The sequence below is a fragment of the Bombina bombina genome, unplaced genomic scaffold, assembly GCF_027579735.1.
Source record: "Bombina bombina isolate aBomBom1 unplaced genomic scaffold, aBomBom1.pri scaffold_1042, whole genome shotgun sequence".
Taxonomy (NCBI): Eukaryota; Metazoa; Chordata; class Amphibia; order Anura; family Bombinatoridae; genus Bombina; species Bombina bombina.
This window is the reverse complement of record NW_026511458.1, coordinates 1-107,230: the sequence shown is the minus strand read 5'-3', so window position 1 is coordinate 107,230 and position 107,230 is coordinate 1. Positions and strand designations below refer to the sequence as shown.

General features: G+C 36.6%; 1 protein-coding gene and 1 pseudogene across 1 annotated transcript; one reads left to right on the top strand and one right to left on the bottom strand.

The window, feature by feature from the left end:
• Nucleotides 1-24,360: 24,360 nt before the first annotated feature.
• Nucleotides 24,361-58,673, bottom strand: LOC128643759 (dual specificity protein phosphatase 22). The gene is made up of 4 exons (XM_053696578.1): nt 58,546-58,673; nt 40,296-40,370; nt 36,104-36,275; nt 24,361-25,392 (listed from the first exon to the last, which is right to left on the bottom strand). Exons 1-4 carry the CDS (start codon nt 58,671-58,673, stop codon nt 25,207-25,209), a joined length of 561 nt encoding a protein of 186 aa, XP_053552553.1. The 3' UTR covers nt 24,361-25,206.
• A 5,430-nt stretch (nt 58,674-64,103) lies between these two features.
• Nucleotides 64,104-84,288, top strand: LOC128643758 (dual specificity protein phosphatase 22-like; annotated as a pseudogene).
• Nucleotides 84,289-107,230: the final 22,942 nt, after the last annotated feature.

Sequence of the window (107,230 nt, the reverse complement as noted above, 5' to 3'; positions counted from 1 at the left end):
AGTTCTGTGATGTGTTTTTCAAAGTCCGTGCTTTTGATTAAAACATCATCAACATAAGATAAGGTCCCCCTTTCCAGTGCATCAGGTATAGCCTTATGCATGAATACTGCAAATTCATGTCCTGAATTTATGTATCCAAATAGGAGTCTTTGGAATGCATACTGGACCTTTTGGAACGAGAATGCAAGCTTATACTGGTCATCCTCATGTACCTTTATGGTCCAATATCCCTGTGCACAATCAATGGCAGTGAATATTTTGGATCCCTGCATCTGCGCTAGGCTCTGGTCAATATATGGCACAGGCAGCCAGACATGTACACTTGTTTGTTTAGCTGTCTTAAGTCAGCACACAAACTTCATTGTCCATTGGGCTTAAGAATACCTAGAATAGGATTATTATAAGAGCTGTGCACCTGTTGGATGATACCTCTTTCTTCCAGGTTCCTTATGATTTCTGCAATCCTTGTACTCCATCAGGAGTTCTCGTAGCTGTCGGTGTTCATCATCACTGGAACAGCCATTAGCTAAAGATATTTGTTCTTCGACTATTTGCCGAAATCCTGTAAAGATTTCAGACTTTCCTATTTCATAGGCTTTTTCCAACCTAGAGGTGAGGTCCCCTTGATTATAATTTATATTGCCCCCATGACTCTGGGTATTGGGGTATTCTTGCTGTTTTATCGGCTGATCAAATACTAGAGATGCTTCTTCAATTTTACAGATGCCTTCCTCTGAGCTGAAGGGATAAATAGACTGAATTGTAAATAGTCCCTCTGGCATAGATGCAAAGGATTGTTCTATTAATTGTTCTTCAGTTAAGTATCCTTCAGGTATTAGCCCAATTATATTATTCTGGAATCCAAAAGTGTAATAACTTGATTCCAGCGCATATCCTATTTTAGTTCCCTTGGATAAGGGATGGAGGCCTGCATATTCACAGCATATGGCATTTGCTGGTTTGATTTCAGGGCTGCGTTTTCATCCTGAAATACTTCAGGGCCCCCCTTTAAATTGCTCCAGAGGCAAGAGTTAATAAAATCTATTTGTATGGCATATCTATGTAAGAGATCATTGCCAATGTATATTTGATTATGTGGAGTATTTAAAACTAAAAACAGGTGATTTGCTGATTTATTACCTATGGATATAGATAATAAGCATTTAGCTGTGGCATTATAGCTTGCAGACCTGTCATCCAGGCCTTGGACACAGTGGTCTTGGGAGAAAGATATTTAATCACTTTAGGTTCAGATATCTGTGCTAATAAGCCTTCGCTTATATAGCTAGCTTCCTGTTTTAAGTTTAATTTAGCATAGTTGGTTTTCCCAAGGTCATGCACTTGCATAGGGATACATAGATCATCTTTAACTTTCGCAATCTCTGTGAGGAATTGAGAATGTTCTCCCCCTTTAGGGATTTTATGATCCCCCTTGTGGAGAGATATGGTTAATACATTGCCGTCTAAGGAAATATTTGCTATCTTTCCAGGCGATATTTTAAAAGTATTACCATCAGAACCACTTAAAGGAGTCTGATCATCTATTTGTAGGATAGTGATTTCAGGTATAGAGTCATTCCTGAAATGAATCTCCACAGCATCTGGCTTCTCTTCCACCATGTGACAGTTATGTCGGGTGTGAGATATACCGGATCGCTCATAATTAATAGGCCTTTTTACTTGTGACCAAATTACATTATTTATGCAATCAATTATGGTGCTTAATCACTTCAGGAGATCACTACCAATAATTAAACAATCAGTTGGCAGATCCACTATAATGACAGGGTGTCTTATTACCCTGTTCCCCAGTTTAAATTTTAACCCTGCAGTACCGTAGACTTTTAGAGAGTCACCCCAACACTTATTAGTGAACCATCAAATTCTTTTATTTTAGGTTTGTGGGGTGTTAGCTCATTTAGCTGTGTGTAGTACCTGTGGGATAAAATAGTTGCCTGAGATCCAGTATCAATTATTCCCATTATAGGGTTGGAGACTGAATCCTGGAGCTCAGCTAATACATAATATCTCCCTGCAGTTTCTACCATTTCACACATAAAATTGGCATGATTGTACATCTATAGGCTTCGCCACGGGTTACCTGAATCCGCTGTGTTACCTGATGCAGAAGAACTTCATTCTTACCGGTCCCCTCTATAATAGGGTTGACTGGATTCTTGTGTACTGCATCTGTGGAAATAAGGTTAAGAGAATGCTGCAAAGGAAGAGATTTGTTAGAGTTTCCAGGCTGAGGTTGCTCGTCATCACAGCTAAATCGTCAGTTACCAGTCTGTAGGGAGAGAATATGATTAGTACCATTATTGACATTTATTATTCCATTTGGTATATCTCTCCCCCCTCTCTCAGGTAATACTGCAGTATTTATGACTGTGCCTGTGGCCCACTGCTCGCCACTGGCTGTACCCCTAAAAAAGAATTGTTGGAAATACTATCCAAAATCAAACAAACATATTGTATGTATGAATCAGCCACTCACATACAAAACACTTCAGATTCCTTTCAGAAAATATGGTATTACTGGATGCTAGGAAAGGAAAGTGGGAATGTATTATTACCAGATCCCATTCCACGGAGCAGCAGGGATGGGTGAGATGGAGGGAGTGAACTCATTTGGGGAATATAGTGTCGTGGGACTAAGGAAAAAAGATTTTTAGGAAATGTTAAGGAGCAGTGGAAGCAATTAGCTTTAAAAGAATAAAGAAGACCGTGATGTAGTGACAATAATAAGCTTACCAACAGTTAAATGTAACTTATATGTAATAACTTGTTTATATTACAGTTTTTTGTTGATTCAGGTTCGTTTTTACTAATACAATCAGTCAACAATATAGAATTTGGGAGTTTTTCTTTTTCCTTCCCAAGTTCTATAAATTATTCATCTGCCTCATATTAATCATCTGGATGGTCTTCAAGGAGGGCACAGTGATATATGGACATTATGGCCATTCTAATCTTCTTAAATAACCAGAAGAGGGAGTTCGGTGGAAGATGAGGACTTGTGCCCTAAAATTAGTATTAGTATTACTTAAGCAGTACTGCAGTTACTCTCCAAACTTTTGCTTTGATCAAGCTTCATTACAATTTTTTTTTCTTGTAAAGGCCAGATGAAATACCAGCTGTTAATTGCGATTGACTTGATTTGTATTGTAACCTTTAATTGTTTAATAAAAAAGATTTAATCTAAAAAAGGATTGTTATGGTGCTGAGCCATAAAAGCTTGACTCATATTGGTAAATAGCGTACATAATTGACTAACTTGTGTGCTGAGTTGGCCCACTTGAATGGACAAGCTATCTTTACCCATGGATCAATTTTTTGATGCCCCAGGGTATTGATTCCTGGATCCTTGGGATCCCTCAGAATCATAGCTATTGTTCCTATTTTGACGTGGTTGTCTTTGGGGTTCAACTTGTTCAGAATTAGTATTTTGGGGAGCACTATTTACTTGGGGTGTCTGGTACCCTGAGAGTATTTTTGCCACTTTTGGTATTTATTTTTACGGGGATACCAATTATTTTGTGGGTGTTCATCTCTTTTGGAATAATTATTTACCTGGTTATGCCCCCCATTTTGAGTATAGTCTCTCTTCAGCCCGTGTTGGGGGATGGGCAGAGTTAAAACTTTGTGGGTATGGCCTGTTTTCTCGGGCCACCTCTGCATAGGTTTTCTTTTTAGACTCCAAATTGAGGGGGCTAGATGACACCCTAGTTTCTGCCACAATTTTGGAGTTGGGCTTTGGTTCCCTTTTAACCCCCTGTTCACCAGACTGCTGAATAGAGTATAACTTTGTACTCTCTTTGATCAGCGCTCATCAAAATCTGTAGCTAAATAAACTTTGATGTGGCGGGCAATGCTTCAAAAAATAAATTGATACATTTTGGACTTTCAAATATGGGGTAGTCTTCGGCCATACTCTATGCACTTTTCAGTACAGAAAGGAATTCTATAGGGCTTTGATTTGCACTACATTTTAAACCGTATACAGCTATTTTTGCTGCAGTTTTAGTGCGATATTGCCCGAATTCGTTTCTGCACTGTCATTTTGTCTCATGCCAGGAATGAATATTCATATCCTTTAGTGAAGCAAAGAATGTGCGATATTTATTTTCAAATACCCAGGGCAGAAAGTCAATTTTTGACTGTTCACTTGTGACATTCATTATGGATAAAGTACTTTCAAAGGCCTCAAAGTGGTAAATTATAAGTGGTTCCGTTTTTTGAAAATTTAGGTACTGCATCCTTTAAGAAAGTAATTATTTTAGGGGTGTCATATACCTTATTAGACGTATCTTGGGCCTTCCTAGGAGCCTTATTTTTGGGGTTGGAGCGTTCCCTATTTTCCCTTTTACTAAGGGGAGAACCCTTATGCATATTAGTTTTATGGGGGCTATTTGGGTAGCTAGCTCTGCCCTCTGACTCACTATAATCACTGTCCTCCCCCTCTGAAGTATAGCAGTTCTCTGAATTTAAAACATGAGGTGATTGTCAATGTGGGAAGTTTATCTCTGAGCCAATCAGTGACCTGTGTTTAAATTTTTCCCTAAAGTTCTGTAATTCATTTCTGATGTATTCCTTAAGGGAGTTAGAATTATCTGTATTATCCTCATTGCTAATAGAGGGGTTTTCATTATGATAATACAATCTTTTTAAACCACTTAGTTCTTTCTGGCTTTGTGCAAATTGTTTATTTAACTCTTGTATTTTGGTTAGTAAATTTAGGTTATGCTTATCTAAGGTGGCCATGTCTTGGGCAAACTCATCAATTTTATTTTCAACTATATTTAAATTCTCTTCACATCTGCGTGAGGAGCGAATACTATCTTCTAGCCCCTGTATTTGCAATTCCTTTTCTATACCGAGGGACATTTCATCAATAATGCATATTACAAGGGGCCAAGATTTTAGTATTAGTTCGTCTCACTTCTTAGAGTTTTTGCATTTATTAATTTTGGATAATTCTTGGAACAATTCACTTTTTTCATTCCACCTTCCATCATCAATAGCAAATTTTTTTTTTTTTTTCAAATCAGCTTTATTTCAATAAAGTCAGTGTACAAGGAGTGGAGACACAGTTCCTTTGAGTATACAGAGGCTGATTTTTTTCCAAACAATAAAACAACTCTTGCTCACATCACTTGTGGGGGATGTCTTAACTTTTCCAATATTTGTCTATTAGAAGTTTAACACTGTTCGTCATTATGGTAAATAATTTTAGAAATGGTTTGTATTTTAGAGGGGGAGGTTTATTCAAAAGCCAAATTAGGGGATCTAGTGGGAATCGAGATTCTAAGATTACTTCAATTTCTTCAATGATCTGTCTCCAGAATGTCTGTAATGTCGAGCACCACCACCACATATGTGCCATATCGCTACCCACGTGTCCGCACCTCCAGCATTTGTTATTTGACTTGCGGAAAAGTTTGTGAAGTCTATGGGGGGTGTAGTACTACCTATGTAGTAGTTTGAGATTTAATTCAACGATACTTAAAGAGCTCGAAGTCTTCAAGGTATGTAGGAATATTTGTGAGCATGTCTGAGGGAGGATTATTTTGCCTAGGTCCCTTTCCCAAGCTTCCATATATCCCAATACCTGCCCAGGTTGTGTGTGGGTAAGTAATTTGTATATTTTTGAAATAATGTGTCTCAGAGTTGGGTTTTGGGTAAACAAAAGTTCGAAATTGGTGAGCGGCCTAATCATGTTCGGAGAGCGAGGGTGTTGGGTAAGGAAATGGTGAGTTCTGTGGTAAGTGTACCAATTTGTGAAACAAATAGTTCCCTGAGAAACCAAGGTTTCCCACTTTATCACCCTTTCATTGTCTATGAGAGCGTATATAGGCAGTTCAGTCAGTTTCTCAGTATGTGAGGTCTGTGTTGCGTTTAGGTCTATACTAAACTCTCCATTGACCATCAATGAGGTTAGGGGAGATGGCCTAGAGGAAATATGGGGGTAATGCAGTAAAGCATCCTGCCATACGGTATAGGTCTCCAATAAAATTGGGTTCTTGGTGATAATATCTATGCAGTGTGCCTCCAAATAATATTTTCAGTATATGGCCGGGTTATAATACCATATATTTAATAATTATTCTTTAAAACAAGCCCCCAATAAAATGCATATGCAAAACAATTAAAATTAATGTAAATTCCTAAATTCTTTAATTAGTTAAAATGTATAGACACATTGAATTAATATTTATAGGAACCAGGTTATTAATCAAAACTATACATGTTTACGCTGTTATAATATGCTATACAAAGATCATAAAAAATTACCTTATTTACAATAATCTCCCAAATCAGAGTTGCATTTAAATATCACAATGAGATGCCAAGGTTATGGTTTGTTAACTTCCAGACAAATATACATAAGCTATTTAGCCCACAAATGATTATATACAACTCTAATTAAAACACCAGAAGTTATATATATTCTTAATGCAAACAACCAATTCCTATGGCCAATTTTTATCTGAGCTGAACTAAATTCTTAATTATCTGCAATTAAAGAAACAAATTAATAATATATATATATATATATATATATATATATATATATATATATATATATATATATATATATATTATATTATAGAGTGAGTTTCAGAGTTCAGCGCACATAGAATGGAGAAAAATAAAACAAAAAACAAATTATGGGTGCAGTATGTAAGTACTAGGAAAATCAAAACTAAAAGTGAGATTTAAATGTGCTCACCATGGTTTGACCTCAAACATGTGAGGTATGTTGGAAGCGTGGAGGGGGATGTAATCCCTATCTGTGGTAAAGATGTTTCCAGTTGGAATGCAGAACTTTTTGGCAGTTATGTAAATCACGAAACGCGTAAGGGCACGCCCACATCTGACGGTCACTTCCTGTTCCGGTGAGAACCGAGGCTTCAAACAGCTTCAGCAACGGACCCTTTCACTGACAGGCTTAAGAATCCACATCCATCCTGATATTGTGAGCGATCTAGAGCTCAAAAAACCACAAGGAATCATCATCCAGCTGTATTTACAGGCAGTTCCCGTAAACTATTTATTACGGTTTTCTTACCATAAACACCAACTTATCTACCTGAACACTGTGAGCTAGTTCAGGGCTCAAAACTACCACAAGGAATCTACTTTCAGCTGTACTTACAGCAAACTTATCTACCTGAACACTGTGAGCTTTTCAGAGGCTCAAAACCACCACAAGGGGAATCTACTTTCAGCTGTACTTACAGCAAACTTATCGACCTGAACACTGTGGGCTTTTCAGAGCTAAAAACGCACCACAAGGAATCTACTTTCAGCTGTACTTACAGCAAACTTATCTACCTGAACACTGTGAGCTTTTCAGAGCTCATAAACCACCACAAAGGAATCTACTTTCAGCTGTACTTACAGCATCCTATACCACCATATCACCAACTTTTATCAGGCCAGCTGTTTTTGCATCAGCCCTGATAAGAAACTCACTACCGGATTTAAAGAAATATACTATATTTAATTCTGGTCACCTATTCTGTCCCTGATCTGGGACTATTATTAAAGAGGATTTCTGTTTATCATTTTTTATTGGACATTGGAAAATAAAAGTGTTTTTATTTTAAATTTCACTTTGTGGTCCTGGCAAGGAAGCATCATTTATAACACTTCTCATGCTGCAAAATAATATCCACAATTGATCTCATAGTATGTAAACTGAGCACTGATCGGTTTTGCATACATAAAGTTTATACCATACTCCAGATGGGAGAAGCCTTTCAAGTATAAAGAAGGTGAAAAGAAATAAACAGCAACAAGGGAAACAAACTCGGCAAACAAGAAATAAAGTTTCTCTACCTTACTCCAGAGAGAGAAGTTTGTCTGAAATACCAACACATTTCTACTCCAGGGGATATCAAGATTTCCACCTTGCCAAAAGTTTTCTGCATACCTAGCTGGAAACATCTTTACCACAGATAGGGGATTACATACCCTCCACGGCTTCCAACATACCCTCACATGTTTGAGGTCAAACAAGGTGAGCACATTTAAAATCTCACTTTTAGTTTTTGATTGCCAGTACTTACATACTGTACCATAATTTGGTTTTGTTTTGTTTTTCTCCATTCTATGTGCGCTGAACTCTGATACTCAAACTCCATACCTTTTCCTTCACATTCCATTTGATGATAGTGGAATATTCAGAAACTAGCTGCCATTGAAATATATCACACGAGGAACTAATTAGAGCAAAATAACCATTGTGCAACATACACAGCGCAGATCAAGAAACACCCAAGCAACACTTTATATTTATATATATATATATATATATATATTTGCAAAGATACATTACTTAGCATTAATGATTAGTTTTAAAATACACAGGGGACTATAAAACACAAGTTTAAAATACTAAACTTAAGTATTAACTGCAATTAGATTGTAGCAATAATGAATGTATTTGCTTTAAAATATCAAATTATATCTTTACCCAAATAAGCTAATTCAATGTTTCATATTCCAGAGTTTCTTGTGGGTCATCTATGGAGGGTTTACTCACAATGTGCACAGAGTATAGACTTCAAGAATGGGTTAATCTTTCTTTGTTCAAGAAAGTTGTCCCCAAAAATGGCAAGAGCATATGCTTGGCACCAAAGCCTATGTATTTTCTCTCCAAAAGTTAATGCTTCTTTTAGTCTGTGTCCTCTAGCAGTGAGCGTGTCTGGACCTTTTTCCAAAAAATAAAGTATTCCTCCCCCCTTTCTTTAATCATTCCCACAAAGATTTTGATAGCCCTTTATCCGGTGCTTGTCTGGGGATTGCCCTAACGGAGCTGAACATTGATTGGCCCCTTTAAGTGAAACATTTGGATTGGCTATTTGGATTGCATGTGTTTTAAACAGTCAATTCATTTGGCTGGTCATACCAGTTTAATTCCCCTAGGGGGCAGCAAACAACCACAAATGCAGTTCTCCTCATCAATATTGCTAACAATTTAATACATACTTATAAAGTGATTATTTAACTTTTAGCATTAATAAACCCTCTCTTGTCAGCATCTATATTTCAGTTAGGCATAACAGAAAATGTACAATTTGACATCAAACACCAGCATTTTATGATAAAATAGAAGATATAATCATGTGTATGCTAATATTCATCAGGGACATCTTGCTGTGTGTAAAATAAAGAACAAATGTTTGTTAAAAAATGTCAAACATTTATACATCTATTGCAGTATTTATCAAGCTAGTAGCAAAATATTTATCTAATATGTTACTATTAATTACTGTTTTTAGGTCCACAAATACACATTTTTATACAGTATTCAAAATTTATACAGGCTGAATGAATTTAGCAGCTGCAAATGTCACATGTGTCTCTGTTTAGCTATATATTTTTTTTTAAATGAGACTTCGTGTATTCAAAAACTCAACAGGGGGGCACTTAACATCTAGAGATATTTAGTCATCTCTCTAGCCAAACTAGTTTTTTCCTGAATCTAATTAAGCTTCAAACAAAATCCAGTGAGCCATGGTGTTAAATTATCACATGTGTCTTGTTAGTGAAAGTTTGGCATATGCTTCTCCCAGATCAGAATGTATATTGAGAATTTTCAAAAGGGCTTCTGAGCATATTTTCCCCCAAAACACAGACTATTGGCTCCATCACCCAGGGGGTAGTGTTCGTTTATGAAACAGATGCTTTCTTTTGAACTCTTAGATGGTTTTGTTAATCAGGAGAAATGTATCTTATGTCTGATCTAAGATTTGGAACACACAAAATATGTATTCAGTGATAAAATGAGCATGCTCAAACTTACTATTTGAGAGATTTCATACTTATTTTATCTTAATATATATACATATATATATATATGTTATTGTCCACTGATATCTATAGATATTCTGACACTAAGGTAAGATGACTAAGGTGTAGACTGTCCCTTTAATATTGCACAAGGCACTGCTTGTAGTTTAATATAATGTTATTATGTTGCAATATTTAACTGCAAAATTCATAGGCAGTGTAATATCGCACAGAAAAAGATTGTCTCCGAAATAAAAAAAGTGAGAAAAAAACCTGAGTCTAAACACCCCTAATCTGCTCAAATCAGCCAATAGGATTTACGCAGCCTCTCATTCTATTGGATAATTCATCATCCAATAGGAAATGAGAGCTGCTTAAAACCTATTGGATGCTCAAATCAGCCAATAGATTTAAGAAGCTCTCATTCTATTGGATGATGAATCATCCAAATAGAGATGAGAGCTGCTTAAATCCTATTGGCCTATTTGAACAGCCAACAGGATTTTAGCAGCTCTATTTTTCAGCCAATAGGAATGCAAGGGATGCCATCTTGAATCGCATACCTTGCATTGAAGACTCAGTGTACGGCGGCGACCGTATGAAGAGGATGCTCCACGCCGATGTCTTCAGTGTGACCCGCTCTGCACCGCCGGGATCAAGATAGAAGATGCCATCTGGATGAAGATTGGAAGAGGCCGTCTGGATGAAGACTTCTCGCTGCCCTGGATGAGGGACTTCGCCACCGGATTGAAGATTTAAAGAGTCTGCCTGGTGGATGAAGATTTTATCGTCGCCTGATGAAGATCGTTTCAATGCGCGTCTTCAAAAACTGTAATGTGGATCGTTGAGGGTTAGTGTTAGGCTTTTTAATGTGTGAATATATTTTTATTAATTTGAGAAAAAGAAAGAGAACTTATACATTTATAGACATACCTTCCTCTGCATTGATCGCTATCTTCGAGATCTACAGAGATTAGGTTTACATCAAACAATAATTGCATATAATAAATGATTCAGATAATAAATCTTTTTATTAATGTTCTAACCCAAAGTCCTGTATCCTTATAATTGTGATGATATTTTGTCCATGGTATCTTCCTTCATATGAAACAGTGTTATTAACAATAGTAAAGCTTTTTTTGTCTGACTCAAATAAAATATTTTGATACACTATGTTGAAACGGTTCAAATGAAACTAGATTAATTTTCCATGTCTCTATATAACTTAAATTTAAAGTACATCACATCAATGGAAGGGTTAAGTCATATAGATTAATATAGGGGGGGGGGGGGAGTAAAGGGGGTAGGGGGAGGGGAGTGATGACACCTCGCATTTTAATTTATTGTTGTATGTAATGTAATGTAAGGAAGATTTATATCTGTTTACACCACCTAAGGCCTATTTTTCAAACTAGTCTTGTATCTCATATTTTTATTTAGTTATCCAGTAATACCATACCGCTTGGACCACCTTTTTGTTATCTAGAGTGTGTGCTGCCAATTCATACATACTGTTATGTATATTGGATTTTATTGGTAGATTTTCTGTCCAGGTTGGGCTACCTATTTTTCCAGTGTCTAGCTATGCAAATCCTCGTGATTGTGCATAGTATCCTGATAAATGTATTGAAATGTTTGTTAAGTCTAATTATATGGACACTGTTAGGCTTTTTTAAGGGTTTTCTGGGTGGGTTTTTATTTTAGATTAGGGGTTTGGGCATGTTAAAGAGCTAAATGCCCTTTTAAGGCAATGCCCATACCAAAAGCCCTTTTCAGGGTAATAGGTAGCTTAGGTTTTTTATTTAGAGTTAGGTTTTTTATTTTGGGGGGTTGGTTGGGTGGTGGGTTTTACTTGTTGGGGGGTCTTTGCATTTTTTTTTACAGTTAAAAGAGCTGTTTAACCTAGAGCAATGCCCTACAAAAGGCCCTTTTAAGGGCTATTGGTAGTTTATTGTAGGCTAGGTTTTTTTTTATTTTGGGTGGGCTTTTTTATTTTGATAGGGCTATTAGATTAGTTGTAATTCTTTTTTTATTTTGTATTAATTTCGTTTGTTATTTTTTGTAATTTAGTTCTTTTTTATTTCTTGTATTTAGCTATGTTATTATTATTTTATTTTTTATTTATTTTTTATTTTTTTTTATTTGTTTAGTATCTAGCTTTTGTAATGTTTAGAGTAGTGTTAGGATTTATATATATGTGTATCTATCTATGTATGTACTTGATTTGTTTGTTTATGTATTGTATATGAAGATATATACTGAGTACCTAAGTATCTATCTCAATCATGAGGATTTCATTTTAAACTGGTACATTTTAGTTAAACAAAAAAAAATTAAATCTCTCTATGTTAAAGCTTATGTATACCTCATTTTAAAACAAAGGTGACCATATGGAACAAATGATAAGACATAAAGAAATGAATACTTATTTAAGTATATTTGGTAAATTTAAGTCTAGCTCACAGATTAGATAAATTAATATGTATATAGATAGATAGATAGATAGATATAGACATATTAAAAATTTTTTAAAAAATCCTAAGGATGTAAATATAAGAAAGTTACACAAGGTTCACTTTTATAGCACAACTCACCATCGCAATCTTGTGGTGAATTAGTGAAAGTACAACCAGCTATACTTCGCATTTGAGTGAATTATCCCCAAGGGCTAATTAGCATTCATCCAATCAAAGCATTTCTAGATCCTCACACATCTGTTAATGGCTGTTGGAGGATTGGGGCAGAGTTGTAGTTCAGGATAAATTGGGTCACTGGAGCCACTCACAAGGGACTCTTGGGGTTGCATGAAAGAAGGGTGGTTATGCTGTCCAATTTTCCTTTGAAACAGAATTTTGAATCCTGGTTGTATCCATTCTATAATTTTGGTATCCTTGGGAAACTTTTTGGGGGGCCTGTTTTTGCTGTGGATTAAGAGATTTTGTGAAACTGGATGCAGAGAAAACACATAGCGTGATTATTGATTAACCCAGGGGCTTGGAGGAGCAAACATTTGGGGAAGTATAAAAAAGTCTACAATGATATTTAAAACAGTTGTGGCATATAAGGTCCTTATTTAAGATTTGTATTAGATGATTATAGGCCCAAATTGGTATATGTACTTATCCCTATAGTCTAATTTATATTGTGTAGAGGAAACTAATTCACCTATAAATACAAGACATTTTGTTAATAAATAGGTGTCCATTTAATTCAGCCTATTGTAAGAAAAACCCTGTTTTTTTTGTTTAAGTATTTTTATTTGAATACGTTTTTTAAATGTTTGTATTCTTTATTAGAAAGTGTTTCTTTAAAAAAAAGTTGCAGGCATGATAACCTTTAATGGTGCAAACCCATAAACAATTATTACTTCAAAACTATAAGATAGGAGAACATAGGATTTAATACTGTTAGAGAATCATATATCATATAAAAAGACAGGGAATACAGCACTCCTTTCAAATGTCAATAAACACTTTTATTTAATACAGTTCTAAATTCCTGAACTGGAAAAGACAAGCATAAACAGATGCAGCAAAAAGATATTACATTATACATAAAATTCTCAAAACTTACCAAAAGCAGTTACTCCTTATATATGCACATACATCCTATAAATGTTTTCTGCACTGTAAACCACTAATCGTTTGGCAGTTCGTATTGGAGACTTAAAATGATCAGCGCTGATACAAAAATAAAAAAACAAATGTCCAGTGACAATTAATAGGAGCCAGATCAAAAAATATGTGCAGTCATCTGTCAAAGTGTCCCTCCAGATATTTATAAGTATAATTCCTTATGTCACGCACACTATGTCAGTAGTTGTAAGCAAGCAGACCAGCACTTTAAGTGGAGTCACAGAATATCAATTAAAAATCCCAGTCAACTATGTGAGTATATAGCCCCTTTTATAACTTTTGCAGATCATGCCATACTTGTGATTTTTACAGGGAACGTTACATGCCGCAACTCGGCTCTCCTTGGTTACAACGCTTCAATCTAAACGGAGACAAATACATCGTACCTGAAGCCTTCAGTCCCCTTAATATCGTAGTGCTTGATTTTTTTTCACCTCCTTCAACCATACTGTAGCACTTTGGTCACCATGTACATTCGTTCCGGGGTTACTCACAATCGATCACGCTGTGCTTTATGTCACCACTTGCTCACTTATGCCGTGACCATGAACATTTTGCGTTCCAATCCGGGACTCTCAAAAATTGGCTCTTTCAAAGGACCGCATACCAGGTAAGTTACTTTCAAACAAACCAGCCAACGCGCGTCTCATCCATAATCCTTTGCGACAAGGGCTTCTTCAGGGCTGTCAATCATAGTGTGAGTCATTCTTTTTAACAGGTAAAAACTCCACCTCTTTTGTTTCATTGTAGCTTGTTAAGGTGGATTAATACTGTCCCTAATACTTGCTCACCAATTATTTCCATATTTGTACAAATAGTAACTGTTTCACCCAAACATTCAAACACCAAACGACATTTCAAACTTTGAATACGTTATTTAATAACTTGCTGAAATGTACCGCTTACTTCATTAGAAGGATTCTTTTGTACATTTTCCTCACATTTTCCCCACTATTTTAATAGTTTTTATATTCCCTACAGGTTGAGACTTGCAGAGGCCTTAGAGAGGTTTTTATGCGTTTCTTTGGTTGTAGACATTCTGAATCTGACTGATTGCATTGTATTATTAAGTTACCAAAACATAATTTTAAAATGATAATATTGGCTAAGATTATATTAAACTGTTGCTAGTAGCACATATTGCATAATTGGCCCATGCTGGTTCAATTTTTTTATTTTTGTTATAGACTTCACTGTTAGATTGGTACCCATAGGATCAAAGCAATGTGTTGTAGCACATTTTATTTCATATTGTATCAGAGAGTTTGTTTTGTGTATAATTAAGTTGTATATCACTTGTTAGTAGCTTGTTTAATGTTTTATAAATCAGTATACAGGTAGCCCTCAGTTTACGCCGGGGTTAGGTTCCAGGATGAATGGTTGTAAATCGAAACCGTTGTAAATTTAAAACCCAGTTTATAATGTAAGTCAATGGGAAGTGAGGAAGTTAGGTTCCAGGCCCCTCTCAAAACTGGACATAAGTAACACCTAATACATTATTTTTAAAGCTTTGAAATGAAGACTTTAAATGCTAAACAGCATTATAAACCTAATTAATATAGATTGTATCATCATCAAAACTAAGTTTAATGAACATAAACGTTTTTTTATTTGGTATTTTTTTCTGCAATCAGTTCTCTGCATTGCTAGCATGTTAGATACTATTGGGTCTGCACCTATTCTATGCATTTCAATCTGCAGTGATTAATAGGCAGTTAGGCACCTTCACCTCAAGCAGCTGGACAGGAAGATAGATATAGGTAAGTGGCTGCTCGATAAGCTAATGTCTGCTCTGTGTACACCAAATCAATTTTCAGATCTGTTAAGTTTGCATAACTTTGCTGCAGTAAACAAGCGGACAGCTCCAACCTACTGGCTTATTTTAATTACTTGCATATGACTGAAAATAAATGGTTTTGCTATTCTGATATGGCGCAAATTGAACCGGCGTATACCGGAGGGCCACCTGTATATTTTTCCAAACTGAATCATTTTTCTCAAACTGAATCCTTTTATACTCCACACATATAATTTGCCATGTTAAAAAGGTATCACCTGATCTAGAACTACTAAAATAAAATGATAAATACAAATATATGGGAGATTATCAATGAGACAATAGTAAATTATTTTGTAACCTATATATATATATATATATATACAACACTAACACGTTGGGAGGTTACTGCCGAGATAGTCATAATTAATATTTTGTATTCTAAAATATACAACAAGGGTTACAAGTATATTCATAATTTGCCAATCAAACTAGAAACCTTCCATGTGGTAAATGAGGTCACTCTTTGACCTCCCAGACAGTATTATTAGTACAATGTTACGGAAGGTGATTAAGAGCAGATAAGAGACCACTTTTGGATCTCATATGATGACCCCCCCTTTAAATTTCTTAGCTTTCTATAACCGACTGTGATTTGGAAAGAATCTAGTAAAAGACAGCATATAAAATATTAAAGAATGTTTTCCAGCGTAAATATTAACGCCTCTGAAGTTATAGTAAAACATATATTAGAGTATAGAGATCAAGCAATAATCAGCATATCTTTAGGAAGAAAATGATATCATAGACTTGCAAGGAGCTATCATTACTCCTAGCTACTAGATTAAAGGTATATCGTAATTAAATCAAAAAAAGACTGAACGTTGAACCAGAGTGTCAAAATTATATACCATGACACAGGAAAAGAAAATCTATTTTAAACGCATGTGGCATTGTTAAAATAGGAGCTGAATTAAACCGTATAGATTATAGGCAGGGCCTCTAGCTGCCCGACCCGCCTGCTGAGTAGGTATCATCAGGGCCTGAAATGTGGATAATCCAACTAGGTTTTTTATTAATAAGAGGCCTTGTAGTAGTCTGGCGTTTTAGGAATACATAGATTTATGAATAGGAGGTAGACTATAACTCTGGCCATATGAATTATCACATTTTATTAAAGGACTGTCTCTATTTAAAGTACAAGTAGTGTGACTTTTATTGTTTGTAAACACTGACCGGAGCTCAAAATATGTGGGGCATTATACTATGAGGCCCATAAAATCTGCTGCTTCGTCCGCTGGCGGCATTGTATTTGTACTAGTATAATGGTCAGTATTACGATATTAGAAAAAGTGATATATTATTCACAAGTTTTGAACTTCCCTCCATTAAGTATCTATGAGCAACAAACATTCTCTACAATTAGTCACATTAATATTATAAACAGCATGAGCTACCTATTGACCATCTAAATTCCACTAAAGATATTGGAAATAAACAGCAGGTTCCACATTTCAGAAACTATATTATACAGAATATTTAGATTATCATCATGTATAACAAGAAAAAAAACTAGAGATCAGGTAAATTATAAACATGCGCTTTTTAAACATATAACAAGAGGCAAGGTTTGTGTGGAGGCCTCAGCTCAAATAACAAAGCCTGCTTTCGTCCCAAGTCCCCTGTGGAGATTGCACAATAGCTTGCAAATAGTGTCAGGTGAGTTTTGCCCCGAGGGCGCCTTCTCGGAGCTCGGCCCAGTGTCAGCATCAGCAATCTCTCTCTAGCTGGGTAGTATGAAATCTCCGGTGCCGCAACTTTATCTGTCAGGAAATACAATTATTCTTGTACTTTATATCCTCACATAGTCATAGCCTGTGGGTGAGCACTAAGTGCCATGGGCATCCCGCAGAAATTTCTCCAAGGAGGGGGTGGGGGGGCAAAAATGTGAAATATGCTCAGACAAAATAATATACTTTTTCCCTCTGTGATTACCTTGTATCTAAGCCTCTGCAGACTGCCCACTTATCTCAGATCTTTTGACAAACTTGCATTTTAGCCAATCAGTGCTGACTCATAAATAAACTCCATGGGAGTGAGCACAATGTTATCTATAAGACACACGTGGACTAGCAGTGTCTAACTGTGAAAAAACATGTCAAAATGCACTGTGATAAGAGGAAGTTCAACGGCTTAGAAATTCGCATACCTGACACCTAGGTTTAGCTTTCAACAAAGAATACCAAGAGCACAAAGCAAATTTGATGATAAATGTAAATTGGAAAGTTGTTTAAAACATGTCCTATCTGAATCATGAAAGTTTAATTTTGACTAGACTGTCCCTTTAACCACTATGGAAATCTTGAACTGTTTTACACCCACCGATTTCCAGTGATATAGACATAGCAATAAGTTTACCACTATAGAAGTAGAGAACAGTTTTTACACCCCTTGACTGCCGGGAAAACACATAGATAAAAAAAGATAAAAAGATAAATTTAAAAATATTTTCAAATTATATATGCCCTTCTAGCTTGACAATGGAAGCAACACAGCTGTACCCTTTTGAATTACCCTTGTAGCAGTTTATAAAATGCTGGCTTTTTTTTTTAATGCCCACATCCACACACTATGTAGTTTTCTGCTTTTAAACAGGTGTTGACAGGTACATATGCTCTGTGCAGTGAACACACCTACCAATCAGCATCTAATAATGACAATTAAATATTTAAAAAGGCTAAAGCATACCCCCAACTGTCCCGATTTTCGCAGGACAGTCCCGATTTTAGGGGGTCTGTCCTGCTGTCCCGGGTTGCTAGCCATCTGTCCTGCATTGCCCATGCATTTTTTTTTAATTCTATTGGGCACATACTCAGAAGCAGCTGGCTTTTCTCTCCCAGGGTTATATATCTGTTAGATTCCTTGTGGAAAAGGAATGGTGTGTGGGTTAAGCAGGAGTAGGAAGGCTGTATACCCTCTGACCTCAGGTAATGATGACGTCTACACCTGGTGATAATACTAGCATGCCTTCAGTTTTATACAATGAGCAGTGCTAACACCAGGGTAACGAACAGTGGCAGCCTCAGACTGACAGCTAATGTGCTTGCCAACCCCAGGACCCCATAAAATGAGTTACAGATACCCATATATTGATGTAGTGTTTGTGTCTATCTGTATCTATAAGTGTGTACGTGTGTGTATCTGCATGTATAAGTGTAAGCTGTGTAGTGTGTGTGTGTGTATCTGCATGTATAAGTGTATGCTAAGTAGTGTGTGTCTGCATGTATAAATGTAAGCTATGAGGTGTGTGTATCTGCATGTGTAAGTGTATACTATGTAGTGTGTGTGTGTATGTATAAGTGTAAGCTATGTAGTGTGTGTGTATCTGCATGTATACGTGTATGCTATGTAGTGTGTATCTGTATGTATAAGTGTATGCTATGTAGTGTGTGTGTGTGTATCTGTATGTATAAGTGTATGATATGTAGTGTGTGTGTATCTGCCTGTATAAGTGTATGCTATGCTGTGTGTGCTTGCATGTGTGTTTGCTACATAGTGTGTGTGTATCTGCATGTATAAGTGTATGCTATGTAGTAAGTGTCTGCATGTGAAAGGTGTATGATATGTAGTGTGTGTGTATCTGCCTGTATAAATGTATGCTATGTAGTGTGTGTCTGCATGTGTAAGTGTATGCAATGTAGTGTGTGTCTGCATGTGTAAGTGTATTCAATGTAGTGTGTGTGTATCTGCATGTGTAAGTGTATACTATGTAGTGTGTGTGTATCTGCATGTGTAAGTGTATACTATGTAGTGTGTGTATCTGCATGTGTAAGTGTATGCTATGTAGTGTGTGTGTATCTGCATGTGTAAGTGTATGCTATGTAGTGTGTGTGTATCTGCCTGTATAAATGTATGCTATGTAGTGTGTGTCTGCATTTGTAAGTGTATGCTATGTAGTGTGTGTGTGTGTGTGTGTATATATCTGCATGTATAAGTGTAAGCTTTGTAGTGTGTGTGTATTTGCATCATGCATGTGTAAGTGTATGGTATGTAGTGTGTGTGTATCTGCATGTGTAAGTGTATGCTATGTAGTGTGTGTGTATGTGCATATGTAAGTGTATGCTTTGTAGTGTGTTACTTTGCATTTTTGCTAACTTTAAAGGGACACTAAACCCAAAAGTTTTCTTTCATGATTCAGATAGAGAATACTATTTTAAACACCATTCCAATTTACGTCTATTATCTAATTTGCTTCATTCTTTAGATATCCTTTGCTGAAGAAATAGCAATGCACATTGGTGAGCCAATCACATGAGGCATCTATGTGCAGCCACCAATAAGCAGCTACTGAGCCTATCTAGATATGCTTTTTAGCAAAGGATATCAAGAGAATGACGCAAAATAGATAACAGAAGTAAATTAGAAAGTTGTTTAAAAGTGCATGCTCTTTCTAAATCATGAAAGAAAAAAAAATTGGGTTTCGTGTCCCTTTAATGACCAGAACCTAGAATATTAATAAGGAAAGCAGAAAGCAGTTTTAAAGAATCTATTATTAAATGTCCAATTAAGATAACAATATTTAGCACTGTCTTTGCAAAGGCTAATTAAATACAGAGATCACATAGCTATACCAGTGGTTTGAGCTTGTGTTTGATTTGCTGCCTAAGTGTATTAAAAGATATGATTTTATTTAGAATTGCATTTATATTACTTTGGTCTTATGATTTTTTTAGCCCCGCCCCCGCTCCTTCCCACCACATTTCACATTTTTGCCGTGGCGGGGGGGGGGGGGGGGGGGATGTCACTCTTTTGAATATTGAAATGTTGGGAGGTAGGCTAAAGTAGCATTTTTATTTTAACATATTTAAAGTGACAGTAAAGTCGTAATTAACAATTCATGATTTAGACAGAGCATAAAATTGTAAACAACTTTCCAATTTACTTCAATTATTTAATTTGCTTCCTTTTCTTCTTATGCTTTGCTGAAAGGTTTATCTATATAAGCTCATGGGCAGCAAAGAACCTAGGTTCTAGCTGTTTATTGGTGGCTGTATATATATATATATATATATATATATATATATATAATGATTGTCATTGTTTCACCCATGTATTCAGTTGTGTATTACTGTCAACAAATGATACCAAGAGACTGAAACAAATTTAATAATAGAAGTAAACTGGAAAGTTGTTTAAATTGTATGTTCTACCTAAATCATGAAAGAAATGTTTTGGGTTTCATGTACCTTTAATATGGAGCAGGTCCTCATCAGATCTTTCTAGTAGTAACTGGGTTAAAACAGGGCTTCAGATATAAGAATTGTCCTTTAGATCCATATACAAAATATTGCTGTTCTTTAATATTACTCATAGTTAACAGACCAAACCTAAAAAGTAGAAAGTACATAAGTGTCAAATTCTGAATTTGAAACATACATGAAAATATAATTCACATGGTCCACTATATTTCCCCATTATCTCTCTCTCTGTCACACAATTTTTCAGTGTTTTTGTGCTTTTCTTTTTCACTTGTGCTGTTTCTCCATGTTCACTCTGTATCTCCCTTTTTCTATTTAGCAATATATGATGGTGAATACTTTATGCAGATAACTTGGTTTTAGAAATAATAGTTTAGCTCATCTTCAAAAGACCATGTGGACACATTAAACATTGATTTGTGTTTTTTCAATCACTGCAGTATACAGTATCTCACAAAAGTGAGTACACCCCTCACATTTTTGTAAATATTTTATTATATCTTTTCATGTGACAACACTGAAGAAATTACACTTTTCTACAATGTAAAGTAGTGAGTGTACTGCCTGTATAACAGTGTAAATTTGCTGTCCCCCTCAAAATAACTCAACACATAGCCATTAATGTCTAAACTGTTGGCAACAAAAGTGAGTACACCCCTAAGTGGAAATGTCCAAAATGTACCCAAAGTGTCAATATTTTGAGTGGCCACCATTATTTTCCAGCACTGCCTTAACCCTCTTGGGCATGGAGTTCACCAGAACTTCACAGGTTGCAACTGGAGTCCTCTTCCACTCCTCCATGACGACATCACAGAGCTGGTGGATGTTAGAGACCTAGCACTCCCCCACCTTCCGTTTGAGGATGCCCAACAGATGCTCAATGGTGTTTAGGTCTGAAGACATGCTTGGCCAGTCCATCACCTTTACCATCAGCTTCTTTAGCAAGACAGTGGTTGTCTTGGAGGTGTGTTTGGGGTCGTTATCATGTTGGAATACTGCCCTGCAGCCCAGTCTCCAAAGGGAGGGGATCCTGCTCTGCTTCAGCATGTCACAGTACATGTTGGCATTCATGGTTTCCTCAATGAACTGCAGCTCCCCAGTGCCAGCAGCAAACATGCAGGCCCAGACCATGACACTCCCACCACCCTGCTTGACTGTAGGCAAGACACACTTGTCTTTGTACTCCAAACCTGGTTTCCGCCACATACGCTTGACACCATCTGAACCAAATAAGTTTATCTTGGTTTTATCGGGCTACAGGACATGGTTCCAGTAATCCATGTCCTTAGTCTTCTTGTCTTCAGCAAACTGTTTGCAGGCTTTCTTGTGCATAATCTTTAGAAGAGGCTTCCTTCTGGGACGAAAGCCATGCAGACCAATTTGATGCAGTGTGCGGCGTATGGTCTGAGCACTGGCAGGCTGAAACCCCACCCCTTAAACCACTGCAGCAAAGCTGGCAGCACTCATACGTCTCTTTCCCAAAGACAACCTCTAGATATGACGCTGAGCACGTACACTCAACTTCTTTGATCGACCATGGCGAGGCCTGTTCTGAGTGGAACCTGTCCTGTGAAACCGCTGTATGGTCTTGCCCACCATGCTGCAGCTCAGTTTCAGGGTCTTGGCAATTTTCTTATAGCCTAGGCCATCTTTATGTAGAAAATCTAAAAAACAGAGGAGAGGAGCGCAGACTCAAATGTAGAGTATAAAAACGCTTAATATATGTCACACAGACAAATGGCAAGAATACATTACTTCATTTTTTATTTTTCATAAGGATTGGCGCTACTTTGGTGTGTTTTGTCACATCTTTTTCTGTCTTTTAGTGCATCTTTATGTAGAGCAACAATTCTTTTTTCAGATCCTCAGAGAGTTCTTTGCCATGATGTGCCATGTTGAACTTCCAGTGACCAGTATGAGTGTGAGAGTGATAACACCAAATTTAACACACCTGCTCCCCATTCACACCTGAGACCTTGTAACCCTAACGAGTCACATGACAACTGGGAGGGAAAATGGCTAATTAGGCCCAATTTGGACATTTACACTTAGGGGTGTACTCACTTTTGTTGCTAACGGTTTAGACATTGATGGCTGTGTGTTAAGTTAATTTGAGGGGACAGAAAATTTACACTGTTGTACAGGCTGTACACTCACTACTTTACATTGTAGCAAAGTGTCATTTCTTCAGTGTTGTCACATGAAAATATATAATAAAATATTTACAAAAATGTGAGGGGTGTACTCACTTTTGTGAGATACTGTAAATGCAAACATTAAGGCAACTATATATACCATACCAAGCAGATAGATACCTTCTTAAATAAATGCAATTTCTTATATCACCCTCCTCTCCACACAACTGCAGTTGCTGTACATTTACTTACAGGAAAGACTCTAGCTTGCTGTTATTGAGGCTGCTGCCCAGCAATGAACAAGCATTCCCTGAATTTCCCTCACTTTATTAAGAGGCTGCGCAGTGATTCTAAAGCTCACACAGTTTCTTGCTGTGTATGAGGGGAGGAAGCTGCTTTGGAGAGGAAGGGAAATAATGCATGCTGGGAATTGGAGTCCAAAACTGCATTCACACAATACTGAGAAGCAAATCGTGAACTTCAAATTCCAGAATGCTTTGTAACTCCAGAATACTGTGCTTCTTCCTGTAAAACATAATTAAATTAAAAGACATAAAAACGGACATTCTATTGTCTTTTTTTTCCTGCAGGTTTACTCCAGGTGGGGAGAACTCTGAGGGGGGCAAATGCCCCCTCTTGCCCCCTCTCTGGACACCCATGCTGAGTGCCACTATCATTAGTTTAAGGCCATGAACATGTTTTCTGAAAAACAAATTAGGTAAGCGTGTGGGAAGACGTGAACTCACTTTGTGCACTCCTTGATCCATATGAAAATTGCTTAAACCGCCACAGTATGGCTTGCAAGGAAAGTGGTTTCCCTTATGATTGCCCCTATACAACTAATTTGTTGTATAGGGGCAATCACTGAGTGCAGTGGACATGTTTCTTGAGACTCCTGTCAATTGAAATGTGTGCAGAAAGACACTTGCTCACTTAAAGGGAAATGATACACAAATGTTGAAGCAACATAGCTGTAAAAAAGCTAACTAGAGAATATCACCTGAAAATCTCTATGTAAAAAAGGAAGATATTTTACCTCAAAATTTCCTCAGCAGACACTTCCTATTGTAATGGTAACTTTCAATCAGGATGCTAGTCTCAGGACTTGCAACGGAGCATGCATTTGGCATGTGCAGGCACAGCCATGTTATTTCACTCCTCAGTTTAAAGAAGTTTACTAAGAAATCTCAAAAGATTTCAGTGAAATCTCATGAGATCACAGTAAAGCAAAATATGACATCAGCACTGTTTTGTTTAACATGCAGCTGACAGTAGCTGAAGGATAACTGTTCACAGTTTTCAAATATATCCACTAGCCAAGATCCTGGTTAGAATCAGTGGATGAACAGTGTGTCTGAAGTTGGAGAGTCAAAGACTGAAGGTGATCAGAATCCCCTGAATCATGTGACAATGCATTTTTAAAAATGATTAACTTTTCACAAAATATTTTACCCTTGCATAGTCATACATTATTCCTTAAATGTAAATAGAACATTTAGTTGAACCAGTCTCACACTAGAGTAAAAAGTGTTCCCAGGACAGAAGATGCCTGTGGGACAGTTTGCTTTATCTACTATAATGATAACATATGCCTGCAGAATGGGATTCATATACAGTTGCAGAAACTAAAGATTATACCACAGAGTTATCATTTGCATTTCCCAGAACATGTACCCTAACCGCAGAGAAAACTCTGCTCTTGTAAGATTTGTGTTCTCTCAGTTAAAGCAGTCCAGCAGACAAGTTGTAATACATATGTTCTCAAAAGTAACTTTATTGATTATACAATCATATAAACATCATTTTAAAATGATAATCTGGCATATGAAACAGTTTAATTATTCCACCAACAATTAGTGCAAATGAAAAAAAGAAAAAAATCAAAACAAAACATTTTAATAAATAGTTCTGCTCTTTGAATCTATGTTTTGCAAATAGGTCTTTACCCCAAATTAAATGACCACAGTTTATAACTTAGTTTTAATATACCCATTTCTATGTTACATTTGTATGTTATGTACAATAAGATATAGAGCCTTTGGGAAAGTGGTTTAAACATACTGCGTGCTTTACCTGAGCATATTTGGCAAAATGCTAAAATATATTGGTCTCTGAGGAAGTTCAGGAACGATATGAATCCTAATAATAACTCTGTCATTGGTTAAGGTTGGAAACAATGATAAGGTTTGGTAACTGCGCAAATAAACTTTTTTGAGGTAGAAAATGTTAAATTATGTGTTAAAAAATAGAAGCACAAAATTCAGAAAACAGTGCTTACTTCTCACATGGCTTCTAAGGGGCTATATGTCAAACTCACACATAAAGTGGCCAAGTTAATATTCGGTGGGGGGGGGGAGGGGAACCTATGCCTTTATTTCAGGGGACTAAAACAAGTCTGCAAAACAGTGATGTACATTTAGGGGGTTGTATAAAGTAGTTACAATGAACAGATACTATGGTATATTAAACCTCTTCTCTTCATGTAAGTCATGTAATGTCAGCCACCAACTTGGATCCTGCAGATATTCTTACACAGTGTCCCTTTTTAACAAGCCAGGCAGCCAATACAAAAGAAAGATATATATTTATATTATAGAAACTTATGTCTCTGTAGTGCTATAAGACAAAGATGATAGGGAAGTTAAATGGCTACTCCATTGCCTTCCTGAACTGGCAGCACTTTGAGATTCAGCTTCCTGTTGCTTATGTTTAGCAATAAGTTGTCTCGCTTCTTCCTCATCAAGAAATGGACTTTCCCCATAAGTATCTTTCAGCCATTTCCGGAACTGGACCAAAAAGAAACAGAAGGAAACAAATGAATCTTAGCATAACTAAAATATATATATTTAAAGACATTAAAACAATTTCTTTTCAAATTAAACATTACTATAGGAAAGTTTTTTTTAGCTTTTTGTTAAAAAAAATGTCCCCTGAGAAACAACACAATACATTAAAACGACATGAAAATATTTTGTCCCATTTATAATTCATATAGAACAAGCAATTTAATTAAAAAAAAACTAAAAAAAAAAACGATTGACTTCTATTATGTAATTTGTTTTGTTCTCTTGACATCTTTTCTTGAAAAATGCCTCGTCACGGTCTCACCCAAAGTGTTTAGCTAGCTCCAAGTAGTGCACTGAGGCTCATTCAAAAAAAGGATTCCAAGAAAATGGAGCAAATTATATAATAGAAGTAAATTTGAAAGATGTATAACATTATGCCCTATCTGAATCATGAAAGAAATATTTTGGGTTAAACTTCCCTATAAGTCTGGAAATATGTCTTGCAAATTGTATAAGGAAGATGATTGAACATGAAATATCATTACAGGTACAAATCTCCAAATATGGACTTTATATATATATATATATATATATATATATATATATATATATATATAAATTTTAAAAAGGATTTATTGAAATAAATTCAAACACAAGCAGAGAATCAAAACATTCACAGTGTGTCTCTTTTGATGTACATTAAAGTCCTTATAATTCAGCAGGCAGAGCAAAGTGTGAAACACTTGTATGAAGTCCTTGGGCCCGTAGATAATACAGGACAGGTTGAAGAGACAGCATTATAGTAGCTGTCAATATTGACTCATGGAGAATTGCCGACATTATTCTTGCAAGTTCCCACACAAGTTGGTACAAGGTTTAATTACAAATAGTTAACATTTGGCTTTGGTGTAACCCTAGAGGAGTTGCGTGATTGTCGATATTCATTGGTTAATTAATTACGTGGTCTTGATTCCCATAGAAAGAGAATCTCATAATAGAAATCCCATTGATTAATAGAAAGGTAATGGTATTTCTCAAACCTTATATTTAATGAAAATTGGGCTAGCCACTTGTCTACCGTGGGGGCAGTCTCCTGTTTCCATTACCGGGGTATATCTTGCTTAGCACTATTTAACGCTATATGTAGTAAGTTAGTATGGGTTTTGGATTGCATTTTGGCAGTATCATGGATTAGTAGGACTATTGGGTCTAGGGGAATATCACTTCCCAGGATTTTGCTGGTCTATGGTTATAGAATGCCAGAATGGTTGAATACCAGGACAGGACCACCAAATATGGTACATTGATCCCTCTTGGTTACATTTTCTCCAACATCTATTGGACTTTAGAGGGAAGATGTATTGGAGACGTTGCGGGGTCAAATACCATCTCATTAAGAATTTGTAGTTGACTTCCACTAAGGAAGTTAAGTGAGAAGATTTAGTAATATTTCTGAAGATTTTATTCCAATCTTCTACTGAGATTTGTCCCGGAAGGTCTCTTTGCAATGTTTGTGTATAAGAAGGGAGGTGATCTAATGGCGGTGAATTTAGAATAGTATATAGGAGAGATATAGTATGAGCTGGTTGTGAGGTGCGCTACAAAGTTGTTTAAATTCAGTGCAAGTATGCACTAGATTTTCTTTATTTGTATGGGTATTGAGGAAATGGACCGGTTGTTTATATCTCAGCCAGGTAGTAAAGAAACCATTCCCTATATTTTGCATTTGTGTTATTGGGATTACTTTTGTTGGATCTGTTAACAGATAGACTGGTAGCAGTCCATTAATGTCTAGTTTTGGTTTATGTTGTAGTTGACATCCTACTATGAAATCAGGATTTGAGAGTAATGGTGTAAGAGGGGAAGGAATACTGGACAGTGAGGTGTTTTTTTTTAAAATCTGTTTAGACCACACATTGAAGGTTTCCTTTATGATGGGGTAATTTTGGGTCGTGGAGGGTCGGTGCTTGAGGGGAAGCCAGCAGTAGCTCATTAATTGGGGCATCATTGTCAGGTCATGTTCTAGGGAGACCCAAGCTTTAGATGAAGTGGTCGACTGATAGTACCAGTCCAACACCCTTTGGAGAGTGGTAGCGTCCTTATATACTTGAAAATTTGGTACTCCCAGGCCTCCCCTGGCTGGTGGTAAAAATAATGTCTTTTTGGACACCCATTGTGGTCTTTTACGCCATATGTAAGAGTTAGTGATAGATTTCAGTGTAGGGATAAAGTGATTTGGGAGTGGAATAGGTACTGTCTGGAATACATATAGGAGTTTAGGTAATAAATTCATTTTAACCACATTAATCCTCCCAATCCAGGTAATCGACTTAGGAAGCCAGGTTTCAATTAAAGAGTTAAATTCATGAATTAATTTTTCATAATTATATTTAAACAAATGTTGCAAATTTGGGGATAGGTGTATCCCTAGGTATTTTAGGGTTTCAAGTTGGATTTGGTATGGGTAGTCAACCTCCAATATTTTACAATCTGCAGGTGACATTTCCATGGGGAGTAGCTCTGATTTGGAAGAATTTATTGCATAATTAGATGCTTTACCATATGAGTCTAAAGGCATGCGTACCTCAGGTAGGGATTGTTTTGAATTTGTCAGGGATAATAACAGGTCATCTGCAAACAATGTTGCTTTATATTGTGTTTGGTTTATCTGCAGACCACTCACTTCTGGGCTACCCCTCAGGTTAATCGCTAAGATCTCCTTAGAAATTACAAACAATAATGGGGACAATGGGCAGCCCTGTCTTGTCCCGTTTCTGATATGGAATGAGTCAGAAAGGATGCCATTCACTTTAACTTTGGTTGTCGGATCAGCATAAAGTGCAAATATTTTGGATATAAATTCCCCTGGGATACCAAATTTCTGAAGAGTGAGTTTTAAAAAGGTCCAGTCCAACTTATCAAAGGCTTTTCAGCGTCCGTTGACAGGAGGATCGGGATTATATGTAAAGAGACAAATTGCATAATCTGTAGTATGCATGTGGTGTTGTCCCTGGCCTCTTGGAAAGGTACAAAGCCTGCTTGATCCTGGCTGTTGAGCCTGTTGGCCAACACTTTAGCATACATTTTTAAGTCAACGTTTAGGAGGGAAATAGGCCGAAAGTGAGCTGGCTGGTCTGGGGATTTGCCCGGCTTAGGCAGGACCGTTATGTAGGCTTCTAACATTCCTGGGGGCATGGGCACATTTTAGTCTATAGATTGGAAAAGGGTAAGGAGGTGGTGAAATAAGATTTGCTTGTATGTTTTAAAATATAAGCCCGTAAACCCATCAGGGCCCGGACTTTTCCCTAACTTCAGAGTTTTGATTCTAGAGCATCTATGGGTCTTTGAAGGGATTCTATCATCTCTTGTTGTAGGACTGGTGTTGTAATCTGTTGTAGGTATGAGGTGCACACAAGCTCGTGCTCCGAAGCTTTCCTATTGGGGAACAAATCATAAAGCTTTACGTAATATAGTCTAAACAGTTCAGCTATAGAAGTTGAGTCCTCTATCTTTTGGTTTGTACCATTTAACAAGTGGTGTATATATGAAGAGTTTTGTTTTTGTCTGAGTGCTCTCGCCAGCATCTAGTCTGACTTGTTCCCCTCAGTAAAAAAAAGTTTGTTTTAGATAGAATGCTTGTTTCTGTGATTTAATATGTAGTATGTCCTTTATCTTAGATCTAAGTTTAGATAATTCTCTCAAAATATCTTCATTTAGAGGATCGAGCCTGTGTGCATGTTCCATGTCAGAGAGTGCTGAGGTGAGTTGTGTGTATTGTTCCCGGTGTTGTTTGTTTTTTGTCGCCTTGATTTTAATAAGTTCCCCCCCTGAGGACACATTTATGTGTTTCCCACGCTACTCTAATATCAGTGTCTGGTGTTAAGAACTCCCGGAAAAAAATTATGAGTACCTCTTCTAAATGTTGGGTAATTAACGGGTCAGATAAGATAGTGTTGTCCAGACGCCATATGAATGGTTTAATGGGTTTAGAAGGCCACTGAAACTTGCTGATAGCTGCAGAGTGGTCGGACCAAGTGGTTGATGAGATCCTAGAGGACTCTAAGTAGCTTAGGAACATATGATCCACTAGGATGTAGTCTAGTCGGGAGTATGACTTGTTCTGATTCGAGAAAAAAGAATAGTCCCTAACATTTGGGTGTGAAAGTCTCAATGTATCGTGGAGTGTGAGAAGGTGTAGATTGGACCACACTGATTTCAATAAGTTTTGGGGTAAAAAAAGAGATTGGATTAGAGCTATCTACCAATGGGTTGAGGGGAACGTTAAAGTCCCCGGCTACCAGTAAAGGACTCGTCGTGAAGGGTATAATCATGTTAGTAATAAATTGGAAAAATTGCCTTTGTTTTGTGTTGGGGGCTTAATATATTTTTTATTAAAATAAAATTATCAAAAATTACTATTTTTTCCTGTCTGTATGTCTCAATCATATCTGTTTGTGCCGTTGGTTTCATTTATTTGTGTTCTAAAATGCAAATAATAATCTATATTTATTTAAAATGACACGTTACCTTTAAGTACTGTACTATCTTTCTGAGGGTACTATTTACATATATAAAAATATAAAAATTATATAAATCTGCCTTTAGGTTGCATGTATAAGCCGTATTATGACATGTAAATATTGCCTGGCTTGAGGGGAAGGAAGGGGAAGGATCACTACGTTAACACAATATTTTAACAGCAAACACTAGAGTAAAGGATTTTGAGAGGGGCACCTACAGTATGATCACTTGGACAGGGGAGCCACTACACTACAGAAACGTTCATTAATAAATCAATTTAATAAATAAAATAAATAAGTGTATAAACTTTGTACTTGAAGACAGCTGTCAGTACCTAAGATGGCAGAGACCATTAGGAGGGTGAGGGTTAGAGACCGGTTTGGCAGAGCAAGGGGTGACTTATCTTCTTGTGCAAGTGAAACACACCAAGATCTGTGCAACTCCAGATCTAAGTGCATATATCTAGTTGCTACCACATATAGAATTCCAGCGAGAACAATAATATCAGTGTGATAAATAATTATAGCCTTATTAGTGTTTGTTATTCCAATTCATTCTATCCTTTATTACCGAAATACACAGCCATACTCGCACTTTAACTTTAAAAACACTTAAAACAATAGTAGTAGTAGTCTTGATAAGCAAATATATGGATATATGTTAGCACTAATGTATAAACAAAATGAGCTGGAACTCATATGTTCACATAAGCAAGGTGATTTCCCTTTTATCAATAGTTGAGGTACCGCAAGTATAATATATAAAGCCTAAGCTCCTACAATCCGGGATATAAAAAATTAACTTTAGCATTACATAAGCCAGCAATGCCTTGTTAGGTCTCCAGGTTGTAACAGTCTTGCTCTATCAAAGTGTCCTACAATAATGATATCAAAATGAAATGCATTGCTAAAACTACTAAATAAAGCAAATTAAAAAGACAGACAACACTCTCATAGAGGTCCACTGACGTACGTTTCACCCTAAGCTTCCTTAGAGGTAAGGGAACAGGTAGGGGTCAAAACTATACAAACTTGACTTTTGTTTTATTTGCAAAAACATACAAGGCAAAATATAGAACTAGTTGAAGTTACAAATCAGGCTTTTACAAATTACAACATTTACTTACTTAACACACTACAATATGGTTTTCACCCTAAACAAAATCTGCTTTCACTAAAATAACAAATGATATGCTAAGAGCTAAAGCAAAGGGACACTATTCCTTACTAATTATACTGGATCTATCGGCTGCTTTGACACAGCTGACCATCCTCTCTTCCTACCTTGATTTTTTCTTTTAACAGCATATCCTCTGATAATTTGCCTTTCTCAGTTGGATTACTGTAAAAGGATTACTGTAAAAAGGCTCTGTCAGTTAGACCTCCACCTAAATTGCTGATTTATATTAACTGCTCCGCTCTGCAAGTCTCTACACTAGCTCCCCATACACTCCAGAATACATTCAAAGAATTAACCCTAACCTTTAAAGCACTCGACAGCCTCATTATCAACTATATTTCCTCTCTCATCTCCAATTACTCCCCAACATGTCCTCTTCGATCAACCTTTGACCTAAGTCTCTCCATTCCTATTATCTCTATGTCCCTCTCTCGCCTCCAGGACTTCTCACACACTCCATTAGACTGTCTCCAACCTTGTATAGCTTCAGATGATCTTTGAAAACCAACCTAGGATTACCTTCTCTCCTCTGCTTTTCATTCTACCCAAAATAAATGTTGAACTACCGCTACACGGCACTTCGTCAGGGATCCCTGACGAAGTGCCATGTAGCTGCAGGAAATGCGTCGGATGACGATTGAGGTGTGTGGAGTGGTGTTTGCCCTGTTTGTTTTCACTGCAGAATAAAGCTTTTGGAAGTTTTACAACAGTAAGTCTGTAAGACAGTTATTCACCTCGATATTTGGAGCACTTGTTTTAAGGAGCGGTGAAGGAGAAAGCCGTGGAGGTGTTCAGTCATTGCTTCACAGCTGATGCTAGGCTGACTGGTGAGGTGGAGTTTACAGAGGATAACCGCTATCCTGTGGCGGTGGGGCCAGTACAGTGAGTAATAAGGAATTGCTACTTTTTATATTGTGTTCACATTTATGCACTTCACTTGGACTAAGTCTTTACAGCTTATAAACTACTTGTGATACAATATCATATCCCGCTTGATAAAAGTGACATAGGATTCGGAAGTGTGAAATTTGCTACTATTGCTGATTGCACAGTAAGCATTGTAACTTTTTATACAAAGATTTTTCCACTGTCTTTTTAGAGGTCACCATTACCTAAGGTCAGAGGGTATAAAGCCTTCTTACTCCTGCTTAACCCACACACCATTCCTTTTCCACAGAGAATCTAACAGGTATCTAACCCTGGGAGAGAAAAGCCAGCTGCTTTTGAGTATGGGCCCAATAGAATAATAAAAAAAAGACAGCGTGACAGACCCCTAAAATCAGGACTGTCCCGCGAAAATCGTGACATTTGGGGGATCATTGTCAATACATTGCTGGAACAAAGCTGAATTTAGCTGTGTTTTAAACTATTTGAGTCAATTGTGTAGTAATAAAAACATCTAACACATACGGCTAGATTACGAGTCTTGCATTAGGGTTAAAAAGCAGCGTTGGCCAGTCCCAACGTTGCTTTTTAACGCCCGCTGGTATTACGAGTCTTGAAATGACAGGCTCACCGCTCACTTTTTTGGCCAGACTCGGAAATACCGCAAATCCACTTACGTCAATTGCGTATCCTATATTTTCAATGGGACTTGCATAGCGCCGGTATTACGAGTCTAACCAAAAGTGAGCGGTAGACCCTCTCCTGTCAAGCCTGGTACCGAATTTAAAAGTAGGTAGTTAAGAGTTTTACACTACAACGCCGTAGCATAAAACTCTTAACTAAAGTGCTAAAAAGTACACTAACACCCATAAACTACCTATTAACCCCTAAACCGAGGCCCTCCCACATCGCAAACACTATAATATTTTAACCCCTAATCTGCCGAACCGGACATCGCCGCCACTATAATAAATAAATTAACCCCTAAACCGCCACACTCCTGCATCGCAAACATTAGTTAAATATTATTAACCCCTAATCCGCCATCCCTAACATCGCTGCCACCTAAATACATTTATTAACCCCTAATCTGCCTCCCCCAACGTCGCTGCCACTATATTAAAGTTATTAACCCCTAAATCTAAGTCTAACCCTAACCCCCCTAACTTAAATATAATTACAATAAATCTAAATAAAATAACTATCATTAACTAAATTATTCCTATTTAAAACTAAATACTTACCTATAAAATAAACCCTAAGCTAGCTACAATATAACTAATAGTTACATTGTATCTAGCTTAGGGTTTATTTTTATTTTACAGGCAAGTTTGTATTTATTTTAACTAGGTACAATAGTTATTAAATAGTTATTAACCATTTAATAACTACCTAGTTAAAATAAATACAAAACACTAACCCCTTGAAGATCACCCTACCGTGAGACGTCTTCACCCAACCGGGCAGAAGTGGTCCTCCAGACGGGCAGAAGTCTTCATCCAACAGGGCAGAAGTGGTCCTCCAGACGGGCAGAAGTCTTCATCCAGACGCATCTTCTATCTTCATCCATCTGGCGCGGAGCTGGTCCATTTTCAAGACATCCGACGCGGAGCATCCTCTTCAAATGACGGCCAACGACTGAATGAAGGTACTTTTAAATGATGTCATCCAAGAAGGCGTCCCTTCAATTCCGATTGGCTGATAGAATTCTATCAGCCAATTGGAATTAAGGTAGAAAAATCCTATTGGCTGATGCAATCAGCCAATAGGATTGAACTTCAATCCTATTGGCTGATCCAATCAGCCAATAGGATTGAGCTGGCATTCTATTGGCTGTTCCAATCAGCTAATAGAATGCCAGTTCAATCCTATTGGCTGATTGCATCAGCCAATAGGATTTTTTCTACCTTAATTCCAATTGGCTGATAGAATTCTATCAGCCAATCGGAATTGAAGGGACTCCATCTTGGATGACGTCATTTAAAGGAACCTTAATTCAATCGTTGGCCATCGTTTGAAGAGGATGCTCCGCGTCGGATGTCTTGAAGATGGACCCGTTCCGAGCCAGATGGATGAAGATAGACGATGCCGTCTGGATGAAGACTTCTGCCCATCTGGAGGACCACTTCTGCCCGGTAGGTTGAAGACTTCTACCCTGGAGGACCAGGCCACTTCTGCCCGGTTGGGTGAAGACGTCTCACGGTAGGGTGATATTCAAGGGGTTAGTGTAAGGTTTTATTAAGGGGGGATTGGGTGGGTTTTAGAGTAGGGTTGGTTGTGTGGGTGGTGGGTTTTAATGTTGGGGGGGGTATTTGTACTTTATTTTTACAGGTAAAAGAGCTGATTACTTTGGGGCAATGCCCCACAAAAGGCCCTTTTAAGGGCTATTTGTAATTTAGTGTAGGGTAGGGCTTTTTTTTATTTTGGGGGGCTTTTTTATTTTGTTAGGGGGATTAGAGTAGGTGTAATTAGTCTAAAAATCTTGTAATTATTTTATTATTTTCTTTAATTTAGTGTTCGGTGTAATTGTAACTTAGATTAGGTTTTATTTTACAGGTAAATTTGTCTTTATTTTAACTAGGTAGTTATGAAATAGTTAATAACTATTTAATAACTATTGTACCTAGTTAAAATAAATATAAAGTTGCCTGTAAAATAAAAACAAACCCTAAGCTAGCTACAATGTAACTATTAGTTATATTGTAGCTAGCTTAGGGTTTATTTTATAGGCAAGTATTTAGTTTTAAATAGGAATTATTTAGTTAATTGTAGTAATTTTATTTAGATTTATTTAAATTATATTTAAGTTAGGGGGGGTTAGGGTTAGACTTAGGCTTACGGGTTAATAACTTTAATATAGTGGTGGCGACGTTCTGGGCGGCAGATTAGGGGTTAATAAATGTAGTTAGGTAGCGGCGACATTGGGGGGCGGCAGATTAGGAGTTAATAAATATAATGTAGGGTTCGGCGATGTTGGGGGCAGCAGATTAGGGGTTCATAAGTATAATGTAGGTGGCGGTGGTGTCGGAGTGGCAGATTAGGGGTTAATAATATAATGTAGGTGTCGGCGATGATGGGGGCGGCAGATTAGGGGTTAATAAGTGTAAGATAAGGGGTGTTTAGACTTGGGGTTCATGTTAGGGTGTTAGGTGTAGACATAACTTTTATTTCTCCATAGGAATCAATGGGGCTGCGTTAGGAGCTTTATGCTGCTTTTTTGCAGGTGTTAGGTTTTTTTTTCAGCCGGCTCTCCCCGCTGATTCCTATGGGGAAAACTTGCACGCGCACGTTTTACCAGCTCACCACTAACGTAAGCAGCACTGGTATTGAGGTGAGATGTGGAACAAAATTTTGCTCTTCGCTCACTTTTTTGCGGCTAACGCCGGGTTTGTAAAGACCTGTAATACCAGCGCTGCCTGTAAGTGAGCGGTGAGCATCAACTGCTCGTTAGCACTGCACCCCTCCTAACGCAGAACTCGTAATATAGGTGAGAGTATTTTACTATTCCCTTTAATACCTTTAAGAAATCCCCTTAGGTAGCTGTACTGTAAACTATTGTGATTGTTACAGATTTACTAACATTCATTCAATTTGAATTATTTAAATAGTATGTTATAGATTTTTTCTCTTGTGGGGCAATGTATGTATGTATATATATATATATATACATATATATATATATATATATATATATATATATATATATATATATATATATATATATAGTGTGTATATATATATATATATATATATATAAATAAAAGAGTCTAAAATGGTAAATAAACTACATTTACTACATTTTAGTGGCAAGAGGAGGGAAAAAAAAGTATTTTTGACCTTGAATGTTTTTCATGTCTAGTGGAAATGAGTCAGCATTTAAACATAGAATACAACGCCTGTCAAGTGGTAACTAAGCAGACTGTGCAGGGCAGTCGAGCCTGCAATGTTTTAGACAGTGTAAGACCAGACATCTTCATTTTATTCAATTTGAGAATGGTGTTATTATTAGATTAAATCATGGTTTACATTGTCCAGGATAAAAAAAAAAACCTTCTCTCTACAGCTGAACTAAATGAAGCTACAGAAAGGCCTTACTGTTAATCAACAGTGACTTATTACCACTCACATTTTGGATATCATGTTTTCCAAAGTCTTCAAGCTGCTTCTGGAAGCCCATGTTCGGATTGGCACACGTCCTTGCACCTCTGACAGCAGATAACGCATCATCCCAGCCCAGATTTGTGACAGCCATGACATAGGCTACCACTAAGGTCACACTTCTAGAAACTCCTGCCAAACTGAAAAACACAATTACTGAATATTGGTTAGCGGCCAAAGGTTTGGTACTTTGCAGCATTTTAGTTTTCTTTGTTATGAGTGTAAATAATATATGTTTCAGCAATGTAGTTTAGCAGCATTTCATTCTGTTGTCTGTTGTGGATAACGTTTGAAACGCGTCTTTGTCTTGAAGTTTTAATTTGTATTTAATGTATTTTGTTGCAGTTGCTCATTGCTGAAAAAGATGAGTGCACCAAGTTTACAGGGCACACGTTAAACTGATTCAAAATTTAAAGGGATATTGTATTCAAAATGTTCTTTGTTACATCTAAAATGAATTGTTTAAAAATATATTAGAGTTTTATTTAGTTATTTATTTATTTATTTCAAACTAGTCCTAAAGCCCATGTACACGGCCCCCCGCACGCTCCTGCCCACGCTCTCTGTTGTCTGATCCTCATGGCCTTGACTGATCCTTCCTTACGACCAGATATGTTTGTCTCACGTGCAGTCTCTACTGTGCATGATTGCATCGGACAAACATACCTGGCCTTTTATATTATAGGATAGACATCCAATGCAACATTAAACAACTTTCTGTGGGAACGAGTGTCCACTGCCTATGAACCAGTATGTAACAAATACTAACTGAATAGACATCTACTTAATGCTAGTTTCACTTTAAATTACTTCCTTACCTTTTTCATGCAAAAATATGTTTAAACATGATTAAAGGGACAGACTACAATAGAATATTGTTTTAAAAGATAGATAATCATTGTATTACCCATTCCCCAGTTATGCATAACCAACACAGTTATATTAAAGGGATAGTCTAGTCAAAATGAAACTTTCATGATTCAGATAGAGCATGCAATTTTAAGCAACTTTCTAATTTACTCCTATTATCAATTTTTCTTTGTTCTCTTAGTATCTTTATTTTAATGTAAGCATAGAAGCCGGCCCATTTTCAGTTCAGCACCTGGGTAGCGCTTGCTGATGTTTACTGCACTTTCATGCCATCTATCACAGAAGTAATCCAATGATAAATCAGATGATAAAAAAGTTAATTAATCAATTAATTAAATTAATTAGTCAATCAGCTAAAATAATCTGGTTGGCAATAGCTGGTTCTGGCAAATTAAATGCAATAATCTCCAAAATAAGTAATTTTGCCCATTGCATAATCTATCTGGCTTAATGGATCCATGAAGAACTTTAAGTTGGAAATTGACTTAGGAAGCTTCTGAACTATTGTATAGCAGGAATTTTAATGTATATGTGTTCTGGAAAATGGGCAATCTGGTTATGTCACTAGATGCCAGATACACAAGTCTGCTGCATGAAGCTATATGAAAAAAAAAAAGCTGTAGGTAAAGCACATTAACGCTAAAAAACATAAAGCCCCCAGGCTTTGGGATTTCTAAAAGGTCAGTCTGTTGTAGAGAGCCACTAGGATGAGCAAAGAAAAAAAAAAGTGTACTTTAATTTACTGTAGTTTATTGGTCATATGACATATTGCACAGCTTCCTATATATCTACACTTTCCCTTTAAGAAATATAAGACCACCAAAGCCCTGCAACAGAAAGCCATACAATCTTGTGGACTGCCTTGGCACACTAAACTCCACCCTTAAACTGTTTTTAAAGCCATGCCCCCTTTCCAGTTATGTTAAGATTTAATGCTATACAGAGTCTTCCATAACCACCAAATTCTTCTGCGAAGTGAAGCTTTGTTTTTTTAAAATTTATACCATCTACATACTTTGAACTGCTGTGTTACTAAGTTTACAGTTATCTGGATCATTTGATATTTGCTGTACAGTGAGGATTTAATGCTAATTTAACAACACCATAGTATTTATAACTAGGCACACAAGCTGGTGGCAGATGGGTGGTGGCATATTTTAAGATGCGTGTATGGGCATACATACTGCATCTTGATTCCTGCTGGGGTGCACATCCCTGCATGTTCTTGCTACCACCACCTGGTAAATGCAATTCTGTGCTGGGTAGAGGTAAATAAAATTGCACACAAAGTTGGCATTAGAGGAAATGTGATGTTAGTTACCTTTTCCCAGAACAGGGATGTATTTGGTGTGTGGGTGGAGAGAGCATGTGGCAACCGATTATGGGGTGCACAAAGGATTTATTTGCTCTATAGTAACCAGGAGTGAAATTACTATGTTGTGTCTGAAGACACAGGGTTAAATACAGTCCCCTGAAACATTTCTGGCAGACAGGAGGTTAAATCATTGCTGTCTGTATCTTACTGACAGAAAGATAGTTCCATAATTTTGCTCATTGCCTTACTGGCAGAAAGGAGTTAACATTTGCTCAGTTTTGAGAAGCATATGGGGCAAAAATGATATAATATTTGAAAGTGTGTGTTGGATGGGGAAGGGGGTCACAAAACCTACATGTTACAATTTCTATAATTCACAATGATCAATTCATGAAAGTCAATAATTTAACTATATTAAATAAACCAGCAGTATGCAGCCTCCTTCAAAACATTACCAGAGAAAAAAAAAATGTTCCAGGAAAAATGAAATCAGGAAATTGTATGTATTTCACACACATAAGATATATATATATATATACACACACACACACATATATATAGAAAATATGAGCAACTGGAGAGCACTCGCACAACTAGGTCAGCCTGCCAGGGTGCAGGCAAAAACATGAATAGAAATAGACAAATGGCTTGCTCTCACTGGACTTTTAAAAAACGTTTCTTTATTTTGTGATGTTTCGGGGACCGTATCCCCTTCCTCAGACAAAGAAACACAGTGGAATACATTCATTTATAGAAACAAACAACCAATGAAACCAAAACCCCACCCCCTGAATAAAAAAAAAACACCAAGTGGTAGTCATAGCAACCAGTGAAAACAACATTATACACGACCACATAGCTCACCCAATAAGGCAGCAAGAAACAAAGTGACACTTAACACAAAAAAGAAAAAAATTAGTGTGGACTACAAAAATGAATATATGCACAATCATATATAGGTTAAGGCATGCAAATGTATACATACTAGATTTGAAAGTCAATTCAAGCAGCGTACACTGTGTGAGGATTTAATGTATAGTGTACGCTGCTTGAATTGACTTTCAAAACTAGTATGTATACATTTGCATGCCTTAACCTATATATGATTGTCATATTGTCATGATTGATATGAAATATCACAAATAAAGGCACGTTTTTTAAAAGTCCAGTGAGTGCAACAAGCCATTTGTCTATTTATATATATAGATTTTTTTTTTCAGATCCTCAGAGTTCTTTGCCATGAGGTGCCATGTTGAACTTCCAGTGACCAGTATGAGAGAGTGTGAGAGCAATAACACAAAATTTAACACACCTGCTCCCCATTCACACCTGAGACCTTGTAACACTAACGAGTCACATGACACCGGGGAGGAAAAATGGCTAATTGGGCCCAATTTGGACATTTACACTTAGGGGTGTACTCACTTTTGTTGCCAAAGGTTTATACATTAATGGCTGTGTGAGTTATTTTGAGGGGACAGCAAATTTACACTGTTATACAGGCTGTACACTCTTTACATTGTAGCAAAGTGTCATTTCTTCAGTGTTGTCACATGAAAAGATATAATAAAATATTTACAAAAATGTGAGGGTTGTACTCACTTTTGTGGGATACTGTATATATTCCAACAGACAAATGCACTCACAGGTCTTGTACAAAGAAAACAAAAAATGTATTGGAACATTTTCAGAGATACAATCTCCTTAATCAGCATCTGTTAAATGTTTTGGTTTTCTTTGTACAAGACCTGTGTGTGCATTTGTCTGTTGGAATATTTGATTGCATTTTTGCACCCAGGCAGCTGGCTTCTGGTGGGTTGGTTTGAAGATTGGATTGCAGCTATATATATATATATATATATATATATATATATATATATATATATATATATATATATATATATATATATATATATATATATATATACACACACTATAATTTTACTACACTTTTATAGGTAGCCAGCATACATACCAGTGAACAAGACATCCTTCACCTTTAAGGCGGCATTCGTGGATGAATCCTGTACTTTCTTTAAAATGCTGAATTCTGAAAAACAAAAAAGATCATCTATATTTAACAATATCTATATATAACTATATCTCTACACATATATATATAATCGTCACAGGGCAAACATGTTGATGCCTACACTCACATGGAGTTTAATGTATGCAGTGTTACAATGTACTTGTTCTTCTGCTTTTGAAAATAAAAACAAGCTGTTAAGGAATTAAATAAAATAAAATAATAATCTAATGATAAATAATAAAATGGATATAAGCCACTTGCTCTGTTTGCTGGTAGCATAGACATTCTTGGCTATATTCACACCTTTGTATAGTCAATAGCAATTTCATAGTCATATAGTCATTGATACTTCTTATATCATATTTAATGAATTCTCAATAATCAATACATTTTCTAGTTTATACTATACACATTCAAATATCTGGTGCTTTAGTTCTATTTTATGCCACTATTTAAATAAAAATCCTAATACTGCTAACTATATATAACTCGCTTCAGGAGACTGAGCCCCATGTATAGATGGATTTGTAAACAAACTTGGAATCATGTGTAGTCGGGGAACAGCATGGTTCATTAATAGCATGGTCTTTGGTCAGTAAGATATAATTTCAAAGGATAATTACACTCAATAGAAACCATCAGACAAATCCTGAACATGTTTATACATGACTCATAGCATTTCTATAATGCTATGTAACACAAGGTAAAATAACGGGAGGAACAAAATATATCATTAAAGAAAAACATAATTTATGTAAGAACTTACCTGATAAATTCATTTCTTTCATATTAGCAAGAGTCCATGAGCTAGTGACGTATGGGATATACATTCCTACCAGGAGGGGCAAAGTTTCCCAAACCTCAAAATGCCTACAAATACACCCCTCACCACACCCACAAATCAGTTTAACGAATAGCCAAGAAGTGGGGTTATAAGAAAAAAGTGCGAAAGAATATAAAATAAGGAATTGGAATAATTGTGCTTTATATAAAAAAATCATAACCACCACAAAAAAGGGCGGGCCTCATGGACTCTTGCTAATATGAAAGAAATGAATTTATCAGGTAAGTTCTTACATAAATTATGTTTTCTTTCATGTAATTAGCAAGAGTCCATGAGCTAGTGACGTATGGGATAATGACTACCCAAGATGTGGATCTTTCCATGCAAGAGTCACTAGGGAGGGATAAAATAAAGACAGCCAATTCCTGCTGAAAATAATCCACACCCAAAATAAAGTTTAATGAAAAACATAAACAGAAGATTCAAACTGAAACTGCTGCCTGAAGTACTTTTCTACCAAAAACTGCTTCAGAAGAAGAAAATACATCAAAATGGTAGAATTTAGTAAAAGTATGCAAAGAGGACCAAGTTGCTGCTTTGCAAATCTGATCAACCGAAGCTTCATTCTTAAACGCCCAGGAAGTAGAAACTGACCTAGTAGAATGAGCTGTAATCCTTTGAGGCGGAGTTTTACCCGACTCGACATAGGCATGATGAATTAAAGATTTCAACCAAGATACCAAAGAAACGGCAGAAGCTTTCTGGCCTTTTCTAGAACCGGAAAAGATAACAAATAGACTAGAAGTCTTTCGGAAAGACTTAGTAGCTTCAACATAATATTTCAAAGCTCTAACAACATCCAAAGAATGCAACGATTTCTCCTTAGAATTCTTAGGATTAGGACATAATGAGGGAACCACAATTTCTCTACTAATGTTGTTGGAATTCACAACCTTAGGTAAAAATTCAAAAGAAGTTCGCAACACCGCCTTATCCTGATGAAAAATCAGAAAAGGAGACTCACAAGAAAGAGCAGATAATTCAGAGACTCTTCTGGCAGAAGAGATCGCCAAAAGGAACAAAACTTTCCAAGAAAGTAATTTAATGTCCAATGAATGCATGGGTTCAAAAGGAGGAGCTTGAAGAGCCCCCAGAACCAAATTCAAACTCCAAGGAGGAGAAATTGACTTAATGACAGGTTTTATACTAACCAAAGCTTGTACAAAACAATGAATATCAGGAAGATTAGCAATCTTTCTGTGAAAAAGAACAGAAAGAGCAGAGATTTGTCCTTTCAAAGAACTTGCGGATAAACCTCTATCTAAACCATCCTGAAGAAACTGTAAAATTCTCGGAATTCTAAAAGAATGCCAAAAAAAATGATGAGAAAGACACCAAGAAATATAAGTCTTCCAGACTCTATAATATATCTCTCTAGATACAGATTTACGAGCCTGTAACATAGTATTAATCACAGAGTCAGAGAAACCTCTTTGACCAAGAATCAAGCGTTCAATCTCCATACCTTTAAATTTAAGGATTTGAGATCCTGATGGAAAAAAGGACCTTGCGACAGAAGGTCTGGTCTTAGCGGAAGAGTCCACGGATGGCAAGAGGCCATCCGGACAAGATCCGCATACCAAAACCTGTGAGGCCATGCCGGAGCTACCAGCAGAACAAACGAGCATTCCTTCAGAATCTTGGAGATTACTCTTGGAAGAAGAACTAGAGGCGGAAAGATATAGGCAGGATGATACTTCGAAGGAAGTGATAATGCATCCACTGCTTCCGCCTGAGGATCCCGGGATCTGGACAGATACCTGGGAAGTTTCTTGTTTAGATGAGACGCCATCAGATCTATTTCTGGAAGATCCCACATTTGAACAATCTGAAGAAATACCTCTGGGTGAAGAGACCATTCGCCCGGATGCAACGTTTGGCGACTGAGATAATCCGCTTCCCAATTGTCTATACCTGGGATATGAACCGCAGAGATTAGACAGGAGCTGGATTCCGCCCAAACCAGAATTCGAGATACTTCTTTCATAGCCAGAGGACTGTGAGTCCCTCCTTGATGATTGATGTATGCCACAGTTGTGACATTGTCTGTCTGAAAACAAATTAACGATTCTCTCTTCAGAAGAGGCCAAGACTGAAGAGCTCTGAAAATTGCACGGAGTTCCAAAATATTGATCGGTAATCTCACCTCCTGAGATTCCCAAACTCCTTGTGCCGTCAGAGATCCCCACACAGCTCCCCAACCTGTAAGACTTGCATCTGTTGAAATTACAGTCCAGGTCGGAAGAACAAAAGAAGCCCCCTGAATTAAACGATGGTGATCTGTCCACCACGTTAGAGAGTGTCGTACAATCGGTTTTAAAGATATTAATTGAGATATCTTTGTGTAATCCCTGCACCATTGATTCAGCATACAGAGCTGAAGAGGTCGCATGTGAAAACGAGCAAAGGGGATCGCGTCCGATGCAGCAATCATAAGACCTAGAATTTCCATGCATAAGGCTACCGAAGGGAATGATTGTGACTGAAGGTTTCGACAAGCTGAAATCAATTTTAGACGTCTCTTGTCTGTCAAAGACAGAGTCATGGACACTGAATCTATCTGGAAACCCAGAAAGGTTACCCTTGTCTGAGGAGTCAATGAACTTTTTAGTGAATTGATCCTCCAACCATGATCTTGAAGAAACAACACAAGTCGATTCGTATGAGATTCTGCTAAATGTAAAGACTGAGCAAGTACCAAGATATCGTCCAAATAAGGAAAACCACAATACCCTGTTCTCTGATTACAGACAGAAGGGCACCGAGAACCTTTGTAAAAATTCTTGGAGCTGTAGCTAGGCCAAACGGCAGAGCCACAAACTGGTAATGCTTGTCCAGAAAAGAGAATCTGAGGAACTGATAATGATCTGGATGAATCGGAATATGCAGATATGCATCCTGTAAATCTATTGTGGACATATAATGCCCTTGTTGAACAAAAGGCAAGATAGTCCTTACAGTTACCATTTTGAACGTTGGTATCCTTACATAACGATTCAATATTTTTAGATCCAGAACTGGTCTGAAGGAATTCTCCTTCTTTGGTACAATGAAGAGATTCGAATAAAACCCCAGCCCCTGTTCCAGAACTGGAACTGGCATAATTACTCCAGCCAACTCTAGATCTGAAACACATTTCAGAAATGCTTGAGCTTTCACTGGATTTACTGGGACACGGGAAAGAAAAAATCTCTTTGCAGGAGGTCTTATCTTGAAACCAATTCTGTACCCTTCTGAAACAATGTTCTGAATCCAAAGATTGTGAACAGATTTGATCCAAATTTCTTTGAAAAAACGTAACCTGCCCCCTACCAGCTGAGCTGGAATGAGGGCCGCACCTTCATGTGGACTTAGAAGCTGGCTTTGCTTTTCTAGAAGGCTTGGATTTATTCCAGACTGGAGATGGTTTCCAAACTGAAACTGCTCCTGAGGATGAAGGATCAGGCTTTTGTTCTTTGTTGAAACGAAAGGAACGAAAACGATTATTAGCCCTGTTTTTACCCTTAGATTTTTTATCCTGTGGTAAAAAAGTTCCTTTCCCACCAGTAACAGTTGAGATAATAGAATCCAACTGAGAACCAAATAATTTGTTACCCTGGAAAGAAATGGAAAGTAGAGTCGATTTAGAAGACATATCAGCATTCCAAGTTTTAAGCCATAAAGCTCTTCTAGCTAAAATAGCTAGAGACATAAACCTGACATCAACTCTGATAATATCAAAAATGGCATCACAGATAAAATTATTAGCATGTTGAAGAAGAATAACAATATTATGAGAATCATGATCTGTTACTTGTTGCGCTAAAGTTTCCAACCAAAAAGTTGAAGCTGCAGCAACATCAGCCAATGATATAGCAGGTCTAAGAAGATTACCTGAACACAGATAAGCTTTACTTAGAAAGGATTCAATTTTCCTATCTAAAGGATCCTTAAAGGAAGTACCATCTGACGTAGGAATAGTAGTACGTTTAGCAAGGGTAGAAATAGCCCCATCAACTTTAGGGATTTTGTCCCAAAATTCTAATCTGTCAGACGGCACAGGATATAATTGCTTAAAACGTTTAGAAGGAGTAAATGAATTACCCAAATTATTCCATTCTCTGGAAATTACTTCAGAAATAGCACCAGGAACAGGAAAAACTTCTGGAATAACCACAGGAGATCCTCAATTTCTAAAGCAATTAGTACTTCTTTAAGTAAAGAACGAATAAATTCCATTTTAAATAAATATGAAGATTTATCAGCATCAACCTCTGAGACAGAATCCTCTGAACCAGAAGAGTCATTAGAATCAGAATGATGATGTTCATTTAAAAATTCATCTGTATAAAGAGAAGTTTTAAAAGATTTTTTATGTTTACTAGAAGGAGGAATAACAGACATAGCCTTCTTGATGGATTCAGAAACAAAATCTCTTATGTTATCAGGAACATTCTGAACATTAGATGTTGATGGAACTGCAACAGGTAATGGTACATTACTAAAGGAAATATTATCTGCATTAACAAGTTTGTCATGACAATTAATACAAACAACAGCTGGAGGAACAGCTACCAAAAGTTTACAGCAGATACACTTAGCTTTGGTAGTTCCAGCACCAGACAGCGATTTTCCTGAAGTATCTTCTGACTCAGATGCAACGTGAGACATCTTGCAATATGTAAGAGAAAAAACAACATATAAAGCAAAATTGATCAAATTCCTTAAATGACAGTTTCAGGAATGGGAAAAAATGCCAAGGAACAAGCTTCTAGCAACCAGAAGCAAAGAAAAATGAGACTTAAATAATGTGGAGACAAAAGCGACGCCCATATTTTTTTAGCGCCAAATAAGACGCCCACATTATTTGGCGCCTAAATGCTTTTGGCACCAAAAATGACGCCACGTCCGGAACGCCAACATTTTTGGCGCAAAAGAACGTCAAAAATGACGCAACTTCCGGTGACACATATGACGCCGGAAACAGAAAAGATTTTTTGCGCCAAAAAAGTCTGCGCCAAGAATGACGCAATAAAATGAAGCATTTTCAGCCCCCGCGAGCCTAACAGCCCACAGGGAAAAAAGTCAAATTTTTAAGGTAAGAAAAATAATTGATTCAAGTGCATTATCCCAAATATGAAACTGACTGTCTGAAAATAAGGAATGTTGAACATCCTGAGTCAAGGCAAATAAATGTTTGAATACATATATTTAGAACTTTATTAAAAAAGTGCCCAACCATAGCTTAGAATGTCACAGAAAATAAGACTTACTTACCCCAGGACACTCATCTACATGTTTGTAGAAAGCCAAACCAGTACTGAAACGAAAATCAGCAGAGGTAATGGTATATATATAAGAGTATATCGTCAATCTGAAAAGGGAGGTAAGAGATGAATCTCTACGACTGATAACAGAGAACCTATGAAATAGACCCCGTAGAAGGAGATCACTGCATTCAAAATAGGCAATACTCTCCTCACATCCCTCTGACATTCACTGCACGCTGAGAGGAAAACCGGGCTCCAACCTGCTGCGGAGCGCATATCAACGTAGAATCTAGCACAAACTTACTTCACCACCTCCATAGGAGGCAAAGTTTGTAAAACTGATTTGTGGGTGTGGTGAGGGGTGTATTTGTAGGCATTTTGAGGTTTGGGAAACTTTGCCCCTCCTGCTAGGAATGTATATCCCATACGTCACTAGCTCATGGACTCTTGCTAATTACATGAAATAAATGTACCATATCTTGGCTTATGTCCTTACGTAGTACTAAATAATGGGGCTGTACCTTTTAGATAGGGCTGTAGAGAAAACCTAGTCTTATATTTTTGTGTATACAACAATTTTAACTATATTCATTATCTTTACACCATAGATATAAATATGTCATGAGAGAGAACCAAAAAAATGCTACATATTTGATTGAAATAGGTAAAAAGTTGTAACGACAAATGCTTCAGAAAGCCTGAAACAAAAACAAAAACAAAAAAAAAAAAACATACGAGACTGGCTAAAGAACTAGCTTATCCCAATAGAAAACCAGAAAAATTAAAAGTTATTGGAACATACAAATGTAGAAGTGCTAGAGCGTTGTAATGTTGCACTACTGCTTGCATATAACTAGAGGTTGCTCACAATCTTGAGGTGGCTTTCTTTAGATAATGATTTCTGAACCTCAGTGAGTATTGCCAGTGTGTTTATCCAGTGATCACAATCCTTAAATGCTTCTCCATAGAGCTGAAGCTCGAAATCTTTTAACTCCCAAAAACAACACAAAGGACTTTATGTACAAAGCAGCATATGATGGTTTTGATGCCTTGCAGAGCTATCTGAGCAGCAGTAGTCATTTGACCGTTGCTTATTACGCTTCTCCCACCTCAAAGGGACATTTCTCAACAATAATATAAAAAGTGCTGCAGATAAACAATAAAAATAGCTGATTGTGATTGTTTCATGTAATTAAAGGGCTGATTTGCAGCTGTTAACATGCCAATAATGGTTAAGCAATAGATTATGATCAATCCCTATGTGATTAACCCCTGCAAAGAGGTCATATTTAAAGTCACCTCCAGAGCAGCAGTGAGACAATAACAAGAGGCATATGTGTGTAGCCACCAATTGTGGTGACATATTCACATAGCTGGCATATTCACATAGCTGGTTTTAAAATCCCTTCCCCCTAGATACACCTTTCTCTGTCTGAGCTAGGTGTTAAAAGACACTTCCATTAACCTTGACTGGCATGTGATAGGCCAAACCCTTTTGAATTAAGAATAAAATTGGGAAACACTTTCTCTCTCTACTTATCTTGTTCCTGCTGAAAAGATGGCTGATGTTGGACACATTGGAGAATTTGGCTAAGTATATTCCTTGGATAAATTCTGTGATTAGTTTATTTAATTAGCAGTGTTGCACAAATTAAGGTTGTTGCCCTGTAATAATTATTTGGACTGTTTTGCTGTAAAATATATGTGTGTGTATATATATATATATATATATATATACACATATATATATACACAGTATATCTGTAAATATAGTCCTCTTATTACAATATATATTGAGTCCTAATAAATTATTTTGAAACAATGGAGACCCTTTTACAGTGTTTATTTCGCGTAACTTAATTGTAATGGTTTAGAGGGTTTTTACATAGAATTATATATTTAGTGGTTTAAATTTAAAAATCTAGATACACATTTTTACCACCACACCAATAATCAGCTAACTCAACCCTAACTCAACCAGTAGTACATTTCTGATCATGAGCATACCTAGGTATGCTCTTCAACAAAGAATCTAAATGACAGGAACAAGATACTCAAACGAGAGGAACAAAAATAATGAGGAAGGTCAACTAGGATGGACATTTTTAAAACTAATGGATGTGTTATTCACATGTTCCTCCAATGAGGATGCAGAGTTAGTGAAGTAACTAATAGTAAGTATTAAATAAAATTACTGTAATCATAAGTCTATAAAAACAAATTTTTGGGCAAAAAGCTCACATGGCAGGAATACATTTATAAATAATTCATTCTTAAATTACCACTAAGCACAGTAGAATGCCATAATCAGTAAATACATACTAAAGACAATGCAAAAGCACTTAGTTTAAACTTCAAATGAGTAGTAGATTTCTTACTGACACATTTTAAAGTTAGTTCTATTTTCCTTCCACTGCATCATGTGACAACCATCAGCCAATCACAAAATGCATATGGAAGTGAATTGGAAAATTGTTTAAAATTGCATGCACTATCTGAATCATGAAAGTTTATTTCTGATTTTAGCATCCCTTTAATAATGACTAAAAAAACTAAACATAGATGTGTTTGCATTCAGTTTCATAGAAAAAATACAGAAATTCACTAAATCCCTGGCATATGGCAATTAGGAACATGTCACATCTATTTCTGCTTGTTTCGATGTCTAATAACTTTCTTCTTTCATTGTTACTTCAGTTTCATTTAACCATAGTTCAGTTTGTCGATTATGGATTTCAGTTTTACCCACACAATCAAATCAATAAACATTCATATTCTCCTACTGCTGATATGAAAGAGAAAAAACAAAACAATTACAGATATACAAGTAAAACATGTAGTGTAACATTTACAAACAAAAACAATTAGAGGTCAGCTTTAGTGACAGTAAGTTCTAGCTATCCTCATAATGCTACTGAAACATGAGAGAGAATATTTCATGATTTTGTCCTTTCATTTTCTTACTATCTCAGGTCTAAAAAAGAAGATTCACAAGAAAGATCCTGTCTCAATGTCAGTTTGCCTAAACCTAACATACATCAAGCATTTTAATTCATGGTTAAGGAGCAGCGGCTGAGGTCATGACTTGTATATAGTTATACAGTAGATTCTCTCTCACTACTATGCAGGGCCGGTTCTAGGATTTTTGGCTACACAGGCAAACACACATTTTGTCGCCCCCCCCCCCCCCATTTTTTTTTTTTATATATATTTCATTACTGTTCTAGTAATTTGTAATAGCTATAATTGTTAATTTCTGCATGACAATGTCCTAAAGTGGTGGCTCTGCACAAGATACCAGTTAACAAAATGTACCTACACACACACATACATACATACTCATACACATAGATATTTTCACACATACACATTTACACACATACAGACACACTCATGCAGACAAATTTACACACACACATTTATACATACATGCACACATATTTAAACCTTTATTTATACACACATATTATTATACACATTTACACCAAAACAATACATATTTACACATATTTATGCACACATATTTACACACACAACCACATACACATTTATACACATATACATACACGCACATATATATATATATATATATATATATATATATATATATATATATATATACACACACGCAAGCATACACAATGACACAGACACAAACAGACATATAATCAAACACACATACACATTCACAGAAACACACAAATACACACACAAACATATTCTGCCATAAACAATGTCCAACAATGTACTACAGTTGTTACAGATGTTCCTATAGGTGTAGCCTCTTAATCTCTATACCACTGGCTTGCATAGCTCTATAAAGACTCAGACTAATCATTGTTTATTAATAAGAATTCCTGGATGGCTCTTGGCTGTATTATTATTTAATTCTAAACCACAAAACTAATGCTATATAACAGTCAGTGTCACAGACCAGTGAGACCACAGTTTCCTTTTTATATATATTTGTTCATATAAATCTAATGGCACCATTTTTTTTCTTTCAACAGCACTAGCACACAGCACTACACATGGTGCCATTAGATTTATATGGAAAAAAATAAATATATAAAAAAAGGAAACTGTGGTCTCACTAGTCTGTGACACTTATATAGCATTAGCTTTGTGGGTTTAGAATTAAATAATAATACAGCCAGGAGTCATCCAGGAATTCTTATACATAAATGAAGATTAGTCCTGAGTCCTATAGAACTAGGCACTGTTGCACACTTGCACAGTCAGAGTCAGACATGATCTGTTCAATACTTCAGACAGTGTCTACTCTGAAATAATACAGCCAGGACACAGGAGCCAACCAGGAATTCTTATAAATAAATCATAGGATTTTTTCTACCTTAATTCCGATTGGCTGATAGAATTCTATCAGCCAATCGGAATCTAAGGGACGCCATCTTGGATGACGTCACTTAAAGGAACCTTCATTCGTTGGGTAGTCATTGGAAGAAGAGGATGCTCCGCGTCGGAGGTCTTGAAGATGGACCCGCTCCCCGCCGGAAGGATGAAGATAGAAGATGCCGTCTGGATGAAGACCTTCTGCCAGTCTGGAGGACCACTTCTGCCGGCTTAGATGAAGACATCTTGTTGCTTGGATGAAGACTTCTCCCGGAAAGTGAATCTTCGGGGGTTAGTGTTAGGATTTTTTTAAGGGTGTATTGGGTGGGTTTATTTTTTAAGTTAGGGCTTTGGGCCTGCAAAAGAGCTAAATGCCCTTTTAAGGGCAATGTCCATCCAAATGTCCTTTTCAGGGCAATGGGGAGCTTAGTTTTTTTAGTTAGTATTTTATTTGGGGGGTTGGTTGTGTGGGTGCTGGGTTTTACTGTTGGGGGGGTTGTTTGTATTTTTTTTTACAGGTAAAAGAGCTAATTACTTTGGGGCAATGCCCCGCAAAAGTCCCTTTTAAGGGCTATTGAAAGGTTTAGTTTAGGCTAGGGTTTTTTTTTAGGGGGGGGGGGCTTTTTTATTTTGATAGGGCTATTAGATTAGGAGTAATTAGTTTAAAGATCTGTAATTAGTTTTTTTATTTTCTGTAATTTAGTGTTTTTTTTGTAATTTAGCTAATTTAATTTAATTTATTTAATTGTATTTAATGTAGGGAATTTATTTAATTATAGTGTAGTGTTAGGTGTTAGTGTAACTTAGGTTCGGTTTTATTTTACAGGTAAATTTGTATTTATTTTAGCTAGGTAGTTATTAAATAGTTAATAACTATTTAATAACTAGTCTACCTAGTTAAAATAAATACAAACTTGCCTGCAAAATAAAAATAAACCCTAAACTAGCTACACTGTAACTATTGGTTATATTGTAGCTAGTTTAGGGTTTATTTTATAGGTAAGTATTTAGTTTTAAATAGGAATAATGTAGTTAATGATAGTAATTTTATTTAGATTTATTTAAATTATATTTAAGTTAGGGGGTGTTAGGGTTTGGGTTAGACTTAGATTTAGGGTTTAATACATTTAATATAGTGGCGGCGACGTTGGGTACGGCAGATTAGGGGTTAATAAGTATAATGTAGGTGGCAGCGATGTTAGGAGCGGCAGATTAGGGGTTAATATTATTAAACTAGTGTTTGCGAGGCAGGAGTGCGGTGGTTTAGGGGTTAATATGTTTTTTCTAGTGGCGACGATACCCGGAGCGGCAGATTAGGGGTTAAAAATGTTATTATAGTGTTTGCGATGCGGGAGGACCTCGGTTTAGGGTTAATAGGTAGTTTATGGGTGTTAGTGTACTTTTTAGCACTTTAGTTATGAGTTTTATGCTACAGCATTGTAGTGTATAACTCATAACTACTGACTTTAGAATGCGTTACGGATCTTGGAGGTAGAGGTGTACCTCTCACTTTTTGGCCTCCCAGGACAGACTCGTTAATACCGGCGCTATGGAAGTCCCATAGAAAGGGTTTACAAAGTTTATGTAAGTCGTTTTTGTGGTAAGGCCAAACAAGTATGCGGTGCCCCTAAACCTGAAAGACTCGTAATAGCAGCGGTAGGGAAAAAGGAGCGTTAGGACCTGTTAACGCTGCTTTTTTTACCTCACCTTAACGCACAATTCGTAATCTAGCCGTTAACTTGCTCAAGCAGGAGCCCCAAAACGTTGCTCTTCAAATAAAGGTTAGCTTTTCTATATGAGTGCCACCTTCATGTGCTTTTTTTTGAAGTTTATACTTTGGGCTTTTTTGAGGGGAGCCTGGGAAGGTGTTGCACCCTGATACAAACTGATATTCTGCTTTAATTAAGGTGATGTGCAGATCCTATGCATTTTGGACAACGACCTTTCTCTAGAACACAATTTAAAAAGATTGCATGCCCCTAATGCAACCCCAGGCATTTATGTTTAGACTAAGAATTCAGTTTAAACCTCTGATTCTAGCAACCAATTGTTCTAAAACTTTGCTTATTTAACAAACGTACCAAAATAAATGCTGAGTCATTTAAGATTTTTTTTCTCAAGGTGTCATGCTAGAAACAGTTATGTAAATCTATTTGAAAACCCTAATAAGCTATACACATAAATTAGTTTGGCTACATTCTGGGGTTCTATAACACTTAAATTCATGTATGTTGTGCACAAAGTTTAATAAAAACAAAATTAAATATTTTTAAGAAAATTACTTAAATTGCCAAAATATATTCTAAAAGAAGTGGTTACTTACAAATTTTTGATTTGGTGAATCAGACGCAGGAATGCAGAGATATTTCATGCCCTGTACAGATATACAAAAAATATCAACATATTAATAGGGAATATCATTCAAGAGTCGTAAAAATCTGATATAGCTACAATGATTGCTAGTATATTTATTTATGACAAATAGATACAGATTTACATAACACGTAGTTTTACATAACAGTTGCTAGGTTACAACAAATCTAGAGCTAAACCCCGCAAAACAATCAATGGAATGCTAACCAGATTACTTTGACCCCCATCTTAAATTACAAACGCTAGGATTTACTATTGAAACAAATAAAGGGGCACTTTCATTAATTCATGAAGTATAAGATACTTCATGTAGAAAGCTCCTTTATTTGATCAATCGATCGCTGCTCTTAGCTCCTACAGCAACCCACAGCTAAAAGATTTTTTGGCTAAGAGGTGACGTTTTCACACTCTTAGCCAATAGGCTTGCGGTAAATCAGGCTTGGCGGCCATGGATTTACAGCACGGCTATTGCTAAGAGGTGAAAACGTCACCTCAGCCAATTTTTTTTTTTAGCCGTGCGCATGCTATAGGAGCTAAGAGCGGCGATCGGTTGAATCAAATAAAGGAGCTTTCTACATGAGTATCTTATACTTCATGAATGAATGAAAGTGCCCTTTATTTGTTTCAATAGTAAATCCTAGCCGTTTATAATTTAGATGGGGTCAAAGTAATCTGGTTAGATTTCCATTGATTGTTTTGCGGGGTTTAGCTCTAGATTTGTTTGTAACTAGCAACTGTATGTTAAAAACGTGTTATGTAAATCTGTATCTATTTGTCATAAATAATATACTAGCAATCATTGTTAGCTATATCAGATTTTTACGACTCTTGAATGATATTCTATTAATATGTTGATATTTTTTGTATATCTGTACAGGGCATGAAATATCTCTGCATTCCTGCGTCTGATTCACCAAATCAAATTTGTAAAGTAACCACTTCTTTTAGAATATATTTTGGCAATTAAGTAATTTTTCTTAAAAATATTTAATTTTGTTTTTATTAAACTTTGTGCAAACATACATGAATTTAAGTGTTTATAGACCCAGAGATGTAGCCAAACTAATTTTGTGTATAGCTTATTAGGGTTTTCAAATAGATTTACATAACTGTTTCTAGCATGACACTTGAGAAAAAAAATCTTAAATATGACTCAGCATTTATTTTGGTACGTTTGTTTAAAATAGCAAAGTTTTAGAACAATTTGGTTGCTAGAATCAGAGGTTTAAACTGAATCTTGTCTAACATAAATGCCTGGGGTTGCATTAGGGGCATGCAATCTTTTTAAATTGTGTTCTAGAGAAAGGTCGTTGTCCAAATGCATAGGATCTGCACATCACCTTAATTAAAGCAGAATATCAGTTTGTATCAGGGTGCAACACCTTCCAGGCTCCCTCAAAAAAGCCCAAAGTATAAACTTCAAAAAAAGCAATGAGGTGGCACTCATATAGAAAAGCTAACCTTTATTTGAAGAGCAACGTTTTGGGGCTCCTGCTTGAGCAAGTTAACGGCTAGATTACGGAAGTGTGCGTTAAGGTGAGGTAAAAAGCAGCGTTAACAGGTCCTAACGCTCCTTTTTCCCTACCGCTGCTATTACGTGTCTTTCAGGTTTAGGGGACCGCCATACTTGTTTGGCTTTACCACAAAACGACTTACATAAACTTTGTAAACCCTTTCTATGGGACTTCCATAGCGCCGGTATTACGAGTCTGTCCTGGAGGCCAAAATGTGAGAGGTACCCTCTACCTCCAAGATCCGTAACGCATTCTAAAGTCAGTAGTTATGAGTTATACACTACAATGCTGTAGCATAAAATCATAACTAAAGTGTGCTAAAAAGTACACTAACACCCATAAATACCTATTAACCTTAAACGGCGGTCCTCCCGCATCGCAAACACTATAATAACATTTTTAACCCTAATCTGCCGCTCCGGGTATCGTCGCCACTAGAAAAAACATATTAACCCTAACCACCGCACTCTGCCTCGCAAACACTAGTTTAATAATATTAACCCCTAATCTGCGCTCCTAACATCGCTATGCACCTACATTATACTTATTAACCCTAATCTGCCGTACCCAACGTCGCCGCCACTATATTAAATGTATTAAACCCTAAATTAAGTCTAACCCAAACCCTAACACCCCTAACTTAAATATAATTTAAATAAATCTAAATAAAATTTACTATCATTAACTACATTATTCCTATTTAAAAACTAAATACTTACCTATAAATAAACCCTAAACTAGCTACAATATAACCAATAGTTACAGTGTAGTTAGTTTAGGGTTTATTTTTATTTGCAGGCAAGTTTGTATTTATTTTAACTAGGTAGACTAGTTATTAAATAGTTATTAACTATTTAATAACTATAGCTAAAATAAATACAATTTACCTGTAAATAAAACCGAAACCTAAGTTACAACTAACATAACACTACACTATAATTAAATAAATTCCCTACATTAAATACAATTAAATAAATTAAATTAAATTAGCTAAAATTACAAAAAAAAACACTAAAATTACAGAAAATAAAAAAACTAATTAAGATCTTTAACTAATTACTCCTAATCTAATAGCCCTATCAAAAATAAAAAAGCCCCCCCCCCTAAAAAAAAACCCTAGCCTAAACTAAACCTTTCAATAGCCCTTAAAAGGGACTTTTGCGGGGCATTGCCCCAAAGTAATTAGCTCTTTTACCTGTAAAAAAAAATACAAACAACCCCCCAACAGTAAAACCCAGCACCCACACAACCAACCCCAAATAAAATACTAACTAAAAAAAACTAAGCTCCCCATGCCTGAAAAGGACATTTGGATGGACATTGCCCTTAAAAGGGCATTTAGCTCTTTTGCAGGCCAAAGCCCTACTTAAAATAAACCCACCAATACACCTTAAAAAAATCTAACACTAACCCGAAGATTCACTTTCCGGGAGAAGTCTTTCCAAGCAACAAGATGTCTTCATCTAAGCCGGCAGAAGTGGTCCTCCAGACTGGCAGAAGTCTTCATCCAGACGGCATCTTCTATCTTCATCCTTCGGCGGGGAGCGGGTCCATCTTCAAGACCTCCGACGCGGAGCATCCTCTTCTTCCAATGACTACCCAACGAATGAAGGTTCCTTTAAGTGACGTCATCCAAGATGGCGTCCCTTAGATTCCGATTGGTGATAGAATTCTATCAGCCAATCGGAATTAAGGTAGAAAAAATCCTATGATTTATTTATAAGAATTCCTGGTTGGCTCCTGTGTCTGGCTGTATTATTTCAGAGTAGACACTGTCTGAGTATTGAACAGATCATGTCTGACTCTGACTGTGCAAGTGTGCAACAGTGCCTAGTTCTATAGGACTCAGACTAATCTTCATTTATGTATAAGAATTCTGGATGACTCCTGGCTGTATTTTATTTAATTCTAAACACAAAGCTAATGCTATATAAGTTCACAGGACTAGTGAGACCTCAGTTTCCTTTTTTTATATTTATTTTTTTCCATATAAATCTAATGGCACCATGTTGTAGTGCTGTGTGCTAGTGTGTTGAAAGAAAAAAAATGGTTGCCATTAGATTTATATGAACAAATATATATAAAAGGAAACTGTGGTCTCACTGGTCTGTGACACTGACTGTTATTATTAGCTTAGTTTTTGTGGGTTTAGAATTAAATAATAATACAGCCAAGAGCCATCCAGGAATTCTTATTATAAACAATGATTAGTCTGAGTCTTTATAGAGCTATGCAAGCCAGTGGTATAGAGATTAAGAGGCTACACCTATAGGAACATCTGTAACAACTGTAGTACATTGTTGGACATTGTTTATGGCAGAATATGTTTGTGTGGTATTTGTGTGTTTCTGTGAATGTGTATGTGTGTTTGATTTATGTCTGTTTGTGTCTGTGTCATTGTGTATGCTTGCGTGTGTGTATATATTATATATATATATATATATATATTTATATATATATATATATGTGCGTGTATGTATATGTGTAAATGTGTTGTGGTTGTGTGTGTAAATATGTGTGCATAAATATGTGTAAATATGTATTGTTTTGGTGTAAATGTGTTAATAATATGTGTGTATAAATAAGGTTTAAATATGTGTGCATGTATGTATAAAGTGTGTGTGTGTAAATTTGTCTGCATGAGTGTGTCTGTATGTGTGTAAATGTGTATGTGTGAAATATCTATGTGTATGAGTATGTATGTATGTGTGTGTGTAGGTACATTTTGTTAACGGTATCTTGTGCAGAGCCACCACTTTGGACATTGTCATGCAGAAATTAACAATTATAGCTATTACAAATTACTAGAACAGTAATGAAATATTATAAAAAAAAAAAATGGGGGGGGGGGGGGGCGACAAAATGTGTGTTTGCCTGTGTAGCCAAAAATCCTAGAACCGGCCCTGCATAGTAGTGAGAGAGAATCTACTGTATAACTATATACAAGTCATGACCTCAGCCGCTGCTCCTTAACCATGAATTAAAATGCTTGATGTATGTTAGGTTTAGGCAAACTGACATTGAGACAGGATCTTTCTTGTGATCTTCTTTTTTAGACCTGAGATAGTAAGAAAATGAAAGGACAAAATCATGAAATATTCTCTCTCATGTTTCAGTAGCATTATGAGGATAGCTAGAACTTACTGTCACTAAAGCTGACCTCTAATTGTTTTTGTTTGTAAATGTTACACTACATGTTTTACTTGTATATCTGTAATTGTTTTGTTTTTCTCTTTCATATCAGCAGTAGGAGAATATGAATGTTTATTGATTTGATTGTGTGGGTGTAAAACTGAAATCCATAATCGACAAACTGAACTATGGTTAAATGAAACTGAAGTAACAATGAAAGAAGAAAGTTATTTAGACATCGAAACAAGCAGAAATAGATGTGACATGTTCCTAATTGCCATATGCCAGGGATTTAGTGAATTTCTGTATTTTTTCTATGAAACTGAATGCAAACATCTATGTTTAGTTTTTTTAGTCATTATTAAAGGGATGCTAAAATAGAAATAAACTTTCATGATTCAGATAGTGCATGCAATTTTAAACAATTTTCCAATTCACTTCCATATGCATTTTGTGATTGGCTGATGGTTGTCACATGATGCAGTGGAAGGAAATAGAACTAACTTTAAATGTGTCAGTAAGAAATCTACTATCATTTGAAGTTTAAACTAAGTGCTTTTGCATTGTCTTTAGTATGTATTTATGATTATGGCATTCTACTGTGCTTAGTGGTAATTTAAGAATGAATTATTTATAAATGTATTCCTGCCATGTGAGCTTTTTGCCCAAAAATTTGTTTTTTAGACTTATGATTACAGTAATTTTATTTAATACTTACTATTAGTTACTTCACTAACTCTGCATCCTCATTGGAGGAACATGTGAATAACACATCCATTAGTTTTAAAAATGTCCATCCTAGTTGACCTTCCTCATTATTTTTGTTCCTCTCGTTTGAGTATCTTGTTCCTGTCATTTAGATTCTTTGTTGAAGAGCATACTAGGTAGGCTCATGATCAGAAATGTACTACTGGTTGAGTTAGGGTTGAGTTAGCTGATTATTGGTGTGGTGGTAAAAATGTGTATCTAGATTTTTAAATTTAAACCACTAAATATATAATTCTATGTAAAACCCTCTAATACCATTACAATTAAGTTACGCGAATATAAACACTGTAAAAGGGTTCTCCATTGTTTCAAAATAATTTATTAGGAATCAATTATATATTGTAATAAGAGGACTATATTTACAGATATACTGTGTATATATATATGTGTATATATTATATATATTATATACACACACATATATTTTACAGCAAAACAGTCCAAATAATTATTACAGGGCAACAACCTTAATTTGTGCAACACTGCTAATTAAATAAACTAATCACAGAATTTATCCAAGGAATATACTTAGCCAAATTCTCCAATGTGTCCAACATCAGCCATCTTTTCAGCAGGAACAAGATAAGTAGAGAGAGAAAGTGTTTCCCAATTTTATTCTTAATTCAAAAGGGTTTGGCCTATCACATGCCAGTCAAGGTTAATGGAAGTGTCTTTTAACACCTAGCTCAGACAGAGAAAGGTGTATCTAGGGGGAAGGGATTTTAAAACCAGCTATGTGAATATGCCAGCTATGTGAATATGTCACCACAATTGGTGGCTACACACATATGCCTCTTGTTATTGTCTCACTGCTGCTCTGGAGGTGACTTTAAATATGACCTCTTTGCAGGGGTTAATCACATAGGGATTGATCATAATCTATTGCTTAACCATTATTGGCATGTTAACAGCTGCAAATCAGCCCTTTAATTACATGAAACAATCACAATCAGCTATTTTTATTGTTTATCTGCAGCACTTTTTATATTATTGTTGAGAAATGTCCCTTTGAGGTGGGAGAAGAAGCGTAATAAGCAACGGTCAAATGACTACTGCTGCTCAGATAGCTCTGCAAGGCATCAAAACCATCATATGCTGCTTTGTACATAAAGTCCTTTGTGTTGTTTTTGGGAGTTAAAAGATTTCGAGCTTCAGCTCTATGGAGAAGCATTTAAGGATTGTGATCACTGGATAAACACACTGGCAATACTCACTGAGGTTCAGAAATCATTATCTAAAGAAAGCACCTCAAGATTGTGAGCAACCTCTAGTTATATGCAAGCAGTAGTGCAACATTACAACGCTCTAGCACTTCTACATTTGTATGTTCCAATAACTTTTAATTTTTCTGGTTTTCTATTGGGATAAGCTAGTTCTTTAGCCAGTCTCGTATGTTTTTTTTTTTTGTTTTTGTTTTTGTTTCAGGCTTTCTGAAGCATTTGTCGTTACAACTTTTTACCTATTTCAATCAAATATGTAGCATTTTTTTGGTTCTCTCTCATGACATATTTATATCTATGGTGTAAAGATAATGAATATAGTTAAAATTGTTGTATACACAAAAATATAAGACTAGGTTTTCTCTACAGCCCTATCTAAAAGGTACAGCCCATTATTTAGTACTACGTAAGGACATAAGCCAAGATATGGTACATTTATTTCATGTAATTAGCAAGAGTCCATGAGCTAGTGACGTATGGGATATACATTCCTAGCAGGAGGGGCAAAGTTTCCCAAACCTCAAAATGCCTACAAATACACCCTCACCACACCCACAAATCAGTTTTACAAACTTTGCTCCTGGATGGGGTGGTGAAGTAAGTTTGTGCTAGATTCTACGTTGATATGCGCTCCGCAGCAGGTTGGAGCCCGGTTTTCCTCTCAGCGTGCAGTGAATGTCAGAGGGATGTGAGGAGAGTATTGCCTATTTTGAATGCAGTGATCTCCTTCTACGGGGTCTATTTCATAGGTTCTCTGTTATCAGTCGTAGAGATTCATCTCTTACCTCCCTTTTCAGATTGACGATATACTCTTATATATATACCATTACTCTGCTGATTTTCGTTTCAGTACTGGTTTGGCTTTCTACAAACATGTAGATGAGTGTCCTGGGGTAAGTAAGTCTTATTTTCTGTGACATTCTAAGCTATGGTTGGGCACTTTTTTAATAAAGTTCTAAATATATGTATTCAAACATTTATTTGCCTTGATCAGGATGTTCAACATTCCTTATTTTCAGACAGTCAGTTTCATATTTGGGATAATGCACTTGAATCAATTATTTTTCTTACCTTAAAAATTTGACTTTTTTCCCTGTGGGCTGTTAGGCTCGCGGGGGCTGAAAATGCTTCATTTTATTGCGTCATTCTTGGCGCAGACTTTTTTGGCGCAAAAAATCTTTTCTGTTTCCGGCGTCATATGTGTCACCGGAAGTTGCGTCATTTTTGACGTTCTTTTGCGCCAAAAATGTTGGCGTTCCGGACGTGGCGTCATTTTTGGTGCCAAAAGCATTTAGGCGCCAAATAATGTGGGCGTCTTATTTGGCGCTAAAAAAATATGGGCGTCGCTTTTGTCTCCACATTATTTAAGTCTCATTTTTCTTTGCTTCTGGTTGCTAGAAGCTTGTTCCTTGGCATTTTTTCCCATTCCTGAAAACTGTCATTTAAGGAATTTGATCAATTTTGCTTTATATGTTGTTTTTTCTCTTACATATTGCAAGATGTCTCACGTTGCATCTGAGTCAGAAGATACTTCAGGAAAATCGCTGTCTGGTGCTGGAACCAAAGCTAAGTGTATCTGCTGTAAACTTTTGGTAGCTGTTCCTCCAGCTGTTGTTTGTATTAATTGTCATGACAAACTTGTTAATGCAGATAATATTTCCTTTAGTAATGTACCATTACCTGTTGCAGTTCCATCAACATCTAATGTTCAGAATGTTCCTGATAACATAAGAGATTTTGTTTCTGAATCCATCAAGAAGGCTATGTCTGTTATTCCTCCTTCTAGTAAACATAAAAAATCTTTTAAAACTTCTCTTTATACAGATGAATTTTTAAATGAACATCATCATTCTGATTCTAATGACTCTTCTGGTTCAGAGGATTCTGTCTCAGAGGTTGATGCTGATAAATCTTCATATTTATTTAAAATGGAATTTATTCGTTCTTTACTTAAAGAAGTACTAATTGCTTTAGAAATTGAGGATCTCCTGTGGTTATTCCAGAAGTTTTTCCTGTTCCTGGTGCTATTTCTGAAGTAATTTCCAGAGAATGGAATAATTTGGGTAATTCATTTACTCCTTCTAAACGTTTTAAGCAATTATATCCTGTGCCGTCTGACAGATTAGAATTTTGGGACAAAATCCCTAAAGTTGATGGGGCTATTTCTACCCTTGCTAAACGTACTACTATTCCTACGTCAGATGGTACTTCCTTTAAGGATCCTTTAGATAGGAAAATTGAATCCTTTCTAAGTAAAGCTTATCTGTGTTCAGGTAATCTTTCTTAGACCTGCTATATCATTGGCTGATGTTGCTGCAGCTTCAACTTTTTGGTTGGAAACTTTAGCGCAACAAGTAACAGATCATGATTCTCATAATAATGTTATTCTTCTTCAACATGCTAATAATTTTATCTGTGATGCCATTTTTGATATTATCAGAGTTGATGTCAGGTTTATGTCTCTAGCTATTTTAGCTAGAAGAGCTTTATGGCTTAAAACTTGGAATGCTGATATGTCTTCTAAATCGACTCTACTTTCCATTTCTTTCCAGGGTAACAAATTATTTGGTTCTCAGTTGGATTCTATTATCTCAACTGTTACTGGTGGGAAAGGAACTTTTTTACCACAGGATAAAAAATCTAAGGGTAAAAACAGGGCTAATAATCGTTTTCGTTCCTTTCGTTTCAACAAAGAACAAAAGCCTGATCCTTCATCCTCAGGAGCAGTTTCAGTTTGGAAACCATCTCCAGTCTGGAATAAATCCAAGCCTTCTAGAAAAGCAAAGCCAGCTTCTAAGTCCACATGAAGGTGCGGCCCTCATTCCAGCTCAGCTGGTAGGGGGCAGGTTACGTTTTTTCAAAGAAATTTGGATCAAATCTGTTCACAATCTTTGGATTCAGAACATTGTTTCAGAAGGGTACAGAATTGGTTTCAAGATAAGACCTCCTGCAAAGAGATTTTTTCTTTCCCGTTGTCCCAGTAAATCCAGTGAAAGCTCAAGCATTTCTGAAATGTGTTTCAGATCTAGAGTTGGCTGGAGTAATTATGCCAGTTCCAGTTCTGGAACAGGGGCTGGGGTTTTATTCGAATCTCTTCATTGTACCAAAGAAGGAGAATTCCTTCAGACCAGTTCTGGATCTAAAAATATTGAATCGTTATGTAAGGATACCAACGTTCAAAATGGTAACTGTAAGGACTATCTTGCCTTTTGTTCAACAAGGGCATTATATGTCCACAATAGATTTACAGGATGCATATCTGCATATTCCGATTCATCCAGATCATTATCAGTTCCTCAGATTCTCTTTTCTGGACAAGCATTACCAGTTTGTGGCTCTGCCGTTTGGCCTAGCTACAGCTCCAAGAATTTTTACAAAGGTTCTCGGTGCCCTTCTGTCTGTAATCAGAGAACAGGGTATTGTGGTTTTCCTTATTTGGACGATATCTTGGTACTTGCTCAGTCTTTACATTTAGCAGAATCTCATACGAATCGACTTGTGTTGTTTCTTCAAGATCATGGTTGGAGGATCAATTCACTAAAAAGTTCATTGACTCCTCAGACAAGGGTAACCTTTCTGGGTTTCCAGATAGATTCAGTGTCCATGACTCTGTCTTTGACAGACAAGAGACGTCTAAAATTGATTTCAGCTTGTCGAAACCTTCAGTCACAATCATTCCCTTCGGTAGCCTTATGCATGGAAATTCTAGGTCTTATGATTGCTGCATCGGACGCGATCCCCTTTGCTCGTTTTCACATGCGACCTCTTCAGCTCTGTATGCTGAATCAATGGTGCAGGGATTACACAAAGATATCTCAATTAATATCTTTAAAACCGATTGTACGACACTCTCTAACGTGGTGGACAGATCACCATCGTTTAATTCAGGGGGCTTCTTTTGTTCTTCCGACCTGGACTGTAATTTCAAAGATGCAAGAAGTCTTACAGGTTGGGGAGCTAGTGTGTGGGGATCTCTGACGGCACAAGGAGTTTGGGAATCTCAGGAGGTGAGATTACCGATCAATATTTTGGAACTCCGTGCAATTTTCAGAGCTCTTCAGTCTTGGCCTCTTCTGAAGAGAGAATCGTTAATTTGTTTTCAGACAGACAATGTCACAACTGTGGCATACATCAATCATCAAGGAGGGACTCACAGTCCTCTGGCTATGAAAGAAGTATCTCGAATTCTGGTTTGGGCGGAATCCAGCTCCTGTCTAATCTCTGCGGTTCATATCCCAAGGTATAGACAATTGGGAAGCGGATTTATCTCAGTCGCCAAACGTTGCAATCCGGGCGTAATGGTCCTCTTCACCCAGAGGTATTTCTTCAGATTGTTCAAATGTGGGATCTTCCAGAAATAGATCTGATGGCGTCTCAATCTAAACAAGAAAACTTCCAGGTATCTGTCCAGATCCCGGGATCCTCAGGCGGAAGCAGTGGATGCATTATCACTTCCTTCGAAGTATCATCCTGCCTATATCTTTCCGCCTCTAGTTCTTCTTCAAAGAGTAATCTCCAAGATTCTGAAGGAATGCTCGTTTGTTCTGCTGGTAGCTCCGGCATGGCCTCACAGGTTTTGGTATGCGGATCTTGTCCGGATGGCCTCTTGCCATCCGTGGACTCTTCCGCTATGACCAGACCTTCTGTCGCAAGGTCCTTTTTTCCATCAGGATCTCAAATCCTTAAATTTAAAGGTATGGAGATTGAACGCTTGATTCTTGGTCAAAGAGGTTTCTCTGACTCTCGTGATTAATACATATGTTACAGGCTCGTAAAATCTGTATCTAGAGAGATATATTATAGAGTCTGGAAGACTTATATTTCTTGGTGGTCTTTCTCATCATTTTTTTTGGCATTCTTTTAGAATTCCGAGAATTTTACAGTTTCTTCAGGATGGTTTAGATAGAGGTTTAATCCGCAAGTTCTTTGAAAGGACAAATCTCTGCTCTTTCTGTTCTTTTTCCACAGAAAGATTGCTAATCTTTCTGATATTTCATTGTTTTGTACAAGCTTTGGGTTAGTATAAAACCTGTCATTAAGTCAATTTCTCCTCTTGGAGTTTGAATTTGGTTCTGGGGGGCTCTTCAAGCTCCTCCTTTTGAACCATGCATTCATTGGACATTAAATTACTTTCTTGGATAGTTTTGTTCCTTTTGGCGATCTCTTCTGCAGAAGAGTCTCTGGAATTATCTGCTCTTTCTTGTGAGTCTCCTTTTCTGATTTTTCATCAGGATAAGGCGGTGTTGCGAACTTCTTTTGAATTTTTACCTAAGGTTGTGAATTCCAACAACATTAGTAGGAGAAATTGTGGTTCCCTCATTATGTCCTAATCCTAAGAATTCTAAGGAGAAATCGTTGCATTCTTTGGATGTTGTTAGAGCTTTGAAATATTATGTTGAAGCTACTAAGTCTTTCCGAAAGACTCTAGTCTATTTGTTATCTTTTCCGGTTCTAGAAAAGGCCAGAAAGCTTCTGCCGTTTCTTTGGCATCTTGGTTGAAATCTTTAATTCATCATGCCTATGTCGAGTCGGTAAAACTCCGCCTCAAAGGATTACAGCTCATTCTACTAGGTCAGTTTCTAACTTCTGGGCGTTTAAGAATGAAGCTTCGGTTGATCAGATTTGCAAAGCAGCAACTTGGTCCTCTTTGCATACTTTTACTAAATTCTACCATTTTGATGTATTTTTCTTCTTCTGAAGCAGTTTTTGGTAGAAAAGTACTTCAGGCAGCAGTTTTCAGTTTGAATCTTCTGTTTATGTTTTTCATTAAACATTTATTTTGGGTGTGGATTATTTTCAGCAGGAACTTGGCTGTCCTTTATTTTATCCCTCCCTAGTGACTCTTGCATGGAAAAGATCCACATCTGGGTAGTCATTATCCCATACCGTCACTAGCTCATGGAGCATCTTGCTAATACATGAAAGAAAACATAATTTATGTAAGAACTTACCTGATAAATTCATTTCTTTCATATTAGCAGAGTCCATGAGGCCCGCCCTTTTTTGTGGTGGTTATGATTTTTTTTATATAAAGCACAATTATTCCAATTCCTTATTTTTATATTCTTTCGCACTTTTTTCTTATAACCCCACTTCTTGGCTATTCGTTAAACTGATTTGTGGTGTGGTGAGGGGTTGTATTTGTAGGCATTTTGAGGTTTGGGAAACTTTGCCCCCTCCTGGTAGGAATGTATATCCCATTACGTCACTAGCTCATGGACTCTGCTAATATGAAAGAAATGAATTTATCAGGTAAGTTCTTACATAAATTATGTTTTTCTTTAATGATATATTTTGTTCCTCCCGTTATTTTACCTTGTGTTACATAGCATTATAGAAATGCTATGAGTCATGTATAAACATGTTCAGGATTTGTCTGATGGTTTCTATTGAGTGTAATTATCCTTTGAAATTATATCTTACTGACCAAAGACCATGCTATTAATGAACCATGCTGTTCCCCGACTACACATGATTCCAAGTTTGTTTACAAATCCATCTATACATGGGGCTCAGTCTCCTGAAGCGAGTTATATATAGTTAGCAGTATTAGGATTTTATTTAAATAGTGGCATAAATAGAACTAAGCACCAGATATTTGAATGTGTATAGTATAAACTAGAAAATGTATTGATTATTGAGAATTCATTAAATATGATATAAGAAGTATCAATGACTAATATGACTATGAAATTGCTATTGACTATACAAAGGTGTGAATATAGCCAAGAATGTCTACTGCTACCAGCAAAACAGAGCAAGTGGCTCTTATATCCATTTTATTATTTATCATTAGATTATTATTTTATTTTATTTAATTCCTTAACAGCTTGTTTTTATTTTCAAAAGCAGAAGAACAAGTACTTTGTAACACTGCATACATTAAACTCCATGTGAGTGTAGGCATCAAACATGTTTGCCCTGTGACGATTATATATATATGTGTAGAGATATAGTTATATATAGATATTGTTAAATATAGATGATCTTTTTTGTTTTTCAGAATTCAGCATTTTAAACGAAAGTACAGGATTCATCCACGAATGCCGCCCTTAAAGGTGAAGGATGTCTTGTTCACTGGTATGTATGCTGGCTTCCTATAAAAGGTAGTAAAATTATAGTGTGTGTATATATATATATATATATATATATATATATATATATTATTTATTTATATATATATATTATATATATATTATATATATATATATATAGCTGCAATCCAATCTTCAAACCAACCCACCAGAAGCCAGCTGCCTGGGTGCAAAAATGCAATCAAATATTCCAACAGACAAATGCACACACAGGTCTTGTACAAAGAAAACCCAAAACATTTAACAGATGCTGATTAAGGAGATTGTATCTCTGAAAATGTTTCCAATACATTTTTTGTTTTCTTGTACAAGACCTGTGAGTGCATTTGTCTGTTGGATATATACAGTATCCCACAAAAGTGAGTACAACCCTCACATTTTTGTAAATATTTTATTATATCTTTTCATGTGACAACACTGAAGAAATGACACTTTGCTACAATGTAAAGAGTGTACAGCCTGTATAACAGTGTAAATTTTGCTGTCCCCCCTCAAAATAACTCACACTGCCATTAATGTATAAACCTTTGGCAACAAAAGTGAGTACACCCCCTAAGTGTAAATGTCCAAATTGGGCCCAATTAGCCAATTTTTCCTCCACGGTGTCATGTGACTCGTTAGTGTTACAAGGTCTCAGGTGTGAATGGGGAGCAGGAATGTGTTAAATTTTGTGTTATTGCTCTCACACTCTCTCATACTGGTCACTGGAAGTTCAACATGGCACCTCATGGGCAAAGTACTCTGAGGATCTGAAAAAAAAATCTATATATATAAATAGACAAATGGCTTGTTGCACTCACTGGACTTTTAAAAAACGTGCCTTTATTTGTGATATTTCATATCAATCATGACAATAGGACAATCATATATAGGTTAAGGCATGCAAATGTATACATACTAGTTTTGAAAGTCAATTCAAGCAGCGTACACTATACATTAAATCCTCACACAGTGTACGCTGCCTTGAATTGACTTTTCAAATCTAGTATGTATACATTTGCATGCCTTAACCTATATATGATGTGCATATATTCATTTTTGTAGTCCACACTAATTTATTTCTATTTTTTTTTCTTTTTTGTGTTAAGTGTCACTTTGTTTCTTGCTGCCTTATTGGGTGAGCTATGTGGTCGTGTATTAATGTTGTTTTCACTGGTTGCTATGACTACCACTTGGTGTTTTTTTTTTTATTCAGGGGGTGGGGTTTTGGTTTCATTGGTTGTTTGTTTCTATAAATGAATGTATTCCACTGTGTTTTCTTTGTCTGAGGAAGGGGATACGGTCCCGAAACATCACAAAATAAAGAAACGTTTTTTAAAAGTCCAGTGAGAGCAAGCCATTTGTCTATTTCTATTCATGTTTTTGCCTCGCACCCTGCATGCCTGACCTAGTTGTGCCGAGTGCTCTCCAGTTGCTCATATTTTCTATATTTATGTGTGTGTGTGTGTATATATATTATATATCTTATGTGTGTGAAATACATACAATTCCTGATTTCATTTTTCCTGGAACATTTTTTTTTTCTCTGGTAATGTTTTGAAGGAGGCCTGCATACTGCTGGTTTATTTAATATAGTTAAATTATTGACTTTCATGAATTGATCATTGTGAATTATAGAAATTGTAACATGTAGGTTTTGTGACCCCATTCCCCCCATCCAAACACCACCTTCAAATAATATTATCATTTTTGCCCTACATAGCTCTCTCAAAACTGAGCAAATGTTAACTCCTTTCTGCCAGTAAGGCAATGAGCAAAATTATGGAACTATCTTTCTGTCAGTAAGATACAGACAAGCAATGATTTTAACCTCCTGTCTGCCAGAAATGTTTCAGGGGACTGTATTTATCCCTGTGTCTTCAGACACAACATAGTAATTTCACTCTGGTTACTATAGAGCAAATAAATCCTTTGTGCTCCCCATAATCGGTTGCCACAATGCTCTCTCCACCCACACACCAAAATACATCCCTGTTCTGGGAAAAGGTAACTAACATCACATTTCCTCTAATGCCAACTTTGTGTGCAATTTTTATTACCTCTACCCAGCACAGAATTGCATTTACCAGGTGGTGGTAGCAAGAACATGCAGGGATGTGCACCCCAGCAGGAATCAAGAGCAGTATGTATGACCATACACGCATCTTAAAAATATGCCACCACACCAATCCTGCCACCAGCTTGTGTGCCTAGTTATAAAATACTATGGTGTTGTTAAATTAGCATTAAATCCTCACTGTACAGCAAATATCAAATGATCCAGATAACTGTAACTTAGTAACACAGCAGTTCAAAGTATGTAGATGGTATAAATTTTAAAAAAACAAAGCTTCACTTCGCAGAAGAATTTGTGGTTATGGAAGACTCTGTATAGCATTAAATCTTAACATAACTGGAAAGGGGGGCATGGCTTTAAAAACAGTTTAAGGGTGGAGTTTTAGTGTGCCAAGGCAGTCACAAGATTGTATGGCTTCTTGTTGCAGGGCTTTGGTGGTCTTATATTTCTTAAAGGGAAAGTGTAGATATATAGGAAGCTGTGCAATATGTCATATGACCAATAAACTACAGTAAATTAAAGTACACTTTTTTTTTTTCTTTGCTCATCCTAGTGGCTCTCTACAACAGACTGACCTTTTAGAAATCCCCAAAGCCCTGGGGGCTTTATGTTTTTTAGCAGTTAATGTGCTTTACCTACAGCTTTTTTTTTTTCATATAGCTTCATGCAGCAGACTTGTGTATCTGGCATCTAGTGACATAACCAGATTGCCCATTTTCCAGAACACATATACATTAAAATTCTGCTATACTATAGTTCAGAAGCCTTCTAAGTCAATTTCCAACTTAAGTTCTTCATGGATCCATTAAGCCAGATAGATTATGCAATGGGCAAAATTACTTATTTTGGAGATTATTGCATTTAATTTGCCAGAACCAGCTATTGCCAACCAGATATTTTAGCTGATTGACAAATTAATTTAATTAATTGATTAATTAACTTTTTTATCATCTGATTTATCATTGGATTACTTCTTGATAGATGGCATGAAAAGTGCAGTAAACATCAGCAAGCGCTACCCAGGTGCTGAACTGAAAATGGGCCGGCTTCTATGCTTACATTAAAATAAAGATACTAAGAGAACAAAGAAAAATTGATAATAGGAGTAAATTTAGAAAGTTGCTTAAAATTTGCATGCTCTATCTGAAACATGAAAGTTTCATTTTGACTAGACTATCCCTTTTAATATAACCTGTGTTGGTTATGCATAACTGGGGATTGGGTAATACAATGAATTATCTATCTTTTTAAAACAATATTCTATTGTAGTCTGTCCCTTTAATCATGTTTAAACATATTTTTGCATGAAAAAGGTAAGGAAGTAATTTAAAGTGAAACAGCATTAAGTAGATGTCTATTCAGATTTGTATTTGTTACTTACTGGTTCATAGGCAGTGGACACTCGTTCCCACAGAAATGTTGTTTAATGTTGCATTGGATGTCCTATCCTATAATATAAAAAGGCCAGGTATGTTTGTCGATGCAATCATGCACAGTAGAGACTGCACGTGAGACAAACATATCTGGTCGTAAGGAAGGATCAGTCAAGGCCGATGAGGATCAGACAACAGAGAGCGTGGGCAGGAGCGTGCGGGGGGGGCCGTGTACATGGGCTTTAGGACTAGTTTGAAATAAATAAATAAATAACTAATAAAACTCTAATATATTTTTAACAATTCATTTTAGATGTAACAAAGAACATTTTGAATACAATATCCCTTTAAATTTTGAATCAGTTTAACGTGTGCCCTGTAAAACTTGGTGCACTCATCTTTTTCAGCAATGAGCAAACTGCAACAAATACATTAAATACAAATTAAACTTCAAGACAAAGACGCGTTTCAAACGTTATCCCACAACAGACCAACAGAATGAAATGCTTGCTAAACTACATTGCTGATCATATATTATTTACACTCATAACAAAGAAAACTAATATGCTGCAAAGTAACCAAACCTTTGGCCGCTAACCAATATTCAGTAATTGTGTTTTTCAGTTTGGCAGGAGTTTCTAGAAGTGTGACCTTAGTGGTAGCCTATGTCATGGCTGTCACAAATCTGGGCTGGGATGATGCGTTATCTGCTGTCAGAGGTGCAAGGACGTGTGCCAATCCGAACATGGGCTTCCCAGAAGCAGCTTGAAGACTTTGGAAAACTGATATCCAAAATGTGAGTGGTTATAAGTCACTGTTGATTAACAGTAAGGCCTTTCTGTAGCTTTCATTTAGTTCAGCTGTAGAGAGAAGGTTTTTTTTTTTTATCCTGGACAATGTAAACCATGATTTAATCTAATAATAACACCATTCTCAAATTGAATAAAATGAAGATGTCTGGTCTTACACTGTCTAAAACATTGCAGGCTCGACTAGCCCTGCACAGTCTGCTTAGTTACCACTTGACAGGCGTTGTATTCTATGTTTAAATGCTGACTCATTTCCACTAGACATGAAAAACATTCAAGGTCAAAAATACTTTTTTTCCCTCCTCTTGCCACTAATGTAGTAAATGTAGTTTATTTACCATTTTAGACTCTTTTATTTATATATATATATATATATATATATATACACACTATATATATATATATATATATATATATATATATTATATATATATATATATATATATATGTATATCTATATATATATATACATACATACATTGCCCACAAGAGAAAAAATCTATAACATACTATTTAAATAATTCAAATTGAATGAATGTTAGTAAATCTGTAACAATCACAATAGTTTACAGTACAGCTACCTAAGGGGATTTCTTAAAGGTATTAAAGGGAATAGTAAAATACTCTCACCTATATATACGAGTTCTGCGTTAGGAGGGGTGCAGTGCTAACCGAGCAGTTGATGCTCACCGCTCACTTACAGGCAGCGCATGGTATTACAGGTCTTTTACAAACCCGTCGTTAGCCGCAAAAAAGTGAGCGAAGAGCAAAATTTTGTTCCACATCTCACCTCAATACCAGTGCTGCTTACGTTAGTGGTGAGCTGGGTTAAAACGCTGCGCGTGCAAGATTTCCCCCCATAGGAATCAGCGGGGAGAGCCGGCTGAAAAAAAAAACCTAAACACCTGCAAAAAAGCAGCATAAAGCTCCTAACGCAGCCCCATTGATTCCTATGGAGAAATAAAAGTTATGTCTACACCTAACACCCTAACATGAACCCCAAGTCTAACACCCCTTATCTTACACTTATTAACCCCTAATCTGCCGCCCCCATCATCGCCGACACCTACATTATATTATTAACCCCCTAATCTGCCACTACCGACACCACCGCCACCTACATTATACTTATGAACCCCTAATCTGCTGCCCCAACATCGCCGAACCCTACATTATATTTATTAACTCCCTAATCTGCCGCCCCCAATGTCGCCGCTACCTAACTACCATTTATTAACCCCTAATCTGCCGCCCAGAACGTCGCCACCACTATTTTAAAGTTATTAAACCCCGTAAGCGCCTAAGTCTAACCCCTAACCCCCCCTAACTTAAATATAATTTAAATAAATCTAAATAAAATTACTCAATTAGACTAAATAATTCCCTATTTAAAACTAAATACTTGCCTATAAAATAAACCTAAGCTAGCTACAATATAACTAATAGTTACATTGTAGCTAGCTTAGGGTTTGTTTTTTTATTTTACAGGCAACTTTATATTTATTTTAACTAGGTACAATAGTTATTAAATAGTTATTAACTATTTCATAACTACCTAGTTAAAATAAAGACAAATTTACCTGTAAAATAAAACCTAATCTAGTTACAATTACACCGAACACTAAATTAAAGAAAATAATATAAATAATTACAAGATTTTTAGACTAATTACACCTACTCTAATCCCCCCTATACAAAAATAAAAAAGCCCCCCAAAATAAAAAAAAGCCCTACCCTACACTAATATCATAATAGCCCTTATAAGGGCCTTTTGTGGGGCATTGCCCCAAAGTAATCAGCTCTTTTACCTGTAAAAATAAAGTACAAATACCCCCCCCAACATTAAAACCCACCACCCACACAACCAACCCTACTCTAAAACCCACCCAATCCCCCCTTAATAAAACCTTACACTAACCCCCTTGAAATATCACCCTACCGTGAGACGTCTTCACCCAATCCGGGCAGAAGTGGCCTGGTCCTCCAGGGTAGAAGTCTTCAAACCTACCGGGCAGAAGTGGTCCTCCAGATGGGCAGAAGTCTTCATCCAGACGGCCATCGTCTATCTTCATCCATCTGGCTCGGAACGGGTCCATCTTCAAGACATCCGACGCGGAGCATCCTCTTCAAACGATGGCCATACGATTGAATTAAGGTTCCTTTAAATGACGTCATCCAAGATGGAGTCCCTTCAATTCCGATTGGCTGATAGAATTCTATCAGCCAATTGGAATTAAGGTAGACAAAATCCTATTGGCTGATGCAATCAGCCAATAGGATTGAACTGGCATATATTAGCTGATTGGAAACAGCCATTAGAATGCCAGCTCAATCCTTATTGGCTGATTGGATCAGCCAATAGGATTGAAGTTCAATCCTATGGCCTGATTGCATCAGCCAATAGGATTTTTCTACTTAATTCCAATTGGCTGATAGAATTCTATCAGCCAATCGAATTGAAGGGACGCCTTCTTGGATGACATCATTTAAAAGTACCTTCATTCAGTCGTTGGCCGTCATTTGAAGAGGATGCTCCGCGTCGGATGTCTTGAAAATGGACCAGCTCCGCGCCAGATGGATGAAGATAGAAGATGCGTCTGGATGAAGACTTCTGCCCGTCTGGAGGACCACTTCTGCCCTGTTGGATGAAGACTTCTGCCCCGTCTGGAGGACCACTTCTGCCCGGTTGGGTGAAGACGTCTCACCGGTAGGGTGATCTTCAAGGGGTTAGTGTTTTGTATTTATTTTAACTAGGTAGTTATTAAATGGTTAATAACTATTTAATAACTATGTACCTAGTTAAATTAAATACAAACTTGCCTGTAAAATAAAAAATAAACCCTAAGCTAGATTACAATGTAACTATTAGTTATATTGTAGCTAGCTTAGGGTTTATTTTATAGGTAAGTATTTTTAGTTTAAATAGGAATAATTAGTTAATGATAGTTATTTTATTTAGATTTATTGTAATTATATTTAAGTTAGGGGGGTTAGGGTTAGACTTAGATTTAGGGGTTAATAACTTTAATATAGTGGCAGCGACGTTGGGGGAGGCAGATTAGGGGTTAATAAATGTATTTAGGTGGCAGCGATGTTAGGGATGGCGGATTAGGGGTTAATAATATTTAACTAATGTTTGCGATGCAGGAGTGTGGCGGTTTAGGGGTTTAATTATTTATTATAGTGGCGGCGATGTCCGGCTTCGGCAGATTAGGGGTTAAAATTTTATAGTGTTTGCGATGTGGGAGGGGCCCCCCCCTCAGGTTTAGGGGTTAATAGGTAGTTTATGGGTGTTAGTGTACTTTTTAGCACTTTAGTTAAGAGTTTTATGCCTACGGCGTTGTAGTGTAAAACTCTTAACTACCTACTTTTAAATCTCGGTACCAGGCTTGACAGGAGAGGGTCTACCGCTCACTTTTGGTTAGACTCGTAATAACCGGCGCTATGCAAGTCCCATTGAAAATATAGGATACGCAATTGACGTAAGTGGATTTGCGGTATTTCCGAGTCTGGCCATAAAAGTGAGCGGTGAGCCTGTCATTCAAGACTCGTAATACCAGCGGGCGTTTAAAAGCAACGTTGGGGACTGGCCAAACGCTGCTTTTTAAACCCTAATGCAAGACTCGTAATCTAGCCGTATGTGTTAGATGTTTTTATTACTACACAATTGACTCAATAGTTTAAAACACAGCTAAATTCAGCTTTGTTCCAGCAATGTATTGACAATGATCCCCCAAATGTCACGATTTTCGCGGGACAGTCCTGATTTTAGGGGTCTGTCACGCGGTCTTTTTTTTATTATTCTATTGGGCCCATACTCAAAAGCAGCTGGCTTTTCTCTCCCAGGGTTAGATACCTGTTAGATTCTCTGTGGAAAAGGAATGGTGTGTGGGTTAAGCAGGAGTAAGAAGGCTTTATACCCTCTGACCTTAGGTAATGGTGACCTCTAAAAAGACAGTGGAAAAATCTTTGTATAAAAAGATACAATGCTTACAGTGCAATCAGCAATAGTAGCAAATTTCACACTTCCGAATCCTATGTCACTTTTATCAAGCGGGATATGATATTGTATCACAAGTAGTTTATATAGCTGTAAAGACTTAGTCCAAGTGAAGTGCATAAATGTGAAACAATATAAAAAGTAGCAATTCCTTATTACTCACTGTACTGGCCCACCCACCGCCACCAGGATAGCGGTTATCCCTCTGTAAACTCCACTCCACCAGTCAGCCTAGCAATCAGCTGTGAAGCAATGACTGAACACCTCCACGGCTTTCTCCTTCACCGCTCCTTAAAACAAGTGCTCCAAATATCGAGGTGAATAACTGTCTTACAGACTTACTGTTGTAAAACTTCCAAAAGCTTTATTCTGCAGTGAAAACAAACAGGGCAAACACCACTCCACACACCTCAATCGTCATCCGACGCATTTCCTGCAGCTACATGGCACTTCGTCAGGGATCCCTGACGAAGTGCCGTGTAGCGGTAGTTCAACATTTATTTTGGGTAGAATGAAAAGCAGAGGAGAGAAGGTAATCCTAGGTTGGTTTTCAAAGATCATCTGAAGCTATACAAGGTTGGAGACAGTCTAATGGAGTGTGTGAGAAGTCCTGGAGGCGAGAGAGGGACATAGAGATAATAGGAATGGAGAGACTTAGGTCAAAGGTTGATCGAAGAGGACATGTTGGGGAGTAATTGGAGATGAGAGAGGAAATATAGTTGATAATGAGGCTGTCGAGTGCTTTAAAGGTTAGGGTTAATTCTTTGAATGTATTCTGGAGTGTATGGGGAGCTAGTGTAGAGACTTGCAGAGCGGAGCAGTTAATATAAATCAGCAATTTAGGTGGAGGTCTAACTGACAGAAGCCTTTTTACAGTAAACCTTTTACCAGTAATCCCAACTGAGAAAGGCAAATTATCAGAGGATATGCATGTTATAAGAAAAATTCAAGGTAGGAAGAGAGGATGGTCAGCTGTGTCAAAGCAGCCGATAGATCCAGTATATTAGTAAGGAATAGTGTCCCTTTTGCTTTAGCTCTTAGCATATCATTTGTTATTTTAGGTGAAAGCAGATTTTGTTTAGGGTGAAAACCATATTGTAGTGTGTTAAGTAAGTAATGTTGTAATTTGTAAAAGCCTGATTTGTAACTTCAACTAGTTCTATATTTTGCCTTGTATGTTTTTGCAAATAAAACAAAAGTCAAGTTTGTATAGTTTTGACCCCTAACCTGTTCCCTTACCTCTAAGGAAGCTTAGGGTGAAACGTACGGTCAGTGGACCTCTATGAGAGTGTTGTCTGTCTTTTTAATTTGCTTTATTTAGTAGTTTTAGCAATGCATTTCATTTTGATATCATTATTGTAGGACACTTTGATAGAGCAAGACCTGTTACAACCTGGAGACCTAACAAGGCATTGCTGGCTTATGTAATGCTAAGTTAATATTTTTATATCCCGGATTGTAGGAGCTTAGGCTTTATATATTATACTTGCGGTACCTCAACTATTGATAAAAGGGAAATCACCTTGCTTACTGTTGAACATATGAGTTTCCAGCTCATTTTGTTTTTACATTAGTGCTATCATATATCCATATATTTGCTTATCAAGACTACTACTACTATTGTTTTAAGTGTTTTTAAAGTAAAGTGCGAGTATGGCTGTGTATTTCGGTATTAAGGATAGAATGAATTGGAATAACAAACACTAATAAGGCTATAATTATTTATCACAATGATATTATTGTTCTCGCTGGAATTCTATATGTGTAGCAACTATATTATATGCACTTAGATCTGGAGTTGCACAGATCTTGGTGTGTTTCACTTGCACAAGAAGATAAGTCACCCCTTGCTCTGACAAAACGGTCTCTAACCCTCACCCACCTAATGGTCTCTGCCATCTTAGGTACTGACAGCTGTCTTCAAGTACAAAGTTTATACACTTATTTATTTTATTTTATTAAATTGATTTATTAATGAACGTTTCTGTTAGTGTAGTGGCTCCCCTGTCCAAGTGATCATACTGTAGGTGCCCCTCTCAAAATCCTTTACTCTAGTGTTTGCTGTTAAATTATTGTGTTTAACGTAGTGATCCTTCCCCTTCCTTCCCCTCAAGCCAGCAATATTTACATGTCATAATACGGCTTATACATGCAACCTAAAGGCAGATTTATATAAATTTTTATATTTTTATATATGTAAATAGTACCCTCAGAAAGATAGTACAGTACTAAAGGTAACGTGTCATCTTTAAAATAAATATAGATTATTATTTGCATTTTAGAACACAAATAAATGAAACCAACGGCACAAACAGATATGATTGAGACATACAGACAGGAAAATAGTACTTTTTTGATAATTTTATTTTAATAAAAAATATATTAAGCCCCAACACAAAACAAAGGCAATTTTTCCAATTTATTACTAACATGATATACCCTTCACGACGAGTCCTTTACTGGTAGCCGGGGACTTTAACGTTCCCCTCAAACCCATTGGTAGATAGCTCTAATCCAATCTCTTTTTTTACCCCAAAAACTTATTGAAATCAGTGTGGTCCAATCTACACCTTCTCACACTCCACGATACATTGAGACTTTCACACCCAAATGTTAGGGACTATTCTTTTTTCTCGAATCAGAACAAGTCATACTCCCGACTAGACTACATCCTAGTGGATCATAATGTTCCAAAGCTACTTAGAGTCCTCTAGGATCTCATCAACCACTTGGTCCGACCACTCTGCAGCTATCAGCAAGTTTCAGTGGCCCTTCTAAACCCATTAAACCCATTCATATGGCGTCTGGACAACACTATCTTATCTGACCCGTTAATTACCCAACATTTAGAAGAGGTACTCATAATTTTTTTCCGGGAGTTCTTAACACCAGACACTGATATTAGAGTAGCGTTGGGGAAACACCTAAATGTGTCCTCAGGGGGGGAACTTATTAAAAATCAAGGCGACAAAAACAAACAAACAACACCGGGAACAATTACACACAACTCACCTCAGCACTCTCTGACATGGAACATGCACACAGGCTCGATCCTCTAAATGAAGATATTTTGAGAGTAATTATCTAAACTTAGATCTAAGATAAAGGACATACTACATATTAAATCACAGAAACAAGCATTCTATCTAAAACAAACTTTTTTTTACTGAGGGGAACAAGTCAGACTAGATGCTGGCGAGAGCACTCAGACAAAAACACAACTCTTCATATATACACCACTTGTTAATGGTACAAACCAAATAGATAGAGGGAATCAACTTCTATAGCTGAACTGTTTAGACTATATTACGTAAAGCTTTATGATTTGTTCCCCAATAGGAAAGCTCGGAGCACGAGCTTGTGTGCACCTCATACCTACAACAGATTACAACACCAGGCCTACAACAAGAGATGATAGAATCCTTCAAAGACCCATAGATGCTCTAGAATCAAAACTCTGAAGTTAGGGAAAAGTCCGGGCCCTGATGGGTTTTACGGGCTTATATTTTAAAACATACAAGCAAATCTTATTTCACCACCTCCTTACCCTTTTCCATCTATAGACTAAATGTGCCCATGCCCCCAGGAATGTTAGAAGCCTACATAACGGTCCTGCCTAAGCCGGGCAAATCCCCCAGACCAGCCAGCTCACTTTCGGCCTATTTCCCTCCTAAACGTTGACTTAAAAATGTATGCTAAAGTGTTGGCCAACAGGCTCAACAGCCAGGATCATGCAGGGCTTTGTACCTTTCCAAGAGGCCAGGGACAACACCCACATGCATACTACAGATTATGCAATTTGTCTCTTTACTTATAATCCCGATCCTCCTGTCAACGGACCTGAAAAGCCTTTGATAAGTTGGACTGGAACCTTTTTAAAACTCCTCTCTCAGAAATTTGGTATCCCAGGGGAATTTATATCCAAATATTTGCACTTTATGCTGATCCGACAACCCAAGGTTAAAGTGAATTGCATCCTTTCTGACTCATTCCATATCAGAAACGGGACAAGACAGGGCTGCCCATTGTCCCCATTATTGTTTGTAATTTCTAAGGAGATCTTAGCGATTAACCTGAGGGGTAGCCCAGAAGTGAGTGGTCTGCAGATAAACCCAAACACAATATAAAGCAACATTGTTTGCAGATGACCTGTTATTATCCCCTGACAAATTCAAAACAATCCCTACCTGAGGTACGCATGCCCTTTAGACTCATATGGTAATAGCATCTAATTATGCAATAAATTCTTCCAAATCAGAGCTACTCCCCATGGAAATGTCACCTGCAGATTGTAAAATATTGGAGGTTGACTACCCATACCAAATCCAACTTGAAACCCTAAAATACCTAGGGATACACCTATCCCCAAATTTGCAACATTTGTTTAAATATAATTATGAAAAATTTAATTCATGATTTAACTCTTTAATTGAAACCCTGGCTTCCTAAGTCGATTACCATGGATTGGGAGGATTAATGTGGTTAAAATGAAATTTATTACCTAACTCCTATATGTATTCCAGACAGTACCTATTCCACTCCCAAATCACTTTATCCCTACACAGAAATCTATCACTAAACCTCTTACATATGGCGTAAAAGACCACAATGGGTGTCCAAAAAGACATTATTTTTACCACCCAGCCAGGGGAGGCCTGGGAGTACCAAAATTTTCAAGTATATAAGGACGCTACCACTATCCTAAGGGTGTTGGACTGGTACTATCAGTCGACCACCTCATCTAAAGCTTGGGTCTCCCTAGAACATGACCTGACATATGATGCCCCAATTAATGAGCTACTGCTGGCTTCCCCTCAAGCACCGACCCTCCACGACCCAAAATTACCCCATCATAAAGGAAACCTTCAATGTGTGGTCTAACAACAGATTTTAAAAAAAAAAACCTCACTGTCCCAGTATTCCTTCCCCCTCTTACACATTACTCTCTAATCCTGATTTCATAGTAGGATGTCAACTACCTACATTAAACCAAAACTAGACATTATGGACTGCCTACCAGTCTATCTGTTAACAGATCCAACAAAAAAGTATCCCAATAACACAAAATGCAAAATATAGGGAATGGTTTCTTTACTACCTGGCTGAGATATAAACAAACGGTCCATTTCCTCAATACCCATACAAATAAAGAAAATCTAGTGCATACTTGCACTGATTTAAACAACTTTGTAGCGCACCTCACAACCAGCTCATACTATATCTCTCCATATATACTATTCTAAATTCACCGCCATTAGATCACCTCCCTTCTTATACACCAAAAACATTGCAAAAGAGACCTTCCGGGACAAATCTCAGTAGAGATTGGAATAAAATCTTCAGAAATATTACTAAATTCTTCCACTTAACTTCTTAGTGGAAGTCAACTACAAATTCTTAATGAGATGGTATTTGACCCCCGCAACGTCTCCAATACATCTATCCCTCTAAAGTCCAATAGATGTTGGAGAAAATGTAACCAAGAGGGATCAATGTACCATATTTGGTGGTCCTGTCCTGGTATTCAACCATTCTGGCATTCTATAAACCATAGACCAGCAAATCCTGGGAAGTGATATTCCCCTAGACCAATAGTCCTAACTAATCCATGATACTGCCAAAATGCAATCCAAAACCCATACTAACTTACTACATATAGCGTTAAATAGTGCTATAGCAAGATATACCCGGTAATGGAAACAGGAGACTGCCCCCACGGTAGACAGTGGCTAGCCCAATTTTCATTAAATATAAGGTTTGAGAAATACCATTACCTTTCTATTTAATCAATGGGATTTCTATTATGAGATTCTCTTTCTATGGGAATCAAGACCACGTAATTAATTAACCAATGAGTATCGACAAGTCACGCAACTCCTCTAGGGTTACACCAAAGCCAAATGTTAACTATTTGTAATTAAACCTTGTACCAACTTGTGTGGGAACTTGCAAGAATAATGTCGGCAATTCTCCATGAGTCAATATTGACAGCTACTATAATGCCTGTCCTCTTCAACCTGTCCTGTATTATCTACGGGCCCAAGGACATTCATACAAGTGTTTCACACTTTGCTTCTGCCTGCTGAATTATAAGGACTTTAATGTACATCAAAAGAGACACACTGTGAATGTTTTGATTCTCTGCTTGTGTTTGAATTTATTTCAATAAATCCTTTTTAAAATTTATATATATATATATATATATATATATATATATATATATATAAAGTCCATATTTGGAGATTTGTACCTGTAATGATATTTCATGTTCAATCATCTTCCTTATACAATTTGCAAGACATATTTCCAGACTTATAGGGAAGTTTAACCCAAAATATTTCTTTCATGATTCAGATAGGGCATAATGTTATACATCTTTCAAATTTACTTCTATTATATTATTTGCTCCATTTTCTTGGAATCCTTTTTTTGAATGAGGCCTCAGTGCACTACTTGGAGCTAGCTAAACACTTTGGGTGAGACCGTGACGAGGCATTTTTTCAAGAAAAGATGTCAAGAGAACAAAACAAATTACTTAATAGAAGTCAATCGTTTTTTTTTTTAGTTTTTTTTTAATTAAATTGCTTGTTCTATATGAATTATTAAATGGGACAAAATATTTTCATGTCGTTTATATGTATTGTGTTGTTTCTCAGGGGACATTTTTTTTAACAAAAAGCTAAAAAAAACTTTCCTATAGTAATGTTTAATTTGAAAAGAAATTGTTTTAATGTCTTTAAATATATATATTTTAGTTATGCTAAGATTCATTTGTTTCCTTCTGTTTCTTTTTGGTCCAGTTCCGGAAATGGCTGAAAGATACTTATGGGGAAAGTCCATTTCTTGATGAGGAAGAAGCGAGACAACTTATTGCTAAACATAAGCAACAGGAAGCCTGAATCTCAAAGTGCTGCCAGTTCAGGAAGGCAATGGAGTAAGCCATTTAACTTTCCCTATCATCTTTGTCTTATAGCACTACAGAGGACTTAGTTTCTATAATATAAATATATATCTTTCTTTTGTATTGGCTGCCTGGCTTGTTAAAAAGGGACACTGTGTAAGAATATCTGCAGGATCCAAGTTGGTGGCTGACATTACATGACTTACATGAAGAGAAGAGGTTTAATATACCATAGTTATCTGTTCATTGTAACTACTTCTATACAACCCCCTAAATGTACATCACTGTTTTGCAGACTTGTTTTAGTCCCTGAAATAAGATCATAGGTTCCCCTCCCCCCCCCCCCACCGAATATTAACTTGGGCCACTTTATGTGTGAGTTTGACATATAGCCCCTTAGAAGCCATGTGAGAAGTAAGCACTGTTTTCTGAATTTTGTGCTTCTATTTTTTAACACATAATTTAACATTTTCTACCTCAAAAAAGTTTATTTGCGCAGTTACCAAACCTTATCATTGTTTCCAACCTTAACCAATGACAGAGTTATTATTAGGATTCATATCGTTCCTGAACTTCCTCAGAGACCAATATATTTTAGCATTTTGCCAAATATGCTCAGGTAAAGCACGCAGTATGTTTAAACCACTTTCCCAAAGGCTCTATATCTTATTGTACATAACATACAAATGTAACATAGAAATGGGTATATTAAAACTAAGTTATAAACTGTGGTCATTTAATTTGGGGTAAAGACCTATTTGCAAAACATAGATTCAAAGAGCAGAACTATTTATTAAAATGTTTTGTTTTGATTTTTTTCTTTTTTTCATTTGCACTAATTGTTGGTGGAATAATTAAACTGTTTCATATGCCAGATTATCATTTTAAAATGATGTTTATATGATTGTATAATCAATAAAGTTACTTTTGAGAACATATGTATTACAACTTGTCTGCTGGAGCTGCTTTAACTGAGAGAACACAAATCTTACAAGAGCAGAGTTTTCTCTGCGGTTAGGGTACATGTTCTGAGGAAATGCAAATGATAACTCTGTGGTATAATCTTTAGTTTCTGCAACTGTATATGAATCCCATTCTGCAGGCATATGTTATCATTATAGTAGGATAAAAGCAAACTGTCCCACAGGCATCTTCTGTCCTGGGAACACTTTTTACTCTAGTGTGAGACTGGTTCAACTAAATGTTCTATTTACATTTAAGGAATAATGTATGACTATGCAAGGGTAAAATATTTTGTGAAAAGTTAATCATTTTTAAAAATGCTTTGTCACTTGATTCAGGGGATTCTGATCACCTTCAGTCTTTGACTCTCCAACTTCAGACACACTGTTCATCCACTGATTCTAACCAGGATCTTGGCTAGTGGATATATTTGAAAACTGTGAACAGTTATCCTTCAGCTACTGTCAGCTGCATGTTAAACAAAACAGTGCTGATGTCATATTTTGCTTTACTGTGATCTCATGAGATTTCACTGAAATCTTTTGAGATTTCTTAGTAAACTTCTTTAAACTGAGGAGTGAAATAACATGGCTGTGCCTGCACATGCCAAATGCATGCTCCGTTGCAAGTCCTGAGACTAGCATCCTGATTGAAAGTTACCATTACAATAGGAAGTGTCTGCTGAGGAAATTTTGAGGGTAAAATATCTTCCTTTTTTACATAGAGATTTTCAGGTGATATTCTCTAGTTAGCTTTTTTTACAGCTATGTTGCTTCAACATTTGTGTATCATTTCCCTTTAAGTGAGCAAGTGTCTTTCTGCACACATTTCAATTGACAGGAGTCTCAAGAAACATGTCCACTGCACTCAGTGATTGCCCCCTATACAAACAAATTGTTGTATAGGGGCAATCATAAGGGAAACCACTTTCCTTGCAAGCCATACTGTGGCGGTTTAAGCAATTTTCATATGGATCAAGGAGTGCACAAAGTGAGTTCACGTCTTCCCACACGCTTACCTAATTTGTTTTTCAGGAAAACATGTTCATGGCCTTAAACTAATGATAGTGGCACTCAGCATGGGTGTCCAGAGAGGGGGCAAGAGGGGGCATTTGCCCCCCTCAGAGTTCTCCCCACCTGGAGTAAACCTGCAGGAAAAAAAAGACAATAGAATGTCCGTTTTTATGTCTTTTAATTTAATTATGTTTTACAGGAAGAAGCACAGTATTCTGGAGTTACAAGCATTCTGGAATTTGAAGTTCACGATTTGCTTCTCAGTATTGTGTGAATGCAGTTTTGGGACTCCAATTCCCAGCATGCATTATTTCCCTTCCTCTCCAAAGCAGCTTCCTCCCCTCATACACAGCAAGAAACTGTGTGAGCTTTAGAATCACTGCGCAGCCTCTTAATAAAGTGAGGGAAATTCAGGGAATGCTTGTTCATTGCTGGGCAGCAGCCTCAATAACAGCAAGCTAGAGTCTTTCCTGTAAGTAAATGTACAGCAACTGCAGTTGTGTGGAGAGGAGGGTGATATAAGAAATTGCATTTATTTAAGAAGGTATCTATCTGCTTGGTATGGTATATATAGTTGCCTTAATGTTTGCATTTACAGTATCTCACAAAAGTGAGTACACCCCTCACATTTTTGTAAATATATTATTATATATTTTCATGTGACAACACTGAAGAAATGACACTTTGCTACAATGTAAAGTAGTGAGTGTACAGCCTGTACAACCAGTGTAAATTTTCTGTCCCCTCAAATTAACTTAACACACAGCCATCAATGTCTAAACCGTTAGCAACAAAAGTGAGTACACCCCTAAGTGTAAATGTCCAAATTGGGCCTAATTAGCCATTTTCCCTCCCAGTTGTCATGTGACTCGTTAGGGTTACAAGGTCTCAGGTGTGAATGGGGAGCAGGTGTGTTAAATTTGGTGTTATCACTCTCACACTCATACTGGTCACTGGAAGTTCAACATGGCACATCATGGCAAAGAACTCTCTGAGGATCTGAAAAAAGAATTGGTTGCTCCTACATAAAGATGCACTAAAAAGACAGAAAAAGAAGTGACAAAACACACCAAAGTAGCGCCAATCCTTATGAAAAATAAAAATGAAGTAATGTATTCTTGCCATTTGTCTGTGTGACATATATTAAGCGTTTTTATACTCTACAATTTGAGTCTGCGCTCCTCTCCTCTGTTTTTTAGATTTTCTACATAAAGATGGCCTAGGCTATAAGAAAATTGCCAAGACCCCTGAAACTGAGCTGCAGCATGGTGGGCAAGACCATACAGCGGTTTCACAGGACAGGTTTTCACTCAGAACAGGCCTCGCCATGGTCGATCAAAGAAGTTGAGTTGTACGTGCTCAGCCGTCATATCTAGAGGTTGTCTTTGGGAAAGAGACGTATGAGTGCTGCCAGCTTTGCTGCAGTGGTTTAAGGGGTGGGGTTTCAGCCTGCCAGTGCTCAGACCCATACGCCGCACACTGCATCAAATTGGTCTGCATGGCTTTCGTCCCAGAAGGAAGCCTCTTCTAAGATTATGCACAAGAAAGCCTGCAAACAGTTTGCTGAAAGACAAGAAGACTAAGGACATGGATTACTGGAACCATGTCCTGTAAGCCCGATAAAACCAAGATAAACTTATTTGGTTCAGATGGTGTCAAGCGTATGTGGCGGGAAACCAGGTTTGGAGTACAAAGACAAGTGTGTCTTGCCTACAGTCAAGCAGGGTGGTGGGAGTGTCATGGTCTGGGCCTGCATGTTTGCTGCTGGCACTGGGGAGCTGCAGTTCATTGAGGAAACCATGAATGCCAACATGTACTGTGACCTGCTGAAGCAGAGCAGGATCCCCTCCCTTTGGAGACTGGGCTGCAGGGCAGTATTCCAACATGATAACGACCCCAAACACACCTCCAAGACAACCACTGTCTTGCTAAAGAAGCTGATGGTAAAGGTGATGGACTGGCCAAGCATGTCTTCAGACCTAAACACCATTGAGCATCTGTTGGGCATCCTCAACGGAAGGTGGGGGAGAGTGCTAGGTCTCTAACATCCACCAGCTCTGTGATGTCGTCATGGAGGAGTGGAAGAGGACTCCCAGTTGCAACCTGTGAAGTTCTGGTGAACTCCATGCCCAAGAGGGTTAAGGCAGTTGCTGGAAAATAATGGTGGCCACTCAAAATATTGACACTTTGGGTACATTTTGGACATTTCCACTTAGGGGTGTACTCACTTTTGTTGCCAACAGTTTTAGACATTAATGGCTATGTGTTGAGTTATTTTGAGGGGACAGCAAATTTACACTGTTATACAGGCAGTACACTCACTACTTTACATTGTAGAAAAAGTGTAATTTCTTCAGTGTTGTCACATGAAATGATATAATAAAATATTTACAAAAATGTGAGGGGGTGTACTCACTTTTGTGAGGATACTGTATACTGCAGTGATTGAAAAAACACAAATCAATGTTTAATGTGTCCACATGGTCTTTGAAGATGAGCTAAACTATTATTTCTAAAACCAAGTTATCTGCATAAAGTATTCACCATCATATATTGCTAAATAGAAAAAGGGAGATACAGAGTGAACATGGAGAAACAGCACAAGTGAAAAGAAAAGCACAAAAACACTGAAAAATTGTTGTGACAGAGAGAGAGATAATGGGGAAATATAGTGGACCATGTGAATTATATTTTCATGTATGTTTTCAAATTCAGAATTTGACACTTATGTAACTTTCTACTTTTTAGGTTTGGTCTGTTAACTATGAGTAATATTAAAGAACAGCAATATTTTGTATATGGATCTAAAGGACAATTCTTATATCTGAAGCCCTGTTTTAACCCAGTTACTACTAGAAAGATCTGATGAGGACCTGCTCCATATTAAAGGTACATGAAACCCAAAACATTTCTTTCATGATTTAGGTAGAACATACAATTAAACAACTTTCCAGTTTACTTCTATTATTAAATTTGTTTCTGTCTCTTGGTATCATTTGTTGACAGTAATACACAACTGAAATACATGGGTGAAACAATGACCAATCATTATATATATATATATAATATATAATACTATATATATACACGCCACCAATAAACAGCTAGAACCTAGGTTCTTTGCTGCCCATGAGCTTATATAAGATAAACCTTTCAGCAAAGCATAAGAAGAAAAGGAAGCAAATTAAATAATAGAAGTAAATTGGAAAGTTGTTTTACAATTTTATGCTCTGTCTAAATCATGAATTGTTAATTACGACTTTACTGTAACTTTAAATATGTTAAAATAAAAATGCTACTTTAGCCTACCTCCCAACATTTCAATATCAAAAGAGTGACATCCCCCCCCCCCCCCCCCGCCACGGCAATCACGGCAAAAATGTGAAATGTGGTGGGAAGGAGCGGGGGCGGGGCTAAAAAAAATCATAAGACCAAAGTAATATAATGCAATTCTAAATAAAATCATATCTTTTAATACACTTAGGCAGCAAATCAAACACAAGCTCAAACCACTGGTATAGCTATGTGATCTCTGTATTTAATTAGCCTTTGCAAAGACAGTGCTAAATATTGTTATCTTAATTGGACATTTAATAATAGATTCTTTAAAACTGCTTTCTGCTTTCCTTATTAATATTCTAGATTCTGGTCATTAAAGGGACACGAAACCCAATTTTTTTTTCTTTCATGATTTAGAAAGAGCATGCACTTTTAAACAACTTTCTAATTTACTTCTGTTATCTATTTTGCGTCATTCTCTTGATATCCTTTGCTAAAAAGCATATCTAGATAGGCTCAGTAGCTGCTTATTGGTGGCTGCACATAGATGCCTCATGTGATTGGCTCACCAATGTGCATTGCTATTTCTTCAGCAAAGGATATCTAAAGAATGAAGCAAATTAGATAATAGACGTAAATTGGAATGGTGTTTAAAATAGTATTCTCTATCTGAATCATGAAAGAAAACTTTTGGGTTTAGTGTCCCTTTAAAGTTAGCAAAAATGCAAAGTAACACACTACAAAGCATACACTTACATATGCACATACACACACACTACATAGCATACACTTACACATGCAGATACACACACACTACATACCATACACTTACACATGCATGATGCAAATACACACACACTACATAGCATACACTTAAACATGCAGATACACACACACTACATTGCATACACTTACACATGCAGACACACACTACATAGCATACATTTATACAGGCAGATACACACACACTACATAGCATACACTTACACATGCAGATACACACGCACTACATAGCATACACTTACACATGCAGATACACACACTACATAGTATACACTTACACATGCAGATACACACACACTACATAGTATACACTTACACATGCAGATACACACACACTACATTGAATACACTTACACATGCAGACACACACTACATTGCATACACTTACACATGCAGACACACACTACATAGCATACATTTATACAGGCAGATACACACACACTACATATCATACATACACTTTCACATGCAGACACTTACTACATAGCATACACTTATACATGCAGATACACACACACTATGTAGCAAACACACATGCAAGCACACACAGCATAGCATACACTTATACAGGCAGATACACACACACTACATATCATACACTTATACATACAGATACACACACACACACTACATAGCATACACTTATACATACAGATACACACTACATAGCATACACGTATACATGCAGATACACACACACTACATAGCTTACACTTATACATACACACACACTACATAGAATACACTTACACATGCAGATACACACACCTCATAGCTTACATTTATACATGCAGACACACACTACTTAGCATACACTTATACATGCAGATACACACACACACACTACACAGCTTACACTTATACATGCAGATACACACACGTACACACTTATAGATACAGATAGACACAAACACTACATCATATATGGGTATCTGTAACTCATTTTATGGGGTCCTGGGGTTGGCAAGCACATAGCTGTCAGTCTGAGGCTGCCACTGTTCGTTACCACTGGTGTTAGCACTGCTCATTGTATAAAACTGAAGGCATGCTAAGATTATCACCAGGTAGTAGACGTCATCATTACCTGAGGTCAGAGGGTATACAGCCTTCCTACTCCTGCTTAACCCCACACCATTCCTTTTCCACAAGGAATCTAACAGATATATAACCCTGGGAGAGAAAAGCCAGCTGCTTCTGAGTATGTGCCCAATAGAAATAAAAAAAAATGCATGGGGTCAATGCAGGACAGATGGCTAGCAACCGGGAACAGCAGGAACAGACCCCTAAAATCGGGACTGTCCTGCGAAAATCGGGACAGTTGGGGTATGCTTTAGCCTTTTTAAATATTTAATTGTCATTATTAGATGCTGAATGGTAGGTGTGTTCACTGCACAGAGCATATGTACCTGTCAACACACCTGTTTAAAAGCAGAAAACTACATAGTGTGTGGATGTGGGCAATAAAAAAAAAGCAGCATTTTAAAAACTGCTACAAGGGTAATTCAAAAGGGTACAGCTGTGTTGCTTCCATTGTCAAGCTAGAAGGCATATATAATTTGAAAAATATTTTTTAAATTTATCTTTTTATCTTTTTTTATCTATGTGTTTTCCCCGGCAGTCAAGGGGTGTAAAACTGTTCTCTACTTCTATAGTGGTAACTTATTGCTATGTCTATATCCATGGAAATCGGTGGGTGTACAAACAGTTCAAGATTTCCATAGTGGTTAAAGGGACAGTCTAGTCAAAATTAAACTTTCATGATTCAGATAGGACATGTTTTAAACAACTTTCAATTTACATTTATACATCAAATTTGCTTTGTGCTCTTGTATTCTTTGTTGAAAGCCTAAACCTAGGTGTCAGGTATGCGAATTTCTAAGGCGTTGAACTTCCTCTTATCACAGTGCATTTTGACATGTTTTTTCACCAGTAGACACTGCTAGTCCACCGTGTGTCTTATAGATAACATTGTGCTCACCTCCCATGGAGTTATATATGAGTCAGCACTGATTGGCTAAAATGCAAGTTTGTCAAAAGATCTGAGATAATGTGGGCAGTCTGCAGAGGCTTAGATACAAGGTAATCACAGAGGGAAAAAGTATATTATTTTGTCTGAGCATATTTCACATTTTTGCCCCCCCACCCCCTCCTTGGAGAAATTTCTGCGGATGCCCATGGCACTTAGTGCTCACCCCACAGGCTATGACTATGTGAGGATATAAAGTACAAGAATAATTGTATTTCCTGACAGATAAAGTTGCGGCACCGGAGATTTCATACTACCCCAGCTAGAGAGAGATTGCTGATGCTGACACTGGGCCGAGCTCCGAGAAGGCGCCCTCGGGGCAAAACTCACCTGACACTATTTGCAAGCTATTGTGCAATCTCCACAGGGGACTTGGGACGAAAGCAGGCTTTGTTATTTGAGCTGAGGCCTCCACACAAACCTTGCCTCTTGTTATATGTTAAAAAGCGCATTGTTATAATTTACCTGATCTCTAGTTTTTTTTCTTGTTTATACATGATGATAATCTAAATATTCTGTATAATATTGTTTCTGAAATGTGGAACCTGCTGTTTATTTCCAATATCTTTAGTGAATTTAGATGGTCAATAGGTAGCTCATGCTGTTTATAATATTAATGTGACTAATTGTAGAGAATGTTTGTTGCTCATAGATACTTAATGGGGGAAGTTCAAAACTTGTGAATAATATATCACTTTTTCTAATATCGTAATACTGACCATTTATACTAGTACAAATACAATGCGCCAGCGGACGAGGCAGCAGATTTTTATCGGGCCACATAGTATAATGCCCACATATTTTGAGCTCCGGTCAGTGTTTACCAAACAATAAAAGTCACACTACTTGTACATTAAATAGAGACAGTCCCTTTAATAAAATGTGATAATTCATATGGCCAGAGTTATAGTCTACCTCCCTATTAATAAATCTATGTATTCCTAAAACGCCAGACTACTACAAGGCCTCTTATTAATAAAAAACCTAGTTGGATTATCCACATTTCAGGCCCTGATGATACCTACTCAGCAGGCGGGTCGGGCAGCTAGAGGCCCTGCCTATAATCTATACGGGTTAAATCAGCTCCTATTTTAACCAATGCCACATGCGTTTAAAATAGATTTTCTTTTCCCTGTGTCATGGTATATAATTTTGACACTCTGGTTCAACGTTCAGTCCTTTTTTGATTTAATTACGATATACCTTATATCTAGTAGCTAGGAGTAATGATAGCTCCTTGCAAGTCTATGATATCATTTCTCTTCCTAAAGATATGCTGATTATTGCTTGATCTCTATACTCTAATATAAGTTTACTATAACTTCAGAGGCGTTAATATTTACGCTGGAAAACATTCTTTAATATTTTATATGCTGTCTTTTACTAGATTCTTTCCAAATCACAGTCGGTTATAGAAAGCTAAGAAATTTAAAAGGGGGGGGTCATCATATGAGATCCAAAAGTGGTCTCTTATCTGCTCTTAATCACTTCCGTAACATTGTACTAATATACTGTCTGGGAGGTCAAAGAGTGACCCTCATTTACCAATGGAAGGTTTCTAGTTTGATTGGCAAATTATGAATTATACTTGTAACCCTTGTTGTATATTTTAGATTACAATATTAATTATGACTATCTCGGCAGGTAACCTCCAACGTGTTAGTGTGTTATATATATATATATATATAGGTTACAAATAATTTACTTATTGTCTCATTGATAATCTCCCATATATTTGTATTATCTTTTTTTTTTTAGTAGTTTCTAATCAGGTGATACCTTTTTAAACATGGCAAATTATATGTGGGGAGGTAAAAAAGGATTCAGTTTGGAAAAAATGATTCAGTTTGGAAAAATATACAGGTGGCCCTCGGTTTACGCCGGTTTCAATTTGCGGCCATTTCAGAATAGCAACCTTTTTTTCAGTCATATGCAGTAATTAAAATAGCCAGTAGGTGGAGCTGTCCGCTTGTTTTGCAGCAAAGTTATGCAACTTAACAGATCTGAAATTGATTTGTGTACACAGAGCAGACATTAGCTATCGAGCAGCCACTTACCTATTATCTTCCTGTCCAGCTGCTTGAGGTGAAGGTGCCTAACTGCCTATTATCACTGCAGATTGAAATGCATAGAATAGGTGCAGACCCAATAGTATCTAACATGCTAGCAATGCAGAGAACTGATTGCAGAAAAATACAAATAAAAAAAAACGTTTTTGTTCATAAACTTAGTTTGATGATGATACAATCTATATTATTAGGTTTATAATGCTGTTTAGCATTTAAAGTCTTCATTTCAAAGCTTTAAAAATAATGTATTAGGTGTTACTTATGTCAGTTTTGAGAGGGGCCTGGAACCTAACTTCCTCAACTTCCCATTGACTTACATTATAAAACTGGGTTTAAATTTACAACGGTTTCGATTTACAACCATTCATCCTGGAACCTAACCCCGGCGTAAACTGAGGGCTACCTGTATACATGATTTATAAAACATTAAACAAGCTACTAACAAGTGATATACAACTTAATTATTACACAAAACAAACTCTCTGATACAATATGAAATAAAATGTGCTACCAACACTTTGCTTTGATCCTATGGGTACAAAATCTAACAGTGAAGGCTTAACAAAAAATAAAAAAATGAACCAGCATGGGCCAATTATGCAATATGTGCTACTAGCAACAGTTTAATATAATCTTAGCAATATTATCATTAAAATTATGTTTTGGTAACTTAATAATACAATGCAATCAGTCAGATTCAGAATGTCTACACCAAAGAAACGCATAAAACCTCTCTAAGGCCTCTGCACAGTCTCAACCTTAGGGAATATAAAACTATTAAAATAGTGGGGAAAATGTGAGGAAATGTACAAAAGCATCCTTCTAATGAAGTAAGCGGTACTTTTCTGCAAGTTATTAAATAACGTATTCAAAGTTTGAAATGTCGTTTGGTGTTTGAATGTTTGGTGAAACTGTTTACTATTTGTAAAATATGGAAATAATTGGTGAGCAAGTATTAGGGACAGTATTAATCCACCTTAACAAGCTACAATGAAACAAAAGAGGTGGAGTTTTACCTGTTAAAAAGAATGACTCACACTATGATTGACAGCCCCTGAAGAAGCCCTTGTCGCAAAGGATTATGGATGAGGACGCGCGTTGGCTGGTTTGTTTGAAAGTAACTTACCTGGATGCGGTCCTTTGAAAGAGCCAATTTTGAGAGTCCCGGATTGGAACGCAAAATGTTCATGGTCACGGCATAAGTGAGCAAGTGGTGACATAAAGCACAGCGTGATCGATTGTGAGTAACCCCGGAACGAATGTACATGGTGACCAAAGTGCTACAGTCTGGTTGAAGGAGGTGAAAAAAATCAAGCACTACGAATTAAGGGACTGAAGCTTCAGGTACGATGTATTTGTCCCGTTTAGATTGACGCGGTGTAACCAAGGAGAGCCGAGTTGCGGCATGTAACGTTCCCTGTAAAAATCCACATGTATGGCATGATCTGCAAAAGTTATAAAAGGGGCTATATACTCACATAGTTGACTGGATTTTTAATTGATATTCTGTGACTCCACTAAAGTGCTGGTCATGCTTGCTTACAACTACTGACATAGTGTGCGTGACATAAGGAATTATACTTATAAATAATCTGGGAGGACACTTTGACAGATGACTGCACATATTTTTTGATCTGGCTCTATTAATTGTCACTGGACATTTGTTTTTTTATTTTTGTATCAGCGCTGATCAATTTAAGTCTCCAATACGAACTGCCAAAACGATAGTGGTTTACCAGTGCAGAAAACATTTATAGGATGTAATGTTGCATATAAAAAGGAGTAACTGCTTTTGGTATGTTTTGAGAATTTTATGTATATGTAATATCTTTTTGCTGCATCTGTTTATGCTTGTCTTTTCAGTTCAGGAATTTTAGAACTGTATTAATAAAAGTGTTTATTGACATTTGAAAGGAGTGCTGTATTCCCTGTCTTTTTATATGATTATATGATTCTCTAACAGTATTAACTCCTATGTTCTCCCTATCTTATAGTTTTGAAGTAATAATTGTTTATGGGTTTGCACCATTATAAGGTTATCATGCCTGCAACTTTTTTTTTTTAAAGAAACACTTTCTATAAAGAATACAAACATTTAAAAAACGTTATTCAAATAAAATATCTTAAACAAAAAAAAACAGGGTTTTTCTTACAATAGGCCTGAATTAAATGGACACTATTTATAACAAAATGTCTTGTATTTATAGGTGAATTAGTTTCTCCTACACAATATAAATTAGGAATATAGGGATAAGTACATATAACAATTTGGGCCTATAATCATCTAATACAAATCTTAAATAAGGACCTTATATGCCACAACTGTTTAAATATCATTGTAGACTTTTTATACTTCCCCAAATGTTTGCTCCTCAAGCCCTGGGTTATCAATAATCACGCTATGTGTTTTCTCTGATCCAGTTTCACATAAATCTCTTATCCACAGCAAAAACAGGCCAAAAAGTTTCCAAGGATACCAAAATTATAGAATGGATACAACCAGGATTCAAAATTCTGTTTCAAAGGAAAATTGGACAGCATAACCACCCTTCTTTCATGCAACCCAGAGTCCCTTGTGAGTGCTCAGTGACCCAATTTATCCTGAACTACAACTCTGCCCCAATCTCAACAGCCATTCACAGATGTGTGAGGATTCTAGAATGCTTGATTGGATGAATGCTAATTAGCCCTTGGGATAATTCACTCAATGCGAAGTATAGCTGGTTGTACTTTCACTAATTCACCACAAGATTGCGATGGTGAGTTGTGCTATAAAAGTGAACTTGTGTAACTTTCTTATATTTACATCCTTAGGATTTTTTTAAAAAAATTTTTATATGTCTATATCTATCTATCTATCTATCTATATACATATTAATTTATCTAATCTGTGAGCTAGACTTAAATTTACCAAATATACTTAAATAAGTATTCATTTCTTTATGTCTTATCATTTGTCCATATGGTCACCTTTGTTTAAAATGAGGTATACATAAGCTTTAACATAGAGAGATTTAATTTTTTTTTGTTTAACTAAAATGTACCAGTTTAAAATGAAATCCTCATGATTGAGATAGATACTTAGGTACTCAGTATATATCTTCATATACAATACATAAACAAACAAATCAAGTACATACATAGATAGATACACATATATATAAATCCTAACACTACTCTAAACATTACAAAAGCTAGATACTAAAAAATAAAAAAAATAAAAAATAAATAAAAAATAAAATAATAATAACATAGCTAAATACAAGAAATAAAAAAGACTAAATTACAAAAAATAACAAACGAAATTATACAAAATAAAAAAAGAATTACAACTAATCTAATAGCCCTATCAAAATAAAAAAGCCCACCCAAAATAAAAAAAACCTAGCTACAATAAAACTACCAATAGCCCTTAAAAGGGCCTTTTGTAGGGCATTGCTCTAGGTTAAACAGCTCTTTTAACTGTAAAAAAAAAGCAAAGACCCCCCAACAGTAAAACCCACCACCCAACCAACCCCCCAAATAAAAAACCTAACTAAATAAAAAACCTAAGCTACCTATTACCCTGAAAAGGGCATTTGGATGGGCATTGCCTTAAAAGGGCATTTAGCTCTTTAACATGCCCAAACCCTAATCTAAAATAAAAACCCACCCAGAAGAACCCTTAAAAAAGCCTAACACGTGTCCATATAAATAGACTTAACAAACATATCAATACATTTATCAGGATACTATGCACAATCACGAGGATATTGCATAGCTAGACACTGGAAAATAGGTAGCCCAACTGGACAGAAATCTACAATAAAATCCAATATACATACAGTATGTAATGAATTGGCAGCACACACTCTAGATAACAAAAAGGTGGTCCAAGCGGTATGGTATTACTGGATAACTAAATAAAAAATATGAGATACAAGACTAGTTTGAAAAATAGGCTTAGGTGGTGTAAACAGATATAAATCTTCCTTACATTACATTACATACAACATAAATTAAAATGCGAGGTGTCATCACTCCCCTCCCCTACCCCCTTTACTCCCCCCCCCTATATTAATCTATATGACTTAACCTTCCATTGATGTGATGTACTTTAAATTTAAGTTATATAGAGACATGGAAAATTAATCTAGTTTCATTGAACGTTTCAACATAGTGTATCAAAAATATTTTATTTGAGTCAGACAAAAAAGCTATACTATTTGTTAATAGACACTGTTTCATATGAAGGAAGATACATGGACAAAATATCATCACAATTAAAGGATCACAGGACTTTGGTTAGAACATTAAAAAAGATTTATATCTGAATCATTTATTATATGCAATTATTGTGATGTAAACCTAATCTCTGTAGATCTCGAAGATAGCGATCAATGCAGAGGAAGGTATGTCTATATATGTATATGTTCTCTTTCTTTTTCTCAAATTTATAAAAAATATTCAAACATTAAAAAGCCTAACACTAACCCTCAACGATCCACTTACAGCTTTTTGAGAACGCGCTTGAACGATCTTCATCCAGGCGACGATAAATCTCATCATCCACCAGGCAGACTCTTTAATCTTCATCCCGGTGGCGAAGTCCTCATCCAGGCAGCGAGAAGTCTTCATCCAGACGGCCTCTTCAATCTTCATCCAGATGGCATCTTCTATCTTGATCCCGGCGGTGCAGAGCGGGTCCACACTGAAGACATCGGCGTGGAGCATCCTCTTCATACGGTCGCCGCCGTACACTGAGTCTTCAATGCAAGGTATGCGATTCAAGATGGCATCCCTTGCATTCCTATTGGCTGAAAAATAGAGCTGCTAAAATCCTGTTGGCTGTTCAAATAGGCCAATAGGATTTAAGCAGCTCTCATTCTATTGGATGATTCATCATCCAATAGAATGAGAGCTTCTTAAATCCTATTGCTGATTTGAGCATCCAATAGGTTTTAAGCAGCTCTCATTCTATTGGATGATGAATTATCCAATAGACATGAGAGCTGCGTATATCCCTATTTGCTGATTTGAGCAGATTAGGGGTGTTTAGACTCAGTTTTTTTTCACTTTTTTTATTTCGGAGACAATCTTTTTCTGTGCGATATTACACTGCCTATGAATATTGCAGTTAAATATTGCAACATAATAACATTATATAAACTACAAGCAGTGCCTTGTGCAATATTAAAGGGACAGTCTACACCTTAGTCATCTTACCTTAGTGTCAGAATATCTATAGATATCAGTGGACAATACATATATATTTATATGTATATATATTAAGATAAAATAAGTATGAAATCTCTCAAATAGTAAGTTTGAGCATGCTCATTTTATCACTGAATACATTTTGAGTGTTCCAAATCTTAGATCAGACATAAGATACATTTTCTCCTGATTAACATAACATCTAAGAGTTCAAAAGAAAGCATCTGTTTCATAAACGAACACTACCCCCTGGGTTGATGGGAGCCAATAGATCTGTGTTTTGGGGGAAAAATATGCTCAGAAGCCCTTGAAAATTCTCAATATACATTCTGATCTGGAGAAGCATATGCCAACTTTCACTAACAGACACATGTGATAATTTAACACCATGGCTCACTGAATTTTGTTTGAAGCTTAATTAGAATCAGGAAAAACTAGTTTGGCTAGAGAGATGACTAAATATCTCTAGATGTTAAAGTGCCCCCAGTTGAGTTTTGAATCAACGAAGTCTCAATTTAAAAAAAATATATAGCTAACAGAGACACATGTGACATTGCAGCTGCTAAATCATTCAGCCTGTATAATTTTGAATACTGTATAAAAATGTGTATTTGTGGACCTAAAAACAGTAATTAATAGTAACATATTAGATAAATATTTGCTAAGCTTGATAAATACTGCAAAGTAGATGTATAAATGTTTGACATTTTTTAACAACATTTGTCTTTATTTTACACACAGCAAGATGTCCTATGAATATTAGCCATACACATGATTATCTTCTATTTTATCATAAAATGCTGGTGTTTGATGTCAAATTGTACATTTTCTGTTATGCTAACTGAAAAATAGATGCTGACAAGAGAGGTTATTAATGCTAAAAGTTAAATAATCACTTTATAAGTATGTATTAAATTGTTAGCAATATGATGAGGAGAACTGCATTTGTGGTTGTTTGCTGCCCCCTAGGGGATTAAAAACTGGTATGACAGCCAAATGAATTGACTGTTTTAAAACACATGCAAATCCAAATAGCCAATCAAATGTTCAACTTAAAGGGCCAATCAATGTTCAGCTCCGTTAGGGCCAATCCCCAGACAAGCACCGGAAAAAGGGCCTATCAAAATCTTGTGGAATGATAAAGAAAGGGGGAGGAATACTTTATTTTTTGGAAAAAAGGTCCAGACAGCTCACTGCTAGAGGACACAGACTAAAAGAAGCATTAACTTTTGGAGAGAAAATACATAGGCTTTGGTGCCAAGCATATGCTCTGCCATTTTTGGGGACACTTTCTTGAACAAAGAAAGATTAACCATTCTTGAAGTCTATACCTGTGCACATTGTGAGTAAACCCTCCATAGATGACCCACAAGAAACTCTGGAATATGAAACATTGATTAGCTTATTTGGGTAAAGTATATAATTTGATATTTTAAAGCAAATACATTCATTATTGCTACAATCTAATTGCAGTTAATACTTTAGTTTAGTATTTTAAACTTGTGTTTTATAGTCCTGTGTATTTTAAAACTAATCATTAATGCTAAGTAATGTATCTTTGCAAATATATATATATATATATATATAAATATAAAGTGTTGCTTGGGTGTTTCTTGATCTGCGCTGTGTATGTTGCAAATGGTTATTTTGCTCTAATTAGTTCCTCGTGATATATTTCAATGGCAGCTAGTTTCTGAATATTCCACTATCATCAAATGGAATGTGAAGGAAAAAGTATGGAGTTGAGTTTCAGAGTTCAGCGCACATAGAATTGGAGAAAAACAAAACAAAACCAAATTATGGTACAGTAAGTAAGTACTCGGGCAATCAAAAACTAAAAGTGAGATTTAAATGTGCTCACTTGTTTGACCTCAAACATGTGAGGTATGTTGGAAGCGTGGAGGGTATGTTATCCCTATCTGTGGTAAGATGTCTTCCAGCTGGTATGCAGAAACTTTTGGCAGGTGGAATCTTGATATCCCTGGAGTAGAAATGTGTTGGTATTTCAGACAAACTTCTCCTCTCTGGAGTAAGGTAGAGAAACTTTATTTCTTGTTGCGAGTTTGTTTCCTTGTTGCTGTTTATTTCTTTTCACCTTCTTTATACTTGAAAGGCTTCTCCCAATCTGGAGTTATGTATAAACTTTATGTATGCAAACGATCAGTGCTCAGTTTACATACTATGAGATCAATTGTGGATATTATTTGCAGCATGAGATGTGTATAAATGATGCTTGCAAGGACACAAAGTGAAATTTTAAAATAAAAAACACTTTTATTTTCCAATGTCCAATAAAAATGATAAACAGAAATCTCTTTAATAATAGTCCAGATCAGGGACAGAATAGGGTGACCAGATTAAATAAGTATATTTCTTTAAATCGGTAGTGAGTTTCTTATCAGGGCTGATGCCAAAAACAGCTGGCTGATAAAAGTTGGTGATATGGTGGTATAGGATGCTGTAAGTACAGCTGAAAGTAGATTCCTTGTGGTGGTTTTGAGCTCTGAAAAGCTCACAGTGTTCAGGTAGATAAGTTTGCTGTAAGTACAGCTGAAAGTAGATTCCTTGTGGTGGTTTTTAGCTCTGAAAAGCCCACAGTGTTCAGGTCGATAAGTTTGCTGTAAAGTACAGCTGAAAGTAGTTTCCTTGTGGTGGTTTTGAGCTCTGAAAAGCTCACAGTGTTCAGGTAGATAAGTTTTGCTGTAAGTACAGCTGAAAGTAGATTCCTTGTGGTAGTTTTGAGCCCTGAATAGCTCACAGTGTTCAGGTAGATAAGTTAGGTGTTTATGGTAGAAAACCGTAATAAATAGTTACGGAAACTGCTGTAAATACAGCTGGATGATGATTCCTTGTGGTTCTTTTGAGCTCTAGATCGCTCACAATATCAGGATGATGTGGATTCTTAAGCTTGTCAGTGAAAGGGTCCGTTGCTGAAGTGTTTGAAGCTCGGTCTCACCGGATAGGAAGTGACGTCAGATGTGGGCGTGCCTTACGCGTTTCGTGAATTACATAACTGCAAAAGTTTCTGCACTTCCAACTGGAAAACATCTTTACCACAGATAGGGATTACATCCCCTCCACGCTTCCAACATACCTCACATGTTTGAGGTCAAACATGGTGAGCACATTTAAATCTCACTTTTAGTTTTTGATTTCCTAGTACTTACATACCAGCACCATAATTTGTTTTTGTTTTATTTTTCTCCATTCTATGTGCGCTGAACTCTGGAAACTCAACTCTATAAATATATATATATATATATATATATAATATATATATATATATTATATATATATATATATATATATATATATTTTAATTTGTCTTAATTGCAGATAATTAAGAATTTAGTTCAGCTCAGATAATAATTGGCATAGGAATTGGTTGTTTGCATTAAGAATATATATAACTTCTGGTGTTTTAATTAGGTTGTATATAATCATTTGTGGGCTAAATAGCTTATGTATATTTGTCTGGAAGTTAACAAACCATAACTTGGCATCTCATTGTGATATTTAAATGCAACTCTGATTTGGGAGAATATTGTAAATAAGGTAATTTATTATGATCTTTGTATAGCATATTATAACAGCGTAAACCTGTATAGTTGATTAATAACCTGGTTCCTATAAATATAATTCAATGTGTCTATACATTTTAACCTAATATAAAAGAATTTAGGAATTTACATAATTTTAATTGTTTTGCATATGCATTTTATTGGGGGCTTGTTTTAAAGAATAATTATTAAATATATGGTATTATAACCCCGGCCAATATACTGAAATATTATTTGGAGGCACACTGCATAGTATTATCACCAAGAACCCCAATTTTATGGAGACCTTTAACCGTAGTGCAGGATGCTTTACTGCATTACCCCCATATTTCCTCTAGGCCCATCTCCCCTAACCTCATTGATGGTCAATGGAGAGTTTAGTATAGACCCTAAACGCAACACAGACCTCACATACTGAGAAACCTGACTGAAACTGCCTATATACGCTCTCATAGACAATGAGAAGGGTGATAACAGTGGGAAACCTTGGTTTCTCAGGGAACTATTTGTTTCACAAATTGGTACACTTACCACAGAACTCACCATTTCCTTACCCAACACCCTCGCTCTCCGAACATGATTAGGCCGCTCACCAATTTCGAACTTTTGTTTACCCCAAAACCCAACTCTGAGACACATTATTTCAAAAATATACAAAATTACTTACCACACACAACCTGGGCAGGTATTGGGATATATGGAAGCTTGGGAAAGGGACCTAGGCAAAATAATCCTCCCCTCAGACATGCTCACAAATATTCTACATACCTTGAAGACTTCGAGCTCTTTAAGTATCGTTGAATTAAATCTCAAACTACTACATAGGTAGTACTACACCCCCCATAGACTTCACAACTTTTCCGCAAGTCAAATAACAAATGCTGGAGGTGCGGACACGTGGGTTGCGATATGGCACATATGTGGTGGTGTGCTCGACATTACAGACATTCTGGAGACAGATCATTGAAGAAATTGAGTTAATCTTAGAATCTCGATTCCCCACTAGATCCCTAATTAGGCTTTTGAATAAACCTCCCCCTCTAAAATACAAACCATTTCTAAAATTATTTACCATAATGACGAACAGTGTTATACTTCTTAATAGACAAATATTGGAAAAGTTAAGACATCCCCCACAAGTGATGTGAGCAAGAGTTGTTTTATTGTTTGGAAAAAATCAGCTCTGTATACTCAAAAGGAACCTGTGTCTCCCACCTCCCTTGTACACTGACTTTATTGAAATAAAGCTGATTTGAAAAAAAAAAAAAAATTTGCTATTGATGATGGAAGGTGGAATGAAAAAAGTGAATTGTTCCAAGAATTATCCAAAATTACTAAATGCAACAAACACTCTAAGAAGTGAGGACGAACTAATACTAAAATCTTGGCCCCTTGTAATATGCATTATTGATGAAATGTCCCTCGGTATAGAAAAGGAATTGCAAATACAGGGGCTAGAAGATATTATTCGCTCCTCACGCAGATGTGAAGAGAATTTAAATATAGTTGAAAATAAAATTGATGAGTTTGCCAAGACATGGCCACCTTAGATAAGCATAACCTAAATTTACTAACCAAAATACAAGAGTTAAATAAACAATTTGCACAAAGCCAGAAAGAACTAAGTGGTTTAAAAAGATGTATTATCATAATGAAAACCCCTCTATTAGCAAATGAGGATAATACAGATAATTCTAACTCCCTAAGGAATACATCAAGAAATGAATTACAGAACTTTAGGGAAAAATTTAAACACAGGTCACTGATTGGCTCAGAGATAAACTTCCCACATTGACAATCACCTCATGTTTTAAATTCAGAGAACTGCTATACTTCAGAGGGGGGAGGACAGTGATTATAGTGAGTCAGAGGGCAGAGCTAGCTACCCAAATAGCCCCCATAAAACTAATATGCATAAGGGTTCTCCCCTTAGTAAAAAGGGAAAATAGGGACTGCTCCAACCCCAAAAATAAGGCTCCTAGGAAGCCCAAGATACGTCTAATAAGGTATATGAACCCCTAAAATAATTACTTTCTTAAAGGATGCAGTACCTAAATTTTTCCAAAAAACGGAACCACTTATAATTTACCACTTTGAGGCCTTTGAAAGTACTTTATCCATAATGAATGTCACAAGTGAACAGTCAAAAATTGACTTTCTGCCCTGGGTATTTGAAAATAAATATCGCACATTCTTTGCTTCACTAAAGGATATGAATATTCATTCCTGGCATGAGACAAAATGACAGTGCAGAAACGAATTCGGGCAATATCGCACTAAAACTGCAGCAAAAATAGCTGTATACGGTTTAAAATGTAGTGCAAATCAAAGCCCTATAGAATTCCTTTCTGTACTGAAAAGTGCATAGAGTATGGCCGAAGACTACCCCATATTTGAAAGTCCAAAATGTATCAATTTATTTTTTGAAGCATTGCCCGCCACATCAAAGTTTATTTAGCTACAGATTTTGATGAGCGCTGATCAAAGAGAGTACAAAGTTATACTCTATTCAGCAGTCTGGTGAACAGGGGGTTAAAAGGGAACCAAAGCCCAACTCCAAAATTGTGGCAGAAACTAGGGTGTCATCTAGCCCCCTCAATTTGGAGTCTAAAAAGAAAACCTATGCAGAGGTGGCCCGAGAAAACAGGCCATACCCACAAAGTTTTAACTCTGCCCATCCCCCAACACGGGCTGAAGAGAGACTATACTCAAAATGGGGGGCATAACCAGGTAAATAATTATTCCAAAAGAGATGAACACCCACAAAATAATTGGTATCCCCGTAAAAATAAATACCAAAAGTGGCAAAAATACTCTCAGGGTACCAGACACCCCAAGTAAATAGTGCTCCCCAAAATACTAATTCTGAACAAGTTGAACCCCAAAGACAACCACGTCAAAATAGGAACAATAGCTATGATTCTGAGGGATCCCAAGGATCCAGGAATCAATACCCTGGGGCATCAAAAAATTGATCCATGGGTAAAGATAGCTTGTCCATTCAAGTGGGCCAACTCAGCACACAAGTTAGTCAATTATGTACGCTATTTACCAATATGAGTCAAGCTTTTATGGCTCAGCACCATAACAATCCTTTTTTAGATTAAATCTTTTTTATTAAACAATTAAAGGTTACAATACAAATCAAGTCAATCGCAATTAACAGCTGGTATTTCATCTGGCCTTTACAAGAAAAAAAAATTGTAATGAAGCTTGATCAAAGCAAAAGTTTGGAGAGTAACTGCAGTACTGCTTAAGTAATACTAATACTAATTTTAGGGCACAAGTCCTCATCTTCCACCGAACTCCCTCTTCTGGTTATTTAAGAAGATTAGAATGGCCATAATGTCCATATATCACTGTGCCCTCCTTGAAGACCATCCAGATGATTAATATGAGGCAGATGAATAATTTATAGAACTTGGGAAGGAAAAAGAAAAACTCCCAAATTCTATATTGTTGACTGATTGTATTAGTAAAAACGAACCTGAATCAACAAAAAACTGTAATATAAACAAGTTATTACATATAAGTTACATTTAACTGTTGGTAAGCTTATTATTGTCACTACATCACGGTCTTCTTTATTCTTTTAAAGCTAATTGCTTCCACTGCTCCTTAACATTTCCTAAAAATCTTTTTTCCTTAGTCCCACGACACTATATTCCCCAAATGAGTTCACTCCCTCCATCTCACCCATCCCTGCTGCTCCGTGGAATGGGATCTGGTAATAATACATTCCCACTTTCCTTTCCTAGCATCCAGTAATACCATATTTTCTGAAAGGAATCTGAAGTGTTTTGTATGTGAGTGGCTGATTCATACATACAATATGTTTGTTTGATTTTGGATAGTATTTCCAACAATTCTTTTTTAGGGGTACAGCCAGTGGCGAGCAGTGGGCCACAGGCACAGTCATAAATACTGCAGTATTACCTGAGAGAGGGGGGAGAGATATACCAAATGGAATAATAAATGTCAATAATGGTACTAATCATATTCTCTCCCTACAGACTGGTAACTGACGATTTAGCTGTGATGACGAGCAACCTCAGCCTGGAAACTCTAACAAATCTCTTCCTTTGCAGCATTCTCTTAACCTTATTTCCACAGATGCAGTACACAAGAATCCAGTCAACCCTATTATAGAGGGGACCGGTAAGAATGAAGTTCTTCTGCATCAGGTAACACAGCGGATTCAGGTAACCCGTGGCGAAGCCTATAGATGTACAATCATGCCAATTTTATGTGTGAAATGGTAGAAACTGCAGGGAGATATTATGTATTAGCTGAGCTCCAGGATTCAGTCTCCAACCCTATAATGGGAATAATTGATACTGGATCTCAGGCAACTATTTTATCCCACAGGTACTACACACAGCTAAATGAGCTAACACCCCACAAACCTAAAATAAAAGAATTTGATGGTTCACTAATAAGTGTTGGGGTGACTCTCTAAAAGTCTACGGTACTGCAGGGTTAAAATTTAAACTGGGGAACAGGGTAATAAGACACCCTGTCATTATAGTGGATCTGCCAACTGATTGTTTAATTATTGGTAGTGATCTCCTGAAGTGATTAAGCACCATAATTGATTGCATAAATAATGTAATTTGGTCACAAGTAAAAAGGCCTATTAATTATGAGCGATCCGGTATATCTCACACCCGACATAACTGTCACATGGTGGAAGAGAAGCCAGATGCTGTGGAGATTCATTTCAGGAATGACTCTATACCTGAAATCACTATCCTACAAATAGATGATCAGACTCCTTTAAGTGGTTCTGATGGTAATACTTTTAAAATATCGCCTGGAAAGATAGCAAATATTTCCTTAGACGGCAATGTATTAACCATATCTCTCCACAAGGGGGATCATAAAATCCCTAAAGGGGGAGAACATTCTCAATTCCTCACAGAGATTGCGAAAGTTAAAGATGATCTATGTATCCCTATGCAAGTGCATGACCTTGGGAAAACCAACTATGCTAAATTAAACTTAAAACAGGAAGCTAGCTATATAAGCGAAGGCTTATTAGCACAGATATCTGAACCTAAAGTGATTAAATATCTTTCTCCCAAGACCACTGTGTCCAAGGCCTGGATGACAGGTCTGCAAGCTATAATGCCACAGCTAAATGCTTATTATCTATATCCATAGGTAATAAATCAGCAAATCACCTGTTTTTAGTTTTAAATACTCCACATAATCAAATATACATTGGCAATGATCTCTTACATAGATATGCCATACAAATAGATTTTATTAACTCTTGCCTCTGGAGCAATTTAAAGGGGGGCCCTGAAGTATTTCAGGATGAAAACGCAGCCCTGAAATCAAACCAGCAAATGCCATATGCTGTGAATATGCAGGCCTCCATCCCTTATCCAAGGGAACTAAAATAGGATATGCGCTGGAATCAAGTTATTACACTTTTGGATTCCAGAATAATATAATTGGGCTAATACCTGAAGGATACTTAACTGAAGAACAATTAATAGAACAATCCTTTGCATCTATGCCAGAGGGACTATTTACAATTCAGTCTATTTATCCCTTCAGCTCAGAGGAAGGCATCTGTAAAATTGAAGAAGCATCTCTAGTATTTGATCAGCCGATAAAACAGCAAGAATACCCCAATACCCAGAGTCATGGGGGCAATATAAATTATAATCAAGGGGACCTCACCTCTAGGTTGGAAAAAGCCTATGAAATAGGAAAGTCTGAAATCTTTACAGGATTTCGGCAAATAGTCGAAGAACAAATATCTTTAGCTAATGGCTGTTCCAGTGATGATGAACACCGACAGCTACGAGAACTCCTGATGGAGTACAAGGATTGCAGAAATCATAAGGAACCTGGAAGAAAGAGGTATCATCCAACAGGTGCACAGCTCTTATAATAATCCTATTCTAGGTATTCTTAAGCCCAATGGACAATGAAGTTTGTGTGCTGACTTAAGACAGCTAAACAAACAAGTGTACATGTCTGGCTGCCTGTGCCATATATTGACCAGAGCCTAGCGCAGATGCAGGGATCCAAAATATTCACTGCCATTGATTGTGCACAGGGATATTGGACCATAAAGGTACATGAGGATGACCAGTATAAGCTTGCATTCTCGTTCCAAAAGGTCCAGTATGCATTCCAAAGACTCCTATTTGGATACATAAATTCAGGACATGAATTTGCAGTATTCATGCATAAGGCTATACCTGATGCACTGGAAAGGGGGACCTTATCTTATGTTGATGATGTTTTAATCAAAAGCACGGACTTTGAAAAACACATCACAGAACT

Excerpts from the sequence above, each read along its gene's own strand:
- LOC128643759 (XM_053696578.1), bottom strand. The coding sequence starts at position 58,673 with ATGACAGGAACAAGATACTCAAACGAGAGGAACAAAAATAATGAGGAA. Across the intron at positions 40,371-58,545 it reads GAGGATGCAGAGTTAGTGAA|AATTCAGCATTTTAAAGAAA; the intron begins GTAACTAATAGT and ends TTTGTTTTTCAG. Across the intron at positions 36,276-40,295 it reads GAAGGATGTCTTGTTCACTG|TTTGGCAGGAGTTTCTAGAA; the intron begins GTATGTATGCTG and ends TGTGTTTTTCAG.